Here is a 144,179-nt window from a genome sequence, read left to right as displayed (position 1 = left end):
AAAATCTATAACTAGTTATCAACATAGTGACAAATAAATAGTTTGGGTTCGGTTCAGCAGAGTAAAAAATTCGTGATTCGGATATAATTCAAGAATGATTCCGTACAATAAAGAAGCAAAAAAAAAAATCATAAAAAACCCCACACAAAAAAATTCTAAAAAAAAAAATTCACGTTTTTCTCGTGAATAATTCGTGACTCGCATTTTATTCACGAATAAAACGTATTATACGTTTTTTCTTTTGCATTTTATTCTGAGAGTTCAGTTCAAAAAGATAAAAAAATTTAATAAAACACAAATTATATGGTTGCTGACACATACATTCTTCCCAAGCCCCATGAATAATTGAAGTCCAAGACCCTTATTTAATTATTTGATACATAAATTATAATAGAAAGTTGCAACAGAAAATCAGGATTCTTACACAAGAAACCAGAGCCGAGATTTTTATTTTTACCCAAAAAATAAATAATTTTATTATAAATAACCACGTTTTTCGAAAAATTTTATTTCTACCCAAATCACATATATTCTATGCGGTCCGAAATTTTTTTTTTTTGATTTAAAAATTCGGACCGCCTAAAATATTTGCGGTCCGAATTTTTTTTTTTGCTTTTTTCAAATGACGTAGGCAATTTTGGAGTGATAATATCTCACGATCTGTTTAGAGATTTTGGATGAAACTTCACAGTCTTGTTCTACGATGTCAAAACTACGTGTCGGTCAATTTTCATGAATTTTGAAGATGTTTTCCTATGTTAACCAGGGATGCAAAGTTGGACTCAGAAGCACTCCTTTAGCAGTTCGGGCAATTTTTGAGTGATGATATCTCACGATCTGTTCAGAGATTTTAAATAAAACTTCACAGCCTTGTTCTACGATGTCAAGACTACATGTCGGTCAATTTTCATGAATTTTGAAGATGGTTTCCTATGTTAACCAGGGATGCAAAGTTTGACTCAGAAGCACTCCTTTAGCAGTTCAGGGAATTTTTGAGTGATGATATCTCACGATCTGTTCAGAGATTTTAAATAAAACTTCACAGACTTATTCTACGATATCAAAACTACATGTCGGTCAATTTTCATGAATTTTGAAGATGGTTTCCTATGTTAACCAGGGATGCAAAGTTGGACTCAGAAGCACTTCTTTGGCAGTTCGGGCAATTTTTGAGTGATGATATTTCACGATCTGTTCAGAGATTTTAAATAACACTTCACAGACTTGTTCTACGATGTCAAGAATACATTTTGGTCAATTTTCATGAATTTTGAAGATGGTTTCCTATGTTAACCAGGGATGCAAAGTTGGACTCAGAAACACTCCTTTAGCAGTTCGGGCAATTTTTGAGTGATGATATCTCACGATCTGTTCAGAGATTTTAAATAAAACTTCACAGAATTATTCTACGATATCAAAACTACATGTCGGTCAATTTTCATGAATTTTGAAGATGGTTTCCTATGTTAACCAGGGATGCAAAGTTGGACTCAGAAGCACTCCTTTAGCAGTTCGGGCAATTTTTGAGTGATGATATCTCACGATCTGTTCAGAGATTTTAAATAAAACTTCACAGACTTATTCTACGATATCAAAACTACATGTCGGTCAATTTTCATGAATTTTGAAGATGGTTTCCTATGTTAACCAGGGATGCAAAGTTGGACTCAGAAGCACTCCTTTGGCAGTTCGGGCAATTTTTGAGTGATGATATCTCACGATCTGTTCAGAGATTTTAAATAACACTTCACAGACTTATTCTACCATGTCAAGACTACATTTCGGTCAATTTTCATGAATTTTGAAGATGGTTTCCTATGTTAACCAAGGATGCAAATTTGGACTCAGAAGCACTCCTTTAGCAGTTCGGGTAATTTTTGAGTGATGATATCTCACGATCTGTTCAGAGATTTTAAATAAAACTTTACAGACTTGTTCTACGATGTCAAGAATACATGTCGGTCAATTTTTATGAATTTTGAAGATGGTTTCCTATGTTAACCAGGGATGCAAAGTTGGACTCAGAAGCACTCCTTTAGCAGTTCGGGCAATTTTTGAGTGATGATATCTCACGATATGTACAGAGATTTTAAATAAAAATAAACAGACTTGTTCTACGATGTCAATAATATATGTCAGTCAATTTTCATGAATTTTGAAGATGGTTTCCTATGTTAACCAGGGATGCAAATTTAGACTTAGAAGCACTCCTTTAGCAGTTCGGGCAATTTTTGAGTGATGATATCTAATGATCTGTTAAGAGATTTTAAATAAAACTTTACAGACTTGTTCTACGATGTCAAGACCGACAGGAAAGCAACTAGGAAAAACAATCCAAAAATATTTTGTTATGCAAATTTCACCAAATACATGAAAATAAGACCCGGTATATCTAATACTTGCAACAAATAAACCAACATTTGTTCTATATATATTTCCAAACAGCAAAGATTTTGAGTAGCCCACAATGAAGATCTGTATCCAATTGAATTCTGACAGCTTTGCCAGACCGTGATAACTGATAAGATATTCCAAAAATCAATTGAATAAAAAGGTATTAGCTTGCTTAATGAAAAATGTTTATGTGCAATTCACAGACACATTAACCAAATGAAAAAAAAAAATCTAGTGAATCAATTGAGAAAACCCAGAAACAAACTGGAGTTTTGTTGAAAGTACAAAATGCAGGATTTAGTTTGCAACTACAAAATACCATGAAACTTTATAACTGCACATATGAAAGGAGAATAAATTAAGAACTTGGAGGTCTTCGGGAAGGTACTCATGTTTTCATGTAGTCTTCGCATCGTAGAACAAGTCTGTGAAGTTTTATTTAAAATCTCTGAACAGATCGTGAGATATCATATCTCAAAAATTGCCCGAACTGCTAAAAGAGTGCTTCTGAGTCCAACTTTGCATCTCTAGTTAACATAGGAAAATATCTTCAAAATTCATGAAAATTGACCGACATGTAGTCTTGATATCGTAGAACAAGACTATGAAGTTTCATCCAAAATCTCTAAACAGATCGTGAGATATTATCACTCAAAAATTTGCCTATGTCATTTGATAAAAGCAAAAAAAAAAAAAAAAAAATTTCGGACCGCAAATATTCTAGGCGGTCCGAATTTTTAAATCCAAAAAAAAAAAAAAAAAATTCGGACCGCATTTATTCTATAAGGTCCGAATTTTTAATTCGGGGCGCACATAATATATGCGGTTTGGGTAGAAATAAATTTTTTCAAAAAACGTGATTATTTATAATAAAATTATTTATTTTTTGGGTAAAAATAAAAATCTCGGAAACCAGACCCACAGAACAGTTGTTATTGATTTAGCAAAAAGAGAAAATTTGTAAGCCATCAAATGTGAGTATGTGACAATAAAGCGCCTTTATGGTTTTCTAAATTGTTCGGCTTATTTAATGTTAATCCAATTAAATTTATTTCGGATATAACGGTGCGTTTCGATTTAAAATTGTGATAATTTGATCTTCAATTTAGAGTTCCGCGTCAATAATTAAAATAAAATAAGCCCAATAAACTGAAATATTAGTAAATATTATGTTAATGTTATAATATGAGTTAGGCTATCGTGCTTCATGAAGTAAATGACATGTTTTACTTTACGCTCATATTTTGTGATTTTAAAGTTTAAATTGCCGATCCAAACTGTTTAACTTGATCACTATATTAAATTGTGCAAGAAGACCAAATTTAACATTTAAAAAAAAATTACTATCTATTTAGAATGTTTAAAATCATTGTTTTTTTTACGGTCCAAAATTTTCTGAAAAACAACGATTTAGAAAATTATGTGAAATAGTAAAAAAATTTCCAAAAAAAATGTAAATGTTTCTAAACACATTTCAATATGAAGATCATTTTGAACGGTTCAGATTGGCTGTTTAAATTTTAAAATCGCAAAATATAAGTGTGAAGTAAAACTCACATTTTACTTCATGAAGCACGATAACCCAACTCATTATAATATCATACATATTAATTCATAAGTTATTAACTTACTACTTATATTATTAATTACAACTTAAAATTTCATACTGATTTAGTTTAATCGAACTAACAAAATTAAAATTTGATTTATTTGGTTCAGTTTTTGTATTTTGGTTGATCAAATTATCAGATCAGCTTGGATCTATCTATGCAAACCGAATCAAACGCTGATTGGACAAATTTAGTTCTGTTTGAACTAATAACCGACCAATTGATTTCTCTCATATTAAAAGCTTGTAGTGTTAGTCTTGATTTAAACATCCAAGTTTGCTAGAAATCAAACTTTATTTCTGTAATATGGTTGTATTATTTTAGTCGGGTATAATAATTAATTGATCAACACCATTCTGTACAAAATTCACAATTCATATGCTTTCTTTTCTTCCTTTCACGCAACATTTCTACGATGCAAACTAAGACAATTTCCAAGTTTACATATAAATATTTTATTAAATCCACTTAACTATATCATTTTTTTTATATATATAAATGCTTGATAGAGACTATTAAGTACGAAATTATATAAATGTATTTACATCAAAATCTTATTCAATTATACACAAAATATGCTACTTTCTTGTCATTTCTCCCAACATAAATCTATAGTCTATTGCACTAGTTCCTCTATAAAACTAAAACCATATCATCATTTCCTTGATAATCTTAGATGCGAGTAGTGTCAAATAGGGCTGTCAAAAAAGCTCGCGGCTCGTGGCTCGCTCGTGGCTCGCCTCTAGCTCGCTCGGTAGTGGACCGAGCTGTTAATGAGCCAGCTCGGCTCAGGCTCGGGCCAAAATAAATGAGCGACTTTCAAAATTGCTGTTTTTCTGTTTATTAAGCATTTTTGAAAATTGTTGTTTTGCTGTGAACAGTAAAAAACAGTAAAATTTTCTGGACCATTAGATCAGCGACTTTCAAAATTGCTTAATAAATAGTAAAAAAATTCCAAAAAATATAAAATTTGGTCTCCAAGCACATTTCAATATGGAGAACAAGATGAACGGTTCGGATCGACGTTTTGAACTTAAAAATCGCAAAATATGAGCGTGAAGTAAAATAGTCGCTTTACTTCGCAACTCACCGTAGCCCATCTCTATTATATTATATATACATATACATATATTATATTATATATACATATACATATATTATATTATATATACCTATACATATACATATACATATACATATACATATATTATATAATATTAATTTTTCTTACGGTCATAAAAAATCCGGCATGAAAAATGTTGATCCGGATTATTTGTAGCAGTCTTTCGAATAAATCAAATTATATAGTATTCCATCTATTTTTTTAAAAATATATTAAATATTTGTAATACTTCAATACAAAAAATAAATAAATTATAAATAAAAACTGAAAAAAAAAATTTCCTAAAAAAAAAAAAAATCCTAAATCCGGAAAAAAAATTTCCGGAGTTAGAACCGAGTTTCCGGAAAAAAAATTTCCGGGTTTAGAGTTTAATTCCGGAAAAAAAATTTCCGGAATGGGTAGATTTCGAAAAAACCAACCGATTCGGATATTTTTTTAAATTTAATATAAAATTTGGATATTAATAAAAAATTCGGCCGCTTTCCTCTTGCAATTGATCCCAAACTTGTTGACTATGTACAATAACACATCAAATGCAAAGTAATTTATGTGTTTTACTATGTGCTTTTAAGTAAAACTAACCATTTTAATGTTCACCTACTATTTCGGTGAATACGAATCATTTCTATGATTCCATCTAGAGACGAAATCAAACTTTCGAACAACAAGAGTACATATGAGATCAGTCATATAAAAAATTTCGAACTATAAAGATCAATTACATACAAATTTTATGCAAAAAAATGAAAAATCAATTTTACATATCATAATATTTTTCGCTAAATTATATAAAAAATTAAACATAAATACAAAAAATTTAAAACTAAATAGAATCAATTGACACCGTTAAATCTCGTTAGATCCGTCTCTGATTTCATCATCTTAAAAAATGCATCTACTTTTCAAATTTGTCAAGTCCATGTTGACGGCTCAAATAGTTTAGTTCAGATATCAATTGCTGTTTTTACGTTTAGACTTGAAAGACAAAACAAAATTGAAAATTGTTTGATACAACTTAGACTCGAAACTCCTTGGTAGCTTCTACCAAATTTTTCAAAAAAAAAAAAAAAAAAAACTAAAGACTCCAAACAACAAATGCTCTTCTCCTCACAAAATATGATATTGCATTACAAGTCTATAAAATATTTAATGGTTAATGTGGGCCTCAAGCTCAACATTATTTATCACGCACTCCTTTTTAGACTCGCTTACTCATTTAACCTATCCATCATTTTATTTTCATGCCTAGCTACCTGGCAGATTCCTCCTCATCACATGCATAAAAGTACAAAAATAAAATTATTTCTATTGCATGCTGACAAAATCGTTACACTTGCAGGTTTGTCTATTATTGAATCATATTCAAAATAAATTAAAAAATAATTATAATTGTTTTAGAAAAAATATTAATAGTTCACACACATAACATATCCTTCCTGGTGGACGAATTTTGGAGCGAATTTATTCTGACACTAGCCAACTGACCTCAAAAAAAATATTAGTTTATCCCTTCATAATTTTGTTCTAATAAAAATAAATAAATGAATGTTTTTTGGGCTTAGATGACAATCTCTGGCCACATATAGCAATTTATTTTTATTTGATGAACCTGCCAATAACCGGTCTACCACGTTGACCGTCACAATACCTCACTGCAACTAGGTCCCACTAGGTACTTTCTCTTTTCCGTCTTTCACGTTTCAATCAATGATGAATCATTGCATTTAAGCTATGTTTGCCCTTTTGCGCGCCGCGCCTTTACTCGTCAGTAAAAGAGAGAGAGAGAGAGGGAGCACGCAACGAGCACACAAAAACGAAGTATCAAGAGAAATCGAGAAAGGTAGCGATGGAGAATTCTGAAATTTCAAATACAGTTTTGAATTGCATAAGCCTCTCTGAACCAGATGTCGAGAAATCTGTCGTGCTTCTCAAACAGGTTGCTATTTATCTTTTTTTTTTTTTAATTATTGTTATTTTTTTCGATTATTTTTTAAATATAGTCATGAACTTTTGATGCATGTTTGATGCGTCCTTATGCTGGCAATAGTTTCAAATATCTGGTTGAAAATAGAAAAAAATTTAAATTAATGATTCGCCTTTATTCATAATAAGAGGGGGAAACAATAGGTTTTATTGATTGGAATTTTGGTGGCAGGAAATACGAGGAGAAAACATGATTGTCATAGCGTTAAATTAAGATAAACAGCACGAAATTCAGAATATTATAACATTTACAATGTAATTGGCTGTTGAAATTGAGCTCAGATTGCTAAATAGTTCAAATTTGTAGAATTTTCACTGGTACCACATATGCTGTCCTACACGTACCTGTATTAGCTATTCTGTGATATGTTTGTCATGGGTAAAAACTGAAAACTTGGTGTATCAATACACATGTTTGTTTCTGATTATGACTAAAATGAATTATGAGTTATTCTGTGTGCATGTTTTATCAAAAACTTTAACACTTGTTCTAGAATGCGAATAGTCTAAAAGGTGGATTACATCCAAGATAAATCGAGAATTTTCTCAAACTAAGAATTTAGGCATGTTTGAATTTTCTCTTCACAAATCTGAGTCTCCTCTCTTGTTCCAGGCATGTTTGGATTCAGGTTTTTTCTATGTAGTAGACCATGGGATAAGCCAAGAATTTATGGACGAGGTTTTTCTCCAAAGTAAGAAGTTTTTTGACCTCCCAATAAAAGAGAAAATGAAGGTTTTACGAAATGAGAAAAATCGTGGATACACCCCCCTCTTGGATGAGATTCTAGACCCAGATAACCAAGTCCATGGTAAGTGTTGTTGTTTCTTTGCTTCTTTTCCATCTTTTTTGTTGGCTTAATTTGGTATTTTATTGCATATATGAGAATACCTAGATGCAATTTTTGTTTTGAATTGAACAATAATTGCACCATTTACAGGTATATTGAGGCTCAATTTGACCACTTAACTTTTCTCTGGCTGGTTTGGTGCTGAATTGTGCTGTAACTATTAATTGTATTTCTCTGGCTGGTTTGGTGCTGAATTTTGCTGTAACAGTTAATTGTAAACTAAGTAGTGCTCTGTATGCTGAAGATAATAACATTGACATAATCCATTCATTTGAATGCATTTATAGAAAAACTTAAATTAATATGATGGGTGTTTGATCGGGTGTCAGTCACTTGTGGTGTGTGGGGGGGGGGGGGGGGGGGGGGGGGGGGGGTTCAGATTAATTTCCAACCGGTATGGAGGTCAAATTTGATTATTCATTCAAAATTGCAACATTCATGTCTGTTTGGTCACATATTGAATTTAGGTTCTCTTTTGTTGTTTCCCAACTCAATAAATAGTCTTAATCTTTTTATTGTGTTTATTTTTTAACAAAAAAAAAAGCATAAAGTCTATCAGGGTAAAAGGGTCACTTTAGGTTGGGTTGGCCTACTGCCTGGTCAAGGTGCTCCAACCTGGACCAATTCTATTAACCCATTGCGCATTCTTTTACAGGTTTTTAGAAAATCTATATTTCTGGCATTTTTCAACTTTGAGTTTCTTATGGTATTTAGTAAACTGTAAAGTTTTCTACGGTATATATGTAAAAGGCCCCCTTATTAATATTACATATCTGTTTTTCTGACTAATAGGGGACTACAAAGAAGGATATTACATTGGTATAGAGGTTCCAGAAGACGATCCACAAGCAAATAAACCATTTTATGGGCCAAATCAGTGGCCTTCTGATGGTAAATTTATCAATTTAATGGGAATATTACCATATTTTATTTCTATTTAACGTTAACTTTGTAACAGAAACCACCAATTAGCTGTATTCCAGAAAGCACGAGGATATTGGTTTGCAAAATATACCTGTTTTGGATTCATGAGTGAAATCTAACAACATAACCCACTTAACTATAAATGTTTTTTTAATCATTGACTAGTTTGTCGCTTCATAATTTTTTAATAGCTCATTGTTTTTCTCATTTGACAAGAATTTATGTTAAAATTGCGCAGATATTAGTAAATGAATAAGAACATACAAGAATAAAAGAATGAGTAACCTTGAAATTGGGATGGGATAATTTCACAGGGGAATAAGAAATAACAATTCTTCTAATGACAACCAAGCACCAAGGCAAAAAAATAAGTTCATTACTTCATATGCATGTTGTAAGACATACAAGGGGTTTACCTATCAAATTTGAGGTAATCTCTCTGATGATGGCCCCAAAGACCCTTATTTTCACAAGTGGGGGTGTAGATTACATCCAAAATATTTTGCTACAGATTTAACTTCTTTTTGGCGTGAATGGATCCTAACCCTTTAAGTTGGTAGACTGAATGGTGGTTAAAATGCACGTTGGTTCAAAATTTGTATTTGATTCTTAGCAAGTTGATGTTCTTTGGAGTATCATACTAAAAATGTTTGTTAATTTTCTCAACGTTTGTCTCAAGAGTCTGTTGCAAATTCTATATAGTTATGTGCACATTTGATTGCATGTGTGCTATGTGTTGTGCATGCATTTTGTTGTTGTGAAATGGTACTCTAGTTGAAAACAAATTTTAAAGAAATGATATAGATCCTACTTCAGTTAATATTTTCTTCTTCTCTGTTTTGTAAATTTAGATATCTTACCACGATGGCGGGAGGTCATGGAGCGTTATCACAATGAAGCACTGTATGTCTTCTTCTTCTTCTTCATTTTTTAAGCAAGAAGTTTCTTTTGCTCCTACAAAATTATAAAATGTATCTATACTCTTGCTGCTGTACAAAACAAGTGATACTCCTGGCCGTAATCAAGCATACACCATAAGCTCCTCTAGTTCCTCAATCAATACAAAATTACCCTTTCGATTTCCAAAATTTTGTAAAGGCATGCATTGTCTTTCTCACTTTGTGGGGTTGTACATGATACTGAGTTTTTATTTTCCTCTAATAGTTTTCCTTAAAAACATGCATAACAGGAGAGTTGCAAAGGAGGTAGCTAGAATTATAGCATTGGCACTTGATCTGCCATCTGATTTTTTTGATAGACCTGAAATGCTTGTGGAACCTATTGCGACACTTCGACTTCTCCATTACGAAGGTGTTGCAACAATTGAGTTTTATTCATTAATTTTATTTTATTTCTCTAATTAACAGTATTATTGTCAAATGTTCCTTTAAAGGAACAATTTTGGACATTTCCTAAGCTCTTCACACTTGATATTTGGCAGTTAAAATGTCTGCAATGCATGTATATAAGGGAGAGATTAGACTTTTTTTTTTTACGAATTATCAAATTCTGAAAAATTCTGGCATGCTCAAGGAATATTATTGCAGTTAGTTGAAGCTGAATTTTGACTATGGGTTCACACAATTGAGGGCTGATTGGGGCAAATTGGGCTAAATTTAAAGCTTATACATAATTTGTGGTAAGTTTAATTTATGGTAAGTTGTTCCCTACTCGATTTTAGTTTTATATCTTGATTGCTCCTTTCGGGAATCATACCACTTATGACTACATGCCACTGTAATCCTGTAACAAATATACCACAGTACATAATCAAAATTACTTTTTTTTATCTTAGCAGCTAGAGCTTCTGACCCCTCAAAAGGTTTGTATGGAGCTGGGGCCCACTCAGATTATGGCTTGATAACGCTTTTGGCTACTGACAATGTCGTAGGTCTTCAAGTAAGTGATCTAAAGAAAAAGCTAATGATATAAGAATGGAAAATCAATTGATTTTGTGTCAGCATTTTATTTTAACTTCCTTTCATTTGGTTCTGACAGATATGCAAGGACAGAAATGCTATACCTCAAGTTTGGGAATATGTTGCACCACTAAGACGGTTAGTTTTATGCTTTATTGTTTGCTAGAATATTACTGATGTATTATAGGTGCTGGTACTGCTACTTTTTAATACTGATCTCGATAGAGCTCAAAAGTGTACTGAGCTTACATTTGAGAAAAAGTTGCACAAAAATGGTTAAGTGGGGCAAAATCCCTGGTCAAATATGATACCAGTTTGCCAGAACTATGTTATGATACTTAGAAAATTTAAGACCTTTTTGGTTTTTATCAAGTTGTATATTTAAATGTTTAAAAATTTGGTATTATTGCAGTGGATTTATTGTTAATTTAGGAGACATGCTTGAAAGATGGAGCAACTGCATCTTCAGGTTGGAGAAACTTCATTTTATATTAATGTTTCCTTTTTGTAAAAAATTATAAAAGAGAACAATATTTTTTGCCGAATTAACTTGTCTAATGTGGTTCTCTTTGCAGGTCAACCTTGCATCGAGTAGTTTTAGATGGAAAGGAACGATATTCAGTAAGTAACTTTGTTATATATATATATATATATATATTTTTTTTTTTGAATCCCATTCCTTAAACAGCATAAAAAGGTTGTACAGTGTAGAGTTCACTGCTCCTATGCCAAGTTCAATTTTAACCAACTTGTGCTATGTAAAAATAACTTCATAAGAATCATTGGATAAGTAATATTTAAATTTAGTATTTTCTGGCATTTTGCTTGCTTTCATTTGAGAAATCCCATTGTAGTTTCTCAAACCTTTAGAAAATCAAACATTATGCAGGGTTAACCAGCCCTTGAGGGCAACAGTAAATTGCACAACTGACTGCAGTCAATGTTTATGAGAATTGCTAAATTATAAAATTACCTTAAAAATCATTTAATAAACCCAACCTGTGGTTTCCAAGATAAACTTAGATTTTTAAATTCAGTTTTCTTTGTAAGAAAGTGAAAGATGGGGCTGATTTTCTATTTAAGATAATATGGGCTAAATTGTAATTTTCTTTCATAAAGGATTTCATAATATTGAAAAAGGTAAGGTGATCAAGCTCTTTCTACATTCTTCATGTTGACCAAATATAATGAAGAGTTTTTTTTTATTGAAACAGATAGCATATTTTGTGGAGCCGAGTCATGAATGTATAGTTGAGTGCTTACCAACTTGCATGTCGGAATCAAATCCTCCAAAGTAATTTTTTTACTTATGCTTATTATTTAAATTTGCTCAGAATCGATATGGTCTGAGTGTTCTGGTAATCATTTCCATATCTCAACAATAAGACCAACTTTCAGGTATTCTAGTTTTCAGGCACTACTGAAATCTTTAAATATAAATGCTCATGAGTAGTTGGTATTATACAACTTTTTTTTTTTTATGGTTGTCGGCAATTGCCGACAACAAATATATTGATAGAAAAAATATTTACAAAGGTATTATGCAACTATTATTCGCATTATGCTGAAACCTCCAATCTCTTTATTTTTACACTTGACTTCCCATACTGCTTAGTGCTAAACCATTACAATCAGCTCACTCCCTACCCAAATTCGCTTGTGCAGACCCAAAATCCCAATTCAACAAATCCAAATTAAACAAATCTTGTGATTTGTCTAAATTAAGATAAGATTGTCTGATACATACTTTGTATACCTCAAAATCAGGTTTCCTCCAGTAACATGTGCAGCATACCTGAGCCAGCGCTACATGGATACACATGCTGATCTGAGTTCATACCAAAACCACACTAAGGTTGGTAGTGATTGATCAGCAAGAGCTCCTTTTAAAGCAGTAGCTTTTCAAAGTGGAAGTGAATATTGTATTAGATATAATTTACTATAGTTGCCTATCATGAATTCCTGTCTGTCAGTTTTTTGTTTAATTAATTTCCCAGAGTTTAAAGTTATATTAGTGTGTAATTATCTAAATAAATATGTTATCAAGCTTGTACCAGTAGTATTGCAGAGCTAGAAAATTTTTATATACCAAGAGAAGTCTATACAGCAAAATAATTTTAGGATACCTTCTAAGACCTTGTGATAACAAATCAGACCATTAAACTTTTGCTACTGTATTTTGATAAAAGAGGGAAGCTAAGTCTCTGATTCGTCTAAAGATTGGCAACCGTATGAGTGTCAATGAAGGCTTGATGAAGGGGACTGTTTTTTTATTTATTTATTTATTGTAATTATTACCATTTTTATTTCGTTTATTTGGCATGGGAGATATGAACGGTGCAAGCTCACCTGATTTTGGTCGTCTCTCGTCGGCTCTCCTGGTGATTGGAAATTTTTAATCTATTTGGGTTTCTTAAATAAATAACAACACTTAAATGTTCGAGCTAGGAGCCTAGGAGTATATATTTTGACTTGCTTTCATTTCATTTTCCGTTATTTTTGTTTTTTAAAGCCTTGTTAGTGATGTAAAAAGGTCACGTTACGATATAATCAAACATGTCACGATACTGCATAGATGTCAATCACATGCCGTGATCACCTTTCTATGAAAAATAACACAACTGATCTGAATTCGTATCACCTAAGGTAACAGAATATTTCTGTTTGGATCTGGACCATCCAATGAAAAACCCGCACAACTATTAAGCAGCTTCGTGCGTCCACCTTGGACTGAATTGGTACAGATTCTGATCGGACGGTCATGATCCGAACAGAAATATTTTGTTACCTCAGAGGATAAGGATTTGAACTGATCTAATCACGGCATATTACAAAACGATGTTCCCTAGCGAAGTTTACTCGGCACAATTTGGGTGTTCTTTATTATAATGAATGCCATTTTAGTTTTTTCTCATAAGCTGTTTGTAAATAGAGTTGTATTTATACTAGCTGCGCGAGTTTATAAATACTTTTGTTATCAATACAATTGTCAGGGGCACTTTGCCCTCTGAACTTCAAAAAAAGTCTCTACAAACTGATTTTCCTTGTCCTATGAAAAATTTAGCCAACAAATCCACAACTTATCTAATCTCATCTATGTACAAGCGAAGTACAAGTACAAAAAACTAAACCAACTACCCTACAAACCCATCCTTTTGGGTCGGATGTATGTCCCGCCCCGTTTCAATTTTGCCCCTGGCATGGCAACTTGTTGCTGTTGCCTCTCCCTCTTCTCCTTTTCCTTCTCCTTAAATTTCTGGTCTGCTTCGGCTTGTTCTTTCCTAAGCGTCTCCATCTCTTCCTCCATGGCCGTCTTCTCTTCCTTTTGCCTCTTCCTGTGCTCAAGGAGAGACGTCTCTGAATCCTTCACCGAGAAAAACATGGGCCCCAGCTCAGCAAGCCACTGAGGCTCCACAGCTGTCACGCACTGCATGTACTCCTTTGTGGTGAGAATAAGTTCATGGTACACCACGTGATCTGGTGTGTACCCCAGGCCATACAACGCACTGCTTGGATGAAGATGACAGGGCATCCCATTTCGGCAATTGACATACTCACCTACACCCTTCAATCGAGCTGCATTGTGAAAATACGCACTACAGATTGCCTTGCGTACCACCTCCCAATCAAAACCACTGGTGGTGAGAGGTATCTTTAGGGTTTTCAGAATATCAAGCAGTTGTGACCTAACTTCACGTGCCTTGCGCAGTCCCTTCACATGCAAAAAGTGGTCGTTACACCAGTCTCCCCGATAACTGTTATTTTTCCATTGTAAGTAGACGTTCAATAAGGTTAGGTGATCAGATTCAGGCACGAAGAATTTCTCTCTGGCAGCATCACTCTCCTCAACACGATCCTTTGGCCTGAAGAAAACCGATGGAACTGAGAGCATGGAAACAATAGTTAGCACCTCATTGATGCACCCGAGTCTCTCTCCCATAAGAAGCATCTTTGCCAGAGTGGGGTCCAGAGGAAACTCAACCATCTTCCAGCCAATTTCGGTAAGTCCACCAACATTGTTAAGTGCACCTAGAACCCACAACTGATACATTGAGTTGAGTATATTCTCTTGTGGTGGTGGATCCATGAAGTCAAAATCTAACAAGTTCTCCACCTTGAGTGATTTCAACAAAAGCACCACATTCCCCAAATTAGTACGCTGGATCTCTGGAACAGGGTTTGGCAACATCTCGTTCTGATATGCTGACTCAGTAAACAGCCTATAACATGTGCCAGGCCCTGTACGGCCTGCTCGGCCAGCCCTTTGATCTGCTGCAGCACGACTACAAGGAAACACCTGCAATGCATCCATACCCATTCTAGGGTTATACACCTTCATCTTACCATAACCCGTATCGATCACATAAAATATGCCATCAACTGTTAGAGAGGTCTCGGCAATGTTTGTCGCGACTATGCATTTGCGGGCCCCCTCCTCTGCCTTTTGGAAAATCTTGGCCTGGAGGTCCGCAGGTAGTTGTGAGTAGATTGGCAAGATTGAGAGTTTTGGCACATTTTTTGTGGTAGATGAGATGAGGTGTTCCATTCGCTCAGCTAGGGCATAGCATGTGGCTTCAATTTCTTCTTGGCCTGTCATGAAGATTAATATATCGCCAGGAGGAGATGTTATGTGGATGGCCATGGCTTGTTTCACTGCAGCTTCCACATAGTCTTCGCATGGTGTTTTGCTGTACATGATGCTAACAGGGAAGGTACGGCCAGGTATTTGAAATATAGGTACACTGCATATTCAACGAAAAAAGTTCAAAAGGGTGTTCAATTGTCAATCTTAAAAGGAAGTTAATACAGAAAAAAATAAAATAATGCCTTGTTATTGTACATCACTAATGCACTATAGCTATGGATAATATGTCATTCTAGTCAGATCAGGGACTGGCATATTGCAGCTGGTACTAATAACAATATCAATTGGTCTTCCTTTTTCTAAATTACTATTTTACTATTACTTTCCTTGCTAGAGTGGAAAAGGACAGTGAGTAGCAGGATTTACAAACAAAAGTTTAATTGAAAAGAACAATCGTCTCCCTGTGCTGATAATTTACTACAGAGATGGAAGACATTTGGGTCTTTTCAATTAGAGTCCTTGTAAAATTGATTGAACAATGGTTGGCATCTTTGTAAAGTAAATGCATAGATTGTGGAATTATAAATTCTTTTGAAAGTGAAAGCTTTTTGTTGGTTGGCCAAAAATGTGCTATATCGAAACAAGGCTAGCAGGGGGATGCACAGTATTATTTCTGTGATGAAAATGATAATAATCTAATGTCGAATTAGGATCAACTAAGACAGAAATCCTGGGATAATATGGCAATGGGTGCAGATATACAATTGTACATCACTCGATACTGTTCAGGATTTATGACAATTGGTATATTCTCAAACTACTGGCAGGAGAATTTGTTATGCTGTACTGTGCCATTTGTAATGTTTCAGGTTGAAGCACAACAGAGCATGCTTCCAAAATGGATTTCCTAAACCAGCCAGTTCGATTGCTGCTTTATTATCTCATTAACCCATGCTTGGAATGCTGAAATTAGGTGAGAAATGGAAAGAATTCTTAAATTAACCTTTTGCCAGCCAATGTTACATTGATTCCAGGACAGGGTTTTGGGGGTGGGGGGACAGAATGCTGGTACAGACTTGATACAAGACAGAGTGAAGGACATGATAACCCTCATGCTGATCACTTGGTGAAGATACTAGTTTGGAAAATGGAGAGCGTAAATCAGCTTGGCATTTGTTTGCTGATATTTTATACAAGTTGAATGGATATTTTGTAATAATACGGCTGACAGCTGTTGCTGCTTTTAGATAGTGTTTAGTCTTTGAAAGCTACAACCTGAGAAGAAAACATCAGTGAAGCTGGACAAGATACTTCTCAGGCACTACACTTATTTCTCTGAGACTGCATAATATAGTTCATCTCATTGAGTAGAGGTGTTGTTATATAGTTTCATGACTGCGGTTAATATGCCCGGGTGATTCTTTGTTTGGGAGGTGGTTGTTTTTGTATACAAGTAGGTGCAAAAATATGTTTCAATTAAAAGGACACAGGTGTATGTACTAATGTTCAAAGAAAAAAAAGGTTATGGCTAAAGCATTATTGGCACCTCTTTTTCCTTCAATACAGAGGTAATAATTTTCCAAATTTTGTTTTACAATGCAGTGGTGGTATGGTAAAAGAAACAAAAGTACCTTCCAAAAAAGTTGGAAAATTTCTGAGCATTTAGAGTAGCAGACGTAACAATGAGCTTGAAATCACGCCGCCTCGCAACCACTTTCTTCAATATTCCAAATAAAACATCCGTGTTCAATGATCTCTCATGTGCCTCATCCATAATTATTACCCTATCAAAAATAAACAAGGTCAACAATAATATGATAATTCTAATAAATCAGTAATAAACTAGTAATAAAATAATATGCATCGACTCTCAATTAAAAAGCATACCGGTACTTGTCCAGATCAGCATCTTTCAATGTTTCACGTAGAAGAACTCCATCAGTCATATACTGCCCAATAAAAGGTTGAAAAAAATATATCCCAATAGATTCTGTTAATAATGTTGTGTTGTTGATATTTGTAACATTGGATTCTTAAGATCAGTTGAAGTTGATTTTCATCAAAGTTTATCATAAAGAAACAAAAAAAAAAAGGAATCACCTTAATGATAGTATTTGGACCAGTTACATCCTCAAAACGAATAGCATACCCAACTTTGTGACCCAGATCTGTCTCCATCTCTTCGCTTACACGCTTGGCCACACTCATGGCAGCCACACGCCTTGGCTGTGTACATCCCACAATCCCAGTAGCTGTATACCCATCTTCGTGTAGATACTAAATCAGAAGTGCATGTACAAATTAGCCGGTTCAAACATTAATTAAAAAGATATTGGTGATACAGCAGAAGGGATTAGTTGAGACAAATTGTGTTTATTTGTATAAAAACCATCTTATTTATTTGAATATGCACCACTAAAATTGATAAGAAAACAGAACTTCAAGATAAATATAACTTTTTCATGAATTTTATTAAAAAAATAAGTGTTGAAAACAGGAGCCTTTTGTGTAAAACAAAATAATGAGATCATTTTGCAAATGCCACAAGAAGAAACAAACCTGTGTTAATTGAGTCGTCTTCCCTGAACCAGTTTCACCAACTACCACCACAACCTGATTTTCACGAACAACCTACACAACCATATTCAAGTTAAGTCAAGTTCAAACCAAAATGGTAGGCAAATTCATGAAGAAGAAGAACAAAATATCAAGGGCAAACCTGTAATAAGTCATCTCGAACTGAGAATATGGGAAGGTATTGCCTTTGCTGAGATAATGATTTTGACATGGCAAAATCACTTACAGCTTCACCTTTTTCTTTCATGTGCTGAGCAAATTTTGCTTCCTCTTTAAAATCAACCTCACCTTCATCCCCGACCTTTGCTGTATCAGCGTCAATCTTTGAATATGAAAAGACAGAATGTCAAAATTACACATATTTCAAACTCGAAAATATTTTCTAATGGAAAACTGTACTATGTTACCTCTTAGCATAATGCCTCTACAATGGCTAACTGAAAACACAACTTTTAAAGGATGCGTGGATGACTGTGCCAGTGCATGTGTTTCTTTATTAAAATCTGCTTGACACCTTACATCACATTTTATTCAACTACAATTGCGTGAAATCTCAACATGCTAATTGCAATTGCAATTACTGTACCAAGTAGTACTACCAGTGGCACAGAAAAATCCAGTTTCATCTCAGTTGTAGGTCTGTATGATCTCGAACAAAAAACATAGATAAATGGGAAGCCCAAATATGAGGAGATTGGAGGTTGCATGCAACTGCAGTTACCTGCTTTTCTGACTTCTCGACACCCAAGATATCACCAAGCTTGGAGCCGGCGAGCTCCCAGAATCGCTGGCGTGATTTGTTCATACTTTGTTTCTCATGTATCTCTCTCACAAGTACTGAGCCTTTTCTCGCTATAATAGCCATATCAGATGTTGGATCTTTGACAGGCATGACTGGCTCCGCCTGCTTCGTGAACACCACACGCCCATCCAAGAATGGTGGCTTAGTATCTGCATTTGACAAATTGATTATCCGAGTTAGTACATCCTTTTTCAAAGAAACTAATGGGTGGTGACATGGATCCCACCGATCAAAACATAGAAAGTAACAAGTACCGTGAACAAGAAGGATGAGTTTGCGCTCATCTTCATCATCAAATTCTGTCTGAACCTCAGTGCCTCGGACAGCTCCTGACCGGAGTAGTTGGCGATCCTCCCACTGAGCATTGTCTTGTGTTAGCTGTGAAATTTTCTTGCTCTGTGCCAGCGTCATAAGGCTCCCGTCTCTCCTTGTCTGTAATGTACCCAATGTATAGAATTGTCAATTCATGACAGAAAACCAAACAGGGGAAATACTAAAGGCATAAAACATGCATACTTAGGGTTAGGCACCTTCACAATTACATTAGCCTTAATAAAAGGTCCTCGCATGTCGTATTTGTGCATAGGCATATTCAGGATATTGACAAGACAATAATATATATATATATATATATATATATATATAGAGAGAGAGAGAGAGAGAGATAGGCTAATGAGCTTTCGGTAGCATATGGGCCGAAATACACACGGTCCAAATTTGAAATTTCAAAATTCAAAAAGTCGATCTGAACCGTTCATCTTGTTCTCCGTATTAATATGTGCTTGGAGACCAAATTTTACATTTTTCTGAATTTTTTTACTATTTATTAAGCCACTTTGAAAATCGCTAATCCAACGGTTTCACTGTTTTGTTAAGCCACCATTGGATCAGCAATTTTCAAAGTGGCTTAATAAATAGTAAAAAAATTCAGAAAAATGTAAAATTTGGTCTCCAAGCACATTAATATGGAGAACAAGATGAACGGTTTAGATCGACTTTTTGAATTTTGAAATTTCAAATTTGGACCGTGTATTTTGGCCCATATGCTACCGAAAGCACATTAGCCTATCTCTCTCTCTCTATATATATATATAGATAGAGAGAGAGAGAGAGAGAGAGACCAGTTTCTTTGCCAGCTCAGCCTCTTTCTTCTGATAAGAGCTCTCATCTGCGTACATGGAGCTTTCTCTATCATACATTGTGCTATGCTCTTCTCTGTCATACCTATAGATCAAACAAATAATACAGACAAACATTAATGAACAAATACTGGGGAGAACAGAAAACATCACCGTCCAAACATTCATGTACTCGCACTGTCACTATATAACAAAACATGAGATCAATATTGCATACCATGCGCGGTCAGCACTGTAATCCATCTCCTGCATCATTTCCTCTGTGATTTCATCATTCCTATCGGAACTTGAAGGGCTTCTATCAGCCTCTGCTGCCTGATTCAATAAACAATCATATGGACGTTAGTGCCAAGAAAGTTAAAGCAGAAGGTGATTTATTTCTCTCATTTTCGAAAAAAAAATTGTACCTTAGAACCTGTTGCAGATGAAAAACTTAGTTGATGGGATCTCCCACTGGGGCGCAAACTTGAAGAACCTTTTGAAGCACCAGAAGCCCGTATAGGTGCTGGAGAAGGAGTAACACTATCCCATGGGGATGCTGCCAATTCCACAACAGTATTTTGTTATGACCAAATTTGTCCAGAAATAAACAACAACCCAAGCGAATATAAAATATATTTCTTATTTATTTATTTAAGACAAGTGAAAAGGAAAATAACTACAAATCCTACAGTTTCTTGTTCTTTTTATTGGAAATATAACTGATGAAGGGGTTAAGGGAAGCTGGCACCAAGATATCCCAATTGTATTACACTGTCTAAATTACGAATGAAATGAGAGTAAGCAAATATCAAATGAACCAAACTTATAATCCCCACCTCCTCATTTGAGCTGCTCCAAAAGCCTCAAAAATTAATACCATCAATCAATCATAAAATAAATGAAAATAGTATTAATAAGTGGGACAACAAGTTATCTTTTCCAGGGCCACAACCAATGCATACTGCCAAAATAAAATAAAAGGAAATAAAAGGAAAAGAGCACTTACGCGTACCACGAGGGGTGCGACCACCAAGCCAAGGGGAGACCAAGCGAGCGTCTGGGGATGCTGCAGCCAGCAATGGGGATGGAGACGGATTTGAACTATGATGCCTTCTAGATGAAGAGGGACGGCTGTCTCTGTAGTCATCCCTCCGTGGCGTGTCGTCCCATTCCCACCTCCCGTCATCCCATTCTGACCTACCTGCATATAAAAGACCATATCGCTAAATGCTGTCTTTTCATGGTACACATGTATGGGGTTCTAAAACTCGATACTAATACTATGCCATTGAAAGGAGAGGTAGATTCAATTTATCATTAAATATTAATAACAATAAAAAAGAGAGATATATACGTACTGTGTGTTCTTGATGAATGGTCATGGCGGCTACGCTTGCTAGAATATGCAACAGAGAGAGATCTCTCACGATCCCGTTCGTCACGTCTATTGTAGGAAGCTCTGTCACTATGATTGCCGTCTCTTCTACTTCGGTGGTCGTAACCGTCTGGGCTACGGCTCTGGTGTCTCGAAGAACTTCTTCTTGGAGTTGATGACTTCAAAAATGTTATGAGCGTAAATTTAATTTGCATTAAAGCCTCCACTCTTACTGGAAGAACGGTCCGGTTAAGGCATAGACCAGTGGAGAGGAATATACCAGTATCACCTCGTATATGGATGCTTGGTATATAAGTTTAGAAAAAGACATGTTTATAACAAAGTAAATTTTAAAAAAAGTGAGTACCTCTTTCCTGTAGGAATCATCATCATATCTTGAACGCGGGGTATAGCCATGTTCATCTTCACGTGTTACAGTAGATTCTGTAGATATAACAATTTTTGCTTATTTGAAATACTAATGAAATACAAAATTATGAAGGTACCAGAAGTGGCTGATGAGCTCTATAATAGTCAGATACCAAATCAATCGTTTTTTCCTTCTCTTCTACTCATATTTTATATGAAATTTTTCTTTCTCTTCTTAACAAGCTTCCATTCAACCAGACTTGATAACCTAAAATGAGATTTTTTAAAGACAAATAGCTCACCTGAATGTAAGTTGGTGCTACGGTACCGTCGGGATGTATGACCTCGGTCGCCAGGAGGTAAGCTCTTGTCCACTTCAAATGACGTAGTTTTATCATCATCTTCAATAGAAGTTACAGCTGAGATCGTCCGATCAGCAGGAGATCTAAATACACCATTAGTTTCTCTCTTTTTGGTTGCCAAGACATCCAAACCTTCCACAAGATAAATATCCAAGAATTAATTCTCTAAAAAAGATTTGGATTTTCGTGCACTGGGTACCAACACAAAAAATCAGTATTAAATTGGATTTCCGATTTCAATTCTGTGAAAAACAACAGTGACCGGAATGGTTAATAACAAATTACATCAGTTTAGGCAATTTGATCAGTAACAAACCAACACATGCCAAACGATACCTAATTGAAAACTAAGGCTTCTATTACCCACAACTGTTGACTCAAACTAAAAGTCATAGCAATAAGAAATGGATGTACCTAGAATTGATTTACTTTCAGGAGGTCGATACAGGACTCTCTCCTTGTCAGGCAAAGAAAGACCTCCGCTTGATTCAGACTCAGGCTCCAAAGTATCAGTTATCATATTCATATCCATAGCCTTTGGTTCTCCCTATTTTATCAGAAACAGGTATAAAAAAAATCAATATAAGAAAAAAGTGAGACATTATCAGAAATATATTATAGATTTCTTCGTACACTGTAGAATCAATTTGAGAAAAATTTGCTTCTCACCTCCATTCCTGTATTGAAGTTGAAGGTATAATGCGAGAAACGATTCCGCCGAAACGAAATTATGCTGCTGCCCTCGTCGCTGAAGGGGAAGTCGCGGCTGAAGGGGAAGAATAAGAGGCGGAGAAAGAGTTAAGTGGGGGCCGAGTCGCCTAGAGCTTCAGCTCCTTCGCCTTCGATTCGCTTCGCTTAGGTTTTAGTTTCTTCCTGCTTTCTCCGGTTCTCTCCAGTTCGGAAGGGACGGTCCGAAGGAAATATTACCAAAGAAATGAAATAAAGGAAAGTGTCGGCTACCTATGGATGCGCTTTAAGATCGTGCTGTATTAAAAGAACGGTTTGGATATGGATTGGTAATTGATCGTGCGGTACCGAAAGTGATCCGAATTTCTATTTTCAGAGGCTTACTCTCAAATATTGAGCGCAGATTCTCACCGTCATATTACTTTGGACTACTTTCCTGATTTGTATTTTTTGTTTTAAATTTAAAGGGGAATTTCACGTATACCCCTCAAAAACATCAAATTACATATTTTCCCATCTAAAATTTAAAATTACATATTCTCCCTTTAAACTTCAAAAACTTAAATATTTACTCATTTATTGTCTTTTATGAGTACAACTAGGGTGTTCTTAAGTTCACCAAACTAAAACCCATCGAATTGGCTTCAAACGATGAATCTGAACCATTGAAATCCGCCTACTTTACGAGTGATGCGTCTACATGTAAAAAATTAATTTTGCATAGAGTCAAGTGGTAAAAAAATATTCAAAAAATGAATGCATTAAAATTAATTTATTAGCCTTCTAATTTTGACCGCTTGATTTTATACTAAATTAATTCGAATGTTTAATTTTTTACATGTCGATGAGTTTCAACGGTTCGGATTCGTCATTTGAAACCAATTTGACGGGTTTTAAACTTGAGTTCACCAAGGGGCTTGGTGAACTTAAGAACACCCTAGTTCTACTCGTCTTTTATATTAAAACACATTCTAAATTTATAAAATATCTATTTTATCCTTTTATTAAAAAAAAAAAAAAAAGCATAAAACGCCCATTGAGCTCTAATTTGAATCTACCGTCCAATTGTTATGGATAAATTTGATTTTTTTTTTATGACTTACATAATTTATCATGAAAACTAAGTAACATACTCGTATCAAATAAGTCAGATATCTTCAAACATTTCTTAAATATCACATGTATTGCATCATGACTGATTTGAAATAAGTTTATCCTTCAATCAAACAACTTAAAATCTCTAACAGTGTAATTTTAATGAATTTATAAAAACTACTAATTGAATTTCAAATTAACTCAAATATCACAATGATTTTAATTTTAAATATTTGTTTCATAATATCAAATGGATGTACACCATTATTACTTTAATATTTTAAGAAAAACAATTTGGTTGAACCTTAACAATTTGATTGCTATGGAGGATTACGATTTATTTGATTGTGATATTTTAATTTTATCTTTGCAACAACAAAAAAATTTAAAAGAAATACTAGATTTATCTATATTCTATACCAAGAATTTATTTTGATTCATTATGCTGAGTCATGATTGTTCCAACCAAAAAAGAAGATTGGATGCCTGGTGAGATCGCAAATTGTTACATATAAGTCTTTCTAATTTTAATTATTCTTGACTTCAAAATTATTCTTCGGACATATCAATTGAGCATAACAATAATAATGAAATTATATGCACTTTCAGCAATATACGTAATATTGTGTAGTAATATTTACTTGCTTTTGTCATTTATATTTGTTGTGTATTGACTTTTATTTCTGAAAATTAGATTTACAATATTTAGTAAGTGTTTTATAATGCTGGAGTACACTAGAAGAAAAATGACAAAAGAAATATTTTTTCATTTGCAAAATGTGATCCATATGTTGGTATTTGTAAGCTACATGCTATTATAAAATTGTTTTCTTCAATTGAGATTTCGTAAAAGAAAAAGGAATCCGCTGTTCTTTTTAAAATGCATTAAATGTCTCCTTTAAAGTGTATTGTATATTAACATAATTTAGTTTAAAGGAAAAAAAAAAAAAAGGTATCAGTAAGGATAGAATCTATATAAATAAAACAAATTCTGCTAAAATTGTCTGTCTTGTGTCTCAAATAACAGCTTCCAAAAAAAAAAAAGACATTCTAAATTGTTTGTCTTTGACTTCGATTCAACTCTGAAATTAGATTATTGTAAAGATTGAACATTTGCTGCACTGTTCATAATTAACAACTCCCAGGATATGTAAATATTTTTATGGCTAAAACAGGAAAAGTAGAATATGGTAACTAGTAACTACTACTCATGTAGTCCTGTTAATAATATATTTATTTAATTTAAACACGACAAACTTTCTATCCGTTAATTGTTCTAAGAATTATATACGAATTTAAGCTCTTCAAACTGAAGAAACGGCCTAAATGCCTCGTACCCCTTAACCACTAGATTAGGTATGATTCTCTTTCTTTCCGCTATTATAACTGAAGAAACGGCCTAAATGCTTAATCTCTTCACAAATCCAATAGTTGACATTTCAACTTTCTCCAACATATATTCGATAGACCAAAATGTACTCGCTAAACATATATGATTAGCCTTGTCAGTAAATTTTAGCCAAGTTTATGCCTCGTGGCAATCGTCTAAATCTCAGAGAAGCAGAATAGATCCAGTGAAAGTTAATTTTAACACCAACTACATATGGAATAGTACTTTTCATATTAACCCGTCTTGTCATTACAAGCTGTTGCGGAAAAAATACTATGAACGAATAAACCGATAAAAACAACACAAGCAACGTGCATCTTAAATGCTACTACAGGTAGTAGCATCAACGCAACACTACATCACCCTTTTATGGTAAAACAAGAAGTAAACCACTAAATAGAAATTAATTATTGCAAAATTGAATGCACCATGTTTACCGATAGTTGCGGTAGCCAGGGCTGTACATGCAGCTCTCGGCATACTTCACCAGGTCATCAGGGCGAGGCAAACGACTTGCCAAACCTTCAAATACAGGAAACATTTTTGTTAGACAAATTTACAAATATGCCCCAGAATGCCTCATATTTCTTTAACAGGGAAGCTTTTGTCTTCTTGTTTTCTCAATGAGAGATTAGGGTATTTCCTTCAAGCATGTATAATTTCATTATTACTTTTCTTTTTCAATGGATAAAGAAGATGAAACATACCAAGTTCATAAACTTTGGCAGCCACTTTTGCAGCAATGTGTGCAGAAATCTTCCTAATGTTTGTAAATGGGGGAAAAATTAACCCCTTCTGGAAGTTCTCCTCTGTCACTTGCTCAGCAAGCGCCTCGGCTATTTTGCATGAAGTTTCAGTTAGTCGAAAAAGTTAATATCGAAGAAAACAAACGAGAAAAACAAATAAAAGAAAATGTTGCTGCTAGGTAAGATTTGTAGGATAACATTAAAAAGGTTTGCAACTTACATGCAGCTAGAAGCATGTCGTCATGCACACGAATGGCTCCAGAGATGACCAGACCCAGACCAAAACCAGGGAATATATATGCATTATTCGACTGCGAAGGATTGAGTTGATAAGTTCATGAGCAATTAAGCATATCTTAATCATAACATCAGAATGCAGTAGTAGGATAGCTGCTGGGTGCCAAACAAGTATGGATTGAACAGTGGTAATCTTTAATTTTTTTCTTTTCTTTTTTTATTACTCTATCTTGGTTTTTTAGCTACAAAACGATAACAGCACTTATAAGGTACAATGTTGATAAATCAAACATCATACAATGCCAACAAGAAAAATATATACATACCTGGCCTGGCACAAAGGTCTTTCCCTTATAATCCACTGGATCAAAGGGGCTTCCACTAGCAAATATGGCACGGCCCTTCAGAAAGAAATTGACAAACAAAATAATAATCAGCCTTTGACTTTGCTCTCCGAACAACACTCACAAATTACATTTTGATGATCAAGGATAGCACCTCACCTCAGTCCAATTATACGCCTCTTTGGCTGTGCACTCGGAATGTGAAGTTGGATTTGACAAGGAAAAGATAACAGGTCTCTGAATTATGAAATGAAAACAAGATAAAGTTAACTTTGTGCCACATTTCCAATTAACTGAATAACACAGAGACATAGAGGAATCATTTATTAATGGTGATAGGCATAAAGGGGGTTCAAATGACTCTGATTTGCGTTACAATCATGCGTCCACTTTCTAAAAGGGTTAGAAAAATTGAAAACTCATGTGACCCAAAAATTTGTCAGATGCAATGATGCATTCTCTATGTGAATGTAAAAGAACACAATATTTCAAATTCATATTCATTGGCATGTTTATATGCACATATTCTGGCTGTATGTGATCTTGATTTCCATATAATAAAGCAGAAATGTCTTAAATCTTTTAGACGAACATAAGAGGAATTGACATTGATTACATTTAACAGTAAAAAAATTTAGCATGAGATTTTATATTTTTCCTTTTTGTCTTTTGGTAAGTGGGTGCAAGATGGGTTATTTATACCCTCATAAATAAGTACCTCGTTGAAGGAAGCCATGGCTTCAACCACTTCTTGAGTGAAGGTTCGGCCAACCCCTGATGTTCCAATCAGCACTGTGGGTTTGATGGCCTGATAAAACATTTATTTATAAGATTAAATTAGAATGGGCATATAAGCATTGTGCGAAGGTCCATTGTTGCATTCTGTTGTGTTTGTTTTAGTGGCACCGCTCCAGTGAGAAATTTTCATCAATTTATTCAGCGTACAACTTAAATATTATTTTACAAACTGAAGTATAATTAACCTTATGGAATGTATTTGGGTGTCTATCCATTTAGTAAAAAAAAATCATACAACTTCAATAACACAGATGAGGATCTTAAGCATCAAGTAATATTAGATTAAGTTTATGACATTATTTATAGTAAAAGAAACAAAATTTAAGTTCCACAATTTAAAATACCTGAACAGCATCAAGCAGAGTGTTCACAGGTTCATGCTCATGCGCCCATGGTTGCTTGAAGTGCTGAAGAGAATCCTTCCTTGATCCAACAATCAAACCCTTGTTGCACAATTCATGACATAATTAAATAATCAATAATCGGTCTTTTCAATAATACTTAAAATAACGAAACTAAAAATCGTAAATTCTTTACCTTAGAGTCGACCAGCCAGATTCTCTTGCGGCACTCCTCAATAGGAGCATTTGTCTGGAAACGAAGGAATAAAACTCAGATCAAACAAATAAATATATTAAAGCTACATGTAAGTTTTTGTTCAAAAAATAATATTCCACAAATTGCAGTGAGTATGGTTCAGTACCTGCTTTGACATCTCAAGTGCAATTAGCTCTGCAATTCCAGTGCCAGCCTGTGATCAATAATTGGTAGTGATTATAAACAAACAGTGTAATGATTTCGCTTACCCGGGAAAAATCACCCAGATTTCACCCAGTACAGGGTTCATCCTTTTTTCGCTCAAAAAAGGACGAACCCTGTACATTTAAAGAGTGAACCGTGTATGATTTTAAAGAAAAAAGTGAACCATGTGTTTAACAAGAGAGGCAAAATTTCCTGGGAGTTGCAAGCACCACTCAAACAAATTTGGGTTTTATCTGAATTTACAATTTGATTTTAAATAACTAATCAGATAACAAAAGTAAACCTCTCCTGCACCAAGGAACAAAAAGGTGTGCTCAGCCAGGGTTCCTTCAACTAATTTGAATGCTGCAATCAGACCAGCAAGCACCACTGAAGCTGTCCCCTGAAATAAAAATAAATCATCTCTTAACTCCATATATTATAGCAATGGGCAGCAATAATTAAATTATATTCCAGAGATTCAGTACCACACTGTTATCTTATGTCTGCAAAAGCTACAAGATATCAGTCTGGTGAGTATACCTCTAATGATATCAGAAAGAAAAAAAATTGAAATGCTGACCTGGATGTCATCATTAAAGACAAGATGAGTTTTGCTGTATTTTGCGAGCAGATCAAATGCATTATGGTTCGCAAAGTCTTCAAACTGAAACCATAATAGTAATTAAATGTTACAGATAACAAAAAATTTAAGATGATGTTTCTTAGTTTCTTATTTTGTTAAAAATCACTGACCTGAACGAGGACCTTCTCACCATAGTTCTTCTTAACAGCATACATGAATTCATTTATGAGCTCATGATATTCCTACATAAAAAATTTACTTTAACAAATAGGCAACTGAAGTTATGTGAATATATGACATTATATTGGTTCAGCATTGGTCTTGGCATGTGTATAGATATACCTTGCCGGTGGCACGCCTTTGCCTTAGCCCAATATAGAACTCATCATTAAGCAATGTCTCGTTGTTGGTCCCCACATCTATTGTGATTGGTAAGCACTGCAAAAATTAAGATATAAATGAATATTGTAGATGGTAATCTGTATAAATCGTGAATTATTCCAAGAAGAAATATGATAACAGATGGCAATCTCTGAATAAAACTTTCTTGGTTGTATCAACCTTTAATCTGCTATATCAGAAAGGAAGTTTCATATTTTCACTTTTATTTTAAAAGAATAAGAGGAGTAAGATGCTTACAGCAGATGGGCGGACTCCACCAAGTGCAGTGTACAGAGCAAGCTTTCCAACAGGAATTCCCATTCCCTGTAAAAGCCAAATAATTCATAAGAAAGTATAAATAAAACACTAACATAAAGGAACAACACATGCAGCTCTCATTGTTTTACCTGGCATCCGAGATCGCCGAGACCCAAAATCCGCTCGCCATCTGTCACCACAATGACCTGAATACTCTTTTCAGGCCAGTTTCTCAACAGGTCCAGAATCTTACCCCTGGAAAAACAATCATGCCAAAAGAATTCATTTATGTACATGTGCAAAATCAAGGAATGAGCCTACCTAATTGCACCAACAGTGAAAGTAAAAGAGTACATCCCTGATATTCAGTAGCTCGTTAAATCATGAACACTAAATTGAACTTAATCTCTGGCAATTTTTTTATTTACCCAAATGCTCTGGAAAACCTATTTATTTCTGAAAAAGCAATATTGAGCCTAAATTTTGCCTTTATAAATCATAGCACTTGAGTATATTTCAAGAACTATTTGCTAACACAAATCCAATAGAAAACTTATGTTGGTTCTAAGTAGATGACTTCAAGCTTAAATACTGTTCCTTCCATAATTTAAGCATTTAGAGATACTTCAAGAACATTTTTTTTTTTTCTATCAAAAAGTGGCACTTGATGGATACAAATTTTACATTGCATGAAACACAATTACATGTTTCACTGAATAGTGAATCCGAAAAACATCAACGCAAAAGAAACCAATAACCAGTGAACTACCACACACAAACCTAGGTGACATATCTCAGTTCAGCACCATCAATTAAGACCATACTAAAACAACATACCACAGACAAAACCCTAAGTGTGGCCTACATTCTTATAGGACTGCTTAGGCTAGTAAAATCAAGGGTAAAATGGTCCACGTACACCAAACCATTAGGGGTGATCAGATGGTCTGAATTTAACTGAACCAAATTATTTTGATAAAACGGTTCAGTTGTTCGGTTTTCTTGGTTCAGTTCAGTTCATAATTATGGTAATTTGGTTTGGGCTTACAGTTCAGTTTTGAAAATTGAAAACAAAAAAAAACTGAAATCTCAGCAAAATCTAATGTTACAATAGTACACATATTAATACATAAAATAGAAAGTTAGTACTCGTTTTACTGGTTAATAAATTGAACTTTCTGTACCAATTTGGTTCAGTTTCTATTTCGATTGATTGTTGGTCGGTTCAGTTTATAATTATGCAAACACAAAACAATATTTTATTGAATTGCTAATTTCCGTTTGAACCAAACCAACCAATGAGTACTCCTACTAGCTATTTTTCGACGTCAAAGACGAATGCAGAGAGAGAGAGAGAGAGATTACTTGTCTTTGAGGCTGATGTACAAACCCTGGGGGTGGTGAAAGATACTACCATATTTCTGGCACGCCTCCCCGACAGTGGGGGTGTACACAACTGGTAGCAGCTCCTCCACATTGTTTATAAGAACCTTGTAGAACAGCCTCTCATTTTCGGCCTATACCATCGTGTTACATCACAAATTAAGCATAGAAGATACAAGGTATAGCCAGTCATATAATTCATAGTACCTGAAGATCCATCATGGCAATGTAACGATGCAAGGGAACATTGTATAGGCGAAGATTGTTCATGATCTTCCTTTCCTATTAAATGGAAATAAAATTATTCAAATCAGGAAATTTCACCGAACTTTGCAAACTGTCAAAACATAGTATACTCTGCAAAAATGAGAACATCATGTATACTGCTAAAGAAAAGAGGAGTTGCCACAAACCTACCTACAAAGCATGAGAATATGTGTATTTCCTAAACTCCAAATATTCCTCAAATATCCCTTTTTAATCACTGTTTTTCACCCAGCAAATGGGAATGAAAATGGAGCTAAAAGAAGAGGGGTATTATGATAATTTTCATCTCACACAGGTATATAAAATGTTGCTCATTTTGCAGGGGGTGCAATTTGATGCTTTTATGAACATTGCATGAAATTTTACATGAAAATTGAAAAAGTAGGAATTTTGTCCCCACATACCACTGTCCCTTAATTTTATATTAGATCAAAATAAACTAACCTGGAGGTCCTGATTGACAACAGTCGGAGGGAGGAGGCCACGCAGGTAGTGTGCATCTCTCTCCTTCTCACTAAAGGCTAACCCCTTGTTGTGGTGTGGGTCCCGCAACAAATTGTATCCACTAAAATAATAGAAATAAAAAAAGTAATGTGTCACATACTCGAAAAATGTCACCACATAATTAAAATTGCAATTTAGCCACCTCATTTTTTGAGGAATTCTAAGAATTGTTAGATACTCTTATAGTAGGTGCTTGACAATAACATAACCAGATTGAAATTTGCAAATTTTGAAGATTGGTACTCATTGCCTCAAATTAACACCTAACACTGAAATTGACACCTAATATTGCTAGAATAACACTCCCACATTCCAAATTGTTGTTAGACAAGTTTTTTCAATAGCTAATAACACTTGAATAAATTCACACTAACCAAGTAATTTTAGAAAAAAAAAAACTTGGTCAAAACTTAATTAATTGTGAGTTTACACAATATGCATACTGTGTTAACAATTACATCATTATTTAACCCTACATACTTATCATTTTATGCAGCCAGATTAACTGGGAATGCATGCCCCGGTTTTAAACCCCAGAGCAATTTTTCACTGCATTGCTTACATGCCGAATTTTTTTTTTTTTTTGTGGCCAATAACATGCCGAACTTTTGCCAACCAATATTTTGTTTAGATTTCTGACCATTTTTTATGTATCTTGTATTTATTACAGGAAAGTAATTGCTAATTCTGTGTTTTGACTACAATGCCTATTTGTGTCATATGTTAACATCTTTTCTTTAGTTATAAATCATATGACATATTTGAAGGGGAGAATTTGTAAAAAGAAGTGCAATAAACGAACTAGATTTCAAGTATGTTTACAATACACAAATTGTACTTTGTTGTGCACTTGTGCTGACCGCCAATTGAAACTTCTTTAATAAAATCAAGTTATTTAACTGTGATTAAAAGAATTCAATTTAGACAATTCCAACTGAATTGACATCCAATTTCCATGTTTACTACAAAAATTGAAATGTTCAAAGCAAATTTTGTAATTGGAAAATTTACTATTAGTAATTGGCAGCCCTGATACAACTCCTTTAATATAATGGTAACAAGGCTATTAGATAGAATTCCAGTAAGGCCTATCAGTTTAATAACAACTTCAAAAGGTTCATTTGTTTTTTTTTTATAAAACCATAAAATAATTATTAAGTTCGCCATAGTATCACAGTTCAATGTGTAGAGGTAAGAAATTTCTGCACGAAATGACATGGAGTTTCGAATAAGAATAGTACAATAACGTGTTAAATACATCCATTGTCAGGGTGTAACGTAATTTTATTGGAAAAAGTCGCAACTTGATCGAGCGATGAAAACAAGTCAAGAAAGAGACAAGGCTTGAAGCCAAATATTGATAAAACAAGGACTCGGATGCATTTGCAATCCAAAAAGATGGAGGAAACTCGGGAAAGAAACAAAATAGTCGTCACTCGTCAATTCGTCATGAAACCACGCCACGGACGTAACTTTGTTCAAGTACTTATACATACCATATTGATACAAGTAAGGGACTAAAATGCAAAATTTAGAAATTACTTTTTTTTAATCTAAAAGAGACAAACCACATGCAGCGGTAGGCAGTAGTTGAGAAAAGAACAAAGAAAGACCGAGTTTCTAGGAGAACAGAAACTATATTCCACAATATCGTAAAAAAGGGAGACCACGACGCAAAATTCCCAGTAAAAAAACAAAATCAAATAAAAATAACGAAGATTAATTCTAATTATTCTTTTACGAATAGAGCAAAAAATGGAGATCAAATCATAAATGACGGTGACAAAGTCATGAAACACAAAGGGGGAGAAGGTCAGGAGAGAGATGCCTACTACCACGTGGCGCCTACCTGGCAACAGAGAGGCTCCAGGGTGTGACCTGTTGTTCCTCTGTAGCGCGATCTTCACCGTACGCATCCTCCACTCCTCCTCCTGCGGCTGCCACGTCATCATCTCTCTTGGTAGAACTCATATTACCGTTCGTGTTCGTATTCGTGTTCGTGTTCGTGTTCTTGTTCTTGTTCGTCTCGATCAGAGCTCCTCTCTTTCCCGCGATGCAACTCACCACTGGTACGTTCACCACCCTTCTCCGGAACAAATCATGCCTGTACGCTGGCCTCCGTTTCTCACTCTTCTTATAGCACAAGGCTGTGCCCTTTTTATAGAAATTCAAAAGAGTGATTAGTTTCGAAGATAGAGAAAAGTAAAAATAGAGAAGAAAGGGATGGTGTAAAATGTAAGCGAGATTTTATAAAATCGGAGCCGATCTCCTTTTCATCTTTTTAAGATTTGAGAGTGCGCATGTGCGAATTGGTGGAATCGAAATTATTGCTATAATTATGAGGTGGTTTTGAGAAATGAAATTGGAATGCAGTTGTAATAAGTATTACCGTCGAAGCGCCTCTGATGGAAAACATGGCGGAGAGCGATTAGGTGGGGAAGGAGAGAGAAAAGACAGAGAGACAGTGACAGAGAAAGAGAGATAAAAGGGTTTCTCTGCCTCTATCTTCTGCTCTTCTCTTTCTACTACTACGTTTTCTCTGAAAAATCGAGATGGGAAGAGGAGAAGAGGAGAAGAGGAGGGGTTAAATGAGTTTAGGAGGGGGTGGCGGAACACGTGTCTGAGAAGTTTTTTATTAGAAAATTGTGTTAGATCCTCTCCAGTTATTTCACTGGAGATGCAGTTCTCATTGGTTTTGTCGGAACAAAAGGCTTGATTTAGTTTATAATATTTCAATCTTATTCTTTCTAATCTCATGGTTTTCTCATTAATCATAAAAGAATATGATATATGCTACATCAAGCTACGACTAATTTAGATTATCATTTATTGGATAGTAGAAGTAAAATTTAACACTAATACGGCTGATAGGGGCGGACCCATATAGCCGGGGGCCAGCCGCCTCCTAGATTTTGAGTTTTAGTGGTGATTTAGCAGTTCCGATCGACTGTGCTTCTCTTTGAAAAAAATTTTGCCCTCCTCTTGGTGTTTAATTTGTAATTCAGGTTAAATTTAAGGTTAAGATCAAAACAAATTTCTTGAATTATGATTGATGATTAGAATTATAAGTCAAAGTATTGTTTTTTATCAAGTACCCAATTCGTTAATGAATTTAAATCTAATTAGCTATTTAAATCCAATTCGATAATTTTTTGCTCCCTTCAACGAGAATCCTGAATCCGCCCCTGAAAACTGAGATCAATCCTTAATCCTTTGCTTCGTCTAATTATAAACAACTCTTTCAGCGGTAGAATTATAAGCAACTAAAGTATAGTACTGGATTGTTGTTCTTTTCCATGATTATTATGATATAACTTTGACAAGCCAATAGAAATTGACGAAACAAACCTGTGTGATACGGTAGGTGGAAATAAATGAAAAGGTACTACTCGAATTTAATTCCTCAACTAAATCAACGGCTGATACCGACTTAAGGAATGGTTTGGGATGACGGAATTGTAATTTTCAGTTAAAATAATTAAGACAATGTCTTGTCTCCTGCTGGTATTGGAATGGCGGGAGCAATCTCTTTTGCATGTACAACAGTATAAGGTTGCATGTAGAAAATTGTATCCTTGCACGCCAGAACCTCGTAGTAGGTTATGGTGGTATAGACTTGGATAACTCGGTATATATGGGGGCGGTCCATGCATGTCAGGTGGGACCTGATCCGAGGAAGGTTCTTTGCATCTTGTGCCCATAAGCAGCTTTATTACATCCATAAATCATCTTAAGTTCTGCCTAAAATATAGAGAATGGCGTAAAATTGTTTGAGTCATTACATTGAATTAAATGGTTTATTTAGGATGAAAAATCCTCACTTTTTTTTTCTTTTTTTGAAAAAAGAAGAAGATAATTTAAGCATGTATAACAGTATAAGTGAGAACCGAAGAGAGATGAGTCCATAATATAGGACGTCTATTTAGATGAAAAGAGTTATTCATCGAGTAATGTTAAAGTGAATTTGCATGTTGTTGTTAAAACAGGAATGATAAGCATTATTTAAAATATACAAGGTTCAGATTTATTTAACTCAGTGGGATGGTTTGATGGACATTAGATCAAATTTAGTTTAATATTTGATCGAAGTCATTCGATTTAAATTAAAGTTTTTTAGTAAATCTTGATGCAAATCAGATGACTTCAATCTAGTATCAGACTAAATTTGATCTGATGCTCATCGGACCGTCCAGTTCCATTTAGAGATGGAACTAGGAAATTTTGATTTGAGAGTGGGGACTGAAATCTAAAATGCACAGTATGTGATGGGTAGAATTTTAACTCAAGTCACAATCACAAAGTGAGATTCTAATTAAAGATCAAAATCATATTTTCAAGTTACGAGAGTCAAATATAAATAGTGATCAATCATATATTTTTTTTATACTAGATATAAAAATTAATTTTACAATATCCATGATATTTTAATCTAAATTATATAAAAAATTACATACATGTACAAAAAATTGAATGAAAAATAAAATATAATAAAGATCAATCGGCCTCATTATTTTCTTCCTAAATCTGCACTTATTCCGTCGCAGATGTTTTAATATTTTACGAAGGTGTTTATATCTTCACTAGAAATAAAACTCTGAAACATGCATTTCTTACTTATTCGATAAAATATATATCTAATTCGAACTTTATTAAGATTATTCAGAAAAAAATTATATATTTTGTACACTGTAAAAGTGTAAATAAACACTAATGATTTCAAATGTGAACAACCCATATGTTTTTTTGGTGCAAATATGATGAGTATTTTGGGGCTATAGAATTATGCTTTGATTATACTCTTTTATGCCTTTAAATTTATAAACCTAAATACTCAAAGAAACGTTTGTTGCAAGCGCACAACCTATCGATGTAGTACTTAGGGTGTCGAACTACAAGGAGTACGTTTAAATACTATGCTTAAACTTTAATAATTAATTTCAGAAAATAAAATAAAGTAAAGTGCAATAAAAGTAAATTGGGGGGGTTGTTCTAACCACTGTTATTAAAACCGGACCGGACCGGCCGGTTCGGCCGGAATAAACCGAAACCGGACAAGTTTACGGTTTGGTTCGTTATTTGGACCGGATATGCAATAGAACCGGATATATTTAATTAAACCGACCGGTTTTATATAAAAAAACCGGAGTAAAAGCAAAAAAACCGGTTTTATATTGGTTTTTTGTCAATTGTTGTCATGTGACTATTTCCAATTTTGAATGGAAATGAACAACTTTTGAGGTGAAAAGGGAACAACTTTTTAGAAGAAAAAATAGAATCTAATATGTATTATTCTGTGACTAACTTTGTGTAGTCATTTATGTTTTGTAACATACTTTTGTAAATAATTATGTGTTTAAGAATAATCCAACATCTGTTGCAATATTATTTTTTTATAAACTAAATATTAATTCTAATATGGATCATTAGGGGTTCACTTGATTACAAAAACTAAAGAATTTCTATGTAATTATTCAATTTATTTATGAAGTATAAAATTTCTTCCATGAAAAAAATCTTTCATAATATTTTATTTAATTATTTTACTAATTCTAACAATAAGTTTTACATTTGAGCTACAATAGATATATTATTTTCTAATAAAAAATTATTATTTCTAATATATAAATTTCCTTTTATATTACATTGTTAATATGTATATTATAATTTTTATTACATAAAACATAATTATTTACAATAATAATTATATCTTATAAATAAATATGTAAGTATTTAAAAAATCAGCAGTCAAACCGGTTGAACCAAAGATCTGATCAGTGAACCGTCAAACCGGAGCTTTACCGGGTCGACGTCCGGTCCGGTTCTGATAACATTGGTTCTAACAATTCCTAAGTTTTGGGTTCAATACCCGAGAGAGAGGAATTTAAAACAATTAAAGTAAATAAAGGAAATAAATATGGGTTTGCTTTCAAGTAAAGGAGATCTAGGGGTATTCGGTCTACAATCCCTTGCTAATTCTATCTATTCGGTATTTGTTTAAATTCATGTATGATTTGATGAGGTTTCTAACCTAAAGTGTTAAAAAGGGTCACGGTCGTGAATTAATAACGTGCCTAAATAATTTCGGACTTCACGCTCGTTCTTCACCCTAATTATCTAGACCCATTAAGCTCTTGTTAGCCTATATTGACTAATTATTGACACAAGTATTTTGGTAGGTTTGGTTAATGTTCCTCGAATTTTAGGTGCTGTCATCATCCTAAAGGAATATTTAACAATCACGTTTACACAAAATACGTATCAATACTTAATCAATCTAGGTGTCCTAAGTAGGGGTTTGACTTACGGTCGTTCTTCACCAAATCCTAACCCTTAATTTCTATAGTTCTTGTTATAGGTATCAAAGTACGGTCGCTTTTAACCCAAAACTTAAGATATTTGTGTTCATAATTTGGTACTCTCCTCTCATCCTAACTTCTTTGGATCCTTTGCATAACAAAGCGATTCCAAAGCGGGACTACTGCGATTTCAAGTACTAAACTATGTAATCAACACAAATGATAAATTATAGAAATTAACAATCAAATCCCATAAAACAATCATAATAAAAACAAATAACCGAATAATATATAATTAAACAAGTTCATGCATTGACCTAAACCCCTAGAGAGAGATCTACTCCCTCATTGAGAGATCCATTACAAAAATTGGCAAAAAATAAGAAGAAATAAAATAAAGAAATGATTACACCCTCTATCGAATCAAAATTCTCAATCTTGCCGACTTCTTGTTTGGACCTTCTTCTCCTTCTTAGAAAAGCTTCAGGAACTCCAGGAATTACCGCAGATTTATCGTTATATTTTATGAAAATGGACATGCACTAAGGGAGAGAGAGATGATAATGGATGTCTGTTTGAATGGGAAATTTACTCCTCCATTTATAGCCAAGGGTCCAATGCGGATGCCCCAGGCCGCACTGATGAGTGCGTCCGCACTAGACTCAAACCTTTTTTTCTGTGAAGTGCTGAGATGCTAAAAATTCGTTTAAGTACTGAGTGTGTCCACACTGGACCAATTTTTTTTTTTTAGTTTCTCATGTTGTAGATCTTCTCGTTAGCTTTCCAAAAAATGGTCATATGCCTAAATCGGAGTTACGAGTCAAAAGTTATGGCCGTTTTAAGTTCAGACTCCATTTTTGGCTGACTGCTACAGTGCGTCCGCACTGCGCTCGGATTTTACCTGTACGTCCAGATTTCGGCCGCATCGAAATTCGTGCGTTCGCACGGATTTTGATGAATACCTTATTATACAATTGGTGCGCATCCAAAAATTCATCTAAGTACGTAGTGCGGCTGTATCGTAAACCGTGCGTCCGCACTACAAGATATTTGATGTTATTTCGTGATAAAAATCAGATCAAATATGTATATAATTTAGGCCTATCAAAATAGAGACGTAAGAGGCAAATATGTCCCTTTCGTGTATAAATAACACATATCACTCTAGTAGAAAAGGTTATTGCACTAGAGAAATTTTCTTCTTTAACAGTGTATAATTTAAATCTACGGGCTCGTCTTAAACAGTGTACAATTTAACATTAAAGAAATCAAGGTGCTTGTCACTAGTAAAATTTTTAATATTTTTATAAATCCTACTGAAAGCTGCCGTCAGAACAACCAAAATAGTATTAACATCTCTTATTTATTTATTTTTCCACTAAAGTCGTTACTAGTAGGAGCGGACTCACATAGTCACAGAAGAGCAGAACAGCTGCTCTTCTTCTGGATTTTGAGATATAATGGAAATTGAGAAGTTCTAATTGACTTTGTCTTTCATGAAATTTTTTTTGTTCCTCTCTAAATGTTTGATTAGTAATTAGAATTATAGGTTAGAGAATCATAAATTACAAGCCAGAGTATTGGAAAGTATAAGTTAAAACATTGTTTTTTTTATCGAGTATCTAATTAGTTAATGAGTTTAAATCCAATTAGCTATTTAAATCCGATTCAATAATTTTTGTTCTATCTGATGAAAATTATGAGTCCGTCTCTAGTTACTACTGTTTTTTTTTATTATACCTTCTGTTGTACTTATTAGTATTTTGGATCGATCAAGAGCCGAAAGAAATTTTCCTATTAACAGATAATAAAGATTTATTGACAATGCACAGTGTTGAAATTTTTAACAATGATAAAAATCACTTATAGTTTTGAAATCTCACCATTTTAGAATTTGTATAAGACAATTTCAGCAAAAATAATATATACTTTTTAATATTTTTTTAATGATGCATTAAGGACAGATGATTTTCAGACCTTTGAAATGTCAATTTATAGTGAAATATACACTTCTCATATATTTCTTTATAAAGATATATGTATAATTATTAATTAATACAGATCATACTTATAATAGTGTTGAACTTAAAATTAAAATTTTATTTTTTTTAATTTATCAAAATTTTAAAAATTGAAAATTGCAGGTGATTCCTCCTCTTTATAATAATGTATCACTCATCTTAAAACTTGCGAGAATTTATATTCAATATGAGAAGACATTTTCTTTAAATGAAAATGTTGGATTTGTCAAGCCATTCAATATTCTTTTATTTTTTTTATTTATTACAATAAAATATTTTTTTCATTCGGATTTCAGACTTATGACCTCTCAAATCAGAAGACACGTGCATTTACCACTAGACCAAATACTAGTTCTCATATATGAGAAGACACTTAAATTGTATGAAACTTGACATAAAATTAATTGGGTAGAAATATGATGTCCTTATGTATGTCGAATCTCTTTGTGAACTCAACTCCAAAATATGTTGGATTGGCTTCAAACGATGAATCCGAATTGTTAAAATCCATCTACCTTATGAATTATGAGTCTACATGTGAATATTTAAAATTTTCGAATTAATTTTGTATAGAGTCAAGTCATCAAAAAACATTTAGAAAATAAATACATTAAAATTAATTTATAAACCTTCTAACTTTGACCACTTGGCTTTATACTAAATTAATTTAAAAGTTTAATTTTTTTTCTTATATAGACACATCACTCGTAAGATATATCAGTTTTAGCGGTTCAAATTCATCATTTGAGGCCAATTCGATAAATTTTGTAGCTGAATTCACAAAAAAACTTGATGACTCAAGAACACTCTAGTCCTACTACAACTAATTCATAAATTTAACTACATGTCTATCTATATTTTTAAATTTTTTTATCTTAATTTAGAAATATATGATCATAAATTTTAACACCATTAATAAATGTGTTAAAGCTTCAAGTGGGCCCTACATGCCAAATTGTCAATGGGTTCAGATAGTTAGTGGGGCGTAAGTGCGTAACTGCGTAACTGTACCCATTTTCCCGTCCACATGAGCCTTCTTTAAGCGCTTGTGGGATCCATCCTGCACCGGCTTACAACCGAAACCAGAACTAGGGGTGTCAATGGGTACGATACGGGGAGGGTGGAACCATTTTCATACCCATACCCACTAAGAATTGACCTTACCCATACCCTATCCATACCCGTTAAGAATTTGTCTTACCCTACCCTACCCATACCCGTTATGATTAACGGGTAACGAAACGGTAGTGGGCGAATAACGAAAATGCCACTATAATGGTTCGGACAGTATATGGTCAATTTTGTCATTTGTTACATTCTTTCTTCTAACATTTCATTCCATCTCATTCAATTATTAAATATATATATTCATAATATAACCTTGAGAAAGTTGACATGTAATGCAAAATTCAGACGCTAACACCTGAGCTGACATTAATGGATTACTTATTTAGACCAAACAATACATTATTGCCAGAAAATAAGGTGAGGATATATTTTCTTTGAAATATGGAATATTTCTATTTGTAGAATTGAGAAAAAGACAATAACGATGAATAAGGAAGAAAACAAGGAAATGAATTCGTTGATATATATGTCTCTAGCGTTGATACAGGCATACAACAATATGAAAAGAAGAAAAATAAATAAATTGGATATAATATTGATATATTTATATATAATATATTTCATATAATTACCCATTACCCAACGGGTACGAAATAACATTTACCCGTATTCATACCCGTTTATCTAACAAAAAAAAATCTTTACCCCTATCCATACCCAATAAACTAACGAAAAAAAACCTTACCTATACCCGTCTTATCGAATACGATACGGGTAGGGTAAACGGGTAAACGGGTGTCATTGACACCTCTAACCAGAACAGAGATTCGGAGTTCAGAGTATCAGAAACGGTGGATTTGGATTCCATATATATAACTCGCCTCAGCATTTTTTTACTTGGAATAAATTGCTACTATTTGAGCCTCTGAACTTTGTACATTTTTACTTTGATTTCTGAAAAGCTAACATATTTCTTTAAAGCCCAATAATTCATAATACTACTCCTCTAATCAGTTAATTTTAGCTTGCTATTAGCTTCTGAAAAATAAAAATAAAAATCCATATTCAAGAAAATATTTTTCTGGTTTTGTTGTCTGGCAGTCAAGAAAATATTTCAAATTAGATATCAAGTAAGAAGTCTGCTTGGAATTTAGACCGAAATTTTTATTTATACCATATTAAAAAAAAATGAACCAAAACATTTTAAATCATGGGGATTTCGAAAAATATCAGGGTCTCCAAGTCAATCTGCGGCTCAATTTTTGGAGGACTGCATATTGATTTGGAGGCCCCTCAAAAACCTAAATATATTTATTTTTACAGTGCATTTTTAGGTTTTTAGAGGGCCACCAAGTTAATCTGCAGCCTCTCAAGAATGTAACCGCATATTGACTCGGAGGCACTACTATTTTCCGAAAACAACTCAAAACATGTCTTTTTTTTTTAATATGGTATAAATAAAAATTTCGAGAATTTAGAAGTCGAGGAAAAGTCGTGTTTATTCACCGATCGATAATCTTGATTTGTTATATTGGACCACCGCAAACAGGCCACAACGATAGATCCAGTTGTAATTCGTCAGATTGTTGTAGCGCTCAGACAACGTAAACTAAATCTAAGCCGGGGTGCTGTTTCGTAGTTCGAACTTGGTCAACTTTTTTGTTCGAACTGGAGAGGATTTGACAAAGGAGCGTTAGTTCCAAAGAAGGGACGAGCTGAAGATTCGATGGTCCCATACTCCCATGCACTCGATTTCTGCTTATTTATTTTTTGGTGAAAAAATATTAATAATAAATTAATTCGATAATTTTAACAATTTATTAAAATTAATTTTTAATTTTAAATCCAAGAATTGAAATATCAAATACGAGTCATAAAAATGATGTCTTTGATTAAAAGACTTGAAATTTGCAACAATTCAGATGACAAATATTTAGTGTATAAACATAGGTGATAATGCATTTGCATATGCATTGTATGAGTCTATTCATAGTTGTAATCAACTAGAATCGCTACATTCAAAATCCAATAATCACTAGAACCGAGAATATCAAATACACGGACAGCAATCCATTTGCGCTAAATCTGAATGTTACTTCAAACTTTGTGCAAATAAATCTTATTTAAAACTATCACATCACGCAACCTTCACCTATTCATTATTTCAATTAATTAGGTCCCCATATTGATTCTTAAGGGGAAAAAAAAAAATCAAAACTGATAGATCATATATAACCGCAAAAAATTACTATTGACATTCACATTTCTTCAGCTATAAAAAGGTCCGTCAATATTTTACAACAGACCGATTTTTTTATTAATAAAAAACAAAAAAATGAAAATATCGCAGATGGGTTAAGTTTTCATGAAATTTTTATACCACAAATTCATATACTACAATACTAAAATGACGATTTGACTTTGAGTATGCGAAAATCTAAAATCCTTCTTATTTGTGGGACGGAAAGAATTATCTCGTCCCGTGGGACAGGATAAATTATCCCGTTCTATTTATATATCAAATTTCTGCCAATTCGTTCCTCATTTGCAATATTTTATTTATTTATTTTTTGTTAATAAAAAAATCTGTACAATGGAACCTGTCATGGTCAATTTCAAGCGAGACACAATTAATTAGATGTCATTTTCTAGTTCAAACTTTAAAAGCTTACTTGTTGTTCCAAAGTTTGACCCTCCAATATAACCTTTTTACATTTATATTCTTAAGAACAAACCTCATAGCTATCTTTTGCGATCTCAAACTCTAAACACCTTCGCTTAGATTTTCATTTATCTTAGAAAATATATTTGAATATTGTGTAGCGGTCAGCTATTATCGAATACATACTTATTTTCAGGGATGGATCTATATTCATCCATACGGGTGCTAAGTCATTCTATGATTTTAAAATTTTAGTTATATATATTGAAATTTTATTAACATTTTATTTTTTTATAATTTTTTATATCACATGTCTTCTTGTAGCCTAGTGGATATAGTTTATTTTATGGTTGTAGAAAACTTGTATTCAATTACCATCAACAATGTATTGTTCATTTTAAATTTTAGCACTCCTATCATAAATTTCTAGTTCTGCACCTGCTTATTTTTTGTGTAATGCATGCTTATCTATTTCAGTATAAAATATTTTTTTAGCAATCATATTTATATTGTTGATGACTATCAGAATAAGTTTTGACTATGCAAATAATTCTCTTTCATTTTCTTTATTTACCTCCATTTTTCTTTTAAAAACTTTGTAAAATTGACACTATTTGTATTTGATATATGGAATCTGAGAGTTTGAATCTTACATTTCTCATAAAAAAAAGTTTTGACATGCAGTTGTCAACAATTATTTTTAATATTCTCGATTTGTTATTTATATCTCTCAAAATATACGTCTATCTATTTCTCAATATACAATGAATTGATGTACAATACACAATAGGCTATGAGTGAGTCTATGGTACTATTGCATATTACTGATTAGTTCGTAATACGGATCAATATTTTAATTTTCAAAATTCTAACGGTTCAAACCGTTCAACATAATTTACATATGAATATACACTTGATCTTAAAATTTTGGACCATCCAAAAACAATAATTTTCTACACATCTTAACAATAGTAAAAAAATTATAAAAAATATAAAATTCAATCTGCAAGTACATATTCAATCATGCTGAACGGTTTGGATCGACCGTTCGAATTTTAAAAACAAAAATATTAATCTATACTACGGACCAATCCATGTTATGCATAGTAGAGGTGCTATCGGGTCGGGTCGGGTCTGGGTACTATTATATTTGGACCCGGATCCTAAAAGTGTTCGGGTCCAAATTTCGATCCATATACTTATTTGTTTCAAATCGGGTCGGGTCCGGATCAGGATACCTATCTACCCATAGATATTTCGGGTCCAGTCTTTCGGTTCCGGGTAGATAGATACCCGTAACTTGTTTGTGGATTATCGGGTCCGGTTCAAGTACGGAGCGGTTATGGATCCAGAGCGGGTATAGGTCACAACTCCAAAGTATTCGAGAAATTATTTACATTTAAATATAATTATAATTTCTTAAACATCTCATATAATAAATCATTACAATATAAATTAAAAACTACTGCAAAATAAAATTTATACTATTAATCATGTTTATAAATAATAAAATATATCATACTACATAGCAAAATAAAAATAATAACTCTAAATTATTAGTTGGTTGTTGGTTGTTTGGAGTACTCATGGTGTAACAAAAAATATTGAATTCAGTTTTTTGTTAATAGCTTTTGAATTCAGGAGGATGGAGGAGATATAATTTTTAGAAAGTAAAATATTAGAGATGATGATTTCCTTTTCTATAATTCAAAAAAATTTATGAATTGAATGTAATAGAAGAAAAAAGGTATAAAATAAGCTGGTTATGGAAGAATAAATTTGACAATCATGTCTCATGTGTCACATGTGTATAATATAGAACAAAAATTAAAGGGCGTAATTAAAGGGCTAGTTAAGGATGTAATTAAAGGGTAGTGTAAAACAATAGCATAAATTTGGTTAAGTTTTATCAAATTATAGCTCAGCTGAAATATACTATCTAACACAAAAATTTGATGCAGAGTTATTAATATATATTTTATCGGGTATTTATACGGGTATCGGGTCCGGTCCGGTTATGGGTCGGATAATTAAATGATACCCATATCCTACCCATTACAGTATCAGTTCCGGTTCGGATCCGGGTCGGATATTAAATTATTAATTTTGTACCCATACCCATAATTTAATCGGTTATATTTTTTAAACCATACCCTATCCAAATTAATCGGATCCGGGTCGGTTCCGGGTCGGATCCGGTTTGGTTCCGGATCGGATCCGGGTAATCGGATAAAAGTAGCACCTCTAATGCATAGTACCGTAGACTCACTCATAGGCTATTGTATAAGAGCATTGTTAAAACACCTCATGTCTTTCATGTCTCACATCGTTATCTTCATTTTCAAAGTCTAAACAATCAATCAGAACTGCTCAACATAATCTTCATATTAAAGTGCTTAACAGTCCAAATTATTTATATTTTAAAAAAAATATTATTATTTTAGATAGATACAAAATCACTTTTTTTTTTCAAAAATCATTGTACTTCATATTTTTGTTATTCCATAATTCAACCAATCCGGATCAATTATTTTGACATTCTTCACCACTTTCATCATGATTGGTGAAAGAATAAAGTTCTAACAGCATAATCAACAATCAACAAAGGTTTAAATAATGTTTATCGCATCATAACAGAACGATTAATAAAACAATGCTATATTCATATAGCATCGTTATAACACATAATAGCGCTAATAGCACCATAGTTTTTATGATCCAAAAACACTATAGCGGAATTATAGTGCACTATTTCGAACCTCAATAACCAGCACAATTTTCCATTTGGCGTTGACACTGTTTATTTCTTTTTTGACGAAAATTAACAGTAGCTGCCAATATTAACACTGTTTAATGTGTGTAATTTTGCAGGAGAATCGTGTGCGAAAAGGTGGTTGCGTAGTTGCGAATTTTGGAGCAGCAGCAAAAAGCGTGGCATTGTAGTGGCCTTGAGTTGGAATGCGTATCCTCTGCATTAACTCAAAAGGGAATCTTTGAGTTAAAAAATCTCAACCGTTTGATTTCAAACGGAGTCCATCCAGCTCCTGCTTATCACACAGGGGGCTTTTAAATATTAGTGTAGATCTAGTCCACACGAATCTTAAAGCAAATTACACGATTGAGATTTATTGACTCAAAAGATTTCCTTTTGAGTTAATGCAGAGGATACGAATTCCTTGAGTTGTGACCCGGACAGGTACTGCTCCTTTGCTACTTGCTGATAATAAAGCATTTCATAATTGGTGGGGTTTCACTGTTTCAGTACCTTTCAGCGTATTAAAAATTTCATAATATTTCCTCAACTCTAAGCCCCTAGATAATTAAGTATTACAAAATACAAGTAAGAACCTCTCATAATTGATCAATTCAAAATTCAAATTGAATCGGCAAATTCTGATGTTCTGATTGAACCAGAAAAAACCTCAAATTTAATTGGCCTGTATTTAGGGGGGCGGCAAAAAAGCTCGTAGCTCGTGACTTGCATCTCATTTGCTCACTAACAGTTCGTTCGTTATTGAACCGAGTTGTTAACGAGCCATTTCGTTATTAGCTCGATCCAAAATTAACATGTTCAAGTTGGGGCCTAGCTTGCGAGCTAGTTCGGCTAGGTATCAATTTGTGAATTTGTATGAATTTGTGTCTATTTTATATTGTTCAGCTCGGTCTAGTTTGGTTCAGCTGGGTCCAGCTCGGTCCAAAAAATTTGTAGAATTCATTTTTTTCTTAAAACAAGATCTAACCAGATCTAGCGAGTCAGCTCGTCTACTCACGAGTTAGTTCGTTCTAACTTGTGATGATTTCAAGTTGAGATTTCAGCTCGCTTGTGACTCGGACAAGCTAACTCGTAACGGGTTCAAGCTAAACTTAGCTCGTTGCCAACCTACCTGTATTGACTGAACCGGACAATTGGAGGTTAAACCACATCCAATTAGAAAGTAATCCAACTCAATCAATTTTAAACCTGAAAACGACATAGATTCCAACACGAATCTTTACACTCAAACTATTCTTTAACTTTTAATTGCGAGCATCGAGGCATCAAGCATGATCAAAATAATTGTAGCTGAAGCCTGAACCACCACATCTTAGAGCATATTATCTTTAAAAGTATAGATCGTTTTCAGTGTAAAACTATCGCTATCGTGCTAATTACAAATTCTAACCTCTCAAATCTCTACAAAAAAATTACATCTCAAGAAAAATTAGTGCGCACGTCTAGCGGTTCAAACGGTTCGGTTTGTTCGGTAAATTTTAGTTTAAATGGTTTGGTTTTCGGTTTTAATGGATCAGTTTAGTTGAATTTTTGAATTATTTTAGTTTAAATGGATCGGTTCGGTTTAAACTTTTTAAAACTGACTAAACCGAACCGCCCAAATTATATCGGTTCAAGTATGGTTTATATTTTGTTTGGTTCAATCATTGCCTCTTTTCTTTCATTTTAGTTTAAATATTTTGTATGTAATTAAACAATTTGTGTCTGAATATGTGTAATTTTCATTAATAATGATATCAATATGTTTACTTCGGTTTGAATCAAACAAAACGAAATTTACTTCGGTTTTCGATTTGTTTGATTCGGTTCTTAATCGGATTACAAGTTTAATCAGTTCAGTTTGATTCTATTTTTTGAAAACCGAATAAAAATTTAATTTTATTATTTTAGTTCAGTTTCAACCGAATCAACCATTTGAACACCCGTCAAAGAACAGGATTGTGCATCTCCTCATGTATTTGATATAGCATAAAATCCAGACCATTGGATCAGCGAATGAACAATTTTTTTTAATTAAGTCGGCTAACTTTAGTATCCAAAACAGTTAAAATTCCGCCTTAGTTACATGCAGGAGAAAAAATGTGAAGTAAAAAAATAAATAATAAAATAAGAGGTCGGTAGGAAGTAGGAACTAGTAATCGTGTTTGCTACTTTAGAATCTGGTGAAGGGACGGAAGGAGAAAGGTTGCATCTGGGGAAGGTATACACACACACGCTTCTGCACACGGAAGAGGAAAAAAAAATGAAAAATAAGGTTGAAGCTAGCAAGTTGACAATTTTGACTTTCAATTACCGTAGACAATGGATTCTTAAACTGGGTCAAAAGTCGAAGAAAATTCAATGAAATCCATGGTACCCTCTGGTTCTGCTGAATTTTCCAAATTAATTCAAAACAGCAAACAAGTGTCAATCGATAATTCTGGTCAAGAGATGTATTGCAAGAAAAATGTTTCAACATACTTTAGGAATTCAAGGAGAGAAAGTCATACCAAAATGCTATGGCTGATTTAACATGTATTGTTAGTTGTAGGTTTAGTTCGATTGTAAATAGTGAATAAATTAGGAGCCTTGATGTAAATACCTTTTTTCTAATCAATGAAATTGTCAGTGAGTCGGAACTTACTGACCTTAAAAAAAAAAAAATGTATTGTTTGTATCCAGTGCTGTAAAAAAAGTCCGTTTAGACCGATTAATCGGTTGATTAGTCATTGGCGGTGTTCAAACTGTTATGGATTTTTCTGACTAATTGACCAATTATTCTCGATTTTTTCCGATTAATCGTTTGGCGATATCCTATATGTTCACTGTTATTTGCAAAACAAGACATACACCCAGGCATAATGGTAAAAAAATGAATGTAATTGTATAGTGGATTTTCCATTTCATTTGTGGTTTTGAATTTTATTTTTTATGGGGGGGGGGGGGGGGGGGGGGGGGGGGGGGGGGGGGGAGTTGTTGCTCTCTAATGACTTTAATGTAATGATGGAGTGCAAATAGTTATCTTCAAGTTACCTACCAAGGACATTTCATGCTTCACTAAATCCATCATCACCTCTTTTCGAATAATGATTTTATTCTCGAGCGATTTTGCAAGGAAAGTAGGCCCAATTTAATTAGATAGACGGCCTCAGTGACAATTCTTGGACCCACTCAGCCCATATTAAGGTTCAAATTTATTTATCCACTCAGGGCCCAAATTGTTTCCCTCTCTGTTATTCCATTATTGGGTCTCATTTTAAACTGGCCCAACTTTCTTTCTTTTTCTGGATACGATGTGACCTGAAAATGGAGAAGGCCTTCTACAGTTGTACACTTCTACTGATCCTGTTGTCAGATAGATGTTACGAACCACTCGTTTGGTAGACAGATTTGTATCAAATACGCAACTTGTATACAGTACATTAAATTAAATTTGATTCAAACACGCAACTTTTATACGTTACGAGTTCGGCACTGTCATCTATTCTCGCTCGAGAATAGACTCGAATTTAATTCTAGTTTGGACTTGATTCGAAATAACTCGATACACTCTGGCATGTAAAACCATTTTTTTAAACTAGGAAAATAAAAAGATAAAGTAGGGGACGAGAAATGAATCGTAGGCGGTACGAATAAATGTTTTGAGTTAATGAAATCCCTTCTTTCAAAATCTTAAAAAATGAGAGAATTTTGTAGATGGAAAGTTTGTGAAGAATTTCACATTGTTTGCAAACACATTATCACTGTATTATACGTAGCGAGTTTGCAAACGAAAAATGTGAATCAAAATTAATTTGTAGAAAATAATACGAATCAGAGACTAATCATTTTTTTTAAAATATAATTAATTTTAATGATTTTAACGTTACAAACACAGAGGAAATGAATTTTATACAAAACAACTTCACTAAAATAAGAAATTGATGGAGAGAGAAACACATTTGCTCCATCAATCCTGCAAATTGATAGAACCATTTAAAAAAATATATATGAAATTTATTTAGTACTATTTAAAAAAAAATGATTTGAAGCAAATATATTTCCGACTCCACTGAGAAAAGGAATCGATAGAGCTATTTTTTATAAAATTCAATTTCTATGTGATTGTTTCTTAAAATCAGTTTTATTTAAAAAAAAAAAAATCTCCTGATTTACGGAAACTGATCAATTCAACCCCATTCTTCCCAGAATTCACATCCTCTCCAATACCTGATAAGAAAACTTTTACAATTATTAGATCTGGACCGTTCTTTTTAACTTGACACGAATATCAAAGCCAAAAATACTACCTCCTATAGTGACCGAATCCCAAACCGGTTGAGATTCGTAAAGTGAGGGTAGTCCTCTTCCTCTGCAATACCTGAGAGGATACGAACTCTTCTTCCTCATCTCCTCAAATCCCACTATTCAGGTCAGGTTCATCCCGATATATATATTTTTTTTAAAAAGCGAAAAAAATATCAGTAACCAACTAATTCACCTTGTACCTGCAGCAACACACTCCCTCCGTTCCACTAGTTGCACCCAACAATGGCGCGGGACGGTTTCTTCATCTCTTCCCAGTTACCCCAGCAACGGACCTTCGATGGCGTTCCCTTCCCAGCCGTCCTCAGCCCCAACCCGGCAGCGCCGCTCCGTACCATCGTCGAATTCACCGACGGGATCCAGGCCGAGAAGGCACGCGTCGAGTCGTTGCTCAAGTCGAGCGGCGCCGTGCTCTTTCGTGGATTCCCTGTGCAAACAGCAGCAGATTTCAACCAGGTCGTGGAGTCGTTCGGGTACGAGGAGCTGCCGTACGTCGGTGGGGCCGCACCTAGGACGAACGTAACGGGCCGGGTTTTCACGGCCAACGAGTCGCCGCCTGATCAGAAGATCCCTTTTCACCATGAGATGGCTCAGGTCTGCGTTAAATTTTGATTCAGTTAATTTCAGGGACAGTAATTATTATACACGGTTACATTGACATCAGAAGGTATTCAGGAATAAGTCGTATAATTTAATTAATCTAGTAATTTATTCTTGAAGTATCCTTCTTGTATAGTTACCTACACAATTGAACTTGTTGGAAATATTAGTTAATTAATGCCCATGTCCTGGTTTGGTATTACCATACAGGGAGTAGAACTAGGGTGTTCCTAAGTTCACCAAGCACTTTTGTGAACTCAGCTCTAAAACCGATCGGATTGGCTTCAAATGACGAATCCAAACCGTTGAAATCCTTCTACCTTACGAGTGATACGTTTACATGCGAAAATTATAAAATCTTAAATTAATTTTGTATAGAGTCAAGTGGTCAAAAGGCGCTCAAAAAATGAATGCATTAAAATTAATTTATAAACCTTCGAATTTTGACCACTTGACTTTATAATAAATTAATTCGAAACTTCAAAATTTTCACATGTAGATGCATCACTCATGAGGTAGAAAGATTTCAACAGTTTAGATTAGTCGTATGAAGCCAATTCGATAGATTTTAGAGTTGAGTTCACAAAGAGACTTGGTGAACTTAGGAACACCCTAGTTCTACTCACCAAATAGGTTCTATAGGGCTAAACTTTGAAGGGCTTCCAAGTCTGCCAGGTAGGATTCAAGTTGACAGCACTAGAAGTGTTTGTTTTGATGTTTTGTGAATTTTAACCCTGGAAGGTTTTACAATAACAAATAAGATCATCAAGTGCCTTTAATTATTATTTGTTACTAAATTTCTGGGCGCTTGATACCATGTCCAGTGGCATCCTGATACCCGTTACTGTTGGTGTGTCAGCATACTTACTCCCAATCGATTCCCAGTAAGCCCCAATTTAGCGTAGACCGAAATTCAATTGTGCAGCGAAACACAAAGCAGAGGGCATTTATCAGATGAAATGCATATGTTTCTGAAAATCAGGTAGCAGAGTTCCCGTCAAAGCTGTTCTTCTTTTGTGAACAAGAGCCCAAGAGCGGAGGCGAGACACCGATTGTTCTTAGCCATCATATATACAATTTGATGAAGGAGAAGTACCCGGATTTTGTTGAGAAATTGGAGGAACATGGTTTGATCTATATTAGGGTGTTAGGAGAAGGAGATGACCCCTCTTCTCCCATCGGTCGTGGGTGGCATTCAACCTTTATGACCAAAGATAAGATCGTCGCTGAAGAAAGGTACATTCAGTTATGAAGTTTCTTTTCTTTTGGTGTTATGATCCGATTGCCAATAACTGAGGCTAAATTCAGTAAAATTGAGGTTTAAATGTTATGTTTGTGGGTTAATTTTTTCTTTCTAATCCATAAAGAAAGAGGGCTTATAATCTTAAATTGGTAAATTGGGGCAAACCCGTTACTGAAGTAATGTTTCTGCCTGCCTGCCAACCTTGTAGCCTTTTCTACGGTTGTTTGGATGACAAAAGTAGAACTGCAAGAGGGCTGATAACCTAGTCTTGTTGGGAAATCCAGTTAGGTAATATAGTTTCAATTACATTGCTGTGATTATATTAGTTAATGCATAATTATGCCAGGAACCGAGCTGGCCTTGTCCTTTAACCCTTCCAATAACCTAAGTCCACTTTGATTAGCATGAACTTTTGGAGTAACCTCTTGCAATTCTAACATAGAGACAGACAGCCTTTGCAATCAGCATGAATTTTTTGCACTCTGATTTATCTGAGTCCTTTGGCATTCTTGACAAGTCTTAATACAGAACTGAGCTTTAGATCTAATATCCTGTCACATTCTGGTGCTCTGTTTTGAATTCATCTCACATAAAAGTTGGTATCCTTGTTTCCAGTAAGGTAGCTTAGGCCAGTAGGGGAATTAAGCTTGCTTCATTCCAAAGATTAAGGTTATGGTCCAGCCAATTCCACCTTTTTCGTGGTCACTTTTACGAAAGGAGGTACAATTGGTCCAGAACAATATGCAATTAAGAGTAAAATTCTGAATATAGGCTCACTCATTCCATGTTCCTATGAGTCGGGTATGAAAATGGGGATTTTGGTGAACGGAATAGATTTGGCGACACTCATAAAGAATCAATGTGCACACACTTAGCCTTAGCTTTACAATCTCTTGCATTAATTTTGGATTTGTTGATTTAAGAGCCTTAGCTTTACAATCTCTTGTATTAATTTTAGATATGTTGATTTAAGATCCTTTCTCATCAAACACTATTAGCCAATTGATACCTATCCTAGGCCCTAAATTTCAACCGGTACTAGTTGCTGTCTTGCTGCTTAATAACTTAAAATGAGATCATGGGAGAGCTGAATCAAGGCTAAAACTAATAGGAGTGTATCTGAAACAGCTACAAAGGTTTTACCGTTTTAGCCTTTATGTTATCATCATATATAACATTAATCTTTGGTATTGCAGAGCTGTACGCCTTGGCATGAAAATTGAGTGGACCCCTGAGGGTGCAAGAACAATAATGGGGCCCATACCAGCAGTCAAGTTCGACAAATCAAGAGAGAGAAAGATATGGTTTAACAGCATGGTAGCTGCATACACCGGGTGGAGTGATTCACGAAACGACCCCACAAAAGCTGTGAAATTTGGTGACGGGTCCCTGTTGCCAACCGATGTATTGAACGACTGCCTTAACATCTTAGAGGAAGAGTGTGTGGCAATACCATGGAAACAAGGGGATGTACTGTTGATTGATAATTGGGCTGTTTTGCACTCGCGCCGGTCATTCGAGCCTCCAAGGCGGGTGCTAGCATCTCTGTGTAAATAATTTAAAGGTTGTAAAAATTTGGAAACAAACTTCAATAATCAAATATTTGAGGCTCTTTCGCTTTTGAAATAGTGAGTACCCTACGGTTAAAGTAGTTCATTTGCTATGTATTGTGGAATTTGTATAAAAAAACATAATAAAGAAAACGTCTCTTATTTATTTTATTCCATTTTTTTCAGGACAAATAATATTCTTTGCTCTAAATAACGGGCTCCGGAGCGCCTCAGTTCATATGACATTTAAGTGGTTTTGAGCGGCCATTTTTATTAATACCCTAAAAAAAAGAAAAGTTTTTTTTAAAATATACTCCACATTTTTTTTTTAACTGCCCTGACTGCCAGGCCTACGGGCGGCCCAGATCCTCTAGCAGACTGCTTGGGCCACGGGTGGTCCTCTATTTTTTTTTTTTAGAGATCTTAATATTTTGATTTAAATAATTTTGTGAAGAGATTTTTTTCATATATGTCAAAAAATAAGACATTTGATATATTTAAGAGTGAGATGTCGCAACTTTTTATAACTTTGATTTGATTTGTCAGTTGGATATCACAAGACTAAAAATAACACTAATTAAGAACTTGACCTTGATTTCTAATAATTTATTTTATTCAAATATACACAAGGAATAATAGTTAGATTGCATAAATGATGTCAACTTCTTTATTTTTTTAGAGAATAATTGGAGAGCGAGAGAGAATAATTGAATTGTTTGATTATTGTCAACATATACCATTTGCTCGGAGATAGACAGACAAACACAATAAATAGTAAATGCATTTTAAAATAATTATATGGATAATTCTTGAATAATCTCTTAGGCTTTTGACTAAACAAAATACCGATCATTGTATGCCTACCGTTAAACGAAAACTTAAACTGAATTTTTGAAGCACTAAACGACGTTTTTTAAAAATTCTGATGCTTCGGATGCTCGGGGTCCCCCGCCCCCCCCCCGAGGTGATATTCGAATCCGTCTTGTCCACCCTTTTCGAAAAGTGGTCATACGTGAAAATCTGACTTTTCTAGCCAAAGTTATGGCTGTTTAAAGTTTTTTCGAAAGCTAAACTTTGGAAATTCATAAGTAACTGTAGAAAAATTCAAATAAATTGAAATTTATGTCAATTCTGTGTATTTTTGAATGCTTTACATGCTGGTGTAATCATTTTTGCAGTTTGGTCCCTATATCAATCCATACTTGCTGATTTACTAACAAAGGTCAAATTTGATGTTTTTAGTGCATTGCACTGTACTAGTGGCATGGATAGAGATCAGTCTAGAGTCTAGAGTGCTTGTGCATGGATAGAGATCTAATTTGAGGTTTGAACATATTTGAGTAGCTCTAAACTACTGTTTTAGTACCAGAAATAAAGAGAAGAAGATCAACAAGTTGTCAGAGTTTGGAAATTTTGTAATCAAGGCCAAATCCTTAATTAGTGTTATTTTCAGACTTGTGATATCCAACTAACAAATCAAATTAAAGTTATAAAGAGTTACAATATCACTTCATAAATATATCAAATGTCTTATTTTTTGGCATACAAGAAAATTTTTTCTTCACAAAATTATTTAAATCAAAATATTAAGATCTCAAACAAACAAAAAAAATAGAGGACTGCCCAGCCCCCAGGCGGTCTGCTAGAAGATCTGGGCAGCTCGTGAGCCTGGCGGTCGGGGCAGTTTAAAAAAAAAAAAAACAGAATGTGGGGCAGTTTTAAAAAATCTTTTTTTTAGGGTATTAATAAAAATGGCCGGGTTTTGAGTGATGAACGTTTAGGAATTGTTTTTTTTTTTTTTGTTAAAAAAGAAATAAAGATATAAACAAAACTTGTGCGGAAGGAGTTATATTGACCAAATTTTATATTTGGCAATCGCAACAATTAATAAGACGGTCATCAAAGTTTCAAATTATTCGAATTTGGTGCAATTTGAAAATTAGTCGAAAGCTGATCAAATGTCAATCAAATTGAACTTTCATTTTTCCAAAACGCTTGATGAATAACTAACTTTAAATTTCATCAAATTTGATATACAGGGATCATGTAAACTTTGGAAGGATATATGTAATTTTACCTTTTCATTTCGATAATTATGTGACCAGTTTTTAAGGTTGTTAAATAAATTTGTTGTCAATGTAATCTATTTCAAAATTGTGAATTCAACTATCTGAGAGAGCAAAATTCAAAGTTGTAATAGGGGGCTTAGGATTGGGATATCGAATAGTTTACTTGTGATTATACTTCTCATATTTCAATATCCATAATCTTTTATTTTAGGAGTATTTTTTTTTTTTTTTTTTTTTTGAGGAGAGTCTCCAAAATCTTTATCAATACAAGTTTCACATAAACATGCAAACTCCGCTCCTGGCTAACAGAATCCAAGATGGTACAAAAATGAGGGCTAAAAGTGGACATTCTACCATAGCGACAAATGAATTATTTGGGTTTGGTTTGGTGAGTTCAAAAGTTTGTGATTCGGGAATAATTCGAGTATAATTCAGGAATAATTTGGAATTATTCGGATCAAAGATCTCAGAATACAAGTAAGAAAAAAGAAAATTGTTCATGAAATTTTTTTCGAATAATTCATAAAAAGTTCATAAAATTCGGAAATTATTTGAAAATAATTTGACGTTTGATTCATCATCATCAAAAAAAATAAATTATTTGCGAATTTTGTGACTATGCTTTCTACTCTCCCAAATCCAATCATTCATAGCATTCAATAAATCACCATATGAGACAACACCAGTTCATTACAAATAGATCAACCAAGTTGCCAGGCTAAAAAATTTTGTTTTTCCTTATCATTAAGGCCTTCGTTTTTCCAGCTTATAACTACGCGCCAGTTGATAGGGGCCATCATGTTTTTTTTTTTGGTTTTGAAGCCCTTAGGCCATTGGTTCATTTCTTACAGTGTTCAGCATGGGTAGAAAAGCAAAGTAAAATTATTACAAACATATGTACACAAATACTCTTCATGTCAAACCCTTGTTATACTAAGTGTACCGCTAATTGCTCTAAAAAAAACTGAAAATAAATGTGATTAAAAATAAATATATGAGTTTAGAGAAATTTTACACTCGGGGCGATAACAGAGTTCGACCAAATAAAGGCCTACGTCTCCAGAGCGTCACAACCTCTTCTAGGTGCGTCTTTCTATACCCAACGAGAAATGATTATAACTTGTGAACCGGTGAGTCCTTACAAAGCAATGGGAAGTCACACGGCCAACTAGAGTAGAGAACGAAGTCTCAAAGTTTAGATCCTCAAGAGAAACACTCTAAATCTCACTCTAACCTAATCTAACTCAAAATTAATGAAGTGAGTTTGAGGTTGTTTGAGAGATATTGAAGTTTTAAGCTCAATCAGCAATGGAGGAACTTTAGCTCACAGAAAGTTGGTTTTTAGAAAGTTAGGTTCGGCCGTGTTAGCTTGGGAAAGAAGCCCCAAGCCCTATTTATAGAGATAGCACCAAAATGTGTTTTTTTGGCTTAAAACGTTACAGACGTTTGTTAAAATGTTACAACGTTTTAGCTCAGTTTGAATTTAGGTTTGCTTTTTCTGTGAGGTCGATCAAAATGTTACCAATGTTTATAAAACGTTATGTAACGATTTGCACTGTAAAAACTTGCTCAAAAATAGGATTTTTGAAACTTGAAATTTAATTAAAACGTTACAACGTTTTCAACAAACGTTACAACGTTTTCAACAAACGTTACAACGTTTTCAACAAACGTTACAACGTTTTATGATATTTTTCTGAGTTTTGATCAAGTCGTTCTTTGGTGTTTCTTTACAGGTTAAATCGTTATAACGTTTTACGAACGTTACCAATGTTTGTATTCTGTTGAAACGACATCAAGCACACTTTACCAAGTTTAAAATATTACAAATTAAATTCTTGATAAGTGTCTTCATAATTTCTTCAGTTCAAGCCATCTACTTTGTAATTCCAATTGACTTAAACATGCATTGATTTAAAATAGAAAAAATCGTAAAATTCAAATAATTGTATGTTTTGCAAATTAATCAAATAGACAAAAAAAATTATTGCTACAACCAACAACCCTACTAGTACATCATCTCATATTTACAAGTAGAAGAAAGCAAGTGAGCTAATTTAAATTAAAAAGAGTGGTTGATCGCATCCACCGAGTAAATTAAAGTTATAGACTTCTTAATAGCGTATCATTTTACGTAAAATGATTCTTAATCAATAAGTTGAAAAATACACAATTACAGATCATATTTTTGGTTGAAGGGAAGACAAAAGATTTGGGCCCAAGCCCAAATTGCATTTCTCTTTGTGGCGGAAGAAAATCCCAAACCGCCACTGTTTTATCATTTTATATTTTTAACCAAGCCGTGGGTCTGTGTATGTGAGAGCCAAGTGAATATAAATGTTTGTCTTCCTTATTCTAATATGCTGAATACATTTGAAAAACTCATAAATTAATGTATAATAATGAAAGAGTGTATGAGAGAGTTATTATCTCTTTGTATTTGTAAAAACTTCTATTTTGTGTTATGCTTACATGGTTTCTTTTTTAAGAGTTTCAACGTAAAATCTTGTCTCTTTTTTTATTTTGTACTTGATTGCTTGTTGAGATTACTATTTAATTCTGATTCATATTTTCAACGTGTTCAACAAAATTACTTCTTGATGCTTCTGCGAAATATCCCAAACATTTTTTATAATAATACATTACAAATATTTTGATTTTGTTAAAACTACAATATATATATATATATATTAAAAGAAACTAACTGTTCACTAATAAATACAAGATGAAGACTTAAGAGGTAGATTCTTCCTTGATTCTTAAATGAGTGAGTCTATGGTACTATGCATATTACAATTTGTTATCGTGCTACGGCTCTATATTTGAGTTTTCAAATCTTAACGGTCGATCCGAACCGTTCATCTTGTTCTCCATATTAATATGTGTTTGGAGACCAAATTTTATATTTTTTGAAATTTTTTTACTATTTTTTTAGATTTATTGAAAATCACTGTTTTTGGATGGTCCAGAATTTTCAGATCAAGTGATTTTCTAAATATCTAAAAAAATAGTAAAATTTTTTCAGAAAATGTAAAATTTGGTCTCCAAACACATATTAATATGGAGAACAAGATGAACGGTTCGGATCGACCGTTAGGATTTGAAAACTCGAATATAGAGCCGTAGCACGGTAACAACCCTTGATATGCATAGTACCATAGACTCACTCTTCTTAAATTTTTTCAAAACATACTTTCTGCAAATCATTAAATAAAAAAATAAAGCAATATCTCGGCTCCTTCTGGCAGAATCCAAATGCCTAAAAAATATGAGGGTTGTTGGTGTACTTTCTGCTCTCGCAATCATTCATAGATCATGCATGGAGGAAAATAATGCAAAATTTAACATAACCACATAGTGGGTTGGAAAAAAGGAGGCAGCCGTCTTGCCTTTTTCAAAGCTAAAGATGAAATTCATCTGGGCTGCTACTTTTTTTCATGCTTCATTTCTCACCTTTATCATCATCTTCTTCTTGAGTGCTTAAAAAGGTTATTTTGATAATAAATCGATTTATTCTCTCACTTTTCTAAGCCAAGTGATAGGAAGCAGGATAGCACACTTCGCATCAGCGTATCCACTAGATAATTTACAAAATGGAAAATATAAAATGCCTCAAATCAATGCTATATCACTATTCTTGTATATAAAATTATATAAGTTTGGAAATTAAGTTATCAAATTATTTAATATCCACAAGGAATTTCTCTATTAGAATTTCAAACCTGTGAGTTTCACAAAATTACATCTTTTTTTTTTTTAAAGTAGAAAAATTACATCTTGTTGAAATGAAGAAAATAACATTTCAGTATAGTGGAAGAGGATATTGACCGAGTGATTAATTGTTAAGAAAATTAATTGATTTTTTTTAAATTTGAGTTCTTAATAATATATATTAAGAGTATATATATCTAGAAGAGGGTTCCAACATCTCATGTCTTTCATACCTCATATTTAATATCTTCATTTTCAAAATCTAAATTGTTAATCCGAATCATTCAAAATGATATCCATACTAAAATATGTCTAGAGATGAAAATTTTTAATATTTGAATTTTTTTTTACTATTTTTAAGATAGACACAAAATTACTATGTTACCATCTCATTCTCAATATGCTCAAATTTTCTCAGAACATACAACATGACAACCTTCTTTGTAGTCTAAAAAGGCGCATCATGGGGAGAAACTCACAGAGCCTGTTTTCGGTTATACTGATATATACAAGTTAATAAAAAGTGAACAACAAAAAACAAAAAATATGATTTGGGGAATCGAAAGCAGCTATTCTGTGGTTCCATTCTGACGTAAATCACTAATCAGAGGCCTCCTTTGGTGAATTGGCATCCTCTGAAATATCTCAAACATCGAGTGTTTTTCGGAAAAATCTCAACCGTTAAAGTATGTTCTGCACGAATCTCAAGGCACAAAATAATACTGGCCCCTATGCTACTCTCGAATAGAAACCGTACACGTCGGTCACGCAAAAGTTGAGATATCTCAGAGGATATGCACTCGGTTTTGGTGGTGGTGGGTGGTGTGTGTGTGTGTGTGTGGGGGGGGGGGGGGGGGGGTTGGGATAATTTTGACGGTCTTGTTTGGCTTCTGTTCATGAAAAATGACAAGGCACTCACTAATCAGTAATCAGTATGGCGCTTGAAGTATTTATTAATGTATTATTCAATCCAATCCATTTGTAGCTATCTACTTTAATTTATGTGTTTTTATGTTGGTGTGAACCACATCTGTTTCACATGCGGCCGGATCAAAGGGGACCGCCATTACCCACAATTTCCACACATGTGTACATTGTACATTTGTACCCACCTTTTATTTCCTTCAAAATTCCAATCCTCACTGTACACGCGCACACACAAAACACAGCATGGCATTAAGTTTCAATCTGGCGTGGGTTGTATGATTGAAGAGCATGCTGCAGTTACTTTCCCACAATTTTTATACCGAGAAATTGATTATCATCTGCATAGTACATATTAACAATACACGCGGTAAATTAACAAATAATTTATGTTTTATTCGTTTTTTTATGTGTTTGAACTAAACTCCGAATAAAACGTGAGTCACGAATTATTCACGAGAAAAATGTGCTTTTTTTCAGGGGGGAGGCGTTGTGTTTTTGTTTTTTTGCATCCTTGTTGTACCGAATCATTCTCAAATTATATCCAAATCACAAGCTTTTAACTCCGCCGGACTGAACCTGAACTATTCATTTATCACAATAATTATCTGAGAAAGTGAGACCCGCACCATGGTGGTCCATTTTCATAAGGCCACACGAAACCTAGGTCCCAGAAGAGTAGTTCGATTACTCTGTGGCAGTAAAATATAGAACCTCTCGTGCAACAAGCTTATATATACATTATAATAATTGCACGCCATAAAAAAAAAAAAAAAAAAACAGTATTTTTTTTTAATTGTGTTGAGATCCAATGCAAAACCAACACATAATACGCCCAAACAAGCCGCCTTACGTCCTTCAAGTTGTTGCTTGTAGGGAATGATGTGTCTCATCAAGTTCATCTTGTTAAAAGGCATGCACATGCTTGGTGAATCTTAATTTTTTTATTGCCTAAAGTTCGTCTTTAGCTTGATTTTGACATGAAGTTTGCACACTAAAGTTATTCTTGTTGTCAAGTATCGGAGTCACCACTTACCGATTATCTTTGAGGATGATAATATATTATATATATGGAGCAGAGCTAGGGTGTGATGTGCTCACTAAGAGAGTTTGGTGAGCACAATTTCAAAAGTGTATCAGATTGGCTTCAAACGACAAATTTAAACCGTTGAAATTCATGTATTTCATGAGTGATGCATGTAAATATAAAATTTTGAAAGTTTTGAATTCATTTGCTACAAGATCAAGCGGTCAAAGATATCAATCTTTTATAAGTTATTTTATAAGTTGTTTTATATATTAATTTTCTCATCATTTCTTTGACCGCTTGATATTCTAGTAAATAAATTCGAAACTTTCAAAATTTTACATGTACATGCATCACTAATGAAGTGCATGGATTTCAACAGTTTGAATTTGTCGTTTGAAACCTATTCGATACACTTTTTGAATTGTGCTCACCAAATCCTCTTGGTGAGCACATCACACCCTAGCTTTGCTCTATATATATGTTTATGAGTGAGTTTATGCTCCTATGCATATTACGAGTTGGTCCATAATACAGATCAATATTTCTATTTTCAAAATTCTAACAGTCAATTCGAACTGTTCAACATGATCCCATATAAATATGTACTTGCAGATCAAATTTTATATTTTGTAAAATTGTTTTACTATTTTTTTAATAAGATAGAAAATAACTTGATCTGAAAATTCTGAACCATCCAAGATAGAATATCGAAAATGAAAATATTGATATGTATTATTGACCAAATTGTGATATGCATAGTACCATAGACTCACTCTATGTTTATCGCTTTACTTTGTGCCATTCCATATTAATATGATTAAAAACTATTTTTAATTTAAACCAAACTATTAAATTCTTGAGGCTTGTCATGGCGTGCCGTTGCTTAATGTTTTTTTTTTTAAAGAGAATAACACAAACTTGAGGAGTGAGTTTGCAAAATTATGGTCCAACAAAAAAAAGTGATGTCTAAATCTTTCCTTGTGGGACCAATTAACAAGAAGTCATCCACATGGATGGGGATTGATCATGAGATTCGCTTCAACTAGAAGTTCTTCACAATAAAATACTCGTATAAAACCCTAATCGGAAGGACAGATAGTAATGTCGATAGATCCATTTTGGTTTATCGCACGAGGATGGTTTGAATGTCAATCCTACTTTTGGAAAGTGCCTCAAATTTCTACGGCACAGATTCTTTTGTCAGTAAAAATTCCGATACAGTGTGAGTGCAATCAAATGTATCACTTGGGAATATTCAAGATTATGAAGTGGACTTGATGTACAGCGGAAACCCTCAAAAATGAATTTTAGATATATATGACAAATATTCGCACAAATATAAAAATGGTCAATATCTTTGTAAATGCAGCAAGGGCTAAATTATACATTATTTTCTTGGAATTATATATGCAAGTCTAAAATCTCATCTTGAAGAAGCACCTTTTTTCCCTTTTAAATTCTTAGTTTGTATTTATACAATGGTGCTAATGATTAAAATATGTATGTTGTCATGATGTTAATGGCTTCTGGATGAAAGTGGAGATGCCTTTACATCATCCAGCTCTAAGCCTCTAACCAATCATTTCTGCAGTGAATGGTGTGTCATGAATTGTCAAACTGAAACAAAACATCTACAGCTAATGTTAGGCCTTGCAATTGGACCACAAATGTGAAAAATAACAGCCAAGCCCGTTCTCACCTCATTTTTCTAATTATTTATTTATTTATTTAATATTATTATTATTATTTTTGTAATTTGTCAACTGCCCATTCTGCCAAAGCATGTAAATCATTTAAATGCGTACTGGTCAGTGGTCAAGCTTGACTGCTTTTGAACTTTTTAGTCAGGATTTTTTCGGTTGCTTGAGTGAGATTTAAAAAAAGATGGTTTTTTTTCTTCTTCTGTGATTTGTTTGGCTATCGAACTTTATCATGAGAAAAAATATCTTCTATTATTTTAAATGGTCAAATATTGATTGTTGACATGTGACAATCACCAGGAAATGAGATGTAATACTTGGCTAGGAGAAAATTCTTAAAATTATTGGTTACTTAAAAATTGAGAATTTGATTACTCTTCACAATTACAGCCTCCGTGAAAATTTTCAAAAAAAGACATTTGACAATCACCATGCAAAATAACAAAATCTTGGTTCAATATGTATTTTGAATTTTCAATCTAAACAATATCAAGCTATTTTATGATATCGATCATGTAGTTTAAATGGAAGCCATTCATGCAAAATAGCAACAAGGAAAAAAAAAAAATCAATTGTAATTGGTGATTTGCAAATATGACCGTGAAACACATTCCTATGATTTTTTTTTCTCTTCAAATAAAAAAGTAATAAAATAATGAGAAATAATATACATTTTGCAAAAACTTTGCTTATTTAGTAATTTCATGTACTAATTCAAACACCTCCTTCATGCATCTTACCATAAGAATTTATACTTTAAAACTCTGATGATTATTTGTGTATTTGTGTTGTTGAATCTGTGTCACATTTATACAATTGTAAAAATAGTCATTTAATCTGTAAAGTGCACCGACAATTTGGGTATCAAAACAACCGCAGAGATCTAATTTTGAAGAGTAACTGTTCTCCAAATGATTCCTCTCAATCTAGTGTTATCTCTTCAGACATGATGACAACAAAGTTTAGGCTAAACAGAATTTTCCTTTTTTGAGTGGAGCGAATCAAGAGAAGTGAGTGATCCGATGTCAGAGTCATGATTCACTGTGGCTGGTATAAAGTAGCATATACTGTGGCAATTTATTGACCTTTTGGACCCACTAAAGTTTATTAATTTTTATCATTTTTTTGGCAACTAAGAATCTATTTTGGGCTTTGTAGCATTAACGCACCGTTTAAGTTTATACATTTTCCAAAAAGTCACGCAAAATTTGAGATATCTCAGAGGATGCGAATTCCATCATACAAACTTACAAAACCATATAATTACACGTAAAATTATGATTGGAATCCTCTACAAATGATCTTATATAATATTGTTTTCTTGAACTTTTAATTTGATCGGCAAAAATGACTTAGTATTATAATTTATTTTCCTTTTCCGATTAAAAAAAATACTCTCTTATTTTCCCTGAAAAATCAGAGAGAAATATAAGGTATTATGTTCATCAAAGTCAATAAGCACATTACAAATTACAAACTAACTCAATTTTATTTATATTGCACTTTTTATGACTTGATAGTGAGATTTTCTCAACAATAACTCAGATAGACTTTATGTACAGTGAATAGAAGTCAATCAATCTTTATTTTTTTGTATTTATATATAATTTTTTGATATAATATAGAATAAAATGTCACAGATATGATAATATTAACTCCCTTTTTAATATAAAAAAAATTATATGATTGATTTCTATTCACATTTGACTCTATTGTTTGAAAGTCTAGCTCCGTTCTTGTTCATCAGAAGCAAATTTGATCCTGATGAACATTAAAGCTGTTCGATGTACTTTAAAATTGATGTATGTATCATTCTAAGATTCAAGCACACAAATTTTAAAATGTATCAAATGACTCTATTGAGACTGCATTGCTCGAACAAACCTCATCCAAACCATCCATTTTAAACTTCATAAATAATTTATTTGTTATAACAATGTGTCCGTACATGATCTAATGGTTACAATTATCTACACCTAAATTGAGTCCGCATCGTTCTGCATTAACTCAAAAGAGCATCTTTTGAGTTGATGCATCTCGACCGTCCGATTGTAAACAGAGTTCATTCAATTCCCACCTTTAATCAAGAGGAGTCTTTAATATTAGTACGGATTTATTCTCAAGAATCTTAAAGACGATCAGACAGTTCATATACATTAACTCAAAAGATTCCTTTTTGAGTTAACGCAGAGGATACAAAATCACCTAAATCATACGGGGAATTCTCAAAATACAATGGAACTTTGTTCTTCCATATTCCACTCGTGACATGCAAATAGCTGTGGCAATGAGCTAGCTTATCACGAGTTGGCTCGTCTGAGTCACGAGCAATTTGATTTTAAAAGTCTGAGTTGAAATTTCAATTTGAAATCGTTACGAGCTGAACTGAGCTAGCTTGTGAGCTGATAAGCTGATTTGTTGGGTCTGATTGAATTTTGTTTTAAGAAAAAAATAAATTTTATAAACTTTTTAGATCGAACTGGCTAAACTTGACAGTACAAAATGCACACACATTAATAAAAATTCACAAATTAATGCCTAATCGAACTAGCTTGCAAACTGACGAGAGAGATGCGAGTCACGATCGAGCCACGTGCTATCATTTTTTTTGCCACCCCTAGATACAATGCTCTTTGAAAACCATTGGTCTTTTCAGTTCTTACTTTTTACCACACTTGCACTTGGAATTCATTGTCCACTCAAAAGGAAAAATTATGCATGTGCTCGTTTGAAAAAGAGTACGATTTGTAATGGGGACATAGCTTTTATAGGCATTAACATTTTATATATTCTTTGGACGATAAAATGATAACATGATCTAATATTTTTTAGACATCATTTTTCATCTAAATGGGGTTTGAAATTAGATCGACTTTGGCTGAATTTTATCAGAAAAATAAGTAGTGTCATAGAAAAACAACATTTAGTGAACAATTTGCAGTAACATATAAAGATATTAATAATTCGTACAACATTTAGTGAACAATTGACATCTATAGTAATATATAAAGATATTCATAATTCATGCAAAAATAAGTTATTTATTTACTTGTGAACAAAATTCAATGGTATGAATTTGACTAATTTTTGTTCTCATCTTAATAAATAGTAAACAAATTTCAAAAAATTGTAAATTTTGGTCTCCAAGTACATTTTATTGTAGAGAACACATCTAACGGTTTGGATCGACGATTTGGACTTTAAAAATGTAAAAAATAGTTGTGATAATTTGTTGTAACTCAAAAATTATTGTAACTTGATCCCTCCTCATTATATATATACATAGAGGAGGGTTCAAATGCATCCAAATGCACCATATCTTTCAAATTCTTTTTCTCCGTTTTCAAAGTCCGAATAGTTAATCCGAACCGTTAGATGCGATCTATATATTAAGATGTGCTTGGAGACCAAATTTTATATTTTTTGGAATTTTTTACTATTTATTAAGCCACTTTGAAAATCGTTGATTTTACATTTTCTGGACTAGTAAAAAAATTTCAAAAAATATAAAATTTGGTCTCCAAGCACATCTTAATATGTAGATCACATCTAATGGTTCGAATTGACTATTCGGACTTTGAAAACGGAGAAAAAAGATAGGGTGCATTTGGGTGCATTTGAACCCTCCTCATATACATATATACATATATTATATTATATATACAGAGATGGGCTATGGTGCATTGCAATGCATGGAGGGGTTTGTGCATTGGACCATAAATCTAAAATTCAAAATCCAAATGACCGATCCAAACCGTTCATCTTGTTCTCCATATTAATATGTGCTTGGAGACCAAATTTTACATTTTTATGATTTTTTTTACTATTTATTAAGTATTTTACAAAATTGTTGATCCAACGGTGGCTTAACAAAACAGTAAAATCAGCAACCACCGTTGGATCAACAATTTTGTAAAATACTTAATAAATAGTAAACAAATTCAGAAAAATGTAAAATTTTGTCTCCAAGCACATATTAATATGGAGAACAAGATGAACGGTTTGGATCGGTCATTTGGATTTTGAATTTTAGATTTATGGTCCAATGCACAAATCCCTCCATGCATTGCAATGCACCATAGCCCATCTCTATATATACATATACATATATTATATTATATATACATATACATATATTATACATATATTATAAAAAAAAAAACTCAAGTCGAAAAAAAAATCAGCGGTTTGACTTAGTTAATCAAAAAAGCAAAAAAAAAAAAAAAGCCGCAGATTTTTTTCTGCAGCTTGGATATTTTAAAAAAAAATAAAAAATAAAAAATGATTATTTTTAATAAAATATTTTAGAAAATAAGCAAAAATAAAAATGTCGGCAAATTTCCAGTCCCAGTATGCCCATTATAAATCGCAAAAACAATTAAAAGATTAATTGAGAGTGCTATCAAATCCTTTCCTTTTTTTTTCCGAAAAGAGATGATGACTCCATGGACTTCATCCACGGCTAAAACCCGACCACTCATTGGCCTCACTCCTGAATTTTGCCTAGACGTGGTCTTTTCCTAGAAACACAATTTCTTGGTACATAAGATTCCTGGTCCCACTTATAAGTGGGATTTAGGTCATGAACCTAGATCAGGTCTGTAATCACCACGAACCTCCCCCGCGTCAAGTCTCGCCTGCCACGAACAAAAGAATTGGCATATCCCACGTGGCTCATTCTTACTCGCTGCACAACAAGCACGCTCGTCAATTGACCGGTTATTTGCCTCTTCGACGGGACTTTTCCGGTCACCTCAGATGTCATTTCTAAGCAGTGACCGGGGTTGACCGGTTCCCGAATCGCCATGTCGGTACTCGGTACTTGATCACAAATAATAACATTTTTTTGTGACAATTACAATTTTTTTTTATTTCTTTTGTAAAACATATGTTATCAAATCAGGTAGCAACGAAAATTTTCAAATAATCTTTACTTTATGATTTTTAAGTTATTTATAAATTACGAACATATTATTATATTGTGGACGGGTGAATTTAGAATTTTCATTAGAGAAGGATAAAAAAATATCAAATTGAATTTAAATAACTAATGGGATCTAAATTCATTAACTAATTGAGTACTCGATAAAAAAAAAATACTTTAACTTATATTTTTCAATGCTCTAACTTGTAATTTCTAATGCTTTAACTTATAACTGTAATTATTAATCATAATTCAAAACATTATTTGGGTTTTAACACTAATTTTAACTCGAATTACAAATCAAATATTCAAATGAAGGTAAATTTTTTTTTTCAGAAAGAGACAAAGTCAATCGAGACTGATAGATCACCATTAAAACTCAAAAATTGAGGAGAGAGCGGCTGTCCCTCTCCTGAGATCATGTGGGTCCGTCCTTGACTGAGGACTAGCAAGCCGGTTCAAGCAATCAAAAGTGTTAGTGAACTAGATAGAAGTAAAACCATGTCTTTCAAAGTCTGCATGCTATTTACAAAAAGAAGAAAAAAACAATTTTAAAAATAAATTGTCTTTACATTGGCTGGTCCAACAATTGCAAATATAGCACGCTTCAACAACAACAACAAAAAACAATTTATACATGGTAAGTTGGTAACCGCGTGTTAAATGAGAAATTGAGTGAGTCTTTGGTACGCGCCTATTTTCAGTTTTTTTTTGTACGAGCCTATTAAATGGTTCTGGCTTTTTTTTTTTTACTAGCTTAGTAATTCTCAATCTGGTCTCGCTTCACCTCATATCAAATCAAGAGAGAGAGAGAGAGAGAGAGAGACAAAATCATGGAGTGGTGCATGCTTAATGACACGACATGGATTTGCATATCTTGTTCGTTGGACACGTATCCTCTGCATTAAAGTACCGTTTGAGTTAATTTCTGAACCGTACGATCAGAATTCGGGCCAATCCGGCCCAAGCCTATAACGGACGGAGCCCTTTAATATTAGTACAGATCTCAATCGGACGGTCCACATTTTAACTCAAAATTTGAGTTAATGCAGAAGATATGAATTCCTTGTTCGTTGCACTCCCATCTTCTTTTAATATTAGTACAGATCTCAATCGGACGGTCCACATTTTAACTCAAAATTTGAGTTAATGCAGAAGATATGAATTCCTTGTTCGTTGCACTCCTCTCTTCTTTTAATTTTCTTCTTACAAAGTTAAAAAAAAAATGTGAACAGAATCTCTTAGTTGATTCCCTACAATTACGAATAACTCAAAGAACTTTTTATTCTATACAGACTCGTTTGGAAAATTAAAAAATAGTATTTTTTGGAGAGTAAAAATAAAATAGCGAGTGAAATACTGAATAAGTGAATAGTGCTATTTTGGCCAGTGGGCAGTGGTACTAGTATTGAATTTAATTATTTCGCTACTTGTAATGGACATACTGGACTAGGGGTGTCAACTGTTACGGTAAGGGTAGGGTGAAAGTATTTTTATATTCGTATCCATTACAATTTGTCTTTATCTGTTATAAATTATCTTGTAATCTACTATTATCTGTTATAGTTATCGGATAACAAAACATTATTAAATAAATAACATGTAATATCAGTGTAATAATTATATTTATTACTTTAATAAAACATTAAAACATATACATTGATTTTACACATGCAATAAAGTCATATGTATAGTTTTTTATTGAAAAAAAATTATGATCATGTTAAGTGCAAGTGCAAGTAAATCAATTAAAGTACTCTTTTTAATGCTTATTAATATACAATATATATGATTTTTAATAAACAATGAAAAAATTCTAGCTCATTGAAAACAATAATTTTAAAACTAGCTAATAAATAGTAAACAAATTCCAACAAATGTAAAATTTGGTCTCCAAGCATATTTTATTATGGATTAAATGTTGAACGATTTGAATCGATCGTTTGGACTTTAAAAATAAACTGAAGCGCTTGTTCCACAGCCTAAGAATAAGCGTTTTGATATTAGTCAACCTCTATATATATACATAGAGAGAGAGAGAGAGAGAGGAGGGTTCAAATACCTCATGCCTTTCATACCTCATTTTTTATATCTTCGTTTTTAAAGTCTAAACTATCGATTCGAACCCCTCAACATGATATCCATACTAAATATGCTTTGGAATGAAATTTTATAATTTTTGAAATTTTTTAACTATTTTTTAAGATAGCTACAAAATCATTGTTTTTGAACGGTCCACAAACAATGATTTTGTATCTATCTTAAAAAATAGTAAAAAAGTGTAAAAAATTATAAAACTTAATCTACAAGCATATTTTAGTATGAATATTATGTTGAGCGGTTCGGATCGTTATTTTGGACTTTGAAAACGAAGATATAAAATATGAGATATGATGACGTACGAAAGGCAGTTGATCCCTCCTTTCTCTCTCGATATATATGAGAATCTAGCTAACTCTTGACATTTGAGTAACAAATAATTTTAGAACATTTTTCAAGCCAACTGTGGTACTATTTTTTCTCAAGTATTGTATTAGTTACTAGATGAAAAACTAATTTTTATTTGTTTGAAATAAAGACCTTTATTAATTTTGACATTTATTTTTATGAAATATGTATTAAAAAATGAGTGAGTCTATGGTACTATGCATATTACGATTTGCTACCGTGCTACGGCTTTATATTCAAGTTTTCAAATCCTAACGGTCGATCCGAACTGTTCATCTTGTTCTCCATATTAATATGTGTTTGGAGACCAAATTTGTCATTTTTTTTTCATTTTTTTACTTTTATTTTAGATTTATTGAAAATCACTGTTTTTGGATGGTCCAGAATTTTCAGATCAAGTGATTTTCTAAATATCTAAAAAAATAGTAAAATTTTTTCAAAAAATGTAAAATTTGGTCTCCAAACACATATTAATATGGAGAATAAGATGAACGGTTCGGATCGACCGTTAGGATTTGAAAACTCGAATATAGAGCCGTAGCACGGTAACAACCCGTGATATGCATAGTACCATAGACTCACTCTTAAAAAATTAAACATGTATTATTATTGAGGAGGGTTCCAATGCATCATTTTTTTCATACCTCATATTTTATATTTTTATTTTCAAAGTCAAAATTGTCGATTCGAACCGTTCAACAAAATATTTATACTAAAATATGCATGGAGATGAAATTTTATATTTTTGGAATTTTTTTGCTATTTTTTAAGATAGGTACAAAATCACTGTTTTTGAACTGTTAAAAAAACAGTGATTTTCTACCCATCTTAAAAAATAGTAAAAAAATTTCATCCTAACAATATTTTAGTATGGATATTATGTTGAACGGTTCGGATCGATAATTTAGACTTTAAATATGAAGAAAATGAAGATATAAAATATGAGGTATGATGAGGTATAAAAAAAATGAGGCATTGAAACCCTCCTCATTATTATTTTAGTAGACAAATAAAATCATCACCACTGTTCCGCTACAACGTGGAATCATTTTTCGTCATCGGTAACCATAGCAGCAAAATCTTGTCCCTTATAAAAGAAAATAAAGGCTAATTAAAACGAGTTCGACAAAACATAGAACTGTTTGAATCAATAAAAAGATAAAAAGAAATAGAGGTCAGACTGTTCAGAGAGCATAATTTAGAAGCACAGTCAGAATATTTCTCAAAGAAATCAAGATGCTTGTTCTTTTCCTTGACATGATCGATGCTGTAGGATTATTATTTGTAATTATTGTTTATTATTATTTTTTAAAGTAGTGGAGTACCGATTTCATTAAGAAATTCAAAAGTATCTGATCTAGTACCTAAAACAGATGCTAAAATCAAATACAGTCTTTACATTAGTTGATTACGTGCATATCAAATAACATGATAATCAAAATATTTGTCAGAACTACTAAAAAAAAAAGCAACAAAAATCAAATACAGTCTTACATCAGTTGATTACATGCATATCAAATAACATGATAACCAAAATATCTGTCAGAAGTCAGAACTACCAAAAAAAAAAGCAACAGCAAAGATAAAGACATAGCACTATATATAGTCAACTAAACATCACTAACTAAATCAAACTGAAGAACTAATTAGTACCAAGTTCTTCCCAATTTACCATATCCCCATCATTCTCCCCTTCTCCAAGCATTTAATTGGAAAGAGTGCTATCTCCATAAACCTGAGTTTGAGTTTTCCCGCTTGTCTCCTCTGCCAGCAGTACCATTGCCTGAGCCGTATCATGGCTACTGGTATCCTCCTCCATAATTTGATCTGGGAGAATTATTGTTTATTATTATTATTGGAGTGAGTTTACAAAAATATGATATTTCTATTTTTAAAGTCTAAACAATCAATATGAACCGTTTAACATAATTTTCATATGAAAATATATTTACAGATCAAAATTTTATATATATATATTTTTTAACTTTTACTTATATAGGTAGAAAATAACCTAATGTGAAAATTCTTGACAATTCAAAAGCAGTGGTTTAACTGTTAGAATTTACTGTTTAAATTTTAAAAATTAAAATACAAGTGTCTAGTGCAGTTCAATCCAGTGTTTTAAAATGCATCAACATAGACCGCATATGCTTATGCAGTGGTCTTCCGCATACAGAATCTCATACAGTCAAGTTCATGCGGTTTTGAATATTCGAGCACATATACGGTCCATACATACTTGAAAAAAAACCTAAAAATTATTTTGTAGTAGAGGAGATTAGAATCTATAATCTTTCTAATATGATAAATAACACAAACCACTAGATTAAACAAGTCTTTAGATATAAATTAGTTTTATTTTATCTATATTTCTTTAACAAAGCATAGTAAAACCGCATATATACTTCCACATACAAATCCGCATATGCGATATGCAGTAGCATTCCGCATGCGTAAACAAAACCGCATTTTAAAACACTGGTTCAATCAATACTATGCATATTATATAGCTTCACTTATTATTATCGTTGTTATTATTATTATTTTTTGTGACGAAAAGCCGTTCGGTGGATTCTTCAGGATTATGTCATGATTAAATTGAAGCAGGTAGTCTAAATGGGAGCCTATCTCTCTTTTATTTTCTTCTTTTCCTTTTTTTTGGGGTTGCAATTGGAGACTATATATATGCATATATAGTACTATAATTAGGATGCTCCTTAATCCCTGCTAATGGACAAATTATTGATGTGATCCCCAGTCCTGATTCTTGCTTTGCACGAGAAGCAACACTCTGTAACAACTTATTATAAACATTAAACATATTATAAACATTAAACAGGGTGTTCCCAATGAATTTTTGAAAGTTCATATTTCAATTCTTGACAGGGTAGCAAAAGTCGAGGTTGCAACTTGGTTTATCGGATTAATTGCAAAAAAAAAAAAAAAATCTAGAGCATATATATTATTGTTCCTTATTTTTTGTATAGTTAAAATGTTTCTAAACCATTTATTGTTCCATTATTCTTCTTTTAACGAACTTAATACAACAGAATAATCATAATAAAATGTAAATAATTTACAACACCTAATTTGTGCTTTATCAAGAAGATAGACAGTGCACATTTTTGTTACCCTGGGGCCTGGGGCCGTGTACTTTTTAATTATTAAAAGTGCAATTAAGGACTGTTGCTTGGCTTAATCTTATCCTAATTTCTATCCATCCTCTATCATGCGACTAGAAGCTCTGTCACTATATATGTCATCATGGCTAAGCTTAAAACAATACACTAAGTACAAAATAAACATAATCCACATAATAACACTAAAAAGCCCTGCTGGTTACAGTGGTGAGTGGTGACAGTAACTCACCTGTGGATGGTTTTCGCATGATCTCATCTCGGACCCACCACCTATGTTGCCATCACATGATCTTATTTATTTTTTTATAATTAAAAATCCCATAGGTTGCTTCACATGATTTTATAAACCCCAGTCACTAATTTCCCTAACTAAGCACATATGTTATATAACTATAAATCAAGCCAATCGTCTTGTAGTCTTGTGTGCTTTTCGCTTAACCTTTTCCTGCGCTTCTCTTTATTTCCTTCCATAAAGAGCAAGCCAGGTGTTTGATCCTCAAACCTTCCCATACAAGAGAGAGTTAGAAGGAAGAGAATAAAGACGGAGAAGAAGAGAGAGAGAGAAAAAAACCCAACAATCTCTAAATTAGCTTCTGTTGTGTAAGTCATGCTATAAATTAGCTTTTACAGTGGTTTCATTCCAGCTCTCTGTTCGTATACAGAGAACCCAACAAAAGAAAACCAAAATCCTAGAAGAAATACTCTGATACAGTTCCTTTTCAGATAAAAATACTTGAATCTGTTCTTGGGTTCAGAGTAAGCTTTGGGTAGAGAGAAAGGTTAAATAAAAGGCTGGTTACTTTATTTCTGTTACTGCTGCTCAGAGATTATCTTTTCATGTTTTTTTTTCGCTTTCTATCTCCATGTTTTGGATATGTTGTCGCATGTGAATATTGGTCGTCCCTGACATAATAGCTGTTTCTCTCTCATCTCTGTTTCTTTCACTGGTTAAGCTTGGAGCCTAGCTCAGCTTTAGCAATAGCATTTATTACAATCTCCCGTACTAAACAATCTCTATTACTCCTATATTAAAGCTTTCCTTTCACTTGTTTAGTAGAAGAAGATTAGAGAAGAGAGATAAGAGAGAGAAGAATGGAAGAGATGCAACCAAAGCTACTTGACCTCATACCAAATGACAGGGGTTGGGGTGTAAAAGGGAAAGGTAGACAGAGGGAAATTAATGGCGGGTTTTGTGTTAAAGAAGAGAAGAAACTGGAGCTAAGGTTAGGGTTACCTGGTGAAGAGGACTGGAATGTAAATAGGGAGAAAACAGAGGGGCTTTGTGCAAATGTCAAACCTTCACTCTCCTTTGGTCTCTTCGGTTCTCAGATAAAACAAGAAGGTACACGTAAAAAAACACTGATATTTTCTGAGAACTTTTCTTAATTGTCTTTGTCTAACATAGATAAAAAAAAATGAGAAGCAACTACAAACTTGCATACTGGTATTTGAAACCACAAATGCAAACATCAAGTTGTAGAGGGTATCTGTCCCAAATAATATTGCATGATTATTCTTATTTTATTATTAATTTATATTTGCAAAGTAGGGTTGGTGAATGGAGCAGTACAAAAGTTGCATGCGAAAGCAGAGAAACAAACAAGCATACTAGAGAGAAAGGCAATTGCACATGCAGCAACTCCACCAGCTGCAACTCCAGCTCCGTCCAATTCTAGGTTGCTAGTCTTTCACAAACAAATCTCAGCTATTTTTGTTTGTTTTCCATATATTTAAAATATAGTATAAATTTGAAAAATGATGAATTCACATCTCATACTCTACCCTGTTCCCACTTGGATTTGTTATGTTGGAGTCTGTCTCTGCTTGATTTGTTATGTTGGAGTCTGTCTCTGCTTTTAATCCACATCACTATCATGGTTCATCTTGCAAATCACACCTCATATATATGTGTCATATTTCCAAAGAGCACAATATAATTTTTAATAGATATAGGTTATATATCAACAACAAACTCATTTGACAAATGTAACAACATGCTAAAATGCATTCAAAATGAGAAGGCAAAATTATAGATATGGTAACGATTGCTCAAATATGTTCTTATCGGATCTGGTACAGTTTAAAAATTATTAAATTCGCCATTTAGAAATTTTATTTTTATGGGCTTTGATAGGTAACCAAATGACATTCCTAGTTGATATTCATATCTCATCAATATATTTCAGGATATTTTACAGATATAACACCCAGTCAAGTATGAATGATTACATGTTCTCAAGTGCAAAAAAAAAAAAAAAATCGTATGAAATTAGTGTCTTTTCTGCTTTAGATCAGTAATTTATTTTGTATAACAGAACAATATCACAACTAGACTCATTCTTTGTTCATAAAGGCCACTGGTATTGGTAGTTCAGATAAATAGAAAATCAAGGAGTTATTGTCATGCCAAAAAAAGGTATCCACATGATGTTGATTTGTAGAAAGGTGTCCTTTTCTATATTCCTTCATGATTACATGCACAGACACTATGATATTTCAATCAAAATCCTTCTATTATTGGAAGAGATGCTCATTGCCTGTAAAGTGCAAGGCCAACCTCGTCAAAATATAAAATTTTATATAAAATACTTTTTTGATGCTAAAAGAAAATTTACTAAATTTACAAATTTGTGTTTAACAAATTTCATCTGGACAGAGCTGCAAATGCACCTGTAGTGGGATGGCCTCCGGTGCGATCTTTCAGAAGAAATCTTGCTTCTACATCCAAAACGCTGCTGGAGCCACAAAAGGGGGCTTCTGGGACCTCTGCAAAATTTGACAACAGCACGAAGGGTTTTTTTGTAAAAATCAACATGGATGGTGTACCAATTGGTAGAAAAATTGACCTCAAGGCATATGGTAGTTACGACAAGCTTTCTTCAGCTGTAGACCAGCTCTTTCGGGGCCTTCTTGCTGGTATTTTCTATTGACATAATATGATTTTTAAGGACAATTTCATGCATGCAACCTCTCAGCAAAGGAAAAATATCACATGTACTTTTCTAGTTTCTTCATACAACCCCTTTGTACTTGTATATGTACAGCCTAGAGGGGCAATTTGGGTATCAAAAAAAGCTGGAACATGAGAGACAGAGGAGATATCAATACAAGAAATTTTCAATACTTTTTCAATATATAAATACGGGCTAGACCCGTATTTTTCTTCAAAAAAAAAGAAATTTTCAATACATTATTTAAACGTGATATTTCTAAGGTCTTGTAGGTAATTACAAGAAATTTCCTAGGGAACTATCGTTTCACTTGTACAAAAACCTAACCCAGTTAAATACATATTGCCCCTCAAAGATGTTTACTGTCAAATATACCCTCTCAACTTTTAATAAAGGTCCTCAAAACATACACAATAGCCATGAATGTCTCTTGTAATCACTCTCACCATTGAATACAGATCAAAGAGCAGAGATAGGGACAGAGAAGAATGTAGAAGAGAAAGGAAGAGCAATTAAAGGGCTACTCGATGGGAGCGGAGAGTATACTCTTGTATACGAAGACGATGAAGGCGATAAAATGCTCGTTGGAGATGTCCCTTGGGAGTAAGTCTAGTTTCTGCTTTGTAATTTTTACTCGTTCTCTTGACAGGATTGGTGTTTGATTTGTAAAAAGTGGCAAAAAAATTTAATAACCAAAGCTTAACATTCCACCATACGAGCATTTTGTGATGACAATAATTGATTAATTTCTCTAGCAGTGGAATTAATGAAATTGCACCTCTGTTGATTCACATGTAAAATAACTGGACAAGAATCATAAATATGGTAAATAGTGTATTTGATTATATTATTCTGGTAGCAGTAAATTTACTATTTTTGTTCCCTGATATAGAGCAAGTATAATTGGCTTTATACTGTGAATGTAGGATGTTTGTTAGCACTGCCAAAAGATTGCGTGTTTTGAAGAGCTCAGATCTCCCTGCTTCCACTGTAAGCCCTCGTACAAGTTCACTATTTGCAATGCACCTTTTCTTAATTATTACACTTGACATAATTTGACAAATTATCTATGTTTCAATGTCCTGAAACTTTTTCTTTTTGTAGCTGAGGACTACTAGCAGGAAGAGAGCTGCCACTGAGTGCTAATAAAGACGTACAGATTACAGAGAGAGGCTTTTTTTTGGCTTATTGTAGTACTCTTGCTCTCTTTGTTTTCCCTTTTTTTTTCTTTGTTTTACTCTTTTTTGAAGCCTTCAATCCATAATATATGGAGGGTGATCATTGAGCAGGAGTTTGATGATCTTGTCTATTTTGTTTTTTCTTTTCCCTTTTTCTCCCCCCTCTGTATTTTGGCTTTGTCAGTGCCATGTTATGTACGAAGTGATTGGCTAGTAAGAGAAGTATATTTTACCTTGTGTAAAAAGAGAAGTATATTTTACCTTCATGTAAAAATGACAAGTACTAGCATATTTAGAAGCACTTAACTTGAAGTTTATGTAGAAGGAAATGTTCAAAAGTTACGGTTTGTACTAACTACTAACATTGTCACACTTCTACACATAGTCACAAGATTCGTGAATTATTCGTTTTTTAGTGATGGCGAACCGAACGTCGAATTGTTCAGTTGACCGAACTTTAACCGAGTTATTCGTGAATAATTTGTGAATTTTACAAAATTTTCTCGAATTATACGAATTATTTTTGAACTTTTTCCTATTTTTTCCCAAATTTTTTTATTTTTTTATTTTTGCTCCCTTGTGGGACTGGAAAATCTGATCTAGATAATTTTGAATCATTTTTGAATTATACCTGAATATTCCCGAATCACAAATTTTTGATCCCGCCAAACCGAACCCGAGTTATTCAATTGTCACTATGCTTATACACCAAAACAACACTTCTTTTTTTTTGAGGAAATAATACAAATCAACACTTGTTAACAAGTAACAAACAATGATTCAAAAAATAGCTTGAAATATTAAAAGACAAAAGCAGATCAAATAGTTTATATGCATAGTCTTCCATTAAATATTGATATAGGGTTTGCTAAGCGTTTCCCAAATTTAACCCCCTTCATTTGCTCTTATTTGGTCAAGACCATTGTTGTAATAAACGTCAGTGTAGGCCGATTAGTCGTTGGCAGTGACTAAACCGTTATGGATGTTCCCGACTAATCGACTGATTATTTCCGAATACAGCCAATTATTTATGATTAATCAGTTGGCAGTACCTTGTCCATCCGACGACCGCATACCGTTATTTAAAACACTGGTAAAGACTCAAGAACACTAATTCTTAACTTCTACTTTCTTTTATTTTCTTCGTAAATAAGAGCCTTAATTAATTGACAAAGAGATGTGAGATGCTTGTGGAAGAAGGATACATATATAACATAGAAAGATAAAAATATAATAATCTTCTACAAGCTAGCTACTGTGATATCATAAGTCATAACTGAGTAACTGACACGTTCACATGACCTTAGTGTAGCAATCTATTACGACCACTGGATTGCATCACTCAATTTTCCTAGCACGAATCTTAATGCACTCGTATAGCACATTCAACTAATATTATATTATAGCACTTTCCAACTAATACCCAACTAAGAAGGCCCATAATTTCAACCCTAGGCTCAGTTTGCACTCGTTGACAAACAAACAAAACAAATGTGAGTAGGGGTGTTCATTGGGGCCGGTTTGTTTGGTTTTTAACCGAACCAAATTTTTTTGGTTCAAATGGTTCGGTTTTTCGGTTTATTTGGTTCGGTTCGGTTTAAATTTTTTTACTGTTCGGTTTTTTCTGTTTGGTTCGGTTTGTGATATTAGAAAACCGTAGAAACCGAACCGGCCGAATATCATAACCCTAGTTTAGATTTGACCCGTCCGTCCCCCTCTAATCCTCTTCTCTCCGCTTGAAAGATCCAAACTTCTCCAAAATCCAAATCAAGTCTTCACTGTTCGTGCAATCCCTCCGCTTGAAAATGTAATATTGGTTTAGGGAACTATAAAGATATAGTGGTTGTTAAATATTAGATATACTTATTGGTTTGTTCGGTTTAACCGAACAAACCGAAATTTACTTTGGTTCGGTTTTAATTGGTTTATAAGTTTAAATCGGTCGGTTCGGTTCTATTTTTGAAAACTGAATAAAACTTTGGTTTATCTATTTTATTTCGGTTTGAGCCGAACCGAACCGATGAACACCCCTAAATGTGAGAGCCCGAGAACTTGCTCTAACTAGGCCACTTTTCAGCTTCAAACTTTTAAATTAATTATGTGTACTTAGAACATAGTTCAAGCTTAACAGCAGATAAGCGTTTGGCTGTATTTCCATATAAGACAAGTTGTAACTTTGACTTTTAAGATGTATATCCAAAGAGGGTAGCGTGACATGAAAAAATGTTTGATTTTTAATTATCAGGACCAATCTTTATTTCTATCATGACATGTGTCCTCGAAATGTGTTTGGCACTTCAAATGATATTTCATGGCAGATGTACCTAACCACAACTAAGTTATACTATAATGTATGCTCAAGAGCGGAGTCAGACTTTCGGACTATCAGATCAAACATGAATAGAAATCAAGTGTATCAAATTTGTGTGCTGCAAATGAAGATCAATTTAACAGTTCCATAGCATTTTCTGCTAAACTATACATAAATTTACTAATAAATACAAAAAAAATATGAAATTAAATGGAGTCAATTAACCCCATATATAATGTGTCTCCGCCTCTGTGTATGCTCATTAAGAAAACTTTTGTTCATTTGCTCGTCAGTCAGTATAACTAATACATGCAAAACTACTTTTTGTTTGCACGTTTTTAAATTGAGGAGGGTTCAAATGCCTCCATTTTTGTGTCTTCATCGTGCCTCTATTTTTAAAAACTTTAATAACTCAAAATTTAAATCTTAAAATTAAAAATAAAACCGTTGGATATGAATTACATCATTTTATCTATGTGCATGTAAAAAATTATAACATTTCAACTTTGTTTTGGTTATCATCTTGAGCTTGTAAAAATGTATACTAATGTGGATAATTTCTAGACATTGATTTTTCAATTTATTGATTCATATAAAAGCAAAATTAAAATGATAATTTTTTATTAGCACATAGAGAAAATAACATATATCACATCTAACAGTTTTATTTTGACGTTTAATTTTTATACTTTGAGTTATTTAAGTTTTTAAAAATAGAGGCATGAAAAATTGAGGCATTTCAACCATCCTCTTTTTAAATTTTAATTCAGAAAATGTATATTGGATTGCAGAACTGTTTTGGTACCAACACTAAAATGTTGCTGAAAATGAGGTCAACCTTCTTTAATTTCGGTCAAAGTCAAAATAAAATGAGAAAAATAGCCACCCCAATTGCTGTCAACTCGACCAAAAGATAGAAAAATTTCAGGCATACTTTTCATAATTTTGGGACATTCACGTAACACGAGGTGAAGTCATACTTATGAGGCGCCTACATTTTAGAGGCTACTTTCTCCTCTGAATTTGTCTAATTTTTGTCGAACTTTCCTGACCGGATCTTTTTTGTGACATGAACTTTATCATCAAACATGCAGTAGATAAATAACACCGAGTTTTTAATTAATAAAATTTTGTTACAGATTTGCGCAATGAAACTGCCACATGAAATCTGAAACGTTCTGCCCCAAGTAGGACTGCAAATGAATCGAACTGAATTAAACTTACCTCAGTTTGAATTAATTTCAAACTAAATTTGATTTGAATTAATTTCGAATCGAATTTTTTACGAACTCAATTTTGAATATTTTACGAATTTTTTTACAACAAGGAAAAATGATCGTAATCGTCGAAAGCGAGAGGTAAAAGTCATCTAGAGTTTTAGAACTGAGAGCGAGAATTACAACTTACAAGTTATGACTTATGGCTGGACGGCCTTATGTTTTTACTTTTAAGTCATCAGCGAACATAAGTCATCAATAGAAATCAACGGTTCATATTACTTTGAGATTCGAAATAGAATAGTTTGCGAACTTATTTCGAACGAATCAGGTCCAGTTTGAATTTGATTTGAATTAATTTCGAACTATTTCGAATCAATTTTTTTACGAACTTTTTCGAATCAAACTCGAATCGAATCACGAACTACGAATTTTTTATGCAGCCCTAGTGATAACAGTTATTTTTGATCTGCTACAAACAAGCTACAAAGACGAATGTTGCTTAGAGACTTGATATCTTTGCACATTAGACCTTGGTAATTTGTATAATCATGGATAATTCCTCTGTAAGTAACGTACAAGTAAAATTTATAACACATTCTGTTGCTTATATGGAAAATTATTTTTAAGTATGAAGTTAAATAAAACATTGGAGCATACACATGGAGTATGAATTGCCTTATTTGTCGGATAATTAGATGCAAAAAGTATTTGCGGAGCAATTTATATTGATCGATTGATTGGATTTTTGATATAATATATATATATTTTTCTCATATTATTGATTGAAAAATATCCAAATACATGTATCAAATCAAGTAAGATAATACTAGAGATGCGTGCGTAAATCATACTGCATATCCAATTTTTTTTAATAATTCTTCAATTCTCTATCTATATAAAAAAAACATAAATATAAAATAATTAACAAAACGGTCCGAGTCAATGTAAGCCGAAATTTTTATTAATACTCAAAAAAATTATAAAATTACAAAATCTATTCAACTTTTTGAAAGAATTTGAAATCTGCCATTTTCGGTGACTACCACTATGATCGGAACAATAATGAGTAAGAAATTCAGTTCATTTCAATAGAAAATAAAAGAAAGGATGTGATTGTGAATTGAATTTTTCTGATCGAAACAACAAGGAAGAGAATTTCAATTCGTATCAAACAATGAAGAAAAGGTCTTAAAGTTAACTTAATTTACAAGAGATGCCATTTACCTAAGAGTTGGGTTTGACCATAAATAACAGAAGGGAAGTTCTCTGCGACAACAGAAATAAAGCAAATCACACAAAAATTAAACAGAAATAAAACACACAGAAGAGCGACGAAGCAAAGCACAAACGAAAAAAGTTCTTCATTTGAGAGAGAAATACGAAAGCACGGAGAAGAACACAGAAAAGACGAGGATATTTTTGTCCTTTTTGTTTCGGTAAAACAATTCTCGCCGAATCTCACCTATTTTCACGTGATTTTCCAGCGTCAATTCGGGCTGTTCAAATCGCGTCGAATCGAATCGTTTCTTCTTCGTACCTGTTTCCGATCACAGTAATTCGTGAAAACGATAATTCTTTTCTCGTTTTAGAGAGGTAGAGTTGGTTCCGATCACAGGGTAAATAATCAGACTAAGTCCCTCTTTCCGATTATTTAGTCACCGCCTCACCGGATCTAAAAATTGGTCTGGTGATTAAATAACCGGTTTCAAGAAATACAACCGGTTTTTTAGTCACTGTTTTTGTTTTTTGTTTTTTTACAAAACATAATTTTTTTTTTGTATTGAAATATTAGAAATGTTTAATATATTTATTTTAAAATTAAAGAAATACAATATAATTTGATTTATCAGAAAGACTGTGACAAATAACTCGTATCAATATTTTTCAGACCGGATTTTCACGACCGTAAGAAAAATTTATATATTTCTTTATGTGCTATTGGAAAAAAATAAATATGCTTTGAATGTGAGTTATTGATCACGGTTCAAGAGTCACATCTAGGTGATACATAAAATATTATGATCCTTCTAGTACATTTAATTTCTAAAAGTTATATCTATTTTGAATTCTTTTTGAATAACAATCATTAAATAACTTAAAGTTTTTGTTTTTTTTTTAAATATAGATACAACCTTTTACAAATTAAATGTACTAGAAGGATGACAATATTTTCTGTATTTACCTAGAAGTGACTTTTGAACCGGGATCAATAACTCAAAATTCAAACATTTTTATTTTGTTCCATTAACACATTAAGAAATATATTAATTTTTCTTACAGCCGCGAAAAATCCGACCTAAAAAATGTTGATCCGGATTATTTGTCGCAGTCTTTCTAATAAATCAAATTATGCTGTATTCCATCTATTTTCAAAGAAATATATTCAACATTCTAATATTTCAATACAAAAATAAATAAATAATTTTTTTTTGTTTTGTAAAAAATAAAAAAGGAAAACACAAAACCGGTGACTAAATAACCGGTTGTATTTCTTGAAACCGGCTATTTAGTTACCGAAGCAATTTCTGAATCCGGTGACTAAATAACCAGAAAGAGAGGTTTTGTCCGGTTATTTAATCACCGAAAGGGACATATTTCAAATTCCTCTGAAAAGTTCAATAAATTTGGTAATTTTATAATTTTTTTGGGTATTAATAATTTTTTTGGCAATGTAAGGCTAGCTATTCAATAATTTCTGCAGATGTGTTAATCTATAATTTTATTATCTCTTATACAAAACAATAATAAAGACACATCTGAACATATTATATAACAAAATAAAAAATAAAATAAATAAATAAATGAACATGAATTTGATATTAACTGATGTAATAGGTTTAAGTACTGATGTTTTTTGTTGATGTGGATCTGTGGTATTTTCTGAATACCAGTAGTTGTAAAATGAATGTCTGGTAACTGGTACCAGAGTGTTAGTACCAGCTGACTTTGTAATGATTTTCGTGTTAATGAAAATAGGCGGATAATTTCACTTATTTAAAAAAAAAAATGAACCTGAATCAGAGATCTCGCACTTAGTTGCTGTATAACTTTTTTAAGAGCATTGCCAATGATGTGATTTGTGTGTTGAAATCTTGCTATTGTCCAATTAATGAGTCAGTTAGCTTGTTAATAGTGCGTTTGGATACACTAGAGAATAGCTACTATTGAGAATAGTAGGTTAAGAATAGCTAGAATAGCTACTATTTAAGAATAGCGCTAACTCAAAGTTATTCGGAAGTTGTTTGGATTGAACATTTAGAATAGCGAGAACAGCGATTGAACATTTGAGAGAGTGCGTTTGCTATTCCAACTTTTTGTAAGAATAGCGAGAACAACGCCATTCTCGCTGTTCCGAGTATGTTTGGATGGATCGGAACAGCACTATTCTCGCTACATCCAAACATACTATCTATGTAACAATGCTGGGTGTGTGTGGCTGAGGCAATTATAGGGATCCCAGTGGTTTTTAGAGGGTTTATTTTTCTGAGTATTCATAGTGTTATTATTTAGACGGTTTTTGTAACCATAATTTTTGTTAGTAATATAAATGGGATTTATGCTCTTTTCCCCCCCAAAAAAAAAAATTGTTTAAGAGAATTCAGGTTTACCCTTAGAAATGTACATATCCTAAGACTGAACATTATTTCCAGTTTGGATGGCCTTAGACTTTTTAATGTTAATTTAGAATTAATTGAACTGTTTACTTTCTTTTATTCAAAAGTCCGTAGGCCAAATGGGTACGTGTAACAAATGTGGTTGTCACTGGACATGAGTTGACTGTATTAATTGTTGGTCTTAAAAGACTGACAACATTTCTGTAATGAATATGCTATTGCAGTGATACAGTTTGTATGTGTTTTAAATTGAAGAGAAGGAACAACATTTCTTTATTCCTGAGAAACGGTCTTGGTAGGGTGTAAACGGATCTGATATTTATTCGATTTCGTCCGGAGCCGAATCTGAAAAATTACTTATATTATTCATATGTATCTAAAACTATCTTTATTCATATCTATATCTAAAAACTATAACAAATAAATATACGGTTTGATCTTTGACTATCAGTAATTTTCTGTATATGATCGTTTATACTCATAAATCAAAACAAAGATACTCCATGTTCTTAAAATAATTTATTAAATTGCATATACATACTAATGAATAATTTATTACTTGTATTTTTAGTTGTATAGTATTGATATATGTCTTTGTTGAGAAAGTAGAAACAAAAGTTTCACACACATATATTTTATTTGTCATATATTCGATTTTTAAAATCAAAGAATATGAATATCCAAAAAAAAAGAAAAAAAAATTATAAAAGTAGTGAGACAAAATTACTGTTAGTGTCTATATCTAAAATATCCATTCTTTACACACTAAATACATCTAAAAAGAATAGCAAACAAAATAGCAAACCGCCTCACTGTGAGACAGTCAGGTATTGAAGCAAACTGCCCCACTATGAGGCGGTCAGGTATTGAAGCAAACCGCCCTAGGCCACTCTGAGGCGGTCAGGGTATATTTCAAAATATTTGAAATATGAAGATATTTTTGTTATTTTTATTTTCTGAGGGTATTTAAAAAAATCGATATCTACGGACACAGTAATTCTATTTTTGTTTTTTCAAAAAAGAGATTTTATTTTTATTTTATTTTTGAGAAGATGGTAAGAAAATTTTGGAGAAATAAATAAGTATAAAATAGAGTGTGGTATCTTTATTTTTTTGTGATGAAAGTGTGGTACCTCATTATTCGAGGCTGAAGGAGCAACTCGAGACCTTTCCCAAAACTCAGTTTCAAGACATGTGCAATATATTTTGTGATTACTTTATTCTCAAGCAGAAAATAATTGTTTACTAAAAATATTGAATTATTTATAAATAGAATCCTGCAATAGTGTTTTCCCTTTATTTCCTTTGGCGTGTAATTTTTGGGTTGATTTTTTATATCATTTAATTTTGTTTAGCTTTTGTTCATGTCTCCTCCAGTCCTCCTTACTGTAACGATTAACAATTTTATCTATGATTTTTTTTTTGTAGTTTACTATTTACTATCTACGCAATGAATATAAGAAAGGTTAGTTAAGTTGTAAATGAACCATTAAATACTCAGTCATTCAAATCCATAATAGTGAGTATGGCTAATATAACATCAGTGTCATTTTAGTCTATATAACACAAACTCCAAAACCTATCAAATCGAGTTCAAATGGTGAATCCAAACCGTTCAAACTAATTTACTTTATGAGTGATGCGTTTACATGCCAACTTTTTATATTTTCGAGTTATTTTAGTATCAAATCAAGTGACAAAAAAATTGAAAAATGAATGTATTAAAATTAACTTAAAACTCACACATTTGACCACTTGACTTGATATCAAATAAACTCAAAAAGTTATAAATTTTACATATAAACGCACAACTAATGAAGTAGATCGGTTTGAACAGTTTGGATTCACCATTTGAACTCGATTTGATAGGTTTTGGAGTTGGTGTTATATAGACTGAAATGACACTGATGTTATATTAGCCATAATCCATAATAGTTACAATAACATCAAATCAAGACGCAAAATAAATTAGCACAAAAATCTCAACATGCAAACACACTCCATATCGCTATAAACATAATCAATAATCAGCAAAACAACAAGAAATAATAAAGGCCCACGCACAAAACAAAACAAAACAAAACAAAACAAAACAAAACAAAACAAAACAAAAAAAAAAAGCAAAGGAAAATGCCTGACTTAACCCTGTTTGCCATACGGCTGTAAATGCTCTAAATACACCTTAGTTGTGTACAATCAGACCTGGATGAGAATCGGAGGTGAACGGACACGTGGCAGTGAGTGAGAGCGATGATGGGAAGCCATGCGCAGTGCTTCATCCATGAAAGGGAAGAGGGGAGAAGAAGAGGGAAAAATTCTATAATGAAATGGTTATAATAGTCCTCTCTTTTCAGTTTGTAAGGTTTTTTCTCTGAATTTTATTGGAGAGTGTGTGTGTGTGTGTGTGTGCATGGTGCTCTGAAATTGGCGTTTTCTCTCTGGTATTGTTGCCCCTTACGCTAACGCAATTGTTTTCAAAAGTTACCCATTAAAATAATCCGCCAATGGATATGTATTATGGCCAATCGATCATAAGATAATTTATACATGCAATTTAAAAATATATTAAATTATTTTTCAATCATGGGTAAAGTTAACTACAATTTGGTTTGGTACGGTTAACTAAAATATTATTTTAAGTTCGAATTTAGTACCGAGTCCGGCTAAATTGCTGCTGGCAGCAGTTCTGCCCAAGTGTTGCCGGGACTATATTTAGTCGTGTGATGTCCAAACAACAAATTCAAACCTTTAGATGTTTAATCTATATTATAATCTACTTGGAGATCAAATTTTACATTTTTTGGAATTTTTTTACTATTTATTAAGCTGGTTTGAAAACCGCTGTTTTCAATGCTGCAGAAATTTACTGAAAACAGTGGTTTTCAAACCAGCTTAATAAATAGTAAAAAAATTCCAAAAAATATAAAATTTGGTATCCAACTAGATTATAATATAGATTAAACATCTAAAGGTTTGAATTTGTTGTTTGGACATCACACGACTAAATATAGTCCCGGCAACACTTGGGCAGAACTGCTGCCAGCAGCAATTTAGCCGGACTCTTTAGTACCTACTACTATATATAATTTGAATGCTTTGAACTTTTATCTCATACTAAAAACAGATAAATAAATATAATTTGAAAAGTATATGTTTGACTTGTCAATTAAATAAAAAAGTCAATAATTAAAATTCCTTGTGTGAAGTAAATTTAATTGTTTTTTATTGAAGTCACAAATTTTAAGTTCACACTTGTTTTACCTCTCTTTTTAAAACATATGCAATTCGCTTAGCTGCTGTAGATAGCATAAGGTTTTTAATGCTATAGTCTTAAAAATCTATTGTATAAACTTCAAACTTCGATTGAAGTAGATCAGTAAATTGGTTATACAATGAATTTGTAGAATAATAATTTTTACAATTTTTATTTTTTTAATATTTTTTATAATTTATGAAAGATGACAAAAATAACTTAAAATAAAAAATTGTCAATGTTTTAGATCATATTTTGCTATCTTTCCTAAATCATAAAAAATAGTAAAAAAATTATCCTGTGTTATCCAAGTTTTTGAATTCCGCTTATCATAATTTCAGTTCTCAATAGTTTTACAAGAACAGTATTCTCTCTTTTCTTGTCTCTTCTCCCGCTGACAATATTTTTTTTTCATATACAGTGCCATAATACACGCAAATTTAAAAGAGAAAAGAGAGAATATAAAAAGATCAAAGTAGAAAATCCTGTATAACCAGTTGATTTTCGACATCGCTTTTTTGTGCATAAATGCAAATTTCAAATCTAGCTTCTATCTCCATTCTATTATTAAGCACGTTGAGTGTCCGATTTACCAACGATTACGATTGAAAGATGAAATTTCGGATTTGATCTCAGCCCTCTAATTACATAATTTGTATTCTTTTGATTAAATGCATCTATTTTATGTATAAAAGTCTAAATTTAGTTAAAAGTATACTCATCACATGTGCTGCTACACGATATGTTACAATTAAAATTGAACAAATTCTGAAATTTAGCGATATATTTATTCATTTCCTTATTTCTTTGTTTCTATATTTCTCCTCTTCAATTGAGAAGACTCCACATTTCATTTTCTTATTTCTTTGTTTCCTTCTTCTTCGTTTCTATACAGATCATAATGGAAATCAATTTTTTTTTATTTCCTTATTTTTCTTTCTTTGTTTCTATACATATTGGTGTGGGCAATTTAAAATATATTTTCAATATATAATATATCAATGTGTGTGTATTCTAAATTAGAAACAAAGAAGAAGAATACAAAATTGGAATGTGTGTAAGTATATATTTCTCTTATAATATGTGTGTATATATATATCCTATACATACACATGATAACAGTTTTTATTTATATTTTTTATATCATATTATATGTCGATATTGAATTGTTGTATGATATTTGATATTAGATTCGAATCGAGCTATTATTTGATATTATTGGTACTTAAAAATAAAGAATCATCACATCATCAAATTGTTATTAGAGATCACGATTAAAGTTAATTAAAAATACAAAATCATATAAATTTCTATTAACATGTGTCTTAATTTTTAGATAATTATTATTTTCATTGATATATTTGTTTCTTATAATATATCCCCGTTGCAACGCACGGGTATGATACTAGTATATATATATACTTCACACGAGGTCAGCGATTTTCAAAGTGGCTTAATAAATTGTAAAAAAATTCAGAAAAATATAAAATTTGGTCTCCAAGCACATTTTAATATAGAGATCAACTTGAACGGTTCGGATCAACGTTTTGAACTTTGAAAATTGAAAAACGAATTGGTAGTACCAAAGCTCATGAACTACCACTTTGATCTTAGCCAACCTCTCTCTCTCTATATATATATATAGGGCACGGCTAAATTGCTGCCGGCAGCATTTCAGCGGAGGTGTTGCCGGGGCAATATCGTAATTTGTGATGTTCAAACAACAAATCCAAACTGTTAGATGTTTAATCTATATTAAAATCTACTTGGAGACCAAATTTTAAATTTTTTGGAATTTTTTTACTATTTATTAAGCTGGTTTGAAAACTACTGATTTCAATGCTGCATAAATTTACTGAAATCAGCGGTTTTCAAACCAGCTTAATAAATAGTAAAAAAATTCCAAAAAATGTAAAATTTGGTCTCAAAGTAGATATAATATAGATTAAACATCTAACGGTTTGGATTTGTTGCTTGGACATCACAAAATAAAAAAAGGGGTGGCAGCACATCCGACTAAAATGTTGCCGACAACAAATTAGCCGGACTAGTAAAGCTAGGGTGTGATGTGCTCACCAAGAGAGTTTGGTGAGCACAACTCCAAAAGTATATTGAATCGATGTCAAATGCCGAATTCAAACCGTTGAAATCCATGTACTTCATGAGTGATGCATATACATGCAAAATTTTGAAAGTTTTGAGTTTATTTGCTACAAGATCAAGCGGTCAAAGAAATAATAAAAAATGAATATATAAAATAACTTATAAATTAACTTATAAAATATTTATTTCTTTGACCGCTTGACCGTATAGCAAATATACTCGAAACTTTCAAAATTTTGCATGTATATACATCACTTATGAAGTACATGGATTTCAATGGTATGAATTCGGCATATGAAGTCAATCCGATAAACTTTTGAAGTTGTGCTCACCAAACCCTCTTAGTGAGCACATCACACCCTAGCCTTACTTTTATATATATATATATATATTTTAATAATGAGGTGGGCTACGGTGAGTTGCGAAGTAAAACGCGTTTCTACTTCACGCCGTATTTTATTTTGAAATTCCAAACGACCGATCCGAACCATTAGATGTTTAATCCATATTGAAATGTGCTTGGAGACCAAATTTTACATTTTTTGAAATTTTTTTACTATTTATTAAGCATTTTTTAAAATTGCTATTTTGCTGTGAACAGTAAAAAAACAGTAAAATTTTCTGGACCATCAGATCAGCGACTTTCAAAATTGCTTAATAAATAGTAAAAAAATTCCAAAAATTGTAAAATTTGGTCTCCAGGTACATTTCAATATGAAGAACAAGATGAATGGTTTGGATCGACGTTTTGAACTTTAAAATTGCAAAATATGAGTGTGAAGTAAAATAGTAGCTTTACTTCGCAACTCACCGTAACCCACCTCTTTTAATAATAGTGGTGTATAGTGTATACCACCGATTTCATATTAAAATTAAAAAAATACCTGATTTGGTAATCAAATACAAAGATTTTACATCTATTATCCATATCACCAAAATATCAACAAAAACTTAACAAAACAACATTATGCATAACAGACCCTGCAAAAAACACTAAACAAACAAACAACATAATACAATTATGCAAGTTCCTCCCAAATCACTAAATATTCCTCATCCAGTTCTTCTCCAGCCATTAGATATGAGAGGTTGCTATCTCCAGAACCCAGAATTACCTCTGTGCTTTCCTCTTGGGCAATGGACGATAAAAGCTTTTATAGTTTATTAAAAAGAAAAAAGAAAGCCTGGCCCTTTTTTCCCTCAAAATATATATATAAAAAAAAGAGGTCAAAGAAAGGGGTGTGCAGAGGGAGAAAAAAGAAAAGAAAGATTTTGTCCTCGTACAAATAGAAATATATCAGAAGTTTTTTCTAGCTTGCCTTTCTCCCTCATTTATTTCAACCATATAAAATCTACAGAATTCTCTCACTGTCACCACCAAGATAAATAAAAGGCACCATACAACAAAAGGCCACATTAAGCTCTTATTATCAAAACCTAAAAAGCTTGCAAAAATATTGTATTGCACCTGATATATATGGTGCCTTTTGTTTGAATTAAAAGCCTATAAACTCCTACAATTCTTCAAGACTGTTATACTGAGAATGAGATGCGGCGATAACTGCAGCTCCAATTCCCGATCCGTCATTCGCAAGTTTTACTGTAAAAGGACATGCTTCTTCGCCAAGCACCTGAGTGAGGCTTCTTTCGAGGCAATTCCTGAAAACTGTGTTGTGCTCAAAAAGGGCCCCATCGATTGCAACGACCCTCTTGTGATTATTTTTACTGGAGGGATCCTTTCCCAACTTTTTCAGCACACCGGCAATGCCAGCTGCAGCCAACTGCGCGGCCCTTCTTGTGATGATATCACACACTTGTACCACCATCTTTCTTGTTTCAAAACTGGTGTCAATGACCTGGTTCATTATTGGGGATAATGGAAAATTATAAAATTATGATATGCACCATAAGGAGTTCCTGATTGAGTTTCATTGTGCAATTCAGTGCAGCACAATTTGGTTTTGAGTTAGTTAACCATCAATGGTGCAATTATAGATCGATAATGATCCATTCAATCATCAAATTCACCTTAGATAGTCTCAATCTGCTTAACTGTTCAATTTAACAAAAATAAATATGACACAAAAGAGAGAAGACAATTCAATAGGGTCTATGTATATATTTTTATGCTGGACCCAACTGAAATTGAACAGCAAACCAAATTTGCACAGCAACAACCTACTTTTTACTTCTATTTAAATAACAGTCCTTGTCGAGTACAACATCCAAATTACCAAATGATACAAATAAGGAAAAATAATTACTATGTGCGAACAAAGAAGTATGCACTGAGTCTATGGTACTATGCATAGCACAGATTTGTCCATAATATAGATCAATATTTTCGTTTTCTAAATCTTAATGGTTGATCCGAACCGTTCAACGTGGTCCTCATATGAATATGTACTTGCAGACCGAATTATATTTTTTATATCTTTTTACTATTTTTTAAGATAGGTAGAAAATCATTCGATCTGGAAATTCTGGACCATCCAAAAACAGTGATTTTCTACCTATCTTAAAAGGTATAAAATTCAGTATGCATGTACATATTCATATGGGAATCATGTTGAACGGTTCGGATACCATTAGAATTTTGGAAACAAAAATATTGAATTGTGAGTCCATAAATGTTAACCAAAACAAAATTTTAGAACTGCAGTTTGGTATAGTCAAAATGTACACTGTGTATGAATGCTTGGGATATCTATTCCTCCTAAGGTCATTAATTTTTCTTAAGATATTCAGCATCTTTTGTAAATGCTGTTCACCTGTGTTGGTAATATATATATTTTTTAATTTGGTAATATTCAAATATTTTTATTATGATATAGTTGTCCTATTGGGCTTTTATCTGCTAAAGATCATATTATTCACCTTTCTAAATGTTATTTTTTCAGGCTAAGTCATTGTAAAATGAGCGAAGCACCAAATTATCTACACTATAGACTTCTTTTGCCTTGAAAAACACAGTATAAAAAATAAAACAGGGACGGGAAGGATAAAAGCACAGTGCAATATGGTCCAAGAAACTTATGAAAATTGGAAGATAGAGAAGTATTACCCCAATATTCTCCTTTAATTTAGCGGCTACGACTTCAAGGTCGGGTGAAATGTCATGGTGCATTGATGAAATATCATGACTCCTGAAACAAAAGAAAAGGATAATTTACATACCTATAATCAACTGATTGATCATAAAAAGTACCATGTGTTTAAATAACAAGACTAACACATGCACATGTGAACAGCACCGGTGCCAACTCACCTCAGAATGAAAGGAGCTCGAAGCTTAGAAGGAACTGTCTCGCCAAATAATTCAGCCTCCTCTGCCATCTTCAACAGCACTCTCCTTACTATATCTCCCAAATACATTCCTGATATCAATTTTTCATATATCTGACACCAAAACCAATTTAGTAAATGCATAACATACAAAAAACAATAATTGAAAAAGGAACTCCTGAAGCACAAGATCACTCTTATTATCTGATGAAATATACCTGCTCTCCAGGGTTTAAACTTTCTTCATCTAATGCTCGGTCAAATTCTGTGATCGGGAGATGCGACGACTTGAAATTTCCCCATTCCATATTTATCACCTACATTTAAAAAAAAAAAAAGAGTAACTTACTAAAATTATATAATGCTTAGAAATAATTAGAGAAATATCTGTATAAAAGACAGTTGATGGTAGATCTGACGATACCATTATACCAAAACCTTATAATTGTTGTTTGAACCAACATGTGTATATGTTAATATGTATCTTCTTCAGTTCAATAGTTCTAGTACAAATACAGAGTACCAGTACTTCTAATTCTTGGTACATAACAGTGGCTCTAATAGTCTTGGAAATATAAAAAAAGATTACCATTTCTCCTGATTTGGGAAGGAGGCCATGCCACTTTGGAATGTTACTAGCCCTTTCCACATAGGCTGCATTGGTTCCCGTCCCCAAAATGACTGCAACCGTTACATCCTCGTCGTAGTACCTTCCTCCAGCTAATGTCCCAACTGTATCATTTATCTGACAAAAAGAGTAGATGCAATTTAAAATGCCTTCTTATTTCTCATTACATGATCCTTGCATAAGTACTTAAACATCATAAGTTTTGACAGACCAGAGCAGCAACACGCATATCTAAACTTTGCTTATCCATTGCTGCTGTCAATTCAGCCACCACATCTTGCCCAACCTGATCTCACAAAAGAAAAGTTAATCAAGTTAAAATTTTAGGCATTAATACATTACAAATGCAATTCAAATTGGTATTGACTTAAAAGGTGGTTCCTGACAAAATTGAAGTTTCCTTGTAGAGAGCTCTTTTGAAAGCAGAATTAGTACAGTACTAATTCTGTTAACAACTTACAAATAAGTAAATAAAGGGCCCCCACCCACCCCCCCCTCCCAAAAAAAAAAAAAAAAAAAAAAATTGAAACCTCTTCAAACTCTTCAGCTCCAGAGTATCCCCTAAGGTACCTGACCGTGTAGAATACTCATGGCCGGCCAAAATCAATTCGATGCCTATATGAAATATAGGGAGGTCCGGTTTAAGATTCATGCCAGATTAAAACAGACGACTCAGATCTCATGCTAGACAGTCAGGTAATGCACTGGATCTGACTTCTCAGTCCCAAGCCCCAAGACCCAAATCCAACAGCCCCCCTCCCAAAAATATATAATAAATAAATAATTCATTAATTAATAAAAGAGCATACAAAGTAGAGGAGGGTTCAAATGCCTCCATGTTTTTGTGCCTCCATCTCTCTCCATCATTTTTAAAGTTCAAACAGTCGATCCGAACCGTTCAACCTAACATCCATACTAAAATATGCTTGGAGACCAAATTTTATATTTTTAGGAATTTTTTTACTAATTTTTTAGATAGGTACAAAAATACTGTTTTTAGATGGTTCAGATTTATTGATTTTCTACCTATCTAAAAAAATAGTAAAAAAATTCCTAAAAATATAAAATTTGGTCTCCAAACATGTTTTAGTATGGAGGTTAGATTGAGCGGTTCGGATCGACTGTTTGAACTTTGAAAATGATGGAGAGAGATGGAGGCATGATGGAGGCACAAAAACATGGAGCCATTTGAACCCTCCTCTACAAAGTAAAAGGTAACAACTAACATTCAACTAGAGGTGCATTTCATAATTTAAAAAAAAAAAAAAAGTTACTGCATCCTCAATGGAGAAGCCTTTGGTCCATTTTATGAGTGTGCCAGAAGCAATAGAAGATTGCCTGACGGGAAAGGAGAAGGTGAAACCGAGTTCCCTCTGGCGACCGTCAAACACCTGAAATTTATCTCCCTCTGTTGCCACAAACTTGGCCAGTTCTGAGGCTATGAATCCAAAAAGCTCCTAATGTGCATTTGTTCCCAAATTCAAAGACAAAACGAAATTAATCACTTTTGTGTTTATTTACAAGGATTGGTTTAGTCATAATTGCACCTAGTCTATATCTTTGTGCTTATTGCAAACAACATACATATGTTTAAACTTTAAAGATTTTTTTTTTAAAAGTACGATTAAAGAGTTGGTTACATTTTTTTTTTTGCTTCAAACACGCCCGTAGGCAGAGAGTTGGTTACATCAAAAGAAAGAATTGGACATACTCAGCCAATCCTTTAAGTTCAAAAAATTATATTTTATTTCAAACAACAGTAACATTGTCTGTAAGTGATCTAAACATGATGGTTGGTGCTTGCCAATTAAAATACTAAAAAATATAAGGTGTTATTTGCATAGAGAGCAAAAACAGTGACTATAAGTATACACTTACCCCAGAGCTTCCGACCATGATATGGGGTGGAATGGAGATCTCCTTTGCATCTTTATTAACAATTCGTTTCTCCCTCCCTCCCAATTGTACTCGCAAGACGCGAAAATTTGTTCCTCCAAGGTCTAATGCATAAAATAACCCTTCCTCGTCCCTAATTCAAATATTTAATTAACCAAGAGTCAGAATTATCAAAGCAGAGGTCACAAATCGACCATGAATGCATGCATGATGCATCCATGAGCAAAAGATTCAGATCTTTCAAATTCAGCCAAATTAAAAACGAAATACCCAGTTGGAAGGCTATCAACGTAGGTAAGAAGCATTTTGAGGCGACTGCCCCCTTCTAAGGCCAACCCTGCATGCATCTCCACCTCCATAGCATCAGCGAGTTGCCTCAACCTCTCCAGTGGCGATGCACAGGTGCTCTCCAGTTCTGCCACTATCTCCTCAGCCCGGGCCAGCTTTGCATTACCCTCCTTTTTTCTATTCAACTTCTGGTACCACATCACGCCTGATACCGCCACCGCCACCGCCGTGGTAGCGGCTACTGCCATGGTCGTCTTTATCATCGTCTTCTCCATTTCAGGTACGAATAGCCTGTACGGATCTTGTTCTTTTACAAAATGAAAAGTTGGAAAACGGATCAAAGACGGGAGCTTTTCATCAAACGAAAGAGAAGAGGAACAAAAGTTTATAGAGATTTGCGCATGTGCGACAACCCGTTATCTATCAGGATAAAGTTAGAAAAGAAGAAAATAGCAATGGTTCTTTTCTTTATATTTTTGCCTTATTGGGATGGGGGAAAGAAGGTCAGTAATTCAGCTGATGAATTTTTGTCTTCATGCAGTTTATAACGTGGAGGTATGGAATATGGAGCAAAGAGAGAGAAAAGCGGAAGAGAACTTAATTTTGCAAAGTTTGGCACCTTATTTATACTTTTGTACTTCAAATGGGACGCTCTCTCGTGAATAGATATGGACGGGTTTTTTTGCATATATATCCTCTGGTAATATAGATATTACGACTTCTTTTGGACAATTTACGTTTCAATGTTCTGAAATAATCAAAACTGATAAATAAGCGTGTGAGCATGTCATTAATTTAGACGTCTTTAAAAACATAAAATTAAGACATAAATAACTCCACTGACTAAGAACATTTGGATGTAGATATAAATTACAATATTACAATGAATTGGATCATTATATTACTATACTTAGGGATTATATCCTGCTTTAAATTGTGTACATAAAAAAACTAAGACATAAATAAAATTCCACTGAATTGGAACAGTTATATATATATATATATATATATATATATATATATATATATATATATATATATACAAAGAGAGAGGAGGGATCAAGTTACAACAATTTTTGAGTTACAACAAGTTACAACAATAATTTTTTACATTTTTAAAGTCTAAATCGTCGATCCAAACCGTTAGATGTGATCTCCAAAATAAAATATGCTTGGAGACCAAATTATATATTTTTTGGAATTTATTACTATTTATTAAGATGGGTACAAAAACTAGTCAAATTTAGACCATTAAATTTTGTACCCATCTTAATAAATAGTAAAAAAATTTCAAAAAATGTAAAATTTGATTTGAAAACACATTTTATTATTTAGATCACATCTAACTGTTTGGATCGATGATTTGGACTTTAAAAATGTAAAAAATAGTTGTTATAACTTATTGTAACTCAAAAATTGTTGTAACTTGATCCATCCTCATATATATATATATATATATATAGAGGTTGGCTAAGATCAAAGTGGTAGTTCCTGAGCTTTGGTGCTACCAATTCGTTTTTCAATTTTCAAAGTTCAAAACGTCGATCCGAACCGTTCAAATTGTTCTGATTTTACTGTTTTGTTAACCCACCGTTGGATCAGCGATTTTCATAGTGACTTAATAAATAGTAAAAAAATTCAGAAAAATGTAAAATTTGGTCTCCAAGCACAATTTAATATGGAGAACAATTTGAACGGTTCGGATCGACGTTTTGAACTTTGAAAATTGAAAAACGAATTGGTAGCACCAAAGCTCAGGAACTACCACTTTGATCTTAGCCAACCTCTATATATATATATATATATATATATAAATTACTATATTTAGAGGTTATGTCCCGATTTAAATTTTCTAGGTGAAAAAATTAAGATATAAATAAATTACACTGAATTGGAGCATTTGAATATAGATATAAATTATTATATTTAGGGGTTATGTCCCGATTTAAATTATGTAGGAATATGCGCCTAGAGAGTATCGTATGTTGTTGAACAGTTCCACTTAAAAAGGATGAGAGAATAAAATTGTTTCATGTTCGTCAAAAAAATTGAATATTTATAATGATAGGATTCAAAAATGTAATTTTTTTTTCAAATTTATGACTATATTGCATTAAAGTATTTTGTGAATATACTGTCTTACAATGAAAAAAACCGGCATTTTAAAATTACATCTGCTCTAGATTAATTATTCATGAAAAGAAATTTTGATACATGTCAAATTTAAGCTCTCTCTTTTATACCGTTCTAAAGACGAATACAATTTTATACTTGCTTTACATGCATGTAAATTGAAACTATATACCTTAGAGCTATTTTTATTGTCTTTTATAAATTAACAAATTTTATAATTTAGTTTTAATTATACTTCTAGGTAATTAAATTAGGGACATCTATAAATATTTTTAGCGATGATTTTATATTAATAAGTCCAATAGTTAACAAAAAAAATAAGATTATTTTATGCCAAAATATAGGAACGTTAAAATATTTTGGTTAATTTGGTTTAAGCTAAACCAAATTTAGTTTGGATAAACAGTTTGATTTTCTTATTTAATTAATTTTGTCGAGTTACAAAAATGCTAGTTAAGTTTTCGGCTTGTGCTCGATTTGTCAATTGAAATTCAAATAATTGGATAAATCAAATGAATCAAAATGTTAGTAGATATTTGTTTCACTAAATGCATTACTAGATATTATCAAGTTAGCATATGTAGTATTGTAATCTCAATCGAATTCTCCATACTATTTCGGTTTCTCCGAATTAAAGTCTGATTAATTTATTTCAATTTTTAATTGGATTGATAAGTTATTTAATTCGTTCAATTTATATTTATACAGATCGAATATAAATTTATTTGAGGAGGGTTCAAATGCCTCCATCATGCCTCCATTTTTAAAAACTTTAATAACTCAAAATTTAAATCTTAAAATTCAAAATAAAACCGTTGAATATGAACTATATCATTTTATCTATGCACATGTAAAAAATTATGGCATTTCAACTTTGTTTTGATTGTCATCTTGAGCTTGTAATAATGTATACAAATGTGGATAATTTCTAGACGTTGATTTTTCAACTTATTGATTCATATAAAAGCAAAATCAAAATGTGATAATTTTTTATGGGCACATAGAGAAAATAACATAGATCACATCTAACGGTTTTATTTTGACGTTTAAGTTTTAAACTTTGAGTTATTTAAGTTTTTAAAAATGGAGGCATGATGGAGGCACAAAAAATGGAGGCATTTGAACTATCCTCAATTTATTTAGATAAATTTAAATTTTTTATTTAGTTATACTCAAACCGACCAATTGATGACTAAAATATTGTTGACTTAACTAGTGGATGGAGTTGAAACTTAACTTGTGCTATTACATTAAAAGAAAAGGTTATATTAGTAAAATTTTACTTTTGTTTGACAATTGAGCAATGCGACGGCGGGAGAACACAGAACTAGGCAGAGAGAAGAACCGAAAAAGATAAAGATCATATAGAATCGGAGATGAAAAGCAAAACCATGCTATCATGTGAAAAGGAAAGGTCGTGTGAATAATATTTCCCTTGTTTGACACTTGACCGACGCAACGGCGGGAGAAGAGGAAGCCGTATCGCCCCAGGTACCTGAGGTGCAAGTGTCAAATCTGGGCCGTTCTTTTTATTTGGCACAAATCTCAAAGTAGACCCCTATAGTTTTAGTAGGCACAGGATCGAATGTGACCCAGCTGAGATTAATCTGGGCCGTCTGTTTTGTTAGATTGTAGCTCAGGTACCTGAGGGGACACGGACTCGGAGAAGAGATACGGATCCACGATAGATATTAAACGGATACCGTTTAATACAGATACGGTTCGGATCGACATCCGCTTGTAGTTTTACCAATATCCGATCCGTTTGCACCTCTAGCACTAAATTCAGAGTTCCATACTAACTATATACAAAAGGAATAATTTGTGCAAAAAGTTTAACAAAAAAATTATGGGTTAAATCATTGGGCGATTGTTTTTTTCGAGGAAGAGGTTCAAAAACTTCAAATGGTCAAATGGTCAAATGATCAGGTGGCACCTCATTTCTACGTGGCACTAGAATAGAGTTTGTATTGACTACGTCTACGTACCACTCCGGTTTCTGATTTTATGCGGCATGCATATGTACTTCTCATTCTTCATGTTTGGTTGTGACCTAAAGCTAAGAAGTCTTAAATTGATTATTCCAATTCAAGCCGATCTAAATTATTCATGTTTGATTGAGACCTAAAATTAAATCATAGCTTAAAGTATTTCTTATTTAGTTAGAGTTAGTGGAGGACTAAAGTTTTGAAAGCCTAAATTGTTTAATTATTTATAATAAGATACTAATTATATAATATTAATATATTAATAATAACTGTAATATATTATATATTATTATAAATTTTATTTAATATATTAATAATATAAAATAATAATTATATATTAATAATTATTATTAATAATAAAATACTAAGAGGAGGGATCGGATGACACCGTTTTTTGGTGACATCGGATGACATCGTTCATTTTCAAAGTTCAAACAGTCGATTCAAACCGTTCAACTTGATGGATATGTTAAAATGTGCTTGCAGATCAAATTTTATATTTTTCTGAATTTTTTTAATATTTATTAAGATGGGTACAAAAATTCAACGGTCTGAATATAGCGATTTTGTTAAATACTTAATAAATAGTAAAAAAATTCCAAAAAATGTAAAATTTGATCTGCAAGCACATTTTAATATATCCATTATGTTGAACGGTTTGGATCAACTATTTGAATTTAAAAACTTTGAAAATGCACAATGTTATCCAATGTCACCAAAAAACGATGTCATCCGATCCCTCAAATACTAATTATAAATTAATAATAATTATTAATAAAAAGATACTAATTATATAATCTTATTAAAATAATTATTTAATATATTAACAATATAAAATATTAATTAGATAGTGATTTTGTTAAATACTTAATAAATAGTAAAAAAAATGTAAAATTTGATCTACAAGCATATTTTAATATATCCATTATGTTGAACGGTTTGAATTGACTATTTTAACTTTGAAAACTTTGTAAATTGAAAGTGTAATTCGGTGTCAAAAAGAAATGTAATGAATCCTGAATTCATTAATTAAGTCATTGGTTTGCTTAAGATTTTATTTTAACAAAAGTTCACATGCGTTGTCAATTTAATTAAAAATATAAATTATTAACAATCGATCGTACTACATAAGAGATTGAGGATTCGAATGATGATTCTCGAATCCAATATTATTATCAACAAATGTTCATATACATTTTGACTTTTAATAAAAATTCATAATACTATCAACAATTGTTGACAACTATTTTTTTGGTTTAATGATAAAGACAATATTTTATGTGTAGGAGGTCGCATAATCAAAATCCAAATAAAAGATTTTTTTATGAATATTTAAAATTTGATTAGCTTGACCTCCGAACTTTACTATAAAAAATATATATATAATTTTCTTTTAACAGTAATTATCAACAATTGTTATTTCAGACTTTTAGTTCAAATCAATGTGTACTTTGATATCAGTGAGTATAACTTCTTCTTTTTTTTATATAAAGTGAGTGTGCATTTAAGTATTTTATTATAGTCTGAGGTGTATTAAGAGTACGAGTGAGCTCATACACCATGTATAATGTGAATTGGTATGTACAATAAATTAATATTTTTATTTTTAAAGTTCAAACAATTAATTTAAAATTATTTAATATGATTTTTATATGAAAATTTACTTGTTCATCAAATTTTATATTTTTTTTACTATTTTCTTAATATATAGAATCACTCAATATTAAAATTCTAGACCATTCAACAGTAGTGATTTTCTATATGTTTAGAAAAATAATAAAAGTAATTTCTAAAGAAAATAAAATTTATTTTCAATATGTTATATTATGTTTATATGAAAATTATGTTAAACAGTTCAAATTAATTATTTAAATATTAAAAATAAAAATATTAATTTATATTTTATAATACAAACTAGTCCCTGCCACGTACGATACCATAGCATCATTCTGAGAGTGCTGTAAAATGTGGGGATACTATATAGAGGCGAGTACACAGAATCGTTTATATACTTCTGTGTTTGTGTGGTAAACAAAATGAATTTTTTTTTGAGGAGGATTCAAATGCCTCCATGTTCTTGTGCAGTCGATCCGAACTGCTCAACCTAGCCTCCATACTAAAATATGTTTGGAGACCAAATTTTATATTTTTAGGAATTTTTTTACTATTTTTTTAGATAGGTACAAAATCAGTAAATCTGAACCATCTAAAAACAGTATTTTTGTACCTATCTAAAAAAATAGTAAAAAAAAATTTCTAAAAATATAAAATTTGGTCTCCAAACATATTTTAGTATGGAGGTTAGGTTGAGCGGTTCGGATCGACTATTTGAACTTTGAAAATGATGGAGAAAGATGGAGGCACACGAACATGGAGGCATTTGAACCCTCCTCTTTTTTTTTCATGAAAGCAAACTAAAGAAATTTGAACACAAGTTAAGACTGGAATGGATAAAACGTACCGTACTATGCCATGTTGTATTGTGGCTAATTCGTTGTGATTTTAGTCGTGTCATAACTAAGTTAATCTTTTAGGTGTCGTGACTAAAATGTTAAGGATTGATCACATCACTTGAGTCATGTTGTGCCCAAACGTGATGTGACTTGTGTGATCATTTAATCATAATTTAAGTTAATTTATTAAAAATTCATTATTTGATTAAAATTTAATGATCCTAATTATACATGACTCGCATGATCACGTGCCGTGTCGTGACTAGATTTTCACGTGCTGTACTGTGTCAAATTTTCAAAAAATAATCATGACACAGAACACACGAATCACAGCACGTAACCTACCTATTGTGCCGTTCTGTGATGGAGCTAGCATTTTTTCTAGTCTATATAAGACACTGAAGACATCTAGAATGAAAACCAACTCTGCTGCTCTACAAATAGAAGAGCATAATCAACGGTTAGATTTTGAATAACAGGCTATTCGGAGAGCAGCGAAATCGGATGCAGTAGAATGCTAACCAATTTGGGAAAGTGAGCCGAAACAATGGGCTAAAATATAATACAATTTATTCTGTGCGCATTTTGATTGACGCCCAATGGAAAGGGCTGCGATATACCAAAAAGTTTAGCTTGGACCATATCAACACTTGTCTTCTTTAGCTTTTCTGAACCACCATGGCGCCTTTCACATCATTTGATCAATCAACCTATATTGATAATATTTAAATATTGAATTCAAATAGGACTTGAACGCTACGTAGACGGTAAATCTCGACTCGGGACCAACTTAAATTACTTCTGAGTTCTCATTCAAACTTTAAACCTTTCTGAGAAAATCAGAACCAAAGTGTCGAAGCATTAAGTTTTTTTTTATTCTATTCAATAGTTTATTTAATAAGGAAGTTAAGTTTTAATGTTTTTTTTTGCATACAAAAGTATCAGAGTGAGTCTATGGTACTATGCATATTACGGGTTGTTACCGTGCTATGGCTCTATATTCGAGTTTTCAAATTCTAACGGTCGATCCGAACCGTTCATCTTATTCTCCATATTAATATGTGTTTGGAGACCAAATTTTACATTTTTTGAAATTCTTTTACTATTTTTTTAGATTTATTGAAAATCACTGTTTTTGGATGGTCCAGAATTTTCAGATCAAGTGATTTTCTAAATATCTAAAAAAATAGTAAAATTTTTTCAGAAAATGTAAAATTTGGTCTCCAAACACATATTAATATGGAGAACAAGATGAACGGTTCGGATCGACCGTTAGAATTTGAAAACTCGAATATAGAGCTGTAGCACGGTAACAACCCGTGATATGCATAGTACCATAGACTCACTCAAAGTATCATTTATTTGTAATTTTGTGGGGTTTAGGTTAGTGTTGTGAACGGATCGAATAGTGGTAAAACTATATTCGTATCTGTTTTTTATTTTTTGGATACGGATACGGATCGGATATTAGACGGATACGAATACGGATATCCGTTTTTTATAATAATAAATAACATAATTTTTTTAGTAATATATATTAAACTATATAGTAGATATCTACTGTTTGAATACGGATAATTAAAATTTAAAATGTATTCGTACGGATATTCAGATATCGAATATCTGTAACTAATTTTTGAATACGAATTCAAATATGGTCAGATAATATCCAATCCGTTTGCACCCCAAGTTTAGGTTCAGAAAAACAGAGATGGATCGGCTAACCCATGTGCAAGTGCCATTCAGAAAAATAGATAATATCCAATCCGTTTGCACCCCTTAGGATCGGCTAACCCATGTGCAAGTGCCGTTCAAAAAAAAAGGAGGATAAGATATGGCAATCATTACAGTATAGTTTTATAGAAGAAGCATATTTTTAAATTGTTGGTATTTGTCTAATATAGAGCGCAACATTTTTTTTTTTTTTTTTTTTTTGCTATTCTAGGACCTTCAATTTAAAAAGAAGCACAATGGATAAATTTATTTTTCGTGGCATGTAATAACTATTCTTCTTATGAATAGTTATTCACAAAATTGCTAAATGAATTATATGTACCGCGTAATCAGTATCAAATGAACTTAGATAAAATATTGGTAAAAAATATTTTCGTAAATGCTTTAGGCTAGAGATGTTTAAACATCAATTTCTGAATGGGCCTATATTTTTTATTCTAGTTAATTTTTTAAATGTCGTGGGCTAGTTAATCTTTTTGGGTTGTAGAGATTGTTCTGAATCTAGCCCAATTATTCTTTTCAAACCAGCCTGTAGGCCTCTAAATCTGTTGTATAATTGTTAGCGCTTAAACCAGCCTACAGGCCTCTGAATTTATTTTATCATGAATCGTTATTTGGGGCTGTGAATTTGGGAATGAATATTACATTCCTAATAATATAACCTAGCACTTCAAATGTGGCATTTGAAAAACATGGGCAGCTAGCTACAGATCAAAATCGAACCTTTATATCGTAGATACATATAAATCAAGGAAAGAGTAAATAAATTTGAAAGAAAAAGAAAAAGTTTCAAAGAAGCCTGCCCATTTTTAAGAGAACAGCTTGGGTTCGATGGCCATTGGATCTAGGGGTGTCAATGGGTACGATACGGGGAGGGTGGAACCATTTTCATACCCATACCCACTAAGATTTGACCTTACCCATACCCTACCCATACCCGTTAAGAATTTGTCTTACCCTACCCTACCCATACCCGTTATGATTAACGGGTAACGAAACGGTAGTGGGCGAATAACAAAAATACTAATATAATGGTTCGGACAGCATAGGATCAATTTTGTCACTTGTTACATTCTTTCTTCTAACATTTCATTCCATCTCATTCAATTATTAAATATATATATTCATAGTATAACCTTGAGAAAGCTGACATGTGATGCAAAATTCAGACGCTAACACCTGAGCTGACATTAATGGGTTATTTATTTGGACCAAACAATACATTATTGCCAGAAAATAAGGTGAGGATATATTTTCTTTGAAACATGGAATATTTCTATTTGTAGAATTGAGAAAAATGCAATAACGATGAATAAGGAAGAAAACAAGGAAATGAATTCGTTGATATATATGTCTCTAGCGTTGATATAGACATACAACAATATAAAAAGAAGAAAAATAAATAAATTGGATATAATATTAATATATTTATATATAATATATTTCATATAATTACCCATTACCCAACGGGTATGCAATAACCTTTACCCATATCCATACCTGTTTATCTAATGAAAAAAATCTTTACCCATACCCATACCCAATAAACTAACGAAAAAAAAACCTTAACCATACCCGTCTTATCGAATACGATACGGGTAGGGTAAACGGGTAAACGGGTGTCATTGACACCCCTAATTGGATCCAAAGTGGTTCCAATGGGTTTGCTTACCATCAGATCTGCTTTAGGATTCGCGCCCGGACTTTTGCATATGCTTTAAAATTCATGCGTACGAATCCTAAAACAGATCCGATGGTGAGTGAACCCATTGGAACCACTTTGGATCCAATGGCCATCGGACCCAAGCTGAAGTCCATTTTTAAATCCTAAATTTCTATGGTAAAGAAGAAATGGAAAACTGAGATCTAAGCATCCATTTCATACTTTTAAAAAAGGATTTGAGTGAAAGAATATTTTGTTTTCCATAATCATCATTCGCCAAGCGTTTGGATGCAATTCCAGAAATAACATGAACAATGCTAACTCCAGGAATAGCTCTATTTTTAAGGTAATTCAAACATAGAATAGTGGAGAAGAATAGTCACTAACTCAAAAACAGTGCTAACCCCATGCTATTCTTGATGATCCAAACAATAAAAGGTTAAGAGAAACAGGAAAAAAAAAGGAGCTAATATTTTTACTGTTGATGAAGAGTTAAATGTTAACTTGATGAATTGAAAAACAGGACAGTTCAAAACAGAGCAGAATGTTCAATGATACCCATCTTTTAATATATGCATATTTAATTCACTGGAACTTTTCTGACATGCTTATGTAATAGTAATACTCAAGTTCATCTCTTTGTTTTTTTTAGTAAAAAGCATCTCTTTATTGTTCTGGTAAAGCATTCAACAGAAACTTTTCTGTGATACCCATCATCTATTTGATGCAATGTTACATAATTAATATGTGATATATATGCAGTTCTGATTTAGGATTCTACAGAGAAATCCTAAAAACTATTTGTTTCAAAATAGAAAACTATCTTTTATTGTTGGTATTTGAATATTTAAGTATCTTTACCTCTTTATGGTAGCCTTTCAGTTTCAGAAAAAAGAAAATATGTTCATCGTTTACTGATTATTGAAGCATTCTTTCTCAATTTTGGGTGGGCTCTCAGATTTTGCAGTGAACATTCAAGTCGCACAGTTCAAAGAATTAACACCTCGAGCAGAGAAGAATTGTACGGACGAAAGAGAAATTATTTTACCATGTGCACCCGCATTTACCCCAATGCTGGGCCTAACAGAGAGTGCTGGTCTGGCCCATTAATTGCACCTCTCTTAATAGTTTTATGATCATGTTGATCTGCAAGGATTATTAAAAACAAACTGAAATTGAGGACAAGGTTATACTGAGTCCGGCTAGCATGACATCAGTGTCATTTCAATCTATATAATACTAATTCTAAAACCTATCGAATCAACTTCAAACAGTGAATTCAAACCATTTAATCTCATTAGTTGTGTGTTACATGCAAAATTTATAATTTTTTGAATTTATTTAGTATCAAGTCAAGTGGTCAAATTTGTGAGTTTTTAAAGTAATTTCAATGCATTCATTTTTCAACATTTTTGACCGCTTGATTTGATACTAAAATAACTAGAAAATATAAAAAAAATTGCATGTAAACACATCACTTATAAAGTAAATTGGTTTGAATGGTTTGGATTAGTCGTTGGAAGTCTATTAAATCAATTTTGTAGTTGGTGTCATATGACACCGATGTCATACTAGCCGGACTCGGTTATAATTCTAATGTTTCTTCATTAGTAGCCCAAAGCTTTTACAATAAATAAATTTACTTCAGCACCAAATTAAAGAGAAGCTCAAAAACACAAGCAAACTAATGGTGCTTTCTTTCGCAATCTTGGGATGTTAAATGCTTCCTTTATATTTCACATTTTTTGTTTTCAGACAGTTTTTGCTTGTCCAGGTGGTTTTTGCTTCCGGACCATCTTGGGATGTTAAATGCTTCTGGACCATTTGTTAAATGCTTCCTTTACATTTTCTGCGGGAGCTGGTCCATATATTTCACATATTTTAAATCCAGGGGCCACATAAAATTTAAAAACTGTTTGGATCAAAATTGTATTTCAGTTCTACTACATTATTTTTTTTACACCCGACAGCCAACAATCTATTTCTTCTCTCTTCTCTTTTTTCTCCTTTCTTCCTCCTCATTTTTTTCCAACCGAACAAGCTCCCTTATTTTTCAATTCTCAAAACTCATTTATTTTTTATTCTAATCACATAGCTTTGTATATTTTTGAAAAGCGAACAAAAAAAAAAAGTTCAGACTGAGTTGCCATTTCGGTCCAGACTAAAAAAACATTAAACCGAAATGACATCTCAGTCTGTGAGTGTTACACCAAAAACTGTATCATTCTAGTACGTACTATGATCTGATTATTAAAAAATTTCTCATGTATAATTGTATAGAGTTATAATAGCTTGCCTTACTGGTGAAAACTTAAATTTCTAAAAAGAAACATGTAAAATAAAAAAATATTACTTGGTTCAGCTTAGAAAGCTACAAAGATAAAAATAAATACAGACGAGACAACTGAACTAGTCGACTTTAACTAGTGACAACGATAGAACAAAAGAAATATGAAAAGCCTCGTTAAAAGAAAAGTTGTATAAATGAAAAGTTGAAAACTTTCAATGAGAGAGAGAGAGAGGCATTTAAAATGGCACATGCAATCTATAAACACCTCGACATTGACAGCTCCATAAACATCTATCGTGATCATGTCATTAATCGTTTCCCATCCCATTTTTGTGAAGCTAATTTGTACTTCACAATACCTAAGGCAACATACAGTACTGTACGTAGACAATATATTATATATGGATCGAGCTTTATGAAGTAAAGGCAACGCAAATGTGTAATAAATTGCTCTTTTCGTACCTCAGGCTCAGCGGATCGATAATGTATAGGTATTTAATTAGGGGTGTTAACGGGTATGATACGGGTCGGATGAAGGTATTTTCATATTCGTTTATGTTATGATAATGAAATTTTTTTTATCCTTATTTATTTTTTTAAATACGGTACAGGTCGGATAAATGAATAAAAAGTGTCATTGACATGTCGATTGTATTTCCGATAAAATATTTTTCAAAATAATAAATACAACTAATTTATATTATAGAACTTTAATAAAATATAAAACTTTGTTGTATCATGTATCATCTTCATACAAATATATAACTATATATATAATTTTATTTTTAAAAATTATCTAATACGAAAAAGGTAAGATAACGGAAAAAAATCATTACTCTTATCCGTATCCAATAAATTAACGAAAAAAATCTTACTCTTATATGTATTTTCATGTACAATACGAATCGGGTAAACAGTTAAAAGGGTGCCATTGACACCCCTGTATTTAATGGCTTATTAGAAGTCCGATTTAACCTGATTGTTTAAAAGAGAGAGAAATGGTCCAACTTTTAATGTTTAGTTCAAATCTCCAGTAAAATAATGATTATGTCTTTAAAACAAAAAAAAAAAAAAAAGGGAAAACACGGTACAGATCATGAAAACGATGTATAATTATTCATACTGCATCACTGATTGATAAATAATGGATAGCTAGGTATGTGAATTAGAAAACCAATTTTACTTGTAGAAAGCAAAAATGGGGCTATGTATGCGATCTAATGGTCCTTCCGTTCAAAATACTAGAAAACAAAACACTAGTACCCACTAAATAGTATAAAATGGAAATGAACAGTTGACACTTGACAGACACTGAAACTTGAAATCTCATAATATTGTTTGGTCAATGTAAAGGAAAAATAAAAAATAAAAGAAAGGGATATGACTGACTATAAGCCAAGTCACATCATGGCATTATCTCAGTTAGATGTGACTTTGTAGTTGTAGTTGATTCTTGCCTTCACACATTTTCTCTGGTAGGAATAATTTCAACTGAGAAAACAAGCTGACGTCACTCCAAAAGCTGCTCCATCCTGTGAAGCAATTAATTTGTAAAGCCCGGTAAATGGACAAGAGAAATGGGGCCTATGGGCTAAATTGGACTGGGCTATATTTTTTGGTCCAAGCCGTTTGTCAGGGGAATGCTGACGTGTATGATGCTGTTGCATAGTTTCTTGTTCATGTGTTTGTTTTCGCCAAAAGTGCAGAGAGACAATAATTCAGCTGTAAAGCAGCTTTATGTTATCTCTTTTATGTTGACATTAAAAGTTAAAACTTTATTGAGAAATAATGATTTTAATAGTTTGAATGTTGTCACTTTCTGATTGTCATTCAAAGAAAAGCCATATATATGTGAAGTCAATTGACTAGATTATTGTACCAATCTTATAGACAAGTCAGATCTTCATTCCATTTCTCATACTCGTTTGAGTTGAATAATGGTGTTTTGATGATGTATCAAATAAACGATAAATTATAAAACGAAAAGAAAATGTGTATATATAGGATGCCTGCCTACCTGTTTGATTGTTCGATTTAATTGGAACGGATCCATCGACTAAAAAATTAATTTGAAAATAAGATAGCTGCGAGTAGGGGGGTGCGAACGGATCGGATACAAACCGGATAGTCGTGAAATTATATATGTATTTGTTTTTATTTTTTGGATTCAGATACGGATCGGATATTAAACGGGTACATACAAATGTGAATTGAATATCGGACATAAATATTTTCATAATGTATATTAAACTATATTGTATATATCTATTATTCGGATACGAATAATTAAAATTTAAAATTATATCCATATCCATATCCGTACAAATTTTCAAATATTAGATATCCGTATCTAATTTTTAAATACGGATTCAAATTAATTCAGATACGGACATATACTATCTGATCCAAAATCCAAATACAGATGGATATTATCCGATCCGTTTGCACCCTAGCTGCAAGGGCAAGATCCATCGAAAAGTTTCATGCCCACCTAATCATAATGTGGAAAGTTCTTCCTAAAAACATGTATAAATCAATGCGTTAGCAATTTCAAAATATCTCAGAAAAAAAAATAACAAAATGTATGTGAAAGATTCTCGAAACGCTTTAATCTGTTTGAAATTCCTGCACAGATAAAGAGTTGATAACAACTGCTTGCTTGCTCGGAGATCCACCACTTTTGAAAAAAGCAATCAAGGTGCTTACACATGTGGCACTGTTTTATTCGCAAGCTACAGGAGATTTCATGCCCAGTGATGTCAGCACGACCATATAAAATGTATGTATTCATTAAAAAAACATGGCTCGTCAAGAAACACCCTGTCCCAACAGAGTGCGTATCCTCTGAGATATCTCAACTTTTCCGTGACCTACGTGTCCGGTGCCTATTCGGGGATAGCGCAGGGGTTCGTATTGTTTGAGCTTTGAGATTCGCGTATAACGTATTTGAACGGTTGAGAATTTCCATAAAGTCGCGCAAAATATGAGATATCTCAGAAGATGCGAATTCTTCCCAACAAGGGAACAAAATGGACCCTCTGTTGCGAACCAAATGCTCTTCCACGCTAGGTACTTCTTTTTTGAAGTCTAAAGAAAACATCGCTAACTGAGTTTACAGAGAAAAAAGGTAAATTAATGATGTTCACACAGAGCTCAGAGAAGATTTTAAAGAGAGAACAGACCGAGTAGGCGAGGAGTTATATTTATTTGATTGAAGATGCAGGAGTGCTGACAATTAGTTTGAAGCAGTGCCAAAAAAAAAATACGAAATTCTTAAGTACTAACCATACACAGATTCAAAACAAAACCCGTATAGACTTTGAAAAAATAGACACGAAAAGCAAAAACCCTAATTCGCAGGGGTTTATACACGGTTAATTCTATAGAACCATATCTGATAATTATTATTATTATTTTAAAATTCGTTTTTGCACGCCATTAAAACTAATAAAATAAATTTCATATAGATTAAATTGATGAGTTATTAATAAATCAAAAGTGTAAAATGCAACATATTAAAGGACCTTTTTATTTCTAATTTTATCAAGATTGTGAAGGTTATTCACAACTTTTTTCAATAAAGAAACCCCTGCATAGATGTAGGTAGGGAATTGGGACTTAATATGTTGTAAATGTGTGAAGAGGCAGTTGAGACGTACAAGATATTTAATACTTACAGAGGTTATGGTTGAGAGATCCGACTAAATCGTACACAGCTTGAACTAAAAAACAGTGCTTGAAAACTGAACAAAATAATACACAGTCTTTAAATAAAAGACCGTGTATGAAGTGGCACAATTTGACACGGTTCACTATTAACGAATCGTGTACATATAAATGTAACTTATGGACATTGTTCGAAACTTTCAGATCGTGTGAGTATGTTGGAGCATTTTTTCATGCAAACGCTTCTGTCATGACAATGTTAGTGTTGATATTTTTTGCATCTTTGCATAATATGCCATGTATGATCGTGTTTTCTCTACCAATGTTGGTATCCCTAAGGTTCTACAGAAATAAGGTACACTTCTGCTAGAAAATTTTCCAACACGAGTAAAATAAACTGAAGATGGCTTTAAGGGTTAAACATGAAATTTTCCTTATCATTATGCGGTAAAGCAAGAGTAGTGCTAAGGACTTTACATACCTGTTATGAACCGCTTACATTTTTAGTATAAATACTTGTTCATGTATATAAGGATGCAGAATATGGTGTACAACATAGTTTAGAGTGAGTCTATGGTACTATGCATATTACGATTTGGCACCGTGCTACGGCTCTATATTCGAGTTTTCAATTTCTAACGGTCGATCCGAACCGTTCATCTTATTCTCCATATTAATATGTGTTTGGAGACTAAATTTTACATTTTTTGAAAATTTTTTACTATTTTTTTAGATTTATTGAAAATCACTGTTTTTGGATGGTCCAGAATTTTCAGATCAAGTGATTTTCTAAATATCTAAAAAAATAGTAAATTTTTTTTCAAAAAATGTAAAATTTGATCTCCAAACACATATTAATATGGAGAACAAGATGAATGGTTCGGATCGACCATTAGAATTTGAAAACTCGAATATAGAGTCCTAGCACGGTAACACCCGTGATATGCATAGTACCATAGACTCACTCGCATAGTTTATCTTACTATTATGGAGTTTTCGAATAGAAGCTATCAGAGTAGTTGGAAGGAAAACTTGACATTTAATAAAATATATGTCGAAATTATGTAGTCCAGCCTCCAGCGGAGAAATCAACAAATTAATCTTGCGGAACCATGATATAAGTTCTAGAACAGAGAGCCTATAATTTCAGCGTTTGATATGCTATGAATTGAATTATTACATCTAAACCTGTTAGTTTGATTTTAACTAGGCACAAATGATGGTTGGGGCCTTGTGGGTAAGTTTCTGAGCAATGGAAGGTGGTGGTGCACACATTTCAGGAACCAATATTATTTTTTTATTTATTATATTGTTTTGCAATTACAGATTCCAAGATTTAGACACTTATGATTGAACTCAACATATGCGTGTCGCCTGCTTGTTCTGGATTATTATATTATATATTTATTAGCCTGCCGATATTTTAGAAAAAAATAAATCAAGTGAAGGACAGTTTACTGAACATTGAATGACAGTTCACTGTTACATGCGAAAGCAGAGAAGAGTCATTTTGTCAGAAAAATTTAGCTAAGTTTTAATTTAGGATTTTTTTTATAAACCATAAATAATTAAATCAAATTTACAAATCGATTACTTTTATTTTTTTGAAAAATCATAAGAACTGAACGGCCCATTTGGTCTCCAGAATTGTTTTTTTTCCCAAACTGAATGGGTCATTCGGTCTCACCAATTTTTTCAGTTTTTCTTAACACCGCCACAGAAGATACGAATAACACAATTTTCCGTCCAGGCCGAATAACTAGTTCAGTCTTGTGAATTTTTAGCCCAGACCGAAACCTACATTCGGTCTTGTGAATTTGATAATGGGTATTAGTTTACAAGCACCAGAAGAATTTTTCGTGATTATACATTTAATAATCGGGGTAAGAATTTACAAGGACTAAGAATTCTTCATAATTATTCATGATTATGCATTTAAATGCATAATCATACAGGACTAAGTATTTACAAGCACCAGAAGAATTTTTTTATAGTTTATAATTTTTTAAATTAAAATAAAAAATTTGAAGGGACAAAATATTACTTTAATAACTAAAAGAGTTCAGAATAATAATGTGTGATACTTAGAATAATCAAAATGATATATTTGAAATTTTAAATATTAAAATGATAAACGAATAATACTTTAGAGACTATTTGTATAACTATTTTATTTTATGAGATAAAATGTTATGATTAAAGTTTCTTTTAAATCAATGTTTAAGTTACATTAATTTGCATTAATTTATGTAATATATAATTTATTTCTTTTAAATCAATGTTTAGGAACAATCTGAAGATCGAATGGGCCGTTCGGTCCTTATGGTTTTTAAAAAAAAAAAACAATTATATTGATTTCGTAAATTTGATTTAATTATTTATGGTTTATAAAAAAAATAATCTTTAGAGTTCATATTTTTTTTAGATATTCCATAGCAATTGAAATCTATCGAACATTCACAATAAAACAAAATAATGCATTAATAGATTCATCGTTAAATTTTTCTTTCGAGCTAGATATCCTTAATTAGGTAGATCATTGGTGTTTATTCATATTTGGATTAAAAATCAAGGTTAAGTTGCGATTTAACTTATTTATTGTTTGGTTGGAATTTGTAGTTTACGTCACATTATAAATATTTTTTTGGTATCATTTACTTGTTCTGATTAAAAATAAATTTAAAATAAGATAGCCAAACTAAACATCACATTAAATAATATGAAAATAAAGCCATCCGAATTAAAAATTTAAAAGTACCAGTTAATAGTATAGAAATAACGTTTCGTAATGAAACTGGTGGTATCCCCACTTTTTCAAAAAAAAAAAAAGTTTAGAAATAAATTGATAATAAAATTGAATTAAAATTAACACTACGTTAATTTATGTATTAAAAAATAACAGATCCCTGACAATAATTAAAATTATATCAGATTGTTCCTATACACTCATTGCAGATAACATGATAAAATTAATATTACTAGAGAAATTAAATTAACACAGATAAGGACTCAGAATACTAATTAGAGAAATTACAAGGAGCACCTAGTGATCTATTAGTTAAAACGAACACGGATTACTTATTAGAGAAATTAAATTAATACAGATAACAAAAAGAAAAAACATGCTAATCTATTACAAGAAATGAGCTGTGAAGAAATAAATTATTATTTTATAAGATTAAAAATGACATTATTCCTTAACAGTCTCATAATAGATATAGTTGAAAGAAATTCTCAGAACAAACTAAATAAATTGCGTGGTAAAATAAATATTAATAGAAAAACAAGCAAAGTAAAAACAATAGATGCATATATGTGTACAGTAATTTTATCTTTGTCAACGACACAAATTGATGCAGTATAGATGTCAATACAAGTCTCTTTGGCTCCAAAGGCTGCTGGATTGTGTTAATCAAGAGCCAATCTCTGACTACATAATATATGTTATGCGTGATTTGAAGCAAAATGTCACAAATTGTCAATAAATGAGAGAAATTTTTGATACAGGATATAGTCTGGCGTCTTTAATTAGTTCAAAACAAGAATGTGTTTAACAAAATTATTTCAGACAGTTATACAATGTTTCTGAAAGAATCATTATGATGCAATAATAATGACTCTGCACATGGAGATTGTGCAGTGTAACTTCTTTTCTTTCTCTTTGTTTCGTAACTAATTTTTTAGAACTCGGTTTGATAAATTTGAATAAAAGGTAGAATAGTGTTATTTTTGCAATATTTGATAGGAATTTGGAAGAGATAATGCCCTGTTCGGTCTTCAATTGAGAATAAGCATGGATACAGGAATTGAACTGAAAAGTACTGTTCCTGTGGAAAAAAAAAAATTCAGTTGAAACGCGACCGAACAGGACCTGATGGCGAAGATGCAGCTGGGGTAAAAATCCCACTTAATTAGAACAACAAAAGAAAATGTCAACTCAGTGAAGTGAGAAGTGGAGGAAGAAAGAGGCGACCTCAAAATAGTTCTCAATAAGGGCTTGTTCGGTCCACTAATGAGAATGGGCATAGACATAGGTATGCTTCAAATTTGCACTACTTTTTACTTAATTTTTTTTTTCTTACATTAACAGCAACCAGACTGAACATGCCCTAAGAGAGCGAGGAAGAGGAGGAGCAAGCACCAATCTCTGAAGTGAGAGGATAAAAAAAATAGAAAGGTTAAATTCATGAAACACCTCCATCGAGAATAAGGAGAAAGAGGAACAAATAGCAATTCAAGGGACATTTCTATTTAAAAATGAAAGGGCATATTAGTCAATTTAATTTTAAAATAATTATATAAAAAGAGATAGAAGAAAAAAATTTAATTTTTGTGGGGATATTGAATATTATGTTGATTTTATAGAGATATTGGCTATTTCAAAAGTTTAAATGGGTACACCACAAATTTTCCTTATTATGAACCCAACAATGCAAAAATAAATAATTTAGATTATTCGTAATTTTGTTAATTACAACCTTTCTATTTCAGATTTTCAGTTCTCTGTTCTACGGACTCCCAATTTTCAATATTTTGAAGTAAAGGGTTGGCAATTATTGCCATAATTGCAACCATGTCATAAATAAGGTACGCAAATTGAGTCATTCTATTCGAATTTTCGCTCAGATCTTATACACTACCCTCCACTGAAAGGGCCACAACGAATTTAATGCACTCGATTTTAATCGGATGGATCATATATTGTGCATCAAAATCATGATGTTATCAGAAGTTCAGAACTAACAGCAACATATTGAAATATTTCTCAGACATAAAATGCCAAGAGTACAGAACAAAGCATGCATATGTGTCTGAAGAAATAATTGGTGCCACCAAGGAACAAAACACATAATCACAAATTTTAAGCTTCCCGGCAAAGCAAGATTAATCCCATGCTTTGGTGGGTTCCCAGTTCCCACAGGCTTTTGATGCTTTTACAATAAATCATTCACCTCAACTTGTCTGGTAACTGAACTAAATATGAGATTCAATCCTTGAGCAAAATGATTCGGTTTGTACCGGAAAAAAAAAAGGGGAAGTTTATCCGAATGGTGTTGGATATCTGCGTACCGAAATGATTTGGTCTGACCTTATCTACTATATTGTACCGATTGTTCTGCAGATAAATGAGATGATTTATAATCATGTTTAATCCGTTGTCTACAGTTCAATATTACTCTGTAAGTCTGTATCGGCCTTTAGTACTAGAAATAAAATTTCCCAAATTTTAATTTAGACGCTCACATTTTTTAATATTGCTTGTTGGATGAACAGTTTGTCTACGTATTAATGCCCCATACTCGTACATTTGTTTCCCAATCGAATTGACTTCGTAGTTTCTGAGATATTTCTCTACATTGGATATGATCTTAACTATTGCTTCTTCTTTTTTAAGTAAAGGTTAAAAGTCAAGGAACTCAACTATTTAATATTCATAAAAAAATGTTCTCCAAATTTTGAATCTACAATATTTTACATGAAAACATTGGCTTTAGCATTAAACCAAAAACTATTGATTTAACTTCAGAAACGGAAATAATAACTAGATATCCTAAAAATTCTGTCAATTGGTAACTTTTTGCTATTTAAAAATAAATCAACAGGATGTGCTGCAATGGATAAATTTCTACTATTTAGTATAAAGCAACAATCACAGGGGTGAAAACAGATCAGATACGGAACGGATAGTAATAAAATCATATACAGATCAAATATTTATCTAATTATAATGAAATAACATGAATTTTTTTCATAATGTATATACTAAACTATATAGTATATTTTACTATTCGTATACGGATAATCAAAACGTAAAACCATATTTGTATCTATATTCACACATATATTCTTCAGATATTCAGATATCAAATATCCATACTTAATTTTTCGAATACAAATCAAATACAGATGATGACAGATCAGACATTATCTACTCCATTTTCACCCATAAACAGTCTGCAATATGCTGCCTACGAAAGCATCTCTCAGAGCGTATAAACTCTGCACCTTATTCCTCTCACGTACACGGATCGATTATAAAATTGCCCGTTTAGCAGATCTACTAGACTTGTGCAACGAGTAATTGAATATGAATCCATCGGCATTTGAAATAGATAAAATTGTTCATATATATAAAAAATTTATATGGAAGGTCTGTAAATTATTTCATAAAAGTTTGTATCAAAATGAACGGGATTTTTTTTTTTTTTTTTTTTTGCATTGGTGAATGTCATACAGCAATCATAGTGATAAGATATCCGAATTATATCCGAATAATTTTTATTTTGGGGCGATGTCAAACCGAACGCCGGATTATTTGGTTGACCGAATTAAACCCGAATAATTCACAAATTTTACGAACTTTTTTTTAATTTTATGAATTATTCACGAACTTTTCCCCGAATTTTTCTAAGCACAATTATTTCTTTTGATTTTTTTTTTTTACTCCCTCACAGGACTAAAATTTCTGATCCGAATCATTTCCAAATTATTTCCGAATCACGAATTTGTGATCTCGCCGAACCGAACTTAAATAATTTATTGGTCCGTTCATTAATTCGGTGCCTGTTTGAAATACAGGGGATCCGCTTTAAAAGTTCGTATCATTTTAAAACATACGACATTACATTGGATCTGAATTCTAAAGGAATATGCTGCTGACTGTTCACAGATGGCATGGCCCACGGCGCCCATAATTGTTTGATTTTCAAAAACGGGTTTTGGATTTATCAGAATTCTAATGTTTTATGCTGTTACGACGGATATTTTTTATCTATATAAATTATTAAATTCGTACGTACTGAAAAAGTATTTGAATTGTAACAAATTTATAAAGATTTAACTCAATGAGTCCGATTCAAATATATGGATCGAACTCAATGGTCATTGAGTCCGATTCACTTGATCTGAATTGTATAAAATTTGAATCGGACTCATTGAGTTAGATCTTTATAAATTTGAATCAGACTCAATTCAAATATATGAATCGAACTCAATGAGTCTGAATTGTATAAAATTTTTAGATCTAGTATTTTTCTACTTATCTAAAAAATAGTAAAAAAAATTCTAAAAAATGTAAAATTTGGTTTGCAAGTACATATTCATATGGAGATCATGTTGAACGGTTCGGATCGACCGTTAGAATTTTGAAAACTCAAATATTGAGCCATTGCACGGAAGCCCTCTAAGCTACGCGTAGCATATTAGCATTTTCCTATATATATATATAGAGAGAGAGAGACTAATGTGCATTCGAATGTATATGAGCCAAAATACATACGGTCCAAATTCGATTTTTCAAAATCCAAACGGTCGATCCGGACCGTTCATCTTGTTCTCCATATTAATATGTACTTGGAGACCAAATTTTACATTTTTCCTGAATTTTTTTACTATTTATTAAGTATTTTACAAAATTGTTGATCTAATGGAGACTATTGCTTTTACTGTTTTGTTAAGTCACCGCTGGATCAACAATTTTGTAAAATATTTAATAAATAGTAAAAAAAAATTCAGAAAAATGTAAAATTTGGTCTCCAAGCACATATTAATATAGAGAACAAGATGAACGGTTCGGATCGACCGTTTGTATTTTGAAAAGTCGAATTTGAACCGTATGTATTTCGGCCCATATACATTCGAATGCACATTAGTCTATATATATTACAGTGAAAAAAGGAAAAATTTATGCACATCTCATCTCATACCAAGTGGATCTGTTTCAACAAGTCAGATTCAATTTTTTTTTTTAATTTGATAGAAAAGATGAATGGATAGTTGCAACATTTAATCAACTAAGAAGTGGATTTTCATCGTTGAGATAAAAAAATTCCTGTTATGACTTATGCAACATGATTTCTTTCTTTTCTAATTTTTTTTTGGTGATTTGACACTCAAATTTTTTATTACCGATCGAACCCGAGGTTCTTAAATCTTAATGTCAGATAGCGAAACACCCAATCTTTTAAAATATTAAGATCGTCATCCCCGGTGACCATCCGCTTAAAAACCCTTCATTATTTTTATCCTTTCCATGGGCTAGATAATCACATGTTATTTTTTCCACATTCAAATTGATACAAATTTAAGGAAATGTTTGGTTGTCATGGTATACGCACAATGAGAAATACGGTTTCAAAAATTCAAATTTATCAAATACTAATTTTTTATTTAAAGTCTATTTGATATATTTTGAAAATTGTAACACAACACGTCACTAACTGCATGTAGAACAAAATACTCGTGTCTCATTCCGGAACAGTTTGGGTACAACTCGGTGATCGCACCAAATCTTATAACAAGTATCATAAGATTTTGACTTAAATTTTATTCAAAAATCTCATTTTATTTCTAATTTCAACGACAAAAATGGCTACAAATTTTATGTCTTACCGTAGGTACCAGAGAATTACACACCATGAAACAAGAATCTTTTATAATGCCATGCACTAGTTCATCGCACCACATAGTCGCACCCATTAACGTGTACCTTTTTAGATATACTTATCCATATGTGATTTTATCCAGAGAGTAGAAATTTCGGACTCATTTATTTATACAACCTAATTAGGTTGTACCATATTTAATTTCACAAATTATCAATTTCGATCCATATAATTTTGATCTACAAAAACAATTCTAACAACAGTTACATAAACAATGTTAAGAAAAAATATAATAAAGAAACTTAAAAGCAAAAACTAGAAAGCAAAAAATATCAATCCGAAATTTCATCTCAAGTTTTGAGGCACGTTTCTAAATTTTTTGGCCTATCAAAATACAATCCCAAGATTCTCTAGGACCAACCACTAGTGGAAAAATTGAAATTAGAATCGGTTATTTATGCACATTAGGATCGGAATTTCACTGATCCTGATCCGGACGATACTAATACGAAACTAATATGGATCGGTTAAACAACCGATCCTAAAAATTTGAATTAGGATCGGTTGTTTAAAATAACCAATCCTAATTAGTACTATTAGGATTGGTTATTTTAAATAACCGATCCTAATGGGTGTTAAAAAAAAGGAACTAGGATCGGTTGTTTAAAATAACCGATCCTAATAGTACTAATAAGGATCGATTATTTGAAACAACTGGTCCTATTTTTTTTTTTTTTTGCAAAATCAACATTTTGTGAATCCAGATATAATGCATTACATATTATAAACAAGAAATTTAAATCCAAAAAATTTAATATTATATATTAGGATAAAAATATATTACTCATCATCATTATCAAAGAAACCACCAATATTTCATAGCACAACCATAAAAAATCGCTTAGCAACGGAATTTATATTAGGCAATAAACGATCTATTGTTGACCTCACTTTATCACCAAATCATATCTAATGGAACAATGACTCAAGTTTGTTCAAACAAAAACATAAAAAAAAAAAATATCCTAACCAGCCGCATAATCTATTATTGACCTCACTTTATCGCCTCCCTCCTCTCTTGTTCATAGTTGTCTCTAGATCTCAAATCAGTAACTACAGGAGCTATAACATTACCTTCCTAAACAAATGAAGAAATTAAGGTGAAATTGCAAAGAAGCACTGATTTCCTATATACTTTGATTAGTGCTATGAAAAGAATAACAAGAAGAAAAGTAACCTTAATAGAGCACTGGCAACTTGCGATCAAAGTAACTAGTTTCTTATTCTCGTGATCCAATTCCAACTTTTTTTACCAGAAAGGAAAATCATGTCAGCATAGTAAATCAAAGTTGAAAATACGGAAGAAGTGTGGTTTTCTATATACTTATAATACAAATCACCTGTCGGCGAATGAGAGAGACGGCTTTGGAGGGACTTTGGAGTCGAAGAATAAGATAGAGACGGCTTTGGAGGAGCAAAGAATGAGAGGGAGAGCCGGAGGCGGTGGGGAGACCCTCCGGAGAGGGAGAGATGGAGATAGAGAAAAAGAGACGGAGGAGAGGGAGACAGAGTGAGCGCGAGGAGAGGGATCCTAATTATGCATATATTAGGATCTGTTCTTTATAATAACCGATCCTGATAGTTTTTAGTATCAATTTTTTGAAATTAACCGATCCAGATAGGTATTAGTATCGGTGTTTGGTAATAACCAATTCAGATAGGCCGATCCTAATTCCAGTTTCTCCACTAGTGAACTATAGATTTCTTCACGAGCTTTTCTAATTCAAGTCAAATGTTGAAATCGGATATTTCAACAGAAAGTTACTTGAATCGCATCTAAACTCATTGGATTGTAATAATAGATCAGGTCAAATTGAAATTAAAACCAGACTCTAGAACTATGTATATAACGATTCTAAAACATTTACAAACAAACTTTCAAAGATCGTTGTAATGGTTGTCTAACACTTCAAACGTGTATGAAAACCATTATTATGGTCATTAAGCTTGAGTCTTAAGGCATTGCTATATCTCTATTTAAAATTTTAGGATTGAAATTTAAAAAATTAGATTGGGAGGAATGAAACTAAAATTTGGATATAACTCTCCACGACCACAAAGTGGAATTCTAATTCCTAAACTACAAATACATAATTAGCATTTTAGAAGTGAGCTGAATTATATAAACATTTAAAAAAATCTATTAAGTTTCAATTTGCACAATTAAAGAATTTAAATTCATAAAAATAATTAAACACCTTGCTTTAAGAGTAGATCCGTCATTGTAGTGACTTATTATGGAACCATTACAACAGTTGAGGGAGAACATTTGTTGATAGCAGGTAGATTAGTTCTTCTTAATGCGGTATTATCGACACTACCTTCGCATTTCATGATGGTCTTAAAACTACCCAAATGGGTGATCAACAAGATCGACAAAATCAGGAGGACTTTTCTATGACACGGAGTGGGACAGCAATCAAGTAGGATGAACCTGGCAAATTGGGACCTAGTATGTAGACCCAAAAATTATTGGAGACTAGGAGTAATAGATCTGGTTACTTTCAACAAAGCGCTACTCATGAAATGGGTTTGGTATTGGCAAAAATCGAAGCAAAGATTGTGGAAACCAATCTTCCACGGAACAAGGCTCAACGAAAATTTAGTACTGATCTCGTCTTTATTCACGGGAGCACTACAATAATGTCACGCTTTTTGGGAGACAACAGTAACACACATTTCTAGTCAAGGTGACCGAATATCACTATGGAATAACGATTAAGGTCATGGTATATTAAAACATGAAATGCCGGCACTCTACTAACACACCGTAGATATCACCACAAACCTTAAGGAGGCAAGGCAGTCCATGAGACAATGCTTCCAACAAGTCCTCACGGACACGGCAGAAAAGGAGCTACAAACACTAAGAGGGTATGTCAGAAGAGTTGTAACACACTAAAGTATGCAACAAGACGAGGTCAAATGGAAATGGACGGAAATAGGTATTTACACTGTTAAAAGCGCATACCGGGCATTTAAAAACTAACCATATATTTTGATCCACGCCCAACGTATATGGAAGCTACAAGTACCACTGAGGATAAAAGTCTTCGGTTGGCTTCTGGTGAACAATAGACTACTGACCATTGACAATCTATGGAAAAGAGGATTGCCCATCACAAACATGTGTGTCATGTGTTGCCGAGACGCAGAAACAGCAGGCTACATGGTAGGAAAGTGCCAGTTTGTGGTAGAGATGTACAGGATGATGGACATTGCAACACAAATGAGGTCAAATCCGATACAGGCCATTCTGCGGTTGGACAATAACAAAAGGGCAAGGGAAACACTACTGGTGGTAATGTTTGTAATTCGGAGAGAAAGGTGTACACGAATCTTCAAAGACTGCAGAAAGGCACATGCAGAGTTGATAGAGGTAATGACACAGCTGATGCATTACCATGAACAACCAGCGGGAGAAGTTTGATTAAATAATAAACCTGACATTTCTTTTTCTTTTTCTTTTTTCTTTTTTCTCCGTTTTTTAACTTTTGGTCTTTGGGCATTACTCACCCACAGGCGTTTCTTTTATTAGGCTTTCTATTATAAACTCTAGCATGTTTGAATTTTTGTGTTTTCTTACTTTCTTTTTAGGCAACTACAAACTTTTTGTAATTTGAGATTTATCAATTAAATATGGGCTGGATCCTTATTTTTCTTCAAAAAAATAGTTGAGGGAGAAGAGTCGGATCTTATATATTTTAATTTGCATTGTATTTTATGACATTTAGTTATCTTTGTAATACGTAGGTTATGAAAGATGGTTTCTCCATGGAGAACCTTAAACTGCGAAGGAAACTGCGGAGCATACTTCCCAGTATCTTGCGGAGCCGGTTCAAGCCACCTCTCCAGTCCATGCTAGTCCCAATTTAATGGCGGATATGTTATATGATATCCAGATGCTAGATGTAGATAGGGAAAGTGATAGTATTGAGGAACCCCCTAATGCAACAGCACATGCATTTTTTGACATGCTCAAGGCATCAAAACATACTCTATGGGATGTCGTGGGACCACAAGGAATCAATTTTAATGTTCTACAAGCCATAACATAATGTTTGGAATTAAGGCGTGTCATATAAGTGAGCACAACTTTGATCCATGGTTGAAGTTGATAAAGGCTATGCTTCCTAGACATGATAAATTGCCAACAACTTTTTACGCAGCCAAAAGGTTGGTCCGAGGATTGGGGCTTCATCACCAACAAATTGATGCATGCTCGAACAACTGCATGCTCTATTACAAGGATAATGGAAAGAAGGATAAGTGTGATGTTTGTGGCGAGCCAAGATATAAAAAACAAAAACCAAACTACAAAGGAAAGTCTATCGCGCAAAAATCTTTAAGGTACCTACCAATAGGTCCAAGGCTGCGAAGGATGTACCTGACAAAATATACTGCAGAGTTAATGCGATGGCATGCAAAGCCCCGCACACAAAATGAAGTTATGGTGCACCCAGCTGATGGGAAGGAATGGAAAAACTTTCACACCAAACATTCTTAATTTGCTAAAGATCCTAGGAATTGTTTTCCCGGCATGTCCACTTATGGATTTCAGTCGTACTCGAGCAATTTGGCCCCTTACAGTTGCTGGCCTATTTATGTTTTCTCATACAATTTGCCTCCGGATAAGGTGTTATGGACAATTAATGACTTCCCCGCATATGGAGACTTAAGCGGCTGGTGCACCAAGGGCAAACTTGTTTGCCCACATTGTGGAAAAGATACAAAGTCATTTTATTTAAATCATGATCGTAAGGTGGTTTGGTTTGACTGTACACGCTGTCTCTTGCCTTCTCACCATCATTTTCAGAGTCAGAATAATAAGTTCATCAAGGACAAAAAAGAATTCGATCTACCACCGAAACGGTTATCGGGGGAGGAGGTGAAGATGATTGTTAATGGTTTAGGTGACATTAAATGGGGTAAAACCGGCAAACTCAACCAAATTCCTGGATATCGTATCACTCATAATTGGCAAAAGAAAAGTATTTTCTTTCATTTACCTTATTGGTCAAGCTTGGATCTTCGTCATAACCTAGATCTGATGCACATTGAAAAAAAATTTTGGGATAATATCATGAACACGGTTTTCGACTTTAAAAATAAAAAGAAAGACATGGTCCAATCCCGTTTAGACTTGGCTATTTATTGCAAACGCTCCGAACTCCATCTTACTCCTGGACCAAAATCGAAAAAACCAAAAGCAAGTTATATTTTAAGCACCACCAACAAAGGGAAAGTGTTGATCTGGCTTAAGGACAAAGTTAAGTTTCCCGATGGGTATGCATCAAATTTGACTGAGAAAACAATTTTTGGGTTGAAAAGCCACGATGTTCATGTCTTTGTCGAGTGCCTCATGCCCGTTGCTTTCCGCGGCTTTGTTCCGGAGGCCGTATGGGAGGCATTGAATGAGGTTTCAATCTTCTTTAGGGAGATATGTGCCAAACAGTTGGATATAGCTATGCTGAACAAGTTAGAGAACAATATTATTGTTACTATGTGCAAACTCGAGAAAATCTTCCCGCCATCCTTTTTTGACGTTATGAAACATCTTGTAGTTCATGTTGCACACGAGATGAGACTTGCTGGACCCGTCCAATTCAGATGGATGTTTTCTCCTGAACGATTAGTACAACACACTTTTGTATCTACTTATTTTTTAGGATTTTTTTTGGCCACTTGAGTTATTGGTAGGTACTATGCATTGGTCCAGAGATTGGTGAAACTCTAAAAATGAAGACGAACAATAATCACATCTAGTTTACCAAAAAAATACAATTTAAAGGGAGCAAACTAGAATCGGGCACTCTATACTAGTCTATTAATCTAATCGATTAAATTAATCAATACATGGGATACAATTCAACTCCATATTATCAATTCGGTTAATGTAAAAGCCAACCAGAACTAGATGATCCACACGATCAGAATCATATTCAAGTGAAATTCCATATGCTTGTCGGAAAGAGACCTTGATTTAATAGACATCTCCTGCATCGTTTCATCACTTGAAGTTTGCTTACTTATAATTGTTGAATTTAATTATAACATAACCAAAACAGGTTAATCGATTTCGGGTTGAATAATTAAAAAAGTTAATTGAATGTTAAATGTTAAAAAAAGTCATTGGTACCACAGAACATCAGTACTATCTTGTATTTAGTTTTGTTTTTCTTCCTTCCCATGTTTTTCCAATTCATTTAATTATTCAGAACTAGCTAATTAAGTATGTCAAATTATTTGTAGGCGTAACAAAGATGCAAGAATGATGATCAAGAACAAAGCACGAGTTGAGGGTTCCATTGTTGAGGTGTACGTTTTAAAAGAGATATCGATCTTTTGTTCTCATTATTTCGATCCTGATCGGAGAAAATTTCAATTGAGTAAAGGAAGGCATGATGTTGGCCCAGAGATGCCATTAGATAGAAAGCCTGCGATTTTTAACTACTCGGGTAAGGGTAGTGGCATCCTCCTAAGAAATCTAAGGTTGGAAGAAATGAATACTGCACAAATCTGTGTTGGATAATAGCGGATGTAAATTCATTGATTATCTGTCTAAGTAAGTATCTCATCGAATCATACTAATTGGATCCATATTTGGTTCATTACAATCGACTTGCATATATAGATAATGATGAAGGAACTACTGCTACAAATGTAATAAATCTAACTTTTTTAATAAACTTCTGCTACAAATTGAATGCTTTCTAACTACTGATATATATGCAAGTCAAATGTACAATTCAACAATGATGCAAGTCAATGATAATTGAATACATTTAGTTAAAGATCATTAACAAATTGTACATATATAGATAATCATCATTAACAAATTGAATACTTTCTAACTACAAATGTATTCAACCATCATTGACTTGCATATTTCCTTCATCAGCTTAGTATGTATTCAATCTAACTTTTTTAATAAACTTCTACTACAAATTGTACAGGGCATTCAATGCTAGCGTTAGAGCAGAAAATCCACGCCGAACTTTAGATGAAGCATCATTGCAGAAAATTCGTGTTAAAGATTTCTGTCCTTGGATTCGTCACAAAACACAGTATGATCCAAATTGTGACATACATATAAAAAAATGCGTTTCGGTCCAAAATCTAGAGATAACACCTCTTACAAGGCATACAACATCAATGGCATAAGATTTCACACACATGAATACGCCTTGTGCAAAGCAACTTGTAGTAGTGGGGTATGCATCGTTACAAAGGATAGAGAGTGCTACGGAGTTATAAAAGATATAGTTGAGCTAGTTTACGAAGGATTCGACAAGATTATGCTCTTTGAATGTTATTGGTTTGATCCAATAAGTGCAGTAAGGGTGGACAAGAAGCATGGCCTTGTTGAGCTCAAATACATGGGTCTTAGAGAACTACCTGATCCCTTTGTGTTAGCAGCTCGAGCAATTCAAGTCATCTACCTAAAATATGCATCAGATGATCTAAGTGAATGGATGGTGGTGATAAAGACAAAACGCAAACCAAACTGGAATCATCAAATGGTTAGAACTGACTCAGACCTCGACATTTTTCAGGAACATTGGCCGGGTTGTGATTACGAGGTTACGGGTGGAGAGGAGTTAGATATACATATTGTTTTGGTAGATCAAGGCATTGTAGAAGCAGTGGACCAGGGAGAACTCGCGAAATTAACCTCACGTGTCCAGTCCACAGTAAGAGATGATGAGACCGGGTATGAAACCGAAGTAGAAAATGAACTTAATAATGATGAAGGAACCGATCAATTAAAGGAAGCTGATGAACCATACTGATGGTATGCGTATTCATCCTTTAATTTCAGCATCATTTAATTACATATGATAATTCGATTTGATTTTATTAATTTCAAGTGCAGTAATTCTCTCTAAATAACATTTCTTTTTATCGATGCAAATATGTAGCTGAGATTGGTACATTTAGCACTTATTAGGATCAGTACAGGTATATGTACCAGTTGACTAAAAATCAAAGTATTGATCATAAAAGTATTGGTCTACTGGTTTGGATCTTAGTAGTTAGTAAGGGATCTCGAGTGCCGATACCAGAAGCAAGCCGCCCTATTCTATTACCAGAAAAAATTGGTAGAAGCATAAATGTTTTACATCAAACTAAGGGTTTCAGGTTGAATAAGCAAGGGTAAAGGTAAATGATTCATTACTTGCTGGGGGTTCCTGTGTCTAGAAAGTCTTAACAGTAGACTATATGTTGGACACTCAAAAAAGACCATAAAGACCTATTTTCTTGCATTATATACTTCGTGGCATACTACGCGAAACCAAAAGTAAATGGTAACATATCATTTTTGTTATAATCTGATCCTATAGGTGATGACAATGAAGTTTACAAACATCTGGACTTCGAGTGCAAATGAATATTGTCATACTAGTATTGTATTTTCATTTCGGCAAACATATAGCTTAATTATGGACTTAATTTCTTTTCAGTTTTTTTTTTTATTTCTAGCTACTCCTTTAATTCCATATTTTGCTTAAATCTAGATTTGTGCTTGTTAAAATGCATTAAGCATAATGTGATTGTGTCTAGTACAATTTGTGACACTAATTGTTATGCAATTGTAGAACTCAATTAATATTTATGCTTGAATTAATTAAGCTTGGAATTATTCATTATAAGTTATTTCATTTATATTTAACTATTTATCAATCATTAAAATTTTAGTTTGTAATATATTATTTTTCAAGAAACTTTGGTAATTAAATTGTTAGATTTCAGTTTAATTAGCAATATTTTTAATTGGGTAAAGTGGAAAATTAGATCTGCAGCTAGCCATCTTATTCCCGTGGACATAATGCGGACATGAAGGATATAACAGTGCGTCGCTTATTCCCGTGGACATACGCACGGACATGAAGGACATAATAGTGCCAACATAGATCGCTGTTCCCACATAGTATTCGCGAGACTATTTTAACCTTATCGCGAGGATATTTCAAAACCTATTGCGAGGTTATTCTTATCGCGAGGCTATTTGAAGACTCGCGAATTCATTATTGTTATCCTCGCAAAAACCCAGCTATTCTTGTTGTGTTTTGTCTAAATATATAGTTTCTGGACTACTAGCGTTTACGCAACATGAAATTAAAACTGCCATGTTAAAATCTTCACTCCAAAATTGAGGCATTTTAGTTGTAAAATTAGTGAGATAGACTTATTTCAATCGTAAATAGTTGGTCCCAACATAAGAATTTGACTTATTGTTGTACAACACCCCAAAACTTCAGCTCGTCGAAGAGCGATTGAATTATTACTCGTAAGGATTTCTTATATGTTACCAATAACAGAGTTATGTAGGAGTGAAGTCAATTAACGTTCCTTTAATTTCAAAATTTCTGTATTAATGTGTATTTTATTTTTGATATAATTTAGAATAAAATATTATGCATATTGAAAAATTATTCATCATTCTCAGCATTAAAAAATTTACATCATTGACAGCATTGACGTCTATATAATAAGGACTAAAATTAGCTTCGGACTTGCATGTGATATGTTATGAAATTCTAAATAACAAGTCAAGATGACCATATAATCGATCCAAATTTAAATATTTAGATTAATCTGAGTCACGGGCGAATCTCACACACCCAAAAATAAAACAAGACAATAAAGAAACCTTAGAGGACGTCCTTCTTTCGCTAAATATATGAACAACACATGAGACAAGCATTTGGGAATTTTATCTGGGGTAAATAAATAAATAAACCTGAATGTTCTCGAATTATTAACTTAATAGGAAAAGATTAGCATAGGTGTACTGTGACCACATCGCGCATGATTTCATACTATATAAGATAACTTCAGTTTCCATGCACGGAAAAAAATGAGATATTATTGACCGTCTTTCTAATTATATGAACAATGATCCTATATGCAGTCGACAATTTTTACTATTCAAAATTCAATGCAATTCAGAAACCGTTATTTCGAATTGAATGTATTAACCATGAATCGATCTTTAAATCATATAAAATAAAATTTGATATTCGACCACATTTATAAAATACATACATAATTTTTAGTTTTATTATTGTCACGTTTGCCGGATAAATTATTTTTTAATGCAACTCTTCTCTAACATTGCGGGTAACTTCACACGTTTTTTTGTAAAAACCAACCCGTTACACCAATTATCGCACTATGATGAAGGATAAGGGATGAGATCAAAGTACTCTATGTCGGAATCTTCCGTTAGCTAGAGTTGTACTCTGTTTCAAAATTTTAAAAAGATTCCGATCCGATTCCTCAGCGGGAAATTCAAATTGCGGTCTACACGTAATTTCACGTAAATCTGGGGCTTCTGTGTCAAGGTCGTCTGTTTTTTATCCCATAAAAAAAGGTTAAAAAATAAAAACTAACCTCCAAGAAAGAAGTCTGCGCTGCTATGGACCTTCACATCACGTGACGCGTCGAAAATTGACGAAAATAACCTTAGTGTGAAAAAAGCAAATCAACCCTTTAATTGTGCTTAAATTAAATTACAATCGTCAACAAAACATTAAACATGGTACGCGCTCTGATTTTGGAAATATCCGGAAATCATGGGATTACCTTTTAAAACTCCTTTAGGTTTTTGCCCGAAATACGGCCGGGTTTATTGTTATGCATTAAATGGTGCTTACATCAGTCGATACATCGATATTACGAAACCACACCCCGCATTGTTGTAAATTTGTCAATGGTTCTGAGTAGAGATTTTGACAGAGTAGTTTTGGCTTCATGCACCGTAGTGACTAGAAAATTAAAACAGGACTATACATGGTTTTTATGCTGCATGAAGCTAAAACTACTCTGTTAAAATCTTTACCCTTGGTTCTTATTTAATATTTTTTTTTTCTTATTGAAAGCCCTTGGGCATAAATTTAATTTCAGTAGGGTCAATCAAGACATTAATTGAATAAATTTGAATTAAAATATTGTTTAAAATTTAATTTGTCGGATTTGGAATATGATTTAAAGCTATGCCGTTATGAGCAAAAGGCCACGATTGAAATACGGTTTAAAGCTATGCGTTATGACTTATGAGCAATTTACGGAAAATCTAGCGAAGTTTGTGGAGCTTTGATTTTTATTTTTTTCATTATAATAAAAATATTATACCATTTTAGATAAGAGTCTCAGTCTTCATCTACATTTGGGAAAAAAAAATAGTACAAATATTGATCAATAAAAATTTCAATGAAGTAATATATAGAACATTTGTAGCGTCGATGAGGAAAAGTATGTAGAAAATTAGAATCAATCAACATAAAGTGCTCAAAAAGTAAATATTGTTTTTCTCTAAAATCAACCACTGCTTCCTAAGTCAATTAAAATAAATAAATAATAAAAGTAAGAACACATCTAATATAGCTAGTCGAATTATAAGTTTCGGTATCGCAAGCACAAGTTTGAAATTAAATTTGAACTTAAATTTATATAATATAAGCATAGGTCCTCTTGTGGTTTAAGTTCTTATCTCTGTTTTCAAATTTTAAATAGTTTATATGAACCGATGATTTTGATCTTCATATTAAATTTGCATCTGGATACCAAATTTTATATATATTTTTTTAAACTTATTACTATTTTATTTAAAAATTTGAAATTTAATTTTACAGAAAATTTTGAACCATAAAAAATCAATTTAAAAAAATTCTCGAAAATAGAAAAAGATCTTCAAAATATTGTACAATTTGATCTCCAAGCACTTTATAATACATAGATAATATTGAACAATTCATATTATCCCTAAGGGCATGTTCGACGGAAGTTAAAATGTTACTGTTCACGCGGAAACAATAAAAATCAATTCAATTTTTTTGCAATCCATTCCTATTCTCATTCCCTTAGGTCCATCGAACAGGCCCTAACAGAGAGAGAGAAAGAGAGTTGGGATTGATGCTTTGGGAGGTAGAGAAACTGTATTACTTTTTTATTATAATATCAATTTCAAAATCAAATAGTGGATCTGCTCTCTTTAACATGACATCCATATTATAATGTGGTCGGAGACCAATTTTTTTAATTTGGCAAATTATTTACTATATTCGGAATTTTTATAATTACTGCTTTTATTAAATATATTTTATAAAACATTAATTTTGAAAAATTCTATAAAAATAATTAAAAATCGTAAAAATGTAAAAATTTGGTTGCCAGGTACATTATAACAGAGATACTATTAAAAGGTTCAGATACACTGTTTGATTTTGAAAATGATGATCTAGTTTCTCATAACATGAAATGCCGGTTGAAATTGTATAGTAAGCGACACGTGGATTCCAGGTCTGGAAGGGAACAAACCCTGCCATGAAACGCCAGGTTAAACTATTGGCAAAAGGAGATTAGATCAAGATTTAAGAAATTGATTGGATAATTTTGTAATCCGACATGACGCACAAAATTGGAGCCTAAAATGCAGTAAGACAAATATGTGCAGCTAGTTTTAAACTGTTTTTCCTGAATCCTGATCCAGATTTGACCATCGGCATACAATGCTACAGTAAACATCTCCAGTAAACTATCCCCACAAGTTTGTCTCCACCTGTTCTCCAATGAGATTAAACGGTCCCTAGGCCTTTTTCTTATAATTTTGTTCTTTTTGCAGACAATAGTCATATGCTGATTGATCATTTCCGAATTTTGTATATCTACGAGATTATATTTTTATCAATTTTATCTCCATATACCTTGTAATAATTAATTTATTGCAAATATTATATGAATTGATTACATGTGGTTGACGAAGTTGCCTTTTAATCAAAATTAAAGATTTCTTATTGCATTTTTTATCTATGAGTTTTTTTTTTTTATAATGTTATCCGTATAATTTTAATCTGACTATTTAGGACAAAATATAGCGTATCACTGTCATCAAATCTGTGGACATCAATCAATCATCAAAGAAATTTTTTGCAATGAAACAGCGCTCCAGATTGAAGCTCCATCCATAAATGAACGAGCTTGTTTCGACATTTTGTGTTTGAGCAAACTCAAATTATTCGATTTTGTTATGGAATAAAATTTGACACGATGACAGAAACATGAAAATTTCATTGTTTGCAAAAGTAATAAGATAAATTGTTTTCTTTTTTGTTTGAAAATGGTTCATTTCCACGACATGTATAACGTGTTTTGTAAAACTCAGCATCTTGGTCCTACTGCGCATCATTTCAATTAACTCTGCTTTATTTTGAGAGTAGAACTAGGGTGTTCTTAAGCTCACCAAAGTGTTTGGTGAGCTTGACTCCAAAATCCGTCAAATCGGTTTCAAATGACGAATCCGAACCGTTGGAACCCGCCTATTTTACGTGTGATGAGTCTACATGTGAAATTTTTAAACTTTCGAATTAGTTTAGTATAAAGTCAAGCGGTCAAAAAATGTTCAAAAAATGAATGCACTAAAATTAATTTATTAACCTTCTAATTTTGACCAATTTACTTTATACTAAACTAATTCGAAAGTTTAAAAATTTCACATGTAGATGCATCACACGTAAAATAGGCGGGTTCCAACGGTTCGGATTCGTCATTTGAAACCGATTTGACGGATTTTGAAATCAAGCTCACCAAACACTTTGGTGAGCTTAAGAACACCCTAGTTCTACTCTTGTTTTGAAATACATTTGCAATGTGCCCCAAGGGAAAATATATCTACTGTTATATCTAGGGAATAACAGCAACCAATCGCACCCATTGATTTTTGTTGAGATTCGTGCATAAAAAAATTAGTTGAAATTCACATATAAAAATATTTGAACAGTTCTTTTGTTTTTAAGGAATAATAAAAGATTTATTTCCGTGCGGAGGACGGAGTTGCCACTTTTGTCGTCTCGAATAGCAAACTCTTTGCATGCATATGATGCAAGAAAAACGTAGCAGATGCAAATGTTACTAATTCATTTTATTTATTAAATAGGTATGTTATATTCAACATTTTTAAATGTTATTTTTTAAAATTAAACCTATGTATCTGTAAAGACGAGAACTCATGTTGTGAATTTGTATCCTCTGCATTAACTCAGAATTTTAGTTATCTCAGATTCTCAGTCGTCCGATCATAATTCGGATAAATTCGGTCCGAGAACAGTCCAAATTAATTCTGCATTAACTTAAATTTTGAGTTAATGCAAATATTAGCCAATGTACTGGACCGATCCATTTAGCTCACAACTGGAGACATTTACAATAAGAGTAACAGTAGAGATATAGATCAATTCGAATAGAGCATCTTTTCTGTTATAACAAACTCTGTATAGGTTTTCTTTCTTCTCTATATATATAAGCTGCACTGTAAATTCATCAAACACACAATTTGAATACAATGAAATTCATTTAGTCTTTTCTATCTTCTTTTTATGGTTGTTTTTAGCAAACAATACAAATTCCTCATGTTGTTGCATTAAACCCATAAATTTTAAAATTTTAAATTTTTACGAAAACCTGCAAAAGTACAATGAAAATTGATTCAAATGGGGAGGGGAGGCAATCAAGAACATGTATTCTCAGCATTAACTCACAATAATACATATCAGCGGTCCTGTTCGGCGGGCTCAAAAGAATGGAAATAGAAATGGGCTGTGAAAATTTTGAACTGAAATTTACTGTTCACGTGGGAAAACAAAAATTAAGTTATAATTTTTGTTTTCCCACATAAACAGTAAAAGTTGGAGTAAAAGTTGGAGTTGCTGCCGAACAGGACCTAATTGTGTCTACACAAATCGAATCGTCCTGATTCGCTAAATTTAAATTATGAGTTAAATGCAGATTTTACGAATTCAATCCAACATTGATTGTATGAATCAAATAGGGGCTGGATCCTTATTCTCAAAAAAAAAATCCAACATTGATTGTTCAATTTTTTCGAAGTTCTCAAATAGTATCCGTACAAAAGACCAACTCGTATATCCTTTATGGCCTCGTATCACTCTAAAGTCGATCATATTAAATTTGATCGTATATATATATATTTCCAAGGATGGATGGAATCTTGTAGTATCGTGGAAAGTTGTATAAATACGCAATACTATTCTTGGCAAAAAAAGGAAAAATTAAATACACCGTACCACTGTTTAAATGTCGTTGACCGTTCAAGAAATTAAATTCGTATCATAAAAGCTACCGTATATCTCGGGTTCTCAGATCTCAAGGCAAATCCGACGGCCTGACGCACGCTGGCTTACAACGACTACTTTTTTACGTATAAAAATATGATTTTTTTACCCTCTCAACCCCACCAAACATTTGATTTTTTTTTTCCTCTAGAGAACGAAGCGACTCTTCTTCGCTTTTTCCTCTTCAGGTTTGATCCATTTGCCTTTTCAAATTCAATTTTAACCATTTAAAATTTTCGAAAAGTTGTCACCTGGTCAGAAGAGAGAGAAAGAGGAAGCAGTGCGCTCCATTCCTCCGTTTATTTGGTGACGCTCATCTAAGATCTTTACAGTGTAAAAAGAAAAATAAAAGGGAAACAGCAAAAGCTGAGAGGAAAGATAGAGAGAGAATCTAAAAGTGCGTAATAAAAACAAAACTTATGGGTGGATTCACGAGTGTGTCAGCTCTATCACTATAAGAGCGAATCAAGCGAATATATACTCTTCTCTGTTCTCTGTACTACTCTTCCTTTCTTTCAAAAGTAACGATAGGAAAAAAAAAAACGAAGAGAAGGAGATTTGTTTGAGGTTGATTTCTCCTCGTTTCTTCTCCTTGCGCATAATACATGTTTGCTCTGTTTTCGACTTCTAAGTTTCTGAATAGGTCCGGAATTTTTAGGTTTTTGAGCGCTCTCTATCTTCTCTCTCTAGATTTTGAATTTTAAGACCAGATTAGATGGACCCAGTAAAGAATTATCTCTCTAGCACTCCATCTCTCTCTCCCCTTTAGTGAAACTAAACACCAAGAAACAATACAATAGTTTATATTTTCTTTAGTTTCTTTTTTATCTGTGTCATTGCGGGACATGCTTTTGTCTTCTACTGCACCTCTTCACGAGGCCTCAGAGGATTTTCTTTTTTACTACCCATTTTTTTTAAATAGCAGAACTCCAAAAACAGAGCCCCTTTCTCACCTTCTCTTTCTCTCTCTCTACCTCCAGGTTTTTACACAGCCCATTTTATTCAATCTCTCCATCTACCTTCTAGAGATTGAAACAATGGGAAAAGCAACAAGGTGGTTCAGGAACCTCTTAGGAGGAGGCAAGAAAGAGGCCAAAGAAAACCCTAGCCCGAACTATACAACAGATAAAAAGAGATGGAGCTTTGCGAAGTCTACAAGAGACTCGGATTCAACCTCCTCAACGCCTGTGGCACCCGCGAAGCCTCCGCCAATTGACAACAAAGCTTGGTTGAGGTCTTTGTATAACGAGACAGAGAGGGAACAGAGCAAGCATGCCATTGCTGTGGCAGCAGCCACGGCAGCTGCGGCCGATGCTGCTGTGGCGGCAGCCCAAGCAGCAGTTGCTGTCGTGAGGCTCACTAGCCAGGGTCATGGGGCCCGCGTGTTTGGTCCTGGAGGAGGCGGTCAAATCCCTGGTGGATCCTGGGAAAGAATTGCTGCTGTCAAGATTCAAACGGCCTTTAGAGGCTACTTGGTATGTGATTATTGTATAATTATTTCCTAATTAACTTTTATCTTGTTTTTCGAATGGAATGTTAATCTTAATTTTTTTTTTTGTAGCTAAAGTACATTAATAGACTATGTCTTATTCTGTAGTGCAATATAATATAATTTTCTTAACTGCTCACGCGGTTTTGTGTTGCATTTAAAAAGAATGGAAACTACCAATCAAATTTATTGCGTTTGGTAAAAAAAAAAAAGAAAAGAAAGAAAGCAATTGGTTTGATACAGCTCTGATTTTATGAAAAAAAGAAGTTCTCCTACTATTTATTTGATATTTTATTAATTTCGTGGCATTTATTACAGGGTTGCCTATTATTTTCAATTTTCTATTTTGATGTTCTGTTACTGGCAAGAACAATTATAAGCAGGTTAGAAGGGAAATGGGTATAAGTATAAATGTACAGAGTTTTGATTGATAAAATACTGTACTCTGTTTCAATATTCGCTTAAATCATCGCCTCATTAAATGTGAGATAGAGAATTGTTTATAGAGCTTTATAATAAAGCATTTTTTATTGTAAAATAAATTATTTAATTTGACCTTGATTTGATTGCATGACATCTTCTATATTTCCGGGGTGCATTCAATGCCGTTGGTTCGGTTGAGAAATCTTAGCAAAAATATAGAAATCAACATGGATTTGAACTTCTATCCTTTTTTTGTAACCTTCAAATTTGTGTTCTTACAAATGTAACAGGCAAAAAAAGCTCTAAGGGCTCTTAAAGCATTGGTGAAGCTACAAGCACTGGTAAGAGGCTATCTGGTGCGTAAACAAGCAGCTGCAACATTGCAGAGTATGCAAGCCATGGTTCGAGCTCAGGCTACCGTTCGAGCCCAAAAATCTCGCAACTTGATTCGAAATGATCGAAACCTCCTGAATCAACAATACCGTCATAGGCGGTCCCTGGTAAGTCGTCTCTCTTATTTGCAATTGTATTGGCGAAAACAAGGCATTCATTTTAGTTTCTTAACAGTTCATTTTAGATTCTAAAACTTTCAAGGATATTTTGAAGAAAAAAAAAATCCTAAAATGTACATGTTGGCCCCAAGTAACCATGTATTTATTTTCTGATATGGCAGCAAGAAAGGTACGATGACACGAGAAGCGAGCAAGCTGCATCCTACTACAGTCGTCGTTTGTCTGCCAGTGTGGAGTCCGGCTTCGACCATAGCCCAAAAATAGTCGAAATAGATACCGTTCGCCCCAAATCTCGTTCATCACGGCGTACCAGCCCTTCGGTTTTTGATCTAAGTGAAGACCTGCCACCAATTTCGATCCCTAGTTCACGCAACCTCAACGATTATGACTGGGGCTTTTTAAGCACTGAGAAGTGTCGTTATTCCCACACGGCACAGAACACGCCACGATACATGAATTTGTGTAACATCATGCCAGGGACACCGGCTAAGAGCGTTGCTAATTTGTCAAATTGTCCTAATTACATGGTTAACACGCAATCATTTGAGGCCAAGGTGAGGTCTCAAAGTGCTCCTAGGCAAAGACCCGAGCCAGTCGTGTCTAACCGGAAGAGGGTACCTCTGAGTGAGGTTATGCTCGAATCGAGGGTGAGTCTAAGTGGGGTCGGAATGCAGCGGTCGTGTCATAAGGCGCAACAAGAGGTGTTCAATTTTAAGAGTGCTGTGGTGGATCGGCTCGACCGGTCTACCGACTTTGGCCGGGAAACTGAGAGAGAGTTCTACACGCCGAGGAAATGGTGATGTTTAATTTGAATCCCATGGAAATGGGAAAAGTGCTGAAATAAGATGTTTGATTATGAGGAGGCTATTAATCTCCTTTGTTTTTTTTTAACATTTCTTGCGTTTATGCATTTTGTTATTGTAGCAAGATTGGAAGGGAGATGTAAATTATTGTGCCCTTCTTATTTCTTTTTTATTTACTTCTGTTTTTTTCAATTTCCATTTGGGTTCACTAGCTAGCTAAGCAACTAACTCAGTATATAACTCCTATTGTTGGGTCTTGCTGTTGTTGTCTTATATAGATGGCGTTATTTTTGGATTGGGAATAATTTTTCAATTAATTTAAAAAGGTGATGATGGCATTTCTGATTGGATGAATGGGAATGAAGAAGGTGCATGTGAGGGGTGTGGTTTTAAGGAGACCCAAAACGCTGTAGCATGATGGTCGTGGAGCCTACTGTGGGGGCATGCAAATGAAGATTTGGTTGTGTGGCTAATGGTTTCCCTCACTTCTGATCTCTTTATCTAACTGGTTTCAACTGATCTGGGAGCAATATTCAGGAATAATGAGTGCCGTTCTTTCAGCCCTCCTTATTTTCTCCTATTTCCAGCTTTCTATAATTCCAATTGGTCGCAAAAACAACACACCAGTACTGCATTCATAAAGCTAACATTTACTTGTATGTTGTGTGATTGTGTCCCATCTAAAGACAATAGTACTTCCCTCTTGCCTCTTGGTATTATAGCACTGGAAGAATAAGGACATGCAAAATAGCTCATGTTGTTTCGGTTTTATGGAGCGAAAAAAAAGAACCTGTTATTCCGATTTCTAACTGTTCAAAATATTAAAAATAACAGCATATATATTTATGTTATTTCTTGAGAATATTAGCAGATTAATTGGTCGATTATTCGGATAATATAGGTTTGTTATTCCTGTACTAAAAATAGGGTTTTAAAATATTTAGTTAAAAAATAAACTAGTTCAAAAATCTTATTTAATTATATAAATTCGTAAGAAACGCATTGGTCAACTATGTGGAGAAACATATTTTGAGGCTACAAATATTTTGAGAATTTGATAAACTTGCAGTATATTCAATTTTTTTTTTAAATAGAAAGATGAAAATTTAGTTCAAATTTCATTTTTAATGTCTATATGAAACCATTCATTCGGATTTTGAACTCTGAGATCTTCTGCACGAAAAATGTTAATTTTTATAATTTGATCTGAAGTTGGTTTTTTTTTTCAATTTATTAATATTGAATTCCTTTTTGATGCATTAATCATTTTTTTTTGGTTTAAAAAAAAAGATGATTAATGCATGAAAAAGGAATTCAATATTAATACATTGAAAATAAAAAAAAAAAACTTCAGATCAAATGATAAAAAATAACATTTTTCGTGCAGAAGATCTTAGACTTCAAAATCCGAATGAATGGTTTCATGCATTAATCATCACCGCTTTAAATAATCGTCGTCCACTTAGGATGACATATTCCTGACTGCTTACATCAGTAATATTATTATTATATATAATTTTTTTAATAATAGTAGTGTATACCACCGATTTCATATAGAAATACAAAATGTATCTGATCGGATATCTAAAATCAGTACCAAAATCAAATACAAATAGTCTTACAGCTGTTCATATCAGTGTTGTAAATAATGGTATGCGGACGTCGAATGGACGGGGTACCGCCAAGCAATTAATCGAAATTATATGAACAATTTAACTTTTTTATTAAATTTATGTATAGATATCATAATTTTTTAAAAATATTTTTTTTAACTCATTAAACTTATCAAATAAATTTAATTTAACTTAGTTTCATTATTATAGTATGACATTACATTTATTTTTTCTCCAAACATAAACACTTTACATGTGTAAGTTACACATTTATTTAATAAAAAGAAAATTCAAGAATTGAATTTTTTCAAATACTGATAACATATTATTTGAGAGAAATGAAACATTCGGACATAAAATCACTAAATTTATTTTATGATAACAACTTAGTTTTATAAATGAATATGTCGTACTAATTGAAAAAAAAATTACACCAGTAATTAGTAAGAAAAATATATGGTATATAAATAATATAAGAATTAATCAATTTCAAAGTAAGTAAGAAGAAAAAACATATATAAAAAATATTGAATATATGTCCAAGCATAAATAAAACTACAATACATGATTTATAAAATTCATTATCACACACTATTATGGAAAAAAAGTGAAAAATAAATATTCACCGGAATAAACGGGAATAAACAGACGATTAGACGGTAAAATGGCCAATTAATCATTTTCATCTGCAAACAAGCATCCGTTAAGTGTATTCGTAACGGTTTGACTGCCGTTAAGATTGTTTTTTACAACACTGGTTCATACAACACAAAAGCAGCAACAAAATTATTAACAAAATCCTAACATAAGCAAATACAAACATACCACAATTTAACTGACAAAACACTACACTTATGTAATTTCATCCCAATTAACTATTTCTTCCTCATCCAATTCTTCTCTAGACATTAGATATGGGGGTTGTCATCCCCAGAAGGCCAGAACCTTGAATTTCCTCTGCGCTTTCGTCTTGAATTATTATTATTGTTGTTGTTGTTGTATATTTATATTTGCAAATAAATTATATCATAGTTAATAGCGGTAAGTGCAACCTTCTATTAATTTTGAAATTATATTATTATTCAAAATGAGTACCTTGAATTTTGAAACCAGGTGGTCTGGCCAATGTTGAATATATGCCGTGACAAAATGATTTTAATATGTTGACAAAAAAATTCAAATTTATGAAGATGTTGGGGGTGGAATATGTCACTCAAAATATTATAAAAAAAAATCTAAAATTGAAAAATAGAACAAGTCCATGATGAATATTCTCGTACAATTATTGTGAGAAATCTGGGATAGATTATGTGAACGGTGAAGTGACATGGTTACAGCCTAGAGTAGCCTGGTTATTCTGCCATATCATGCAAGTAGCATCTATGCTATTCTCTCTCTATGCTCTATAGTTGCACTGAAACAACACGGTTGATTGACTGATCAGATGCTTATCTGATTTGCATTTGGACATTATTGCCTTATTGGCTTCACCCGTTTAGCTCCTTCTCTTGTCTCTCATTTTTGCTTTTAAATTTCTTTTCAGTAATCATTAGTTACTGACTTGATTGATGAGAAGCTTTGGGTTCTTTTGTTCTTCTGTGAAGATTTTGTGCACTCTTTCGTGTACCAGTCAATAGCCGCAGTAGTTTTCCAACTCACTTGTCACCCCCAGGGCCGGTATAGCGTTATAGCGTTTTAAATTTGCAATTAAAAATATGTAATATTATTGTTTAATGAAAACAAGCTTACAAATTATTGTTCTTCAATGCTACGGATATTATGTTATTTGATTTGTTTTTTAAAATTTTGATTAAAGCTCCACTTTGTTGAAAAGAGATACCAAATAAATTTTAGACAATAAATAGTATGCAAAATTTTAATTGTAATATGAATAATAAACATAAATTGCAACCTATGGAGTCGGTGCATTTGCATTGTTGGCGTTTTGGATGATGGTGTATCTAATAACTCAAATTTTTTATTTATATCATATTAAAAGAAAATAAACAAAAAAAAAAATCATGTTTTGGGGGGGATTTCGAAAAATGTCCAGGTCGCCAATCTAGTCTGTAGCTCCGTTCCTGGAGAGTGGCAGATTGGCTTGGCGGCAAAAAACTCAAAAATGCGTTGTAATATTAAATATATTTAGGTTTTTGAGGGACCTCCAAACTAATTTGCGGCCCTCTAAAAATAGAACGACAAATTGGCTTGGAGGTCCTGATATTTTTTGAAAACCCATAATTTGGAGTGTTCTGGGTTTTTTTTCCTTTGAATATGATATAAAGAAAAATTTCGTATCCAATAACTGTTGACGAGGAGCCGGAGGAGAATAAAAACCCGCCACACAAAAAATTGTAGACGGGGAGGCGGAGGAGATAATTTTCTTTTCACTGCTCCCGAATCAAAAAGAAGAACACAGACAAGATGCTCGCATCATCCCTGACGAGTCTCTGTAACCGAAAAATGAAATATCTTATTTCTCGCGATTCGAGATAAAAATAAAAGAAGCAATATATAGGGAAACGGGCTGGACCCGAGACCGACCTAATTTTGAACTCTTGCCATTGTCTTTTTACGCTCCGGCCATCATTCCCTCTCTACCCGATCCGTATATCACCCGGGCATATATGCTCATGCAACCAAGGTCTGTGGTCGACCAAAAACCAAGATCTTCTTTGTATTTATATTTTGTTACTTTTAAGTACAAGTGAAAAAAAAAAATTAAGATTAGGTGAATATATGTATTATTCAAATATCAAATTTGAAATCGTACTAAGATACGGTGCACAGTATTAATGAAAAATACAGTCACAGTTTTTTGTGAGACAAAGCAGAAATCACACCTTTTGTGAATTCGAGAAAACCGAGGTCCTAGGTGGTGAGAATTTTCCTAGAATATTTCGAAATTGATGACTCGGCTCGTTTTATTACAAAGGGAAAATTATTGATATCATTGAAACATTTTAAATTCTTTACCTTTTCTAATCAGAGCACTTATATTTTTATTTTTCTATTTTAAATTAAGGTAGCTGATGTCATAATACTTACAAACTTCTAGTTATTCAATTTCACCGTCTTTGCTTATTTTTTTCAGAAAAACAAATAAACTTTCAAATTTTTAATTTCTAACAAGTTTAGTTATTGGATGTGTCTTGATGAAAAAACAGGGTTATTTAACTAAAATAATTTGTGAGTATCAATGAGGGTAAAAAATAACTACTGAAGTGGATAAAATGACAAAAGTTGTTATTTTTC

At 32.8% G+C, this 144,179-nt stretch overlaps 7 protein-coding genes and 1 long non-coding RNA gene across 16 annotated transcripts; 5 read left to right on the top strand and 3 right to left on the bottom strand.

The window, feature by feature from the left end:
• The first annotated feature begins 6,858 nt into the window (after nt 1–6,858).
• LOC144559163 (azadirone synthase LFS-like) lies at nt 6,859–12,989 on the top strand. Of its 2 annotated transcripts, none has more exons than XM_078308145.1 (11): nt 6,859–7,063; nt 7,724–7,919; nt 8,751–8,849; nt 9,734–9,785; nt 10,072–10,193; nt 10,681–10,781; nt 10,881–10,939; nt 11,214–11,270; nt 11,377–11,422; nt 12,016–12,095; nt 12,569–12,989. In XM_078308145.1, the coding sequence occupies exons 1-11, from the start codon at nt 6,974–6,976 to the stop codon at nt 12,669–12,671; spliced, it is 1,005 nt and encodes a 334-aa protein (XP_078164271.1). In that variant the 5' UTR covers nt 6,859–6,973; the 3' UTR covers nt 12,672–12,989. The 2 variants fall into 2 exon arrangements, with proteins under 2 accessions (XP_078164271.1, XP_078164269.1); XM_078308143.1 differs by having other exon boundaries at nt 10,678–10,781.
• On the top strand, nt 12,123–12,371 carry LOC144559164 (uncharacterized). The gene is made up of 2 exons (XR_013513096.1): nt 12,123–12,257; nt 12,338–12,371. It is a non-coding gene; the product is annotated as an uncharacterized LOC144559164 (long non-coding RNA).
• Nucleotides 12,990–13,735: 746 nt separating the features above from the next.
• EMB3011 (RNA helicase family protein) lies at nt 13,736–22,912 on the bottom strand. 2 transcript variants are annotated; one of them, XM_078307892.1, is made up of 17 exons: nt 22,662–22,912; nt 22,407–22,539; nt 21,933–22,124; nt 21,629–21,705; nt 21,245–21,440; nt 20,893–21,087; nt 20,312–20,442; nt 20,122–20,219; nt 19,887–19,989; nt 19,020–19,197; nt 18,685–18,914; nt 18,106–18,285; nt 17,946–18,017; nt 17,487–17,663; nt 17,274–17,335; nt 17,018–17,170; nt 13,736–15,543 (listed from the first exon to the last, which is right to left on the bottom strand). In XM_078307892.1, exons 1-17 carry the CDS (start codon nt 22,665–22,667, stop codon nt 13,941–13,943), a joined length of 3,786 nt encoding a protein of 1,261 aa, XP_078164018.1. In that variant the 5' UTR covers nt 22,668–22,912; the 3' UTR covers nt 13,736–13,940. The 2 variants fall into 2 exon arrangements, with proteins under 2 accessions (XP_078164018.1, XP_078164019.1); XM_078307893.1 differs by having other exon boundaries at nt 20,899–21,087; nt 22,662–22,899.
• Nucleotides 22,913–25,376: 2,464 nt separating this feature from the next.
• LOC144559001 (NADP-dependent malic enzyme, chloroplastic) lies at nt 25,377–34,015 on the bottom strand. Of its 2 annotated transcripts, XM_078307894.1 has the most exons (20): nt 33,799–34,015; nt 33,259–33,563; nt 31,350–31,470; nt 30,846–30,920; nt 30,621–30,772; nt 29,405–29,510; nt 29,256–29,321; nt 28,959–29,054; nt 28,787–28,858; nt 28,614–28,697; nt 28,335–28,433; nt 27,993–28,040; nt 27,827–27,880; nt 27,634–27,732; nt 27,210–27,299; nt 26,651–26,728; nt 26,474–26,548; nt 26,131–26,221; nt 25,872–26,000; nt 25,377–25,686 (listed from the first exon to the last, which is right to left on the bottom strand). In XM_078307894.1, the coding sequence occupies exons 1-20, from the start codon at nt 33,823–33,825 to the stop codon at nt 25,598–25,600; spliced, it is 1,956 nt and encodes a 651-aa protein (XP_078164020.1). In that variant the 5' UTR covers nt 33,826–34,015; the 3' UTR covers nt 25,377–25,597. The 2 variants fall into 2 exon arrangements, with proteins under 2 accessions (XP_078164020.1, XP_078164021.1); XM_078307895.1 differs by lacking the exon at nt 33,799–34,015 and having other exon boundaries at nt 33,242–33,381.
• Nucleotides 34,016–50,591: 16,576 nt separating this feature from the next.
• On the top strand, nt 50,592–54,077 carry LOC144559500 (2-oxoglutarate (2OG) and Fe(II)-dependent oxygenase superfamily protein). 2 transcript variants are annotated; one of them, XM_078308530.1, is made up of 4 exons: nt 50,592–50,619; nt 50,702–51,107; nt 52,096–52,349; nt 53,553–54,077. In XM_078308530.1, exons 2-4 carry the CDS (start codon nt 50,739–50,741, stop codon nt 53,911–53,913), a joined length of 984 nt encoding a protein of 327 aa, XP_078164656.1. In that variant the 5' UTR covers nt 50,592–50,619; nt 50,702–50,738; the 3' UTR covers nt 53,914–54,077. The 2 variants fall into 2 exon arrangements, with proteins under 2 accessions (XP_078164656.1, XP_078164655.1); XM_078308529.1 differs by lacking the exon at nt 50,592–50,619 and having other exon boundaries at nt 50,649–51,107.
• Nucleotides 54,078–74,218: 20,141 nt separating this feature from the next.
• LOC144559457 (auxin-responsive protein IAA16-like) lies at nt 74,219–78,265 on the top strand. 2 transcript variants are annotated; one of them, XM_078308483.1, is made up of 7 exons: nt 74,219–74,452; nt 74,907–75,194; nt 75,402–75,528; nt 76,509–76,768; nt 77,262–77,406; nt 77,730–77,793; nt 77,908–78,265. In XM_078308483.1, exons 2-7 carry the CDS (start codon nt 74,945–74,947, stop codon nt 77,947–77,949), a joined length of 888 nt encoding a protein of 295 aa, XP_078164609.1. In that variant the 5' UTR covers nt 74,219–74,452; nt 74,907–74,944; the 3' UTR covers nt 77,950–78,265. The 2 variants fall into 2 exon arrangements, with proteins under 2 accessions (XP_078164609.1, XP_078164608.1); XM_078308482.1 differs by lacking the exon at nt 74,219–74,452 and having other exon boundaries at nt 74,517–75,194.
• Nucleotides 78,266–91,780: 13,515 nt separating this feature from the next.
• On the bottom strand, nt 91,781–97,179 carry LOC144559002 (hexokinase-7-like). Its single transcript, XM_078307897.1, has 9 exons — nt 96,562–97,179; nt 96,274–96,424; nt 95,670–95,852; nt 94,607–94,681; nt 94,357–94,512; nt 93,986–94,084; nt 93,751–93,881; nt 93,547–93,628; nt 91,781–92,338 (listed from the first exon to the last, which is right to left on the bottom strand). The coding sequence occupies exons 1-9, from the start codon at nt 96,852–96,854 to the stop codon at nt 91,997–91,999; spliced, it is 1,512 nt and encodes a 503-aa protein (XP_078164023.1). The 5' UTR covers nt 96,855–97,179; the 3' UTR covers nt 91,781–91,996.
• Nucleotides 97,180–136,366: 39,187 nt separating this feature from the next.
• On the top strand, nt 136,367–139,479 carry LOC144559797 (protein IQ-domain 26-like). 4 transcript variants are annotated; one of them, XM_078308922.1, is made up of 4 exons: nt 136,367–136,651; nt 137,111–137,559; nt 138,287–138,496; nt 138,670–139,479. In XM_078308922.1, exons 2-4 carry the CDS (start codon nt 137,122–137,124, stop codon nt 139,306–139,308), a joined length of 1,287 nt encoding a protein of 428 aa, XP_078165048.1. In that variant the 5' UTR covers nt 136,367–136,651; nt 137,111–137,121; the 3' UTR covers nt 139,309–139,479. The 4 variants fall into 4 exon arrangements, with proteins under 4 accessions (XP_078165048.1, XP_078165046.1, XP_078165047.1 ...); XM_078308920.1 differs by having other exon boundaries at nt 137,065–137,559; XM_078308921.1 differs by having other exon boundaries at nt 136,367–136,727; nt 137,065–137,559.
• The last annotated feature ends 4,700 nt before the right edge of the window (nt 139,480–144,179 follow it).

Source organism: Carex rostrata, chromosome 9 (genome assembly GCF_964058835.1).
Source record: "Carex rostrata chromosome 9, lpCarRost1.2, whole genome shotgun sequence".
Classification (NCBI taxonomy): Eukaryota; Viridiplantae; Streptophyta; class Magnoliopsida; order Poales; family Cyperaceae; genus Carex; species Carex rostrata.
The sequence above is the reverse complement of the archived record's forward strand: the minus strand, read 5'-3'. Positions and strand labels throughout refer to the sequence as shown.

Bases quoted from the DNA above. Each gene is read 5' to 3' on its own strand.
- LOC144559163 (XM_078308143.1), top strand. From the start codon at position 6,974: ATGGAGAATTCTGAAATTTCAAATACAGTTTTGAATTGCATAAGCCTC. The intron at 10,940-11,213 runs GTTAGTTTTATG...GTATTATTGCAG, and splicing joins TATGTTGCACCACTAAGACG to TGGATTTATTGTTAATTTAG. The intron at 11,271-11,376 runs GTTGGAGAAACT...TTCTCTTTGCAG, and splicing joins TGGAGCAACTGCATCTTCAG to GTCAACCTTGCATCGAGTAG.
- LOC144559797 (XM_078308919.1), top strand. From the start codon at position 136,930: ATGCTTTTGTCTTCTACTGCACCTCTTCACGAGGCCTCAGAGGATTTT. The intron at 137,560-138,286 runs GTATGTGATTAT...CAAATGTAACAG, and splicing joins CGGCCTTTAGAGGCTACTTG to GCAAAAAAAGCTCTAAGGGC. The intron at 138,497-138,669 runs GTAAGTCGTCTC...CTGATATGGCAG, and splicing joins ACCGTCATAGGCGGTCCCTG to CAAGAAAGGTACGATGACAC.
- LOC144559001 (XM_078307894.1), bottom strand. From the start codon at position 33,825: ATGTTTTCCATCAGAGGCGCTTCGACG. The intron at 30,921-31,349 runs GTTAGTTTATTT...TCCATTTAATAG, and splicing joins TTGTCAATCAGGACCTCCAG to GAAAGGAAGATCATGAACAA. The intron at 25,687-25,871 runs GTATGTTTCATC...CTGTATTTGAAG, and splicing joins TGCCAAAGTTTATGAACTTG to GTTTGGCAAGTCGTTTGCCT.
- LOC144559002 (XM_078307897.1), bottom strand. From the start codon at position 96,854: ATGGAGAAGACGATGATAAAGACGACCATGGCAGTAGCCGCTACCACG. The intron at 94,085-94,356 runs GTAATCTTTTTT...TTTTAAATGTAG, and splicing joins TTCCCAAATCAGGAGAAATG to GTGATAAATATGGAATGGGG. The intron at 93,882-93,985 runs GTATATTTCATC...TTTTGGTGTCAG, and splicing joins GTTTAAACCCTGGAGAGCAG to ATATATGAAAAATTGATATC.
- LOC144559500 (XM_078308530.1), top strand. From the start codon at position 50,739: ATGGCGCGGGACGGTTTCTTCATCTCTTCCCAGTTACCCCAGCAACGG. The intron at 51,108-52,095 runs GTCTGCGTTAAA...TCTGAAAATCAG, and splicing joins TTCACCATGAGATGGCTCAG to GTAGCAGAGTTCCCGTCAAA. The intron at 52,350-53,552 runs GTACATTCAGTT...TTGGTATTGCAG, and splicing joins AAGATCGTCGCTGAAGAAAG to AGCTGTACGCCTTGGCATGA.
- LOC144559457 (XM_078308483.1), top strand. From the start codon at position 74,945: ATGGAAGAGATGCAACCAAAGCTACTTGACCTCATACCAAATGACAGG. The intron at 75,195-75,401 runs GTACACGTAAAA...TTTGCAAAGTAG, and splicing joins TTCTCAGATAAAACAAGAAG to GGTTGGTGAATGGAGCAGTA. The intron at 77,794-77,907 runs GTAAGCCCTCGT...TTCTTTTTGTAG, and splicing joins CAGATCTCCCTGCTTCCACT to CTGAGGACTACTAGCAGGAA.
- EMB3011 (XM_078307892.1), bottom strand. The intron at 21,441-21,628 runs GTACTCACTTTT...ACATTTTTGAAG, and splicing joins ATGATTCCTACAGGAAAGAG to TCATCAACTCCAAGAAGAAG. The intron at 18,286-18,684 runs GTAACTGCAGTT...TCATATTCAAAG, and splicing joins TCGAGAAGTCAGAAAAGCAG to ATTGACGCTGATACAGCAAA.